Source organism: Pelodiscus sinensis, chromosome 9 (genome assembly GCF_049634645.1).
Source record: "Pelodiscus sinensis isolate JC-2024 chromosome 9, ASM4963464v1, whole genome shotgun sequence".
NCBI lineage: Eukaryota > Metazoa > Chordata > Testudines > Trionychidae > Pelodiscus > Pelodiscus sinensis.
Genome location: NC_134719.1, coordinates 65,139,071 through 65,259,950, shown reverse-complemented (window position 1 = coordinate 65,259,950; position 120,880 = coordinate 65,139,071). Strand labels below are relative to the sequence as shown.

The 120,880-nt window shown below is 59.1% G+C and overlaps 1 protein-coding gene across 1 annotated transcript; it reads right to left on the bottom strand.

Annotated features, from left to right (window-relative positions):
* Window positions 1-36,507: 36,507 nt before the first annotated feature.
* Window positions 36,508-87,209, bottom strand: TMEM121 (transmembrane protein 121). Its single transcript, XM_075937086.1, has 2 exons — window positions 87,024-87,209; window positions 36,508-38,914 (listed from the first exon to the last, which is right to left on the bottom strand). The coding sequence occupies exon 2, from the start codon at window positions 38,273-38,275 to the stop codon at window positions 37,337-37,339; it is 939 nt and encodes a 312-aa protein (XP_075793201.1). The 5' UTR covers window positions 38,276-38,914; window positions 87,024-87,209; the 3' UTR covers window positions 36,508-37,336.
* Between the last annotated feature and the right edge of the window lie 33,671 nt (window positions 87,210-120,880).

Genomic DNA, 120,880 nt, shown 5'->3' with positions numbered 1-120,880 from the left:
AGGGGCAGCCACCCCACCGCCAGGCCCCAACAGGAACGAAAGAAATGAATGGAGAACCCGCTGATGCCGAAACAATCCGCGTCTGCTTTGCACAGCGCGCATGGCTCTTCAGAGCCCTCTGCGGGCGCCCAGGCAGGCTCTGCCTCTGCTGTGTCGCTGCTAGCCAGCCCGCTCCCTGGCTACGCGCTCGGCTACGGCACCAGGACCAGACAGAACGAAACCGGCCACAGCAAGAGGCAGAAGCGGCTCTTTCCCGTGGCTACGTGCAGAGGACGGCTGGGGAATCGCACTGGCTCAGAGGAGCTGCAGCCTTGGCTAAAAGGAACCTGCATTCCATGTGCACATGCTCCGGGGCTGGGGGCAGGGCCCGCACCGCCCAGCCTCCCCATGCTCCGGGGCTGGGGGCAGGGCCCACACCACCCAGCCTCCCCATGCTCCGGGGCTGGGGGCAGGGCCCACACCGCCCAGCCTCCCCATGCTCCGGGGCTGGGGGCAGGGCCCACACCGCCCAGCCTCCCCATGCTCCGGGGCTGGGGGCAGGGCCCGCACCACCCAGCCTCCCCATGCTCCGGGGCTGGGGGCAGGGCCCGCACCGCCCAGCCTCCCCATGCTCCGGGGCTGGGGGGCAGGGCCCGCACCGCCCAGCCTCCCCATGCTCCGGGGCTGGGGGCAGGGCCCACACCGCCCAGCCTCCCCATGCTCCGGGGCTGGGGGCAGGGCCCGCACCGCCCAGCCTCCCCATGCTCCGGGGCTGGGGGCAGGGCCCGCACCGCCCAGCCTCCCCATGCTCCGGGGCTGGGGGCAGGGCCCACACCACCCAGCCTCCCCATGCTCCGGGGCTGGGGGCAGGGCCCGCACCACCCAGCCTCCCCATGCTCCGGGGCTGGGGGGCAGGGCCCGCACCGCCCAGCCTCCCCATGCTCCGGGGCTGGGGGGCAGGGCCCACACCGCCCAGCCTCCCCATGCTCCGGGGCTGGGGGGCAGGGCCCACACCGCCCAGCCTCCCCATGCTCCGGGGCTGGGGGCAGGGCCCACACCGCCCAGCCTCCCCATGCTCCGGGGCTGGGGGGCAGGGCCCGCACCACCCAGCCTCCCCATGCTCCGGGGCTGGGGGGCAGGGCCCGCACCGCCCAGCCTCCCCATGCTCCGGGGCTGGGGGGCAGGGCCCGCACCGCCCAGCCTCCCCATGCTCCGGGGCTGGGGGACAGGGCCCGCACCGCCCAGCCTCCCCATGCTCCGGGGCTGGGGGCAGGGCCCGCACCACCCAGCCTCCCCATGCTCCGGGGCTGGGGGGCAGGGCCCGCACCGCCCAGCCTCCCCATGCTCCGGGGCTGGGGGGCAGGGCCCGCACCGCCCAGCCTCCCCATGCTCCGGGGCTGGGGGCAGGGCCCGCACCGCCCAGCCTCCCCATGCTCCGGGGCTGGGGGCAGGGCCCACACCACCCAGCCTCCCCATGCTCCGGGGCTGGGGGCAGGGCCCGCACCGCCCAGCCTCCCCATGCTCCGGGGCTGGGGGCAGGGCCCACACCACCCAGCCTCCCCATGCTCCGGGGCTGGGGGCAGGGCCCGCACCGCCCAGCCTCCCCATGCTCCGGGGCTGGGGGCAGGGCCCGCACCGCCCAGCCTCCCCATGCTCCGGGGCTGGGGGCAGGGCCCGCACCACCCAGCCTCCCCATGCTCCGGGGCTGGGGGCATCCTCTGGTCCCCATAGTGAACCAGGCCACTGCCCTTAACTCTGACCCCTGGCGCCCTGCCTGGCTGTTTGGCCTCCCGTATTCACTCCGCTGTGGCTGATTTTGGCTTTGCAGGCCTAGCCCTCTTTCCTGGCACGCCTCTGCAAACTGCTTTTCAGGGGGATGTGTGTCGCTCCTTTCCCCTCTCTGTGTCCCACAGAGGACACAAGCAACTTTGCCCTTTCCCTTCGACAGCGCCTCCTTGCACGGCCCTTCTCCGGCATTGCACTTCTGCCAGGCAAGGGGGGTGACTCGAAGGGCAGGATATTGAGGTGTGTAGACATCTGGTCTCCTTGGACCTGGGCCCGACCACCCCCTTCAACGCAGGCTGCTGCCGAGCTCTGAGCCCAAGAGAACCCGCTGGCCGGGGACGAGCGACTCGCCATGGGAGGCTCCGCTCTGGCCCCAGTGGCACCAGCCTGTGGGCTATTTGCTGCCTCGCCAGCCAGCGGCCTTGGGGCTGAGTGGGCCGCGCTTTGTGCGCGAGATGAATTGCTTGGCAGTGGCAGCCGGTTCAGATGTCGCCGTCTCTCCCTGTGTGCCGGCGAGGGAAGGGGCTCTCCCTGCCTGAGTCCTGAGGCGGCATCGCTGACCTGTGCAAGCATGAAAAGTGCAGCTCCTGTTTCCAGATGGCAGCATGAGCAGCAACACATTAGTACGGGCCGTTCCTTCTCCGCCTCCATTACCATCCTCCTGCCTTGGCACAGCGACCTCACAGCTGCTTCACCCGCGCGGCCGAAATCCCCTTTCATTTGGCGTTGAGCAGAGAGGGGGGCCGGGGCTTTCACAAGCGCCTCTCCAGCTGTGGTGCTGAGCCGGTGTGCGTCTGGGGCTGGGATGGGGAACAGGCTGGGCCTGCGTGAACGTAGGGTGCTACGATCGCCACCACAGGCCTGCACAGGGCAGGAGCCGGGTCCTTAACCGCGGTGATTGATTTAAAGAAATCTTTAGAGCTCGGCTGGTTTCTGAGCCCTCTGGGTTCCCATTGTCCAGTGTGAACCGTTTTAGCGCTGTGGGCTGTGCGCGGTTGTGTGGCACCCCATGCACAACACACAAACAAGATGGCGTCCTCCCTGCAGGAACGGTGCATGCAAGGCCACCCTGTGGAGAGGCGCCCTTTTGTTTCTGTCCCCAGGACTGGCCACTGCGTGGGACTGGATTTAGGGTCATTAGCAGAGTGGAGTCGGAGCAGTTCCCCAGCGCTGTCGAGAGCCGCTCCCTCGGCCCTGTGCTGATTGCTGGAGTGTGGCTGCTCCGTGTAATTCATCTAATGAGCCCCGCGGATAAAATTAGAGTCCACTTATCCTTGGCCACCCCGTGTGGGCTGCAGGGGAGCTGAGCATGTTGCCTTGACAACCTGAGATGTGCTAACAGCTGCTTCCAGAGGCCGAGATGGTTTATTGCAGCTCCCAGAGCCGTTTGTCTGTGTCCAGCGAGAACGAACCCCCGGGCACTGGGACTGGCTGGCCCGGCAGCCTCCTCCACCCGGTACCCGTGAGAGCCTTCTTCACACACCCACGAAGCAGGAGCCTGATAGCCACAGCTTGCCCTGTGAAAGCCACCTCCGCCCACGGGGCTCTGCAAAGGCTGGGAGGGTTAGACAGCGAGGTGCCCAGGCGCGAAGGGGCTAGAGGCGGCTCACACCTCAGCCAAGTCTGCCTGCCGTGACCCCTGGGGCTGAGCGGAGAGTAAAACCTCGAAGCCCTTTGCCCCCACCCCATCCCTGCTCTGACCCTGTGTGCAAGCCCAGCTGGAAAGTGCAGTCAGGGCAGCAGCCGTCAATTCCTGTGGAGAAGCACCGTGACAGCCTTGCAGTGGGCACTAGCTCCCCCGCTGCTTCTGAAAATCCCCCCAGTGGCCCACTGGCATCGTTGGCACTTAAATATCTTTAAAATCACCCCTGGGTCACTTCTGAATATGGGCCGTAGGCTCCCAACTCCCTGCGGGGCCTTTGCCGTGTTACCCCTGGGAGGTCCATCTTACTGTCTCCGTTGGAAGGTGGACGAAGTCAAATGCGGTGAGGGTCATCCCACGCCTTTGGCACCTCTTCTTTCTGGTGCCTGCAGTGGCAGCTGCTGTGTCTCCAGGTCGGTGGGGCTCAAAATCAGGGGCCACATCTGAAAACATTGGCCTCAGGCCCCCGGCCAAGTCCACACGACGTGTCAGTGGCAGAGCTGGGACTGTGCTCAGGAATTCCTGCCTCGCAGCTCAGTGCCCCAGACATTGGCCCATGCACTCCGGCACTCCAGGCTGCTCCTGTCTGCTCCGTGCAGTCCAGCTTTTACGGGCCTCGGCCAGTTCTTCTAACTTACCTGCAAACTTGTAAAGGCTCCCACGTCAATTGACTTTTAATGGCTTTCCACGCAATGCAGAAAATTGGCCCATCTTCCTCCTAATACAAATCTATAACTATTAAAATGTGTGTGTTTGCTGCTCCTTAGCTCCGGGATGCCTTAGAAACTCCTTTTAGTCTTTCTAAGCCAACTCACCCGTCTCCGAATGATGGGAAGGAACATCCAGAAAACGGGAACTTCCTGATTTGGTTACATAAAAAGGCCAACCTGCAAACAATGTTCCTGGAAGGGGCCCAGGGAACTGCCCTTCTGATCCCCGCTGTGCCTGGGGGCGGGCAGTTGAATCAGGAGTGCTCTGCAGGTTGCTGAGTCTGCTCCTGAATAAACTGCCCAGGGTGGCACTTGGACCTGCACACTGAGAGACCGTGTTCCCTTGTATGGCACCTGTAGGGCAAACTAGGCAGGCATGCCTGGTGGGGTGCGGGCTGCCCCGCCGCTACCAGCTGTTCCTGGCAAGTAGTTTCTTAATATCACACAGCAGATTTATCAGTGGTAAGGCTGGCAAGCAAATAATGAATGAAAGGGAAGCAAAAGCCACGTAATCAACACTAGGGCTACGTCTACACTGGCCCTTTTCCAGAACAGTTTTCCGGAAAAAGGACTTTTGCCCGAACGGGAGCAGCATAGTATTTCCGGAAAAGTGGCTGATTTCTTACAGTAGATCGTCAGTGCTTTCCCGGAAATTCAAGCGGCCAGTGTAGACAGCTGGCAAGTTATTCCGAAAAAGCGGCTGATTTTCCGGAATAAGTGGCCAGTGTAGACACAGCCCACGTGGCAAAAATTTGGGATACTCTAAGGGTATGTCTACACAGCAAAGTTATTTTGAAAACTTTCATAGCGTCTACACAGCCATTCCGTTATTTTGAAATTAATTCAAAATAGCAGAGGGCTTATTTTGAAATTGGTAAACCTCATTCCACGAGGAATAGCGCCAATTTCAAAACTGCTATTTCGAAGTAAGCGCTGTGTAGACGCTTATTTCGAAATAGGGGACCTCCAGCCCTTCCCAAGGTGCCCTGCTGGCCGCCCAGGTCACAAGGTAACTTCTGACCTGATGCCCTGCCAGAACTGGTTCCAACCAGCCTTAAATGCAATTCAACGTGCACTCAGTGTGGACGCGCTATTTCTAAACAGCAAAAAGCTATTTTGAAATGCATTTTGTGTGTAGACGCGTTATTTCGAATTAACTGGTTTGAAATTAGATATTTTGAAATAATGCTGTAGTGTAGACATACCCTAATTCATTACCCACAAAAGGGTTTAGCTTGTGTCTTTGCTGTCAATTTGTTTCTCTTTACATGGTGCTATTTGCAGCTCTGTGCCTTGTTTGCAAACTTCTCACTCGTATTCTGCTCTTTACACCCCGCGTCCTCGTTTAAGAGACACGAGGCTATTAGCCATGTTGATAGCATCTCGCTCCTGATGTGCAATGCAAGAGGACGGTGGTGCCGTGTAGGAGCACACTCTGTTTTGTTTCCTATTTACACAACCTAGGCCTATCAGAGGAAGTATTTTTTCACACAATGCACAGTCAACCTGTGGAACTTGCAAGAGGATGTATTGAAGGCCAGGACTGTAACAAGGGTCCCAAAAAAGCTAGATAAATTGGTGGGGGCACTTCTGCTGCTCTGCTTCTCCAGACTCCAGGGCGAAAATGAAGCAAGGAAACCAGAATGTCGGCGTTCAGGAAATACATCCTCCTCCTGGGGGCTTTCACCACCCAGCACAAGGCACCGTCCTGGGAATAAAACGTCGTCCTCTTTCCTGTTCTTGTGGGGTCAGGAAAGGGCCTGCCCTTCCTGGGAAAACCAGTCTCCGTTCACCCTGGTTCTGCTCACTCCTGGGATTCACACTAGGAATGGTTCACTCCCCAGATCTGGTTCTGGGGGTCTGGAACGTCTATCACGCGACTGGTGAAATTCAGTGCAGGGGCCCACGTGTGCCTTGGCCTCTCATTTCACCCTAAGAACACCGGGCCAGGGCTGAGTTTCTCACTCTGTGGGCACATGACGTACACCTTGCCAAGGCCCGTCTACGGCCAGGGGGCTTCCGCGGCCAGGGGGATGCTCCAGGCCTGTGAGGGGCCTGCCGTGGTCGGGGAGGCTACTCCAGGCCTGCGGGGGGCCTGCCACGGTGGGGGGGCTGCTCCAGGCCTGCTAGGGGGTCTGCCATGGCCGGGGGGCTGCTCCAGAAGCCAGAGCAGCCTCTGTATGAGGCAGGCCCAGGTGCCCTACAGGCAGAGGCTGCTCTGGCCTGGGCTGTCTTCAGTGCACACGGAGACCAACTTACCGGCATCCCGTCTCCCATCGCCCTTGGCCTGTCTGAAGATGGTTTGCAGCCCAGCGAAAGAAGGGCACTTTACTACGGAACCCCCCTTCTGCCTACGGTGTGTGACTGGGGTTAAAGCTCAAGAGTTGTGGCTTGAATTCTCTGGCATCTCTCCATCCAGGCGGGCCTTCGAATCGGGGCTCTCTGTGACCCGGAATGGGACACATGGGATTTAGGGGAGAACTGGGCACGGTGCGAAGCTATGGCCAGGCACAGACGGGGCGAATGTCCCGGGACAAGCCATGTCCCCTCCGTGGGAATGTGAGCGTGACAGGGTGGGCCGGGCCTCATTTCCCGCCCGGGAACAGTTCTCTCGTCTGTGACGAGCAGGCCGGGCAGTGCAGATTAAGGCGGTGAGGGCTGTTTGCCAGAGACCCCGGAGCCAGCCCTGCCCTGTGCACAGGCACCTGGAGACCTGGTCTCTCTTCGGCCGCTAGCTCGATGCGCGTATGAACGTTCTCTGGAAGGGAAACGGCCACACAGGGCTCCTCGGGGGCAGGGAAGCGGTTTCTGGAGGAAGCCCCACTGCGGACTCTTTCTGCTGATTCTTGCGGGTGCATCAGTCGGGCTGCACGTGGCAGCCTATCGCCGAAACAGCCACCCCCAGCACAGGCTGACGGAGAAACCTCTCCCAGCTGAAAATCAATCCCCAGCCGGTGCTTGTGTGAGCCCGCCCGGCGATCCTGCGCAGCAGCTGCTGCCCCGGCACAGAGTCTGCAGGGGGGGTTAGCTCTGGCTGGCGGGAAAGGCTATTCCGGGCGCAGTGCGCACACAGCACTGAAAGCAATAACGCCCCAACCGTAATGTACGTGGCACTGTGACCCCGTGACCTCTCTGGTCGGGGGGCAAGCGATTCCAGGGCTCCCCTGAGTCTGGGAGCAACGGATTTGTTCCTCAGAGAATAGGACGTCCTGCCCCACGGTGGTCACCACAGTCCTCGCCAGGCGTGTGCGTGGGAGCGGCACGAGGAGCGATGGCGAGGTGCTAAGCCGGCGTGTCCGGGAGTCGAGGCGGGTCCCCAGGAGGCGACCCAGCTCTGCCAGGCCCAGGGAAGAGTTGGCTCTCTCTCTCTGGCTGCCCCCTCGTGCACAGTGTGATTGGAGCATTCACAAGGGGTTGTGTGAGGGAAGAGGCTGCTCTCAAGCACTAGGCCAGACTCCGGCACAGCGATGCCGGTTGATGCTTCCCACCAGCTCGTCCCACGCCTTGGCTGTCACAACCTGCTCCAGCACGGCCGTCACCCGGCCCAGGGGCACGTCGCGGCCCGGCGCTCCCTCAAGCACACTTTCCCTCCCTGCTGCGGGTGTGCCGGGTTCAAATGGCCCCTCCCAGCGGGGAGTTCCACCGGTCACTGCTGCTCCCGCTCACCCAGCATGGCCAGACCCTCCCACAGCTGGGAATGGGGCCGAGCCACCAAGGCTGGGATGTGCCAGTCATTGTGCTGCGAGTTTATTTGGCAGGTTGGCATGCTCCTTTTTCCAGTCCCTGGGGACGCCGCCCTGCCACGATCCGACCCACGAGACAGCAAGCACGCGAGCGCTTTGGCGAAGGGCTTGCTGCCTGTCCGATCAGTCCTCGCTGCAGCGGGCAGTATGTTTAACGTGTGCCTCTTACAAGAGATACGAACTAAGCGCGCCCTGGAGAGGGGAACTGATTCTGAAGGAATAGCCGCTAATATGACGGATGAGCACCAGGTGACAGATGATGGATTGGCCGGTTTGCCGGCTTTGGATGCCAGCAGAAAGACGGAGACATCTCAGCTTATTCTGTACTTGGTCACGTCTCATTGCTCAACGCTGCTCCCGCGCCTAAATCTGCCATGCAGGAGGGATGGATCTCGGTGGTCCTCAGCACAGACCAGCTCCGGGAAGGGGCCGGGTGTTTCCATGTCGCACCCCGGCTCTTGCCAAGTCTGGGAGCTATAGGACAGCCGGGGGCGGGGGGAGAGGGTGATATCTCCAAACAGGGGCGCTCGGCTTTTCCTCTGACTTTTGGGGGTGTGGAGATCCCTGGAGTAGATCCTTCCCGGGGGGAAATGCACCAACGAAGACCCTGCTGGGCCCCCTGCTTTGAGCAAAATTCATGGTCCCGAGCTTTGGCCAGTCAAGCGGGAAATCGCTCTCCAGCGACCAAAGTCCCACAACTTTGTGCCGTTTTTCGTTCTTCTGTCGGAGCGAGAGCCCCTGTTCTTCTCCCTTCTGGTCAGGACGCCCCTTTCTCATGCAGCCCACGGCTCCTGGTGCTAGCCCGGTGACCCGGAACTCAAGGTGACTGGAGCAGCTGCAGAAGCAGCCAAAGCTGGGACTGCTGCATTTGGAAAGGGAGAAATGGGGCCTACAGTACCCCCAGACCTGTGCAGTGGAGGGTGTGCTGGGGCCCACGCGGTGCCTGTCTCTCCCCCGCCGTCTGGCTGCAGGGAGGGATCAGCACTGCAGAAGCCACTGAAGCAGGGCGTCCGGGTTTCCGGGATGTCAGAGTTTTCTACAGTCTTGACGGGACATTTTCTGCCCTGTGCTGACTGGCTCTTTGCTCCCCCCCCCCCCCAATCGTCACAGCTGCCCCTCTTACCCTGTCTTACCTGTCCCCCTCCCCGTCAAGTCTGCCTGTCCTAGTCAGCGCGTCCCCGCCAGACTGAACGGCTCCGCTCTCCGCCCCGCAGACCTGGAACTCCCTGGACAGCTCCTGCCATTGTGCAGTTCACACCGCAGGGGCGCTTGGCCCCCACCCCAACCCGCATGTGTCTCCGTAGAGGGCCCAGGGCTGTGCACTGCTGTTTGTGCAGAGGCCTGTCTTACATGGCCCTTCGGCACACCCACAACAAGAGCATTCGCTGGCGTGCCACGTAGATACGGCTTCCTTTGCCTACTGCAGGGGTTCTTAACCCGCGAGGTGCGCCTCCCCAGAGGAGGTGTGCAGGGGATACAGGGGAGGTGTGAGGTGCCTCCCAGAAAATGTATCGCAATTGCCTTCTCACTGGATAAAATTCTAGGCTGCGTCTACACTGGCAAGATTTTGTGCAAAATCTTGCTGCCTGTCTACACTGGCCGCGAGTACTTGTGCAAGGACACTGATGTTCTACTGTATGAAATCAGGGCTTCTTGCGCAAATACTCTGACGCTCCCGCTCAGGGATAAGCCCTCTTGTGCAAGAGGCCAGTGTAGACAGGTAACGTTAATTTCTTGCGCAAGAAAGCCCAATGGCTAAAATGGCCACCAGAGCTTTCTTGCACAAGAGAGCGTCTGCACTGGCACGGATGCTTTTGCACAAAAGCAAATCTTTTGCTCAAAGGCACATGCCAGTATAGACGCTCTCTTGCGCAGATACTTTTAACGGAAAAACTTAACTGTTAAAATTATTTGTGCAAAATCATGCCAGTGTAGACGCAGCCCTAAAGTTTAGATTTCTTTATAAATATTATGAATTAAAATGATAAACATTAATTTCTTATTGACGTCTAGAGATCGGCACAGTACGATAGCAGTGCGAATCAATCCGGCCTGTGTGACGACGCACGGCAATAACAGTGCGTGAGCAGTGCTGACTTTCAGCTTCAAATATTACGTACATTTGTTAGGAAAAGGTTCAAAGTAAAAAGCTCATATTATTCATTTCGGAATCGTAACGGGGTTCACTCACCCCACAGCGGCACCAGCCGTCGGACTTGGGAATTAGCTCGGACGGCTGTGTCCAGCGTCCAGCGGGTTCGCCAGGTCCCAGGGTTCAGGCGGGCCTCGGGGTCCGAGCCGGGCCTTCAGCTCAGGCCGGTCCTCCGAATCGCCAGGCACCAGTAGAGCCTTGGGCTCCTCTGGGTCAGAGGTAGCCCTGCTGGCCGGCTTGGCCAGGCCTCGGCGGCCCAGGCAGGGAAGCCTTCGCTGGCCTGAGGGAAGGCGGCTGTGGGAGGCCCGGGCCAGGTCTCAGCCTCGTCAGCCAGGAGCTCTGGGCAGGCCTCTGTCTCCCTCAGAGGCTGGGCCCCAACTGAGCTCCCTGGCAGAGTTCTTATAGTCCTAGCCACGCCCCTTGGCTTCCTGTCAGGTGAGGGGGCGGGGCTAGGCTGTGCTCCCAGGGGGTGTGAACATGAAGTTCACTTTCAGGGGGAGGTGTGAAGGTAAAAAGGTTAAGAACCCCTGGCCAATGCAATTGCCAGTCCAGTCCTAGTCTCCACCCTGGAAAGCATTCAGGTACCTGGAGTATGAAAGATGCTGCACGAAACCCTCTTCCGCCCTTTCCCCTCCTGATTCTGAGACGGGCTGGGAGCACAGGCGTCATGGCGGCTGGCCAATAGCCTTTCTATAGTACACCCCTGGGGCTGGGCACACGAGGTGCGCTGCAGGCTGGGGTGTTTGCACAGCTGATACATGCTTGTGTGGGTGCACGAGGTGCGCTGCAGGCTGGGGTGTTTGCACAGCTGATACATGCTTGTGTGAGCGCACGAGGTGCATTGCAGGCTGGGGTGTTTGCACAGCTGATACATGCTTGTGTGAGCGCATGAAGTGCATTGCAGGCTGGGGTGTTTGCACAGCTGATACATGCTTGTGTGAGCACACGAAGTGCATTGCAGGCTGGGGTGTTTGCACAGCTGATACATGCTTGTGTGAGCGCACGAAGTGCATTGCAGGCTGGGGTGTTTGCACAGCTGATACATGCTTGTGTGAGCGCACGAGGTGCATTGCAGGCTGGGGTGTTTGCACAGCTGATACATGCTTGTGTGAGCGCACGAGGTGCATTGCAGGCTGGGGTGTTTGCACAGCTGATACATGCTTGTGTGAGCGCACGAGGTGCATTGCAGGCTGGGGTGGTTGCACAGCTGATACATGCTTGTGTGGGCGCACGAGGTGCATTGCAGGCTGGGGTGTTTGCACAGCTGATACATGCTTGTGTGAGCGCACGAGGTGCATTGCAGGCTGGGGTGTTTGCACAGCTGATACATGCTTGTGTGAGCACATGAAGTGCACTGCAGGCTGGGGTGTTTGCACAGCTGATACATGCTTGTGTGGGTGCACGAGGTGCATTGCAGGCTGGGGTGTTTGCACAGCTGATACATGCTTGTGTGGGTGCACGAGGTGCATTGCAGGCTGGGATGTTTGCACAGCTGATACATGCTTGTGTGGGTGCACGAGGTGCATTGCAGGCTGGGGTGTTTGCACAACTGATACATGCTTGTGTGGGTGCACGAGGTGCATTGCAGGCTGGGGTGTTTGCACAGCTGATACATGCTTGTGTGGGTGCACGAGGTGCATTGCAGGCTGGGGTGTTTGCACAGCTGATACATGCTTGTGTGGGTGCACGAGGTGCATTGCAGGCTGGGGTGTTTGCACAGCTGATACATGCTTGTGTGGGTGCACGAGGTGCATTGCAGGCTGGGGTGTTTGCACAGCTGATACATGCTTATTTTTCATTTTCCTCTCCCACCCCCCGCCTGTCTTTGGTAGTTTCCCACCAAGTGTAGGGTCTTTTGGTTTCTAGCGACTACCCAATTTCCGAGCGGCTCTAGCTGTGTACGGAACAGGCCCCTTGCGCACGGGTGGGCACCGCTAGTGGCTTTTATGAACAGAACTACTGAGTGAAACACGCCCCTCGCCCTGCGTTTCATTCCCAGGGGTCTCCGCTGCCCGGTGGGTGGCAGCTTGTCTCGATGGCGGTGAACGCCCCCCCATCCTGCCGGGATGGGCGTTCGGACACTGCGGCTGAGTCTGCTTGATCATCTCAGACCTCACGGCCCTGAGGACAAAGGCAAAGGCAATAGCCCTGGGGGTCAGGGCAGTGTGGCCTAGCAGCCAGAGTCACTTAGAACAGCCCTTCAGTATCTGGTGGCGTGGCCTAGCTAATATCCAAGGGGCTGCCAGCAGGGTGGGGGAGCTAGCAGCCAAGGTCGGGGGCCCAGGCCCACCCGATTCCCCCAGGCCCTGGCAGTTCTCAGTGAGGAATCCTACTGGAACATGCTGCGCTCATCTGGGTGGGAGACACCAAGTGGAAAAATGTGGAAACCCAACGTGGCCAGAACCCGTCAAGCGTCCCTGTGGGCTACGCTGCATGCTCCCCGCTCGCCGCTCCTGGCCTGCTAGGCCTTTAGTTCCCCGTTGCGTCTATCCCGTGGCTCCATCAAAAGACCCCCACAGGGGACCATGGCGGGGCTGCAGGAGAGGCCGTTTAGCTGCTCGTGCATTTGAACTTCTGCAGAGTTAATATTGACGAATGTTTAACATGGCTTGGAGCTGCCAGCGGAGGACTGACCCCGGAACAGAGGTTTTCCCTAGCACGCGCCACTCACTCCCTGCTCCACCAATATGCTCAGGCTGCCACGAGACCCCCACGGTTAATTCCCAGACAGTCGCCCGCCCACCCCACTCAGCTGCACAGCAGCACTCACGTGTGGGGCCGGGCAGCGTCACGCGTGGGGCCGAGCAGCGTCACGTGTGGGGCCGGGCAGCGTCACATGTGGGGCCGGGCAGCGCTCTCCGGGATCCGGGAGACAGGGGGATGCGTCTGCAGCCAACGGAGCTGAGCTCTGGCTTCTCCCTGTGCGCGAGGCTGCACTTCTTTCTCTCTGCTCGACATGTAAATATTGTATTATTCATGTCTTCTAATTGAGCCTCGCGTCAATCAAGTGGGTAATGAATTCACCCAGCTCCAGTAGGGGAAGGCGGCTCCCGCACGCCACCCGTCAGCCGCGCTCTGCTCCGCCAAGAACAGGAGTGAAGCCCTTTGAAGCACCCACAACGCTCTAGCTTTGCATATTCACCGCCCGGGCCCGGCTTCGTGCTCCTATCCAGGGCCAGGCGGGGCCGGAGCAAAGCTGCCCTTTCAGCGGCTCCCCCCATATAAAAGTGCCCCTCCCTCAGAGCCTCTGCAGTGCTCCCCTGGGCACCAGGTGCACGGTGACCGTGCTGTCCAAACCCGAAACGGGGACACACGGTATAAGGGCCTTACCATCAATCAAGTGTCAGCCACGCCCCTGACCTCCTTAGCCACGCCCCTGCCCCATAGGCCCCACCCCTGAGGTATTTCTGGGGTCAAGATGGACACATGACCAGAAGTAAAGGATGTCATGTGACCCTCTAAGAACGCCTCCCAGTGTCCTTTACCAATCGGGATGGGTTTGGGCCAAAGAGAACCATCCCATTGCTGCACAAGAGACCATTGGGGAGTGGGCAGCCCAGGGAGTGAGTGGGCTGGGGGTACGGGGTCTTGGCATGGTGGGAGTGAGCGGGCCGGGAGTGCAGGGTCTCTGCGTGGATGGAGGGGAGTGAGCGGGCCGGGGGTGTGGGGTCTCGGCAGGGTGGGAGTGAGCGGGCCGGGGGTGCAGGGTCTCTGCGTGGACGGAGGGGAGTGAGCGGGCCGGGGGTGCAGGGTCTCGGCAGGGTGGGAGTGAGCGGGCCGGGGGTGCAGGGTCTCTGCGTGGACGGAGGGGAGTGAGCGGGCCGGGGGTGCAGGGTCTTGGCGTGGGGGGTGGGCAGTGACTGGGCTGGAGGAGGAGGGTCTCGGCAGGGTGAGGAAGGGCTGGGGCTGGGGCGTGGGGTCTCGGTGTGGGTGGTAGGGGTCACTTACTTGCTTTCACACCACTTTCTGGCATGCAGGGCTTCCCGGTGTTCCCATTGGCCCAATTCCACGCACTGGCCTTTCCCTTCTGATGGCTGGGGGAACGGCTTTGCAGGGATACATGTCCTGGAGGCTCTCCCCTTGCTCCCATTGGCTAGACTCTTCCCTGAAAGCCAGATCTGGCGGGGAGCCTCGGGGCTTTCTCCCCCCCCCCAATATTATAATTTACAGGACATTTCAGTGCTTTGGGGGACAACGGGACAGAGTATGTAAAATCAGAACTGCCCCAGATAATCTGGGATGTAGAGTCGGCGTAACCACATGTATCATCACCACGGGGGAGGCACTGACCTGGGGCACACGGGCTGCTCCTGGCTCTGCTGTGAGACTCTGGGCAAGTCACTTCCCAACTCTGCCTGTTTCACATCCCCATCTATGTAGATCACAAGCTCTTCTGGCCGGGAGCCTGTTTCGCTCGGTGTCTGCTCAGGGCCTGGCCAGGGGCCTGTCTCGCTCGGTGTTGCTCATGGCCAGACCCAAGAGCCTGTCTCGCTCAGTGTCTGCTCAGGTCCTGGCCGGGAGCCTGTCTCACTTGGTGTCTGCTCAGGGCCTGACCCAAGAGCCTGTCTCACTCAGTGTCTGCTCAGGTCCTGGCCAGGGGCCTGTCTCACTCAATGTTGCTCAGGGCCTGGCCCAAGAGCCTGTCTCGCTCGGTGTTGCTCAGGGCCTGGCCGGGAGCCTGTCTCGCTCGGTGTTGCTCAGGGCCTGGCCCAAGAGCCTGTCTCGCTCGGTGTTGCTCAGGGCCTGACCCAAGAGCCTGTCTCGCTTGGTGTTGCTCAGGGCCTGACCCAAGAGCCTGTCTCGCTCGGTGTTGCTCAGGGCCTGGCCGGGAGCCTGTCTCGCTCGGTGTTGCTCAGGGCCTGACCCAAGAGCCTGTCTTGCTCGGTGTTGCTCAGGGCCTGACCCAAGAGCCTGTCTCGCTCGGTGTTGCTCAGGGCCTGACCCAAGAGCCTGTCTTGCTCGGTGTTGCTCAGGGCCTGACCCAAGAGCCTGTCTCGCTCGGTGTTGCTCAGGGCCTGACCCAAGAGCCTGTCTCGCTCGGTGTTGCTCAGGGCCTGGCCCAAGAGCCTGTCTCGCTCGGTGTTGCTCAGGGCCTGACCGGGAGCCTGTCTCGCTCGGTGTTGCTCAGGGCCTGACCCAAGAGCCTGTCTTGCTCGGTGTTGCTCAGGGCCTGGCCCAAGAGCCTGTCTCGCTCGGTGTTGCTCAGGGCCTGGCCCAAGAGCCTGTCTCGCTCGGTGTTGCTCAGGGCCTGACCCAAGAGCCTGTCTCGCTCGGTGTTGCTCAGGGCCTGACCCAAGAGCCTGTCTCGCTCGGTGTTGCTCAGGGCCTGACCCAAGAGCCTGTCTCGCTCGGTGTTGCTCAGGGCCTGGCCCAAGAGCCTGTCTCGCTCGGTGTTGCTCAGGGCCTGCCAGAAGGGGTCAGAACACACCACGAACACATCACCATGGTCTCACAGTCGTGCTACTGGACTAGTGAACGGGTGTGAAAGCCCAACAAGAGAGTTCTCGAAATTGTGACTCCTTGCTGTTGCTGGGATGCCCAGACCGGGGCTTGGCAGAACGTGTGGGCAGGGCGTTCAGACGGCCGGCAACGGGTGACTTGCCACTCACATCTTCCCAGCCTGTGGAGCAGATCGTCGGGAAGCCACGTTTCGGGTGGGAGCTGGGACGGCTGGGCCATAGCTGCCGGCTGGACGCCGGTCAGCAAGCTGTGGCGCAGAGCCCGGAGCCCAAGGTACAGCATACACCTGTGGGGACACGCTGGCCGGCCCTCCAGTTTGAGAACCCCGGCTCTGCTGACTGGCGGCCCACTAGCCCCGGGCTCACATCGCCATGGAGACAAACCCTGCACGTGCAGCTCAGGCTGCATTTTGCGACTTGGTCCGAGGCAGAGTTCCCGCGGGGGTGGGTGGGCGGGAGCGGAAGAGACCAATGATTGACAGGGCTTGATAGGAATGTGACGGGGCGGACAAAGCCAGTCTCCCTTTCAGCATCCTGGCCATCAGCAGGAGCAGAGGAGAGGTCCGCCAATCGAGGGCGGGCAGTCTTCACAACAGCCAATCAGGATACAGCAGGCTGCTATATAAGAAGCTGCTAGGACAGGCCTGTCAGTGCCTTCCTGGAGCTCAACCCAGGCAGACCTGTGGGCTGGCTGGGGAGCACCAGGACCTTGGACAGCTCCGAGTGGTGCCACTAAAGGCTAGCCAATGATAACGCTGCAGAGCCCCGGACAGGGGGAATTCAGCCGCAAGGCCCTAGAGAAGGGCTGGATGACACGGCGGCCTGGGGAAGTGGCCTGGGGTGTGACCACAATTATGGACTTTGAAACTTGGCAGGTAACTGCTACGTACAGGGTCCCTGGGCCGGGACCCAGAGGAGCGGGTGGGCCTGGGTCCCCGCAATCCTCCTGCAAACCACGCCCGAGCAAGGGGGGTGCTAGAAGAAGAGGCCTGAACCCTGGCCACAGACTGGCCATTGACTCGCCCGCAGACAGGCGACTAAATATTGCGAGATCCCCTTCAGCCACCAAGGGGCGCTCGCACACAGGACCAGACCTGTTGCAAGGAAGCAGCAGCCAGAGCCAGAGCCAGGCCAGTGAGATTGCTCCTAGCTGCAGGGAATGGAGGGGATTTTCAGCCAGGGAGGAGGCCGCTCCTGTGGAGTTTGCCTGGCAGGCTGCCTCCCCCTTCATTGGCCCACTGCTGCTTTCATAAGCTCTTTGGTCATAAAGCTGGCCTTGTTATCCAGCTCATCAGCCAAGCAGTGCTCCGGGGCACGGCCGCCCTGCTCGCTGGACCTCCCTGAGCACCGCCTGACCATGGCCCTTGTCCCCAGCAGCATTCCCTCGCCAGCCTCCGTGCAGGCGGTTTGGGCGAGCCCCAGGGCATGATGCCATTTCCTATACAATCCTTCAGCCCCTCAATTCAAGGGCACCTCCCGTGTGCTTGGTTTAAGGGCATCCCACTTCCTTGCTTGGCCTAGGGGCTTAGATTATGTTAATCTGGGCCTGAGAATGTGATTAGTTCCAAGAGCTGATTCACAACATCTGCTCTGTGAACCAGAACTTCTTTAATATTTCATTTCATTTTGCTTTCGGGGTGAGACAGTTTATTGGCACAAACAAAGAGCAGGGACAGTCATTAGTGTGAGACTGAATATTCATGCCTCAGTAACTATGGTAACGCCATAGACCGCACCAGTTTTCTGGTAAAGCCAAGAATTTAGTTTGCATGAAAATGCAGGCAGAGGAGGGAGAGCGAGATCGCTGCATGACAAAGCAGCTGACTGTTGGCTGGGGCGAGGTGCATTTCAATAAAAGATGCTCCAGCAAAATGTGCAGTTGTGCGCGCAAGGCAGGCGTTGCTTTTCACTTCCATTTCAGGGCAACTTGCTGCCCCATTTCAAACACGATGGGCAAAGCCGCCATCTCTTGATGTCTGGGCTCTGCCAGCTGGACGTGTGCCAAAGTGAGGGAACTGCCCCAGGACCTGGATTCTCCATGTGCCTCATAGCAGGGGACCCGCTCCCCGGCCATTGCATCCCAGGGGAGGAGACGTGACGCCATGCTGCACGGACCCCTGGCGATGCGCTGCAGTCCCCAGCAAGGCCGGCTGCATGAGAAGGCTTCTTTTGCCTTCTCCGAGATGGGCCACGGTGCCATTTCTGAGCATGTTAACTAGGCCTGGTTTATTCCTTGGGCCCTGGCTGGTGGGCTGTGCTTCAAACCACACCCAGGGATATCTCAGCTTTCAAGTTCATAGAATCATGGGACTGGCAGGGACCTCGAGAGTCATCGCGTCCAGCCCCCTGCCCTCGCGGTGAGACCCAGCACTGTCTAGACCACCCCGACACGTGTCTGTGTAACCCGCTCTTCAATATCTCCAGAGATGGGGACTCCACCTCCCAGGCTATTTATCCCAGTGCTTCACCACCCTGACAGGCAGCAAGTGTCTCCTACTGTCCAACCGAAACCTGCCTCACTTCGTAATACCCTCTGCTCGGAACAAGAACCCTCTGGGCTGCATGTGAGTCCTTTGTCCAGTCTGGGGTCTGAAGAGACCAGGAACAGCCAAGCCGTAGGGCGAAGCTTCTGCTGGCTGAGTTCTTGCCTAGCTGAAGGGGTTCTGTTAGCGTAGCCCCTCCTCCGAGAGTTCCTGGGAAACAGGCCTGGCCTGCCCCCTCCTGGCCCAACTCCCGGCAGTGCTGGGTCTGGGGATGCGCCTGGCCTGGTGTCACAGTCGCCCAGCAGCTCATGGATGGCAGCTTTGGAGCCCCCGTTCCCTGCCTGCGCTCCTCTGCCAGCTTTGCACCGCCCGTCCCCCGTGCCCAAGCCCTCCCGCCCTCGCAGTCTCCTTGCAGGCCATTTTAATGATCCTGGCTTGGGGGTGCAGTGCTGAAGCTGGATGACCCTGCTGTGAACGATACCGGGCGCCGGTAATGCAGCCTCAGGGTCAGATGAACGAACCTTGTACTGCTGCCTAGGAACAGCCGCTCTGTCGAGGTGACGGTTCAGCTCACACACAATGGCTTGCATTGTTGAGGGGCGGGGCAGGCCGGCTGTGGCACACTGCAAGCCCAGGCTGGGGGGGTTGTACAGTGAGCAAACAACTGACATCTCCGGCTGTAACTCCACGGATGAATTCTGGGGAGGTTCTTAAACAGGAGCGAGCGCGGCTCAAGTCACCGTACGCACGGACTGGAATTAGAACCCTGGCTGGCCGGGCAGGGGCGGATCCGAGGGGCTATTAAATGGAAACGCACCTGAATGCAACACAAAGGTTATGACCGAGCGCGAGAAATGTCAGCATACGCAAAAGGGCCGTTTCTGGTCAGACCCTTCCCTTATCAAACAGCTGCACGCTGCTGCTCTCTCTCCAGGTCACAGTGCAGGCTTTGCACACAAGGCCGGTGTGCGCGCCTAGGGCCCTCCTCGTGCATCCCCACACTTTGTGTCTCCCGCAGCGCTCGGAAGATGCCTCCACAGCTGTGTGCAAACTTGGGGTGTCTCCCCTGCAGCTTGTAGTGACACGGCCATGGCACTATCACTTGGCTGGTGTAACTACCGTTTGTGAGCGTGTTTGCAGACAGAATCCGTCCATGGCCTATGAGCAGGGTTCGTGCTGCCACAGGAGAGGGACAAGGAGCCATTTACACGGCCACTTGCTGCAGCAAAACTTTTGTCTTTTGGGGGGGGGTAAAGTGCCTGTGAACAACAAACGTTTCGGCCTTCGTTGGCAGTGTAGACAAAGCCTCAGGCTCAGGCCTGCCTCCCCTGCCAGCTGCGCCTCCGTGCCAACCCAGGGCTGCTCGTGTGCCTGTGGCAGGCTGAAAGCCCGTTGGCGATGTCTGTCCAGTCCTGAGCCATTGGTGCCGTCGGCGCTACGGCTTGCGGTGCTCCTCGCAGTGCGGTGCAGACAGAGCCGAGCCACCCCAGCCCGGCGAGGGGCAGCCAAACCGCTACCCGGCCAGGACGTGCTGAGCACCGGGCACCAGGGCTGCTTTGTGTCCCTGCGCTGCGACTCCGCCTTGGCAAAGAGGGGGACTGTGGGCGGGGCTGATTGCTTGCGGGTGGCAGCGGTGCTGGGCTGGGGGGGCTGATTGCTTGCGGGTGGCAGCGGTGCTGGGCTGGGGGGGGGCTGATTGCTTGCGGGTGGCAGCGGTGCTGGGCTGGGGGGGGCTGATTGCTTGCGGGTGGCAGCGGTGCTGGGCTGGGGGGGCTGATTGCTTGCGGGTGGCAGCAGTGCTGGGCTGGGGGGGGCTGATTGCTTGCGGGTGGCAGCGGTGCTGGGCTGGGGGGGGGCTGATTGCTTGCGGGTGGCAGCGGTGCTGGGCTGGGGGGGGGCTGATTGCTTGCGGGTGGCAGCAGTGCTGGGCTGGGGGGGGGCTGATTGCTTGCGGGTGGCAGCGGTGCTGGGCTGGGGGGGGGGGCTGATTGCTTGCGGGTGGCAGCAGTGCTGGGCTGGGGGGGGGCTGATTGCTTGCGGGTGGCAGCAGTGCTGGGCTGGGGGGGGGCTGATTGCTTGCGGGTGGCAGCAGTGCTGGGCTGGGGGGGGGCTGATTGCTTGCGGGTGGCAGCGGTGCTGGGCTGGGGGGGGCTGATTGCTTGCGGGTGGCAGCGGTGCTGGGCTGGGGGGGGCTGATTGCTTGCGGGTGGCAGTGGTGCTGGGCTGGGGGGGGCTGATTGCTTGCGGGTGGCAGCAGTGCTGGGCTGGGGGGGGGCTGATTGCTTGCGGGTGGCAGCAGTGCTGGGCTGGGGGGGGCTGATTGCTTGCGGGTGGCAGCGGTGCTGGGCTGGGGGGGGCTGATTGCTTGCAGGTGGCAGTGGTGCTGGGCTGGGGGGGGCTGATTGCTTGCAGGTGGCAGTGGTGCTGGGCTGGGGGGGGCTGATTGCTTGCGGGTGGCAGCGGTGCTGGGCTGGGGGGGGGCTGATTGCTTGCAGGTGGCAGTGGTGCTGGGCTGGGGGGGGCTGATTGCTTGCGGGTGGCAGCGGTGCTGGGCTGGGGGGGGGGCTGATTGCTTGCGGGTGGCAGCGGTGCTGGGCTGGGGGGGGCTGATTGCTTGCGGGTGGCAGCGGTGCTGGGCTGGGGGGGGGCTGATTGCTTGCGGGTGGCAGCGGTGCTGGGCTGGGGGGGGGGGGCTGATTGCTTGCGGGTGGCAGCGGTGCTGGGCTGGGGGGGGGGGGCTGATTGCTTGCGGGTGGCAGCGGTGCTGGGCTGGGGGGGGGGGGGCTGATTGCTTGCGGGTGGCAGCGGTGCTGGGCTGGGGGGGGCTGATTGCTTGCGGGTGGCAGCGGTGCTGGGCTGGGGGGGCTGATTGCTTGCGGGTGGCAGCAGTGCTGGGCTGGGGGGGGGGCTGATTGCTTGCGGGTGGCAGCGGTGCTGGGCTGGGGGGGGGCTGATTGCTTGCGGGTGGCAGCGGTGCTGGGCTGGGGGGGGCTGATTGCTTGCGGGTGGCAGCGGTGCTGGGCTGGGGGGGGGGGCTGATTGCTTGCGGGTGGCAGCGGTGCTGGGCTGGGGGGGGGCTGATTGCTTGCGGGTGGCAGCAGTGCTGGGCTGGGGGGGGGCTGATTGCTTGCGGGTGGCAGCGGTGCTGGGCTGGGGGGGGCTGATTGCTTGCGGGTGGCAGCGGTGCTGGGCTGGGGGGGGCTGATTGCTTGCGGGTGGCAGCAGTGCTGGGCTGGGGGGGGGCTGATTGCTTGCGGGTGGCAGCGGTGCTGGGCTGGGGGGGCTGATTGCTTGCGGGTGGCAGTGGTGCTGGGCTGGGGGGGGCTGATTGCTTGCGGGTGGCAGCAGTGCTGGGCTGGGGGGGGGCTGATTGCTTGCGGGTGGCAGCGGTGCTGGGCTGGGGGGGGGCTGATTGCTTGCGGGTGGCAGCAGTGCTGGGCTGGGGGGGGGGCTGATTGCTTGCGGGTGGCAGCGGTGCTGGGCTGGGGGGGGCTGATTGCTTGCGGGTGGCAGTGGTGCTGGGCTGGGGGGGGCTGATTGCTTGCGGGTGGCAGCGGTGCTGGGCTGGGGGGGGGCTGATTGCTTGCGGGTGGCAGCAGTGCTGGGCTGGGGGGGGCTGATTGCTTGCGGGTGGCAGCGGTGCTGGGCTGGGGGGGGCTGATTGCTTGCAGGTGGCAGTGGTGCTGGGCTGGGGGGGGCTGATTGCTTGCGGGTGGCAGCGGTGCTGGGCTGGGGGGGGGCTGATTGCTTGCGGGTGGCAGCGGTGCTGGGCTGGGGGGGGCTGATTGCTTGCAGGTGGCAGTGGTGCTGGGCTGGGGGGGCTGATTGCTTGCGGGTGGCAGCAGTGCTGGGCTGGGGGGGGCTGATTGCTTGCAGGTGGCAGTGGTGCTGGGCTGGGGGGGGCTGATTGCTTGCGGGTGGCAGCGGTGCTGGGCTGGGGGGGGGGCTGATTGCTTGCGGGTGGCAGCGGTGCTGGGCTGGGGGGGCTGATTGCTTGCGGGTGGCAGCGGTGCTGGGCTGGGGGGGGGCTGATTGCTTGCGGGTGGCAGCGGTGCTGGGCTGGGGGGGGGGGGCTGATTGCTTGCGGGTGGCAGCGGTGCTGGGCTGGGGGGGGGGGGCTGATTGCTTGCGGGTGGCAGCGGTGCTGGGCTGGGGGGGGGGGCTGATTGCTTGCGGGTGGCAGCGGTGCTGGGCTGGGGGGGGCTGATTGCTTGCGGGTGGCAGCGGTGCTGGGCTGGGGGGGGCTGATTGCTTGCGGGTGGCAGCAGTGCTGGGCTGGGGGGGGGCTGATTGCTTGCGGGTGGCAGCGGTGCTGGGCTGGGGGGGGGCTGATTGCTTGCGGGTGGCAGCGGTGCTGGGCTGGGGGGGGGGCTGATTGCTTGCGGGTGGCAGCGGTGCTGGGCTGGGGGGGGGGGCTGATTGCTTGCGGGTGGCAGCGGTGCTGGGCTGGGGGGGGGGCTGATTGCTTGCGGGTGGCAGCGGTGCTGGGCTGGGGGGGGGGCTGATTGCTTGCGGGTGGCAGCGGTGCTGGGCTGGGGGGGGCTGATTGCTTGCGGGTGGCAGCGGTGCTGGGCTGGGGGGGCTGATTGCTTGCGGGTGGCAGCAGTGCTGGGCTGGGGGGGGGGCTGATTGCTTGCGGGTGGCAGCGGTGCTGGGTTGCGGGTGGCAGCGGTGCTGGGCTGGGGGGGGCTGATTGCTTGCGGGTGGCAGCGGTGCTGGGCTGGGGGGGGCTGATTGCTTGCGGGGTGGCAGCGGTGCTGGGCTGGGGGGGGCTGATTGCTTGCGGGTGGCAGCGGTGCTGGCTGGGGGGGGGGCTGATTGCTTGCGGGTGGCAGCGGTGCTGGGCTGGGGGGGGGGGCTGATTGCTTGCGGGTGGCAGCGGTGCTGGGCTGGGGGGGGGCTGATTGCTTGCGGGGTGGCAGCGGTGCTGGGCTGGGGGGGGGGGCTGATTGCTTGCGGGTGGCAGCGGTGCTGGGCTGGGGGGGGGCTGATTGCTTGCGGGTGGCAGCGGTGCTGGGCTGGGGGGGCTGATTGCTTGCGGGTGGCAGCGGTGCTGGGCTGGGGGGGGGCTGATTGCTTGCGGGTGGGCAGCGGTGCTGGGCTGGGGGGGGGGCTGATTGCTTGCGGGTGGCAGCGGTGCTGGGCTGGGGGGGGCTGATTGCTTGCGGGTGGCAGCGGTGCTGGGCTGGGGGGGGCTGATTGCTTGCGGGTGGCAGCAGTGCTGGGCTGGGGGGGGCTGATTGCTTGCGGGTGGCAGCGGTGCTGGGCTGGGGGGGGGGCTGATTGCTTGCGGGTGGCAGCGGGTGCTGGGCTGGGGGGGGGCTGATTGCTTGCGGGTGGCAGCAGTGCTGGGCTGGGGGGGGCTGATTGCTTGCGGGTGCAGTGCCGCATTGCGGGTGGCAGCAGTGCTGGGCTGGGGGGGGGCTGATTGCTTGCGGGTGCAGCGGTGCTGGGCTGGGGGGGGGGGCTGATTGCTTGCGGGTGGCAGCGGTGCTGGGCTGGGGGGGGCTGATTGCTTGCGGTGGCAGCAGTGCTGGGCTGGGGGGGGCTGATTGCTTGCGGGTGGCAGCAGTGCTGGGCTGGGGTGGGGGCTGATTGCTTGCGGGTGGCAGCGGTGCTGGGCTGGGGGGGGGGCTGATTGCTTGCGGGTGGCAGCGGTGCTGGGCTGGGGGGGGCTGATTGCTTGCGGGTGGCAGCAGTGCTGGGCTGGGGGGGGGCTGATTGCTTGCGGGTGCAGCGGTGCTGGGCTGGGGGGGGGGCTGATTGCTTGCGGGTGGCAGCGGTGCTGGGCTGGGGGGCTGTGCTTGCGGGTGGGCAGCGGTGCTGGGCTGGGGGGGCTGATTGCTTGCGGGTGGCAGCGGTGCTGGGCTGGGGGGGGCTGATTGCTTGCGGGTGGCAGCGGTGCTGGGCTGGGGGGGCTGATTGCTTGCGGGTGGCAGCAGTGCTGGGCTGGGGGGGCTGATTGCGGGTGGGCAGCGGTGCTGGGCTGGGGGGGGGCTGATTGCTTGCGGGTGGCAGCGGTGCTGGGCTGGGGGGGGCTGATTGCTTGCGGGTGGCAGCGGTGCTGGGCTGGGGGGGGCTGATTGCGGGTGGCAGCGGTGCCGGGTTGGGGGGGGCTGATTGCTTGCGGGTGGCAGCGGTGCCGGGCTGGGGGGGGCTGATTGCTTGCGGGTGGCAGCGGTGCCGGGCTGGGGGGGGCTGATTGCTTGCGGGTGGCAGCGGTGCTGGGGCTGGGGGGGGGCTGATTGCTTGCGGGTGGCAGCGGTGCTGGGCTGGGGGGGGCTGATTGCTTGCGGGTGGCAGCGGTGCTGGGCTGGGGGGGGGCTGATTGCTTGCGGGTGGCAGCCGGTGCTGGCTGGGGGGGGCTGATTGCTTGCGGGTGGCAGCGGTGCTGGGCTGGGGGGGGCTGATTGCTTGCGGGTGGCAGCGGTGCTGGGCTGGGGGGGGGGGCTGATTGCTTGCGGGTGGCAGCGGTGCTGGGCTGGGGGGGGGCTGATTGCTTGCGGGTGGCAGCAGTGCTGGGCTGGGGGGGCTGATTGCTTGCGGGTGGCAGCGGTGCTGGGCTGGGGGGGCTGATTGCTTGCGGGTGGCAGCAGTGCTGGGCTGGGGGGGGCTGATTGCTTGGCGGTGGCAGCGGTGCTGGGCTGGGGGGGGCTGATTGCGGGTGGCAGCGGTGCCGGGCTGGGGGGGGGCTGATTGCTTGCGGGTGGCAGCGGTGCTGGGCTGGGGGGGGGCTGATTGCTTGCGGGTGGCAGCGGTGCGGGCTGGGGGGGGCTGATTGCTTGCGGGTGGCAGCGGTGCCGGGCTGGGGGGGGGCTGATTGCTTGCGGGTGGCAGCGGTGCCGGGCTGGGGGGGGGCTGATTGCTTGCGGGTGGCAGCGGTGCTGGGCTGGGGGGGGCTGATTGCTTGCGGGTGGCAGCGGTGCTGGGCTGGGGGGGGCTGATTGCTTGCGGGTGGCAGCAGTGCTGGGCTGGGGGGGGCTGATTGCTTGCGGGTGGCAGCGGTGCTGGGCTGGGGGGGCTGATTGCTTGCGGGTGGCAGCGGTGCTGGGCTGGGGGGGGGCTGATTGCTTGCGGGTGGCAGCGGTGCTGGGCTGGGGGGGGGCTGATTGCTTGCGGGTGGCAGCGGTGCTGGGCTGGGGGGGGGGGCTGATTGCTTGCGGGTGGCAGCGGTGCTGGGCTGGGGGGGGCTGATTGCTTGCGGGTGGCAGCAGTGCTGGGCTGGGGGGGGGCTGATTGCTTGCGGGTGGCAGCGGTGCTGGGCTGGGGGGGGCTGATTGCTTGCGGGTGGCAGCAGTGCTGGGCTGGGGGGGGGCTGATTGCTTGCGGGTGGCAGCGGTGCTGGGCTGGGGGGGGCTGATTGCTTGCGGGTGGCAGCGGTGCTGGGCTGGGGGGGGGCTGATTGCTTGCGGGTGGCAGCGGTGCTGGGCTGGGGGGGGCTGATTGCTTGCGGGTGGCAGCGGTGCTGGGCTGGGGGGGGGCTGATTGCTTGCGGGTGGCAGCGGTGCTGGGCTGGGGGGGGCTGATTGCTTGCGGGTGGCAGCGGTGCTGGGCTGGGGGGGGGGGGCTGATTGCTTGCGGGTGGCAGCGGTGCTGGGCTGGGGGGGGCTGATTGCGGGTGGCAGCAGTGCTGGGCTGGGGGGGGGCTGATTGCTTGCGGGTGGCAGCAGTGCTGGGCTGGGGGGGGCTGATTGCTTGCGGGTGGCAGCGGTGCTGGGCTGGGGGGGGCTGATTGCCACGCGCTGTATACGGAGATGGCCTCACTCACCTGTCTCGCTGGCTCTGGAATGCGAACACGCCCCTTGGCCCCGCGGTCTACTGTTTTCAGGGGGCTCGTTGCCCCGCTGAGGGCGCACGGAGGAAATACCGTCCGGTTCGCATCTGCCACACGCAGGGATGCGCCGGGAGCAATTCACTTTGCAATCCCTTCTCCGGCGTTTGCATTGCCGGGTGCCGCTTTGAATTGTGCGCGCGTGCGTGTGCGCGCGCGTGTGTGTGCGTGCCTGTGTGTGTGCGCGCGTGTGTGTGCGCGTGCCTGTGTGCGTGCGTGCCTGTGTGTGTGTGTGCGCGCGCGCCAAGGCATTGGCTTGGCAGACCTGGCCACTAGCCGACTCTAGGCTCACGCTGCCAGGGATCCGAACCAGTCCCCCGGGTAGGAGTCTAGCCCTGCCGGGCTCCTGCAGCAGCTCCGGGTGGCGGGGACCCGGCCCGGGCGCAGCGTGCCAGGCTGGCTTCCCGACTTGGTGCGCGCTGCTCCCGTGTTCACGCTATTCAGAGGCGGCTTTGGGGAGCATTTAATCACTAGACCAGGCTGGGAAATGATTTTCCCCCAGGAAAGTTTTTCTACCTGATTCTTTTTTGTTTGTTTTTGTCAAAGGTTTTCGCTGACCTCCTCACTGAATCCCCTCCCCATTTCCTGGTGAAATGCCTCAGTTTCCCCCCAAATTGACACTGTCAGAAAGCCATTTTCTGTCAGGAAAGAAGATTTGGAGCAATAAATCTGGTGTTTTCTAGTCTGTGCTGTGTCCTCTAACTCACCTAGCGGGAGGAGGGGCTGGCTTGGAGTTCGGTGCCGCTCTGCCCCCGAGTTTGCAGGAAACACCCTGCTAAAGCCAGGAGGAGCCGGGGCACGCCCACCAATCCCCATTCAGACCCCATCTCCCACCCTCTCGTGCATGTGGCGCGACTCTGGTTGCGGTGAAGGGCCGAGATCAGCGTCACTGTGCGAGTGATGCTCACGGGCCTTTCGCCAGCGAGGCCGGGCACCGCAGGCGGGCACGTGTGGCGAAGAGCCCCTCTCCCCCGCCCTGGAGTGCGCCGCTGCTTTCAGAAGCATCTTGCTGTTGGCGAGAGCAGCTCTCCGCAGGCGCACGCCGCTACGCTCAGACCAATGGGGTAATTATACCCCCGGCTCACGCTGGCCTGGGAGCAGCTCGTGGCTGCCATGGGAACCGTGTGAGTCACATGGCAGCGCATAAAGCAGAGCGGGGGTGCGAGTACCCGGGTTTCCTAGGACTGCTGATCTGACCCTCTGGCTTCCCAGAGCTCTTGGGCCAGTCACTTGGCTGCCCGCGGCTCCAGTCCATGTGGAGAGACCACGGGGCTGCCCTGCAGGGTCAGCTCTCCTAGATTTACCAGCCAGAAGACACCGCTGTGGTCGGGCCGTCTCCATAGCACACACCACGGGCCATTGCCTGGCGAGCCCAGCATCACACCCATGATGTCGGGTTGGGCTAGAGCCTGCTGCGCCGACCGGCGTCCGGCGTCAGCTCCCCACCCTGGAGCGTGGTCTGGGTTTGTCTGCTGGGCTCTGCTCTCCGGCTCTGTGCTCAACGCACCTACTTACAGGCTGCGACCAACCCGCCTGGGGGTAGGCACAGACAGATTGAGTTTCATTGACCTCAGTGTAAGCCAGCTGGGAAGTGTGTGTATCTGGCCCTGCGGGCGCCTTGCTGGCGACCTGCAGTCTTACCACAGCCTGGCCTAGGCCAGAGCGGCACAAGTGAGTCCTCCCGGCCTGCCTGGAGGGAGCTGGCAGAAGCAGCCAGAGCCTACCAGTGCAGATAAAAGGATCTGGGCTGGGGGGAGGGGAGGGCAGCGGGGCGCTGGTCTGTCACAGCCTGGGACCAGAGCAGCAGGGCAGGAGAGGGGCCGTCTGGCTGTTCCCAGGTGCTCCAGAGAACCTAGCACACCGGGTGGCACTGTAAGGTGAGGGGAAGAGGAGTGGAGCCCTTCAGCCCTGCGAGGCAGGGGAAGTGGCTGCTGCCTAGGGAGGGTGAGCAGAGAGCAAGTGAGAAGAGTCACAGCAGGGATAACAGGCTCCTCTGTAAGACAAAGCCCCAAATATTGGGGCTGTCCTTATAAAACGGGGCCGTCTGGTCCCCTGTGCAGGGTCTAGTGGGCCCCGACGCACTGGGCAGGCCTGGGTTCCCCACCAGCCCTTGGCGAGAAGGGGGCAAGTGAAGGTTTTAGAGCCCAGAGACGGGACTGAAGGCCCCAGTGAGGACAGGCAGCGCGTCGCGCTCACATTCGCATCGACTGGCTGGCTGGCTGGAGGGCTGAGCCATTGAGGAGCTGCCTGGCGAGGGCGGCAGCCTGCAGGGGCACCAGGAGCTGGCGAAGTCACACGGCACCTCACCCGGCCCCTAGGGGGCACTCACGAGAGTTTTACTGCTCTGCGCTCCTCCCGCGCTGTCGCTGGTGGTACGGCCAGGGCGGGCCTGTGGAATGTGCAATAATAACGCAGAAACGCAACGCAAAGACTCTCCAGAAGAGATGAATAAGGGAGAGTCTTGCTCTATTTCCGGCGAATGCATCTAGCCCTAGATCACGGTGCAGCCGGGTGCGTACGTCCCAGCCTCCAGTGAGCAGAGCAGCCGTCACTACACCTCACTGTAAATCCAGCCTCTTCCTGCGCTATAAACTAGAGAGATTGGGCTGGAGTCTAATTTGTGCTACTGTTACAGAGCCAGCCACACGCATGATGTGGCCAGGCGCAGCTGAATTCATGGCCAGCTGGCGAGGGCTTACCGGCATGGTTCAATAATTGTCAGAAGCCTCTGCAGAAAGATCATTAGTAATCAGATAATCGGTTCAGTTAACACTCCGCGGTAGCTGGAGCCTATCAGATTAAACGGCCTAAGATTAATGGTTGATCTGATTATGGGCTGAAACCGTCAGCTGCAATGTGATGTTATTAAGGGCAACAGCCCCAATTCCCCATGAACCGTCTGATGGGGGAAGCCACAGCTGGCGTGCCGGGGGCCTTTTCTGAGCCGCGAGCTGGGGAAGAGATGCTACGGGCACACCTGGCCAGGGAGACGACTGTTACAGGCCATGTCCCCTCTAATCTTTTCCATTTGTGTGCAGAATAAATGTTGATGTGCACCGAGGCCTGTGTGAATGTGCACCACCAGGAGAAACGAAACCTAGTTGTGGGTGCCCAGCTGAGCAGCAGTGGCCTCTCTCCTGGGCGGCCACACAAGCACCCCACTTCCAGGGCCCGCTGGTTATAGGTCCCCAGCCACGAAGCCTGGGCCACAGAGAAGGCCGGCAATGCAACGACCATCACGTGGGAGCTGTGTTAACCTAGCACAAAGCACCGGCTCCCCTGGCCCAGCCCCCACCCCGCTGGGACACTCTGCCTAGTCTGTGCTCTGCATGGTGAGACAGTGAGGTCCTGTGGGGCGCCCCGCCCGGCCTTTTTGAGCAGTGTGGCCTGGTGCTGGGACACACGCGCGCAGCTCAGAGACTGGGGTCCTGCCCTGCCTTGGCTGCGCGAGGCGACGCGCGCAAGTAACGTCCCTCTCTGCCTCAGTTTCCCCATCGCTAAGCTAGCAGTGCTAACGACCACTTTTGGAAAGCACTTTGAGCCCAACTGAGGAAAAGTGCCGGATAAGCGCGCGCGAGTTATTGTTGTTGGCCATTTCATCACACCCACTGGCGGGAATTTACACCCTTAAGGAGCGATTCATAGCAGGCAGCAGGAAGCAGAGCGACCCAGACCCAGCTGGCTCCACGCCTTGAGCACCAGCCTCACTCACAACTCATGCGATGAATGAACACGGCTCCATTGGAGCACCGGCCAATCCACTCTCCGACCCTGTCTCGTTCACGGACCCGGGCTCATTCATTGGTTTGGCCTCTCTCTGACCCTGCCTCATTCGCCCCATTCACTGGCTTTGCCTCTCTGGGTGTGTCTAGACTGCAGGGTTTTTTCGAAAAAACTTCACCTGCATCCAGACTGCCTGGGCGCGCTCTTGCTCTTTGGAAAGCTCTGCTCGTCGTCTAGACGCTCTTTTTCGCAAGAGGCTTCCAGTCTAGACGCAGCCTCTCTGACCCTGCCTCAGGCACTGGCTTTGCCTCTCTCTCTTCCTCCTTCACTCTGCACCCAGAGGGCCACTGGTGCCCATGCAAAGCACCGCTCTGAGTCCTGAGCACTGTTTCTCCCCCCTGGCACCTTTGGCAAAGGGGTGGGTGGGATGGAAGTGGTGTCAGGCGCCCGTTTTCCCGGTGGGGTTTCTGTCCTTGTTCCAAAGGCTCCTCCCCACATGGGCCAGCTCATTTCCGAGGCAGCCGTAGCCCAGGCCTGCGACGTGGGGCCCTGCCCTTGTCTCACCAGGGCGGTGAGCTGACTTGTCCTGGGCTGAAAATGGAGCTCAGGACTCCTGGTGCCTTGTCAAGAAGGTGACAGCTGCAGCCTGCGAATGGAGCCACCTCCCTCTGCACGGGGGGGCCTTTCCCCTGAGCCGCTGCCAGCTCCTCCCGGAGCGCCCTTCTGACGCCCCGCCCGGCTCAGAGGTGAGCCAGACACCCTCCCTGGTAGGGTGGCTTAGCGGCCTTCCCCGGGGGTCTGCCTTGCGTGCCCGGCGCCAAGCGCCCTGCCTGTGGCCAGAGCCAGCCGAGTGGGGCATTCGGAGCGAGGCGGAAGGACGGCGAGAGGCGTGACCCCTGCCCTTTCTCGCGGGATGTGACAGATGAGCCGTTCCCGCGGTGGCAAGGAACCTCTAAAGGGCAAGCTGCACACTGCAGAGGAAACCGGTGAACAGCAGCAGGCCGAAGAGAAATGGTTACAAGCCCTGACCCTGCTCTGTGGCCTAGCAGGACCCAGAGGGCTCAGGTGTCCCCGAGCAAGCGAGCGCGAGGGCCATAGACCCCACATCCACCCAGGTTACCTGGGCTCAGCCGGCATCCCTTAAATATGAAACGCCTGCTCCGATAGCACAGCCAAATGGGACGTGGTCACTGCCCGGCCAGGCCTACCCTGGACTGGAAAGGGGAAGTGACGAAGTAAAGACCTGGTGGCTGGGACAGTCAGGCAAAGCACAAAGCCTGCAGAAGCGCCAGACGCAATGTGCTGGAATCCAGCTGTGTTCTGCAGCAGTGTGTGGGCCACGCTCCGTCCCAAAGGTGCGGTGCCTGGGTGGCTAAGGAGCAGGAGCTCGTCAGGCCTGGGGGTATCGTCCCGGGCTCCCACGGCGTAAGACCTCAGAAGCCCTGCGCGGACACGGGGCCGACCTGCAGAGCAGAGGCAGCCTAGGAGAGGGCAGGAAAGGGGCGGGCGGGAGAGCCCTCGGGCACTCAGAGGGCTCATGCACAGGGCTAGCTGGGGCGGGGCAGTGGGGCTGGCATATTGCAAACACCCCGCTGTAGTTAGGACTCTGACATTCGGGGCCCTCTCCCTTGGCTGCTTTCAGCGAGGTAGCCAGCCTCCTGGAATCACCCAACCTCATTCTGCAGCCCCGGTCCCTGGAGCTGGTCTCGCTGCTTTACGCATCCCTGCCTCGTTTGCTGTGGGATCAGCAACGCCACCGCCTGGGGGCCAGCATCACCCGGGGGCCAGGGAGGCGGAGCTGCTGTGCTCGAGCAGCCGGAGTGGCCAAGAGGACGCTGCGTTAGCGGGGTGCCCGCCGGATGCCGCACTCCGGCAATGCCGGGCCCTCGGGACACGTCCCTCCAGCAGGACTTGAGCTGGCCGAGCTGCTCACGGGCGCTTTCCTGGGGTAGGGGAGAGCAGGGGGGCGAGTGAGCGGCAGGAGCTGGGCTAACGTGCAGGGAGCAGAGCACGAGGGGCGCCGTACAGGGGCGAGAGGAGATTTTTCACAGCGGGCTGCAGGACGTGGTTGGGCAGTGCCCAGGCACGGGGGTGGTGCAGGGGTGGCCTAGAGCACCCTGGTGCAAGTGGCTGGGAGCGCTGACACTGTGAGCGGTTTATCCCCTCGGGTGCGATGCAGCTGGCAGGTACAGACAGGTCCTGCCTCGGTGCAGGCAGGGGCTCTTCCTGGCGCCCACACGTGGCTCCGGGCTGCTGGAGCGAAGGCTGCGGGGCGGCGGCCACACCCTGGCCGGCAGTGGTAATACCCCAGGTCTAGGATGCCCACTGTCAGCACCCCCGCTATCAACCTGCTGCAGCCCGTGTGGAGCGCAAAACGCTGAGCCTGCCCGGGCAGAGCGGCTGGAACGCGCAGCAGATGGCTCCGTGCCCTGGCCCCGTCAGAACACCGGTGTGCGAAATGCACCGTCAGCCACGGACGCGGCCGAGTGGGGGAGACGTGCAAAGGCTCCCGGCGTTCCAAGTTTGTGTGTGCCGCGGCTCTGAGATTCCTGCGTGCTGGGCGCCTCCTCGCACGGGATCAGGCCTCGGAGTTCACGGCCTGCCACGGTGTATTTGCACGCGCACTTACTGGCTGAAGGACCCACCCCTCTGCACACGGCTCCTGCGCTGGCAGAGGCGAGCCGACCGGGACACGCGCCGACTAGCAGTGCGGCGGGCGGGTCTCTGCTGGAACACTCCTTACCTGGGCGTGCTGGGGTGTCGCTTCCCAAAGATCAGCCCCAGCTTCTCCAGCGGCGCCGTCCCTGGAGAGGGGCTCTGGTCGGTGCCAGGCCGGTCAGACTGGACGGTCACGGTGCCCTGCGTTAGTCACGTCCTCACGCCCCGGTGTGCCCGCACGGCCCTTGGGGAGCAGGTTGAGAGAGACCTGGATGGCAGCCCAGGGCTACACACGCTGCCTCTGTGTTACCTGCTGGAGGACGCTTGGCCCCAGCTTACCAGTGGCTTGGGGGGTGTCCCAGCCTGCACAGCCGGGGGGATGATGGGCTACATTCCCCCTGCCCAGCCCCCAGCTGTTGGCCAGGAGCACAGGGCCGGGCGCAGCGTGGGGTGTCGCTCTGGGCTCCGGGGCAGCTGGTGGGAGCAGGAGGGTAGGAAAGGCCATGGGAGGGGGAGAGGGGTTAGCCCCCCCAATGCCGTGGGCAGGCCCTGCTCTGCAACCCACTTACACTGTCATTTCAGAGCGAGAAAGGGCCTACCCCCATGGGACCGTGGGCCAGTCACTTAGCCTCTCTGTGCCTCAGTTTCCCAGCCGGCCAGGTGGGATACCAGCTGCTCCCAGGGAGGCTGTGGTGAGCAGTACGCTGCTACGCACGAGCACTGGGCAGTGGGGACCGTCCATGTGGTCTGTCCCCCCGGCCCAGCAGAGGGACGGGGCTGGTCCTGAGTCACCGCGAGACACGGGTGCTGACTCGCCCGCCGTGCAGGAGCTGGGGCCTTCCCCCGAGACTGGTTTCCAGGGCGGGGGAGCAGGCCCCCGTGACCGGGGGTCCAGGCCTGAAGCAGCGAGGCGGTTGGGCAAGGCACGCCCGTCCCAGGATGGCGAGGGGGCGCCCTGACCCTGCAGCCAGCGCTCAGTGTGGGCCAGGCCTGGGGCCGGGCAGCTCCCCGTCCTGGGCTCGCTGCATCAGCGCTGCACGGCAAAACGAGCTGCACACATGGAGCCTGCGCCAGCACGTGGCTGCCGCGCCGAGGCTCCGTTCAGCTACGCCCGCCTGGGCCTGGGCCTGGCCCGTCTCGCTCCCTGCCTGGCGCCGCCCCGTGCCAGGCACCGGGAACACCCCGCGAGGGGGGCCAGGCTGTGTCGCTGAGGGCGCCTGGCCTGCACGCGGTAGGGCTGGCTGAGCCGAGGGCGAGAAGCAGGGACGAGTGGCCGGGGATGTGCCTGATGGCGTCTGGCAGGTGTCTGGCTGCACCTATGGGAGCAGCTCTGTGCCCCCCGGCCCAGGGGGCCCCCGGAACGTGGCGTGTGTCTGGCGCATCCCAGCCAGGCCCAGAGCTCGAGGGCAGGCGGGCGCCCGTTGAGCGAGGCGGGAAAAGCGTTATAAGAATGGGACACACATCAATTAGCCACCAACGGGGGCAGCGGGTTCTTAGCTACGTGGGCGCTGATTGCAGGGATGCTAATCATGCCGGGGGCTAATGGCATCAGGCGGGTCAGTGTGTCTTTGCAGAGCAAGGCAGCGAGTGAATTAATTGCCGCTAACCCTGCCTAGCGCCCGGCGCCCTCTGGGAAGGCGTGAGGCAGCCGTGGCCCACTGCGCTCTGGGCCGCTTCAAGGGCGCATGCTTTGCTTCCCTCCCTGCTTTGCATCTCGGAGGACGGGCCCCAGGAGGGAAGCGGCAGCCGCAGCTAACGCCCCTGGCCCTCGCTGCCTGTGGCTGTGCAGGGAGCTGTGTCCCGGGAGCCGCTTGGCAGGTAGAGCGCGTCCCCGCAAGGCCGAGCTGCTCGTGGGAGTGACCTAGATCCTGGCCTGGCGGGGCCCTCGGGACCACAGGCAGGTCGGCAGGCTCAGAACACGCCCCACAGCCAGCTGGAGCCTCCTGCGGGGGGACCTGCTTCCGGAGGCGTGCAGCTGACACCAGCCCACTGAGCTCCAGTTCTGTGGCCTGGCAGGGGCCTGGCGAGTCGTGCGAGACGATTGGCTGACTGCCCAGCGTGGGCAGGGGCGGCTGGGGCTGGAGCGTGGCCCGGGGGAGGGGCAGGGTGACTCTTTTCTTTGGCAAGCCCATTGGCAAGCCTTGGCCCGGGAAGGCTTGGGAGCTTGCCCACTGCTAAGCACAGGCCCCGTGCAGGGGGGCTCACAGGGCCAGGGCCCGGCCTCTCACGAGGGGCAGCTCAGACCCAGGCCAGACCCTGGTGACTGGGGCAAGTCCACCCCCCAGCGAACGCTCCCGCTCAGGGCTCTGTGTCGGGTGCCCCCGCGGGCTCGTGGCCTGAGCCAGGCCCGGCGCTCACCCTGCATCAGCTGGCCCAACTTCCACAGCCAGCGGTGCGAGTGTGGCCGTGGCTGGCTGCTGGGCGTCCCCAGGGCCCGAGCACAGCCAAGAGCCAGCCCTGCCTTCCCACAGGCCTGCCCGGCTCTGGCGCTCCACCCTGCTGCCCTCGGCCCCACGGCGAGTGGGAGGGGGTGGGGGAGCTGCCGCTGAGTGAGGGGGCTGCAGAGATTTCTGGGGGAAGCCTGGTGCCCCACTGGGGTCTCGGTCCCTTGGCAGGGGCTGGCAGGTCAGCACCAACTAGGAGGCAGGGAGCCTCAGGGCACCTGGCAAGCCGCTCTTCCCGCCTGGGGATTCCGGCTTCCGGGGGACAGCTGGGGTAGGGCCCTGACTGAGCACAGGGGGGAATCCCAGAGGATCAGCGCACCCAGGTTGGGGTGCAGCCGCCCAGGAGGACAGGGCGGAGGTTGGGGCGCAGCCCGGCGAGGAGGACAGGACACAGTTTGGGGCCATTTCCCAGGGGACAGGAGAGGGCAGAGGTCGGGGCACGGCCCAGGGGACAGGAGAGGGCAGAGGTCGGGGCGCGGCCCAGGGGGCAGGAGAGGGCAGAGGTCGGGGCGCAGCACTTAGGCTACATCTACACTGCAGGCTTCTTGTGCAAGAACTGGTTTGCACAAGAGTTCTCGTGCAAAAGGTCTTCCACAAGAGCGCGTCCACACTGCCATGTGTTTTGTGCAAGAGCGTCTAAGGCAGCGGGGACGCTCTCTTGCGCAAGATAGCTCTGACAGCCATTTTAGCCATAGGGGTTTCTTGCGCAAGAAATCCATGTTGCCTGTCTCCACTGCCCTCTTGTGCAAGAGGGATTACTCCTCGTGGGGAGAGGAAGAACTCTTCCGGAAGAAGCCGTTTTCCGACGCTAGACTGTAAATTTACTTGCACAAGCGCGTGTTGAGTGTAGACGCCCACCACGTTTTTGTGCAAGAAGCCTGCAGTGTAGACGTAGCCTCACAGCGCGTGGGGGCGGGCGCCGAGGACCCTCCTGCTCGCAGCGGGTTACGTAGCACCAGTGCCACTGGGGTCACTTGTTGCCTGATGGCCACTGGATTGTGGGCAGCCGAGCAGGGTGCCTAAATCTGCCCTGCTGTCTGGGGGCCCTGCCGGGGGGCGCTCCCACCAGCAGCTCCCGGGGTTTGCCGTGGGGCTTCGTGCTCTGCGGGGAGGGGAAGCCACTGGCAGGAGCATGCTGCTCTGTGGAGGCAGGGGCAGCAGGAGAACTAGAGCTAGGCAGAGACCAGACACCACCCGGCCTGCGGGATATTTGCTTCCATCTAGAACCCGGCTGTAAAGTTGAAATTTCCTCCGAATGGAGAAAAAGCCTCATCGCTGAAAGCCTGAGAAGAGCTTATTGGCCTGTTCCTGCCCCTGTGCGCCAATACCTGACACCCGCAGCTCAGACACTGTCCAGGTCAGACTGGAACAGGAGAACCAGACCTGGACACCCTGGGAAACGCAAGACGAAATCCAAACACGAGGCCCTTTTAGTTCCCCATCTTTTTGAAACGCGTCCATGGAAAACGGCCCCAACCCAACACGTGCCCACGACACATTCTGCAGCTGGCGAAACAGCATTTTCTCATGGAAAACTCTTCCCTCCACAAATCCCAGCCAGCTCCAGTGCAACGGGCGACCTGTGGCTCCTGCGCGGAGGCCGGAGCCGGCCCAGGAGAAGAGAGGCCAGCCCCGAGCTCGCCTCAGGCTGGAGCGCCCGGAGAAGATGCTGTGGACTTTGGCGAGCTGAGGGCGGGAGCTGCCGTAGGTTCAGGAGATCTCAGCGCGGTGCCACTAGCCTTCTCCGGGCCACCCAGCCGACACAAAACGGCTTTTATTGCTCTTGTTCAGCTGGCCCCAGCCACGCGTGGGGCGGTCGCCGGGCCCGAGGGGAGGGGAGCCGGCCACGGGGCTGCTTCCCCGCCCGCCCCGGCCACGTGGCGCAAGCAGCCCTTCGCTCCTGTTTATGGAAATACTTTATTTTAAAAATACAGGAGCTGTGGCAAGCAGCCCTCTCTACAAAGGCGTGGGCTGGAGCGTCGCCGGCTCTGGCAGCTGCTGCCGCGCTCACTGGCCCGGCGGGCTCTCTGGAGCAGCGGCCCTGCGCCGTCCCTGGCAGCCGGGCGTGTTCGGGCTGCCAGCGCGAGAGCCCCTTCTAGAACCAGAACGATTGTGCTGAGTCGCTCAAGTGAAGGAGACAAAGCCACCAGCCCTGGGGTAACACCAGGGTGGCGAGCACCGCTGCCCACGGCGTCCCTGCCCCCGACCCAGCCGCCGCAGCCCAGCAGAAGAGACCCCCCCACGTGGGGCTCGGGGGCTACTTGTGTCTCGCCCCTGCTGGGCCCAAGAGCAAAGGCAGGTTTCCGGTGGGGCCAGGCCGAGTCCCAGGCAGGCTCAGCCAGGGACAGTTATGAATAGGGAGGAGCAAACACGAGCGCTGGGAAGAAGACGACAAGTATAATCACGGGCTTCACTGGTGCACACGCCCCGCCCCCCCGCCCCCCCTTCCCATCCAAAGGATTCTGGTAACAATCTCTTCACGGGGCAGCTCCGCCGGGGAGGAGCAGGAGGGGAACCAGGGCCCAGCTGGTTCGTTTGGGTCCCTGGAGAACTCGGGCTATACCTGAGATGAAGAGGTCTCGGAGACGCTCCGGAGTGCTTTGTGCCTGGAGTGCGCTCCTTGCTGGGACCGGTCCGTCTCACTCGCCCCCCGCCACGGGAGAGCAGCTTCCCGCCTCCCTGCACCCCCAAGGTGGCGGCAGCCAGGGATGCTGTCTGGAGGGGCCGTCATGTGTCCAGGACGTCCCTGGTGGGCGACTGCTCGTGGGCCACGCCCTGCGTGCTGTGCAGAGTCTGGTTGTGGGGGACGGAGTTCTGCTGGAGCTCCAGGGCCATCGCGTGGGGGGGGAACTCCTTCACCTGCTTCTTGTACTCCAGGAAGGTGCAGGCCTTGGTGGCCATGGCGATAATGTTCTTGCCGATGAAGATGGTGGAGACCCTGCTGTCCTGGAACAAGACCATGTTAATGGCCCGGATGAAGATGGTGACCACGTTGATGGTGACCAGGCTCAGCACGGGGTAGAGCATCATTTTCTGCGGGGCAATGTGCTCCCCTTGCATGCTGATCTCGCTCAGCGAGACGCAAGGCAGGATCAAGAGCAGGATGTAGCAGTAGAAGAACATGAGCCCTTCCGCCCAGATGGGCAGCCCAGTCTTGTGCGGCTCCCACAGGTTGGCCTGGATGTCTAAGATATCCAGCAGGTCCAGGGCCACCCAGAAGAGACGCCCCCGCAGATCCTCCTTCTTCCGGAAGGTCCGGATGTACTCCATGCTGTCCAAGGCCACCAGCACCAGGTAGAGCCCGGGCACGCAGATGGACAGGAGCAAGGTCAAGGCCTTCCTGGCCACCGTCTCCAGATTCCTCTTGTCCGCCTTGTAGTTCTGGAATATGAAATACAGCTTAATCTCCAGCACGAAGATGTAGAGGAACCACAGGATCATGGCGTAGCCCCGCTTGGCCGTCCTCACCTCCGCCCCCACCCACACCGCCACGTAGCGCAGCACGATGAGGAAGCAGATGTCTCCCACCAGGACGATGATGCAGACGCCGATCTTCCGGGGCCCTTGGTTCTGCTCCACCAGGTAGGCATCCATGAAGGCCATGCTGGTCATGATGACGATGGTGGTCAGACACACGTGGCGCTTGTCAGGCGGCGGCAGCACCATGGTGAGGTGAGCTGCCCTCCCGCTCGCCTCCTCGTGTCACCTCACGCGCAGGCCTGCGTCAGGGCAGGGGGACCACGGGCGGGGGGCAGAGGCTCATCAGCTGTAAGCAAAGCACCACGGGGACCAGGAACAAGCCCCGCCATGAAAATCCCCCCAAAAGGCAAAGACAACCCCAGCGCTCCAGGGCCTCCCGTCGGGGTGTCTCAGCAGAGAAATGCTCCAGGGATTCCACGTCGCCCTTCCGAGGTTCCACTCCAGTAGCTCTGCTCCTTAGGCAGCAAAGCTGGTCCCCCCGAGAGATCCTTCCGGACATCCCCTAGCGCCTCGCAGCCCCTGCCTCGGGCCAGTCAGAGGGGAGGCAGCGCCCCCGCATGGCGCGCGGCAGCAATTCAGCGTCTAAGGCGCTTCCTGGCTCCGCCCCGGGCCCGTGGAGATCAGATCAGCACGGCCAGGCCAGGGGGGGGCGGGAGAAAGGCAGAGCGGCTCCGGAAATGGGGAATGGCCCAAGGGCCAGGGCATGGGGGGATCCCACGACTGCAGCTGCAGCAGGAATCTCTGGTATTATCCACGACGAACCTTCCTCGCTCTTCCCGGCGCTGGGTACTGAGCCGTGGCCTCCGGCCTGCTGCTCACTGCGACCTGGAAGAGACCAAGGGGAACGCCGGTTAGGGCTTGCTGGCCACAGAGAGCAGGGTGCAAAGACACACTGGGGGGCCTGGGTAGGCTGTGGGCTGGACGCCTTCCCTGTGACGGAGCCTCCCGCCCACTCAGGCAGGTTAAACCCACGTGCACCAGCGCTACCGGCGTGTGGGGAGCCACGTGCCCCTCCTGCCTTCAGTCCCACTTACGTAAGGCTCCACGTGAGGGGCCTGGCCGTGCGTCTGCGGGTGCAGGGTGCGTAGGGAACATGCAGCCCCGTGCCCCCCTTGGCGGAGGCTCTGTGCGCGTGGGCGCTCAGGCGCAGTACCAGGTCTGGACCACTAGGAGGCGCTGGTGTGCCTCAGCCCACCTGTGGACCAAGGCCGTGGGGCCAGCCAGCGGCGCAGTCAGGCAGGGCCGCGGGGGCTACCGGACAGGACCTGCCGCGTGCGTGGGGCCAGCAGAGCCGCAGACGGGTCAAGCTGCCGTGGTGGGGGCTGGGTCCAGTGGGGGGCCCGTAACACACACTCCTCACTGGGCTCCCCGTGGCCCTGGGCAAACGCAGCCCAACCCCACCTGCAACTCTCACGTCGTTCTTGTGCCCAAGGCTTCACACTGGCTGTTCCCACGCGGCCCAGCCCCCTGGACGGCCACCAGGCCCACAGCCGCCTGGCTCTGGGTAGAGTCCAGCTAGGACGCTGCGCTCCGGGACCCGCTCCTGGACTCACGTCCTTCCTTGGGACGTGGGCACTGCTGCCTTGACCAGGGTCAGAGACCTCCCACCGCCCCCAGCCACTCACACATGGCCCACCGCGGCACTCCAGCCTCCCAGTTCTACCGCTGCAGGGACTCAGCCCCTCGGCCCGGCAAAGGAAGGGAAAACTCCTGGACTTACAGCAGAAGAACATCAGAGCAGCCAGCCTGGCTCAGACCAAGACCCACCCAGCCCAGTGTCCTGTCTGCCCCCAGCGTCCCACCCACCCTGCACTGCAGCACTGCCCCCAGCGTCCCGCCCACCCTGCACTGCAGCACTGCCCACCCAGTGCCCCTACACTGCAGCACTGCCCCCAGCGTCCCGCCCACTCTGCACTGCAGCACTGCCCACCCAGTGCCCCTACACTGCAGCACTGCCCCCAGCGTCCCGCCCACTCTGCACTGCAGCACTGCCCACCCAGTGCCCCTACACTGCAGCACTGCCCCCAGCGTCCCGCCCACCCTGCACTGCAGCACTGCCCACCCAGTGCCCCTACACTGCAGCACTCCCCCCAGCGTCCCGCCCACTCTGCACTGCAGCACTGCCCACCCAGTGCCCCTACACTGCAGCACTGCCCCCAGCGTTCCACCCACCCTGCACTGCAGCACTGCCCACCCAGTGCCCCTACACTGCAGCACTGCCCCCAGCATCCCGCCCACTCTGCACTGCAGCACTGCCCACCCAGTGCCCCTACACTGCAGCACTGCCCCCAGCATCCCGCCCACTCTGCACTGCAGCACTGCCCACCCAGTGCCCCTACACTGCAGCACTGCCCCCAGCATCCCGCCCACTCTGCACTGCAGCACTGCCCACCCAGTGCCCCTACACTGCAGCACTGCCCCCAGCGTCCCGCCCACTCTGCACTGCAGCACTGCCCACCCAGTGCCCCTACACTGCAGCACTGCCCCCAGCGTCCCGCCCACCCTGCACTGCAGCACTGCCCACCCAGTGCCCCTACACTGCAGCACTGCCCCCAGCATCCCACCCACCCTGCACTGCAGCACTGCCCCCAGCATCCCACCTATCCTGCACAGCACCAAACATTTAAATCTTGCAGTGAGTTGCATTTGCCATCACATAACGGTTGTTGTACAAAATGACCGATCAGCAGAGAGACCAAGGGGAGACAGGAACACCTGGCCCCAGCCACCCAGCTGACCGAGTCCCAATTAGGCGGTGGGGAGGTCCCACTGCCAGCAGCCTTTCACGGCTTGTCCGAAACTGGAGCCCAGGCGCAGGAGCAGCAGCGCTCGGGGCTCCCTGGGGTGATTGGTAGAAGTTTGCAGGCGCTGTTCAGAATGACTCCCGGGCACGTGCGCCGCCTGCATCAGCACAAGCCCCTGGCCTGCGCCGTGCTGCCTTCAGCCCCATGATTATTCTCTCCTAGGGTTCAGATAAAGCACATCAGCGTCGCTGGAACTGCTCTTTAGATGCCCGCCGGGGGATGTGCAGCCGGGGATGGCTCAGCCCAGCTCCACCGGGGCTCTCATCCTTAGCTCACTCCAGCATCACCCCGGATGCATGTCCCCTGCCCCATCCGATTTGACCGGGGCTCTCGGGAGGAAATGCTGGTTTCCGCCTGAGCATTTCTGCTTTCAAAGGACCCAGGTTAGCTGGGAAGCGGTGGGTGCCCCGGGGGAACTCACTGCCCCCGTCTGTTTAGAAGCAATTCTGCCTGTACATTTCTGGCTTGCAGCTCCCTACCGCTGGACTTTAAGGCCACCAGGGACTGTCACGAGCCCAGCCCCTCCCCACTGCCTAGCACCTCCGGCCGAGTTGCTGGCGACCTCGCACCGACGCCCACAGTCCACCATTCGCTCTAGCTCACGCCAGTCAGTGACGCGGGCCCCACACTGCACAGGAAGGAGAATCCCCCGGGCTCTGCCGCTCTGCCCTGGGGGGGGTCAGTGAGGGCGCCCCACCAGCCAGCCCCTGGAGAGAATGCTCTGTCGTCACTCAGAGCCCCCCCCGGAGATACACGCTAAGGGCAGCTGTGGACTAAGATGCCACTGGGGGCTACGCGGGGCCAGTCCCGTCTGGGTGTGCGAGGCCCCTCCCCGGGCGCACGCCGTGCAAACGCCCCTCTGGTGCGCAGCGATGGGCGTGTGGCGTTACCACATGGGGCCAGTCCCTTCAGGGTGTGCGAGGCCCCTCCCCAGGTGCACACCGTGCAAACACCCCTCTGGTGAGCAGCGATGGGCGTGTGGCACTGCTACGCGGGGCCAGTCCCGTCTGGGTGTGCGAGGCTCCTCCCTGGGCGCACGCCGTGCAAACGCCCCTCTGGTGTGCAGCGATGGGCGTGTGGCACTGCTACGCGGGGCCAGTCCCGTCTGGGTGTGCGAGGCCCCTCCCTGGGCGCACGCCGTGCAAACGCCCCTCTGGTGTGCAGCGATGGGCGTGTGGCACTGCTACGCGGGGCCAGTCCCGTCTGGGTGTGCGAGGCCCCTCCCTGGGCGCACGCCGTGCAAACGCCCCTCTGGTGTGCAGCGATGGGCGTGTGGCGTTACCACGCGGGCCCAGTCCCGTCAGGGTGGGCGGGCCCCTCCCCTGTGGGTGAGAAGGTGCGAATACCAAAAGGGGGGAATCCTTCTGCACGGGGCCAGCCCCCCGGGGTCTAGTCAGGCCCAGTCGGAAGGCGCCAGGTTTGCACCTGAATCCCAGCTCGGCGGTTTCACGCTCCGGAGTGTCCAGGGGGCTGACGGGCTCCCCCGGGTTGGCAGCGTCCCGCTCTCGATGCCTGACCTGTGTCCATTGATCCCTGGCTCAGACGCTGTCCGGCGGCCGCTGGAGCTGCTGGCGAGTTTCCATGCAGCGCGGCACGAGGATCGAAGTGCAAGAGGGACCCTGCGCCTGCCCCAGCCTGACTCCCACCGAGTCCTGACTGGAGTCTGGGCCCTGCCCTTCCCCTGGCTGGCCCAGGGCTGGACACGTGTCTCCTGCCTCTCCCAGGCCAGGGCTGCCAGGGAGCAGGGAAGCACAGGAGTTGGAGACACTGCGTGAAGCAGAGCCACAGCAGAGCTGACTTCAAAAGGGAGGCTCATTAGTGCAAGCAGATGGCTCCTGAACTCAGCTCTACCTGGCAAATTAGAGTCAATTATTTCAGTGATTTCAATTCTGCTATTAAAAGCGAGAGCAGCAGAACCACACAGAGCATCTGTCTCCCAGCCCGTCGGGATGCTTAAAGAGTCACTTTCCCATTCATTGGCTTGATTTATTCCGGCGTCACTGGATGTGCGTCTGAAGCGCCCCTTCACCGAGTCGTTCAGCAGCGAAGCCAATGGATTCTCACAGCCCCCCACAAGCCTCTCCACATGGCGCGCCTGCTGCACCCGCGCTCCCAGCAGCCCTTCCGCGCGTGGGCAGGAGGCGGCCGGGTGTCAGGGCACCATCAAACACCCCTGGGACAGGCAGGGGCCGCTGGTCCCGCTGCGAGGCCGTATTTCACCAGGGGCTGTCCAGCAACTGCCGCCCTGCTCCGTTCCTCCTAGCAAGACAGTGCCACATTCACACCAGCACCCTCCCTCCCCCGGCCTCTGCGGCTTCCCTGGTTCTCCGGGACTTTTCATGCGGATTTGCAGCATCTAGGGCCAGGAGGGACCGCGGAGGGGATCTAGCCTCACCCCTGCCAAGACGCTGGCTTTGTTCTGTGGCAAAGGCTCATCCTTAGCTCACTCCAGCATCACCCCAGATGCATGTCCCCTGCCCCATCCGATTTGACTGGGCCCAGGCCAAAACCAGAGACATGAATGGACGTGGAGTGCAAAGCCTTTGGGAAAGTGCAATGTGCTTTCCAAATTCCAAAGCCGAGGATCTCTGCCTTCTTGGCAAGGGCGCCATTTATGGGGAGCGGCGGGGGGGGGGTCAGTAGCTCTCCACAGGTTTGAGCCCCTGGATTTCATGCCTGAGGCCTGCTGGAAGCACATGCCCTGGCCCCAGAGGTAGCTCTTACCTGCAACGCTTTACCGCCGGCGCAGGGAGCTTGTATCAGCAGAGGGAGGCAGGGGATTAAGACAACCACAAGCTTGTCGCTCCAGTAACTGCGGGATCGTTGGATCATCACGAAAGCGCTGCTGGAGACAAGACACTAGGGAAGAAGGACTCGGGGAGCTGCGCTAATCTGGATCTGCAAAACCGCCCTGGTTTTACCCGCCGAAGCTGATGCCCTAGCAAATCTGTCAGGCTGAGGTGCCGCAGGATGCCTCGTTTCGCCGTAAGAAAGAGCAGGAATTAGGAATGGGGGGCTGCAGGGCTGGGTCACCACAGACCCACCGTGGGGGTAGCTCCGGGGCCCAGCATGAGCCAGGCCTGGGCAGACCCGGCTCGCACTGGCTCCTGGACTGCTGTGGCTTTGCCCTCCCCCGCCAGCACACTGCGGAGATGGTGCTGTGGGGAGCCGGCTTTTAAGCAGGCTCCCCCCAGCACCAGCTCCTGCTTCCCCCACCTGGTACAGAGGCAGCAAGGGGGCGGGAAGCAAGTAGTCACTCGACTACCCAATGACCCTAGGCTTATCGGGTAGTCAACTGCTCGACCAGTCGCTTACACCCCTAACCAAGACCTCCCCCACTGCAACGTGAGCCCACTGCTCCTCGTTCTGCATCCGTCCCTACTGAGACCAGCCTCGGGGCGTTGCAGGCGGCTCTCAATCCCCCCTCGCTCCTCTCTCCTGCAGACTAAACGAGCCCTGTTCCCTCAGCCCCTCCTCGTAGGTCATGTGCCCCATATCACTGGCTGCCCTCCGCTGGACCCTCTCCAGTGCGTCCCCACCTTTCTGAAGCGGGGCCTGTATTTTCCCACCTGTGCATGGGGATACAGGCACTTGGCTCCCTGGCCGGCGTGCAGCGACGGGAATCCCCAGCTACGGGGCAGAGCTGGGAGCAGGATTTCCACGTGTTTCCACGCCAGTCGGGACCGAACGGTGAGTTACCAGCCTCTGCCGCAGGCCGGAGAAAGTGTCGGTCAGGAAACGTTTCTGACTGCACCCGCCTGAGTCGCCACTGACCCCCGCCCCCCCACATCCCAAGGGACCCACTGGGTCTGGCCTGTCGGCTCCCTCCCCTGGGATAAGCCTTTTACTTGGGGCCTGCTGAGATGCCCTCCCAGGCTGGCATTAGGCCGAGCGGGCGCAGCGCCCCATGGGAATTCCAGGCGGCACACGGCCCGTCTCTGCTGCGGGGTGCGCCATGGTGGCTCAGCGGGGGACTGGTGGAAATCGCAGACCAGCCCAAGTGACGGGCCCTGTGCACACACCGAAAGAGAGACGCACATTACAGCAGCGGCCCGGCCGCGGGGCTGCTCCTCCGGCGCTGAACGATGTGAACCAGCTCTGCCATGCAGACTCTCTGCGTTGCACGTCACATCCTGCCTTCCCCACTGCCGGCCCTAAGTGCGAATGGCGCCCCGGGCTTTGCACAGAGACCGTGCAGCCTGCCAGGGGACAGCCTTCCTCACAACCCAGCCGACTGCATTTCCAGAGCAACCTGTTCATGATAAGCCAGGCTCCTCTCCGCGGAGCTCAGTGCTGAACAGGGCGTGTAACTGCTTAGACTTCCTGGGACCGATGGAATAATTTGCATCCCTCATCGCCGTCCTCCCCAGAATGGAAAGCCATAAATCCTGCCCTCCCAACGCTACACAATCGCTCCCTTCCCCTCACCTATTCTGGGCGCCGGCATTAGCCACCGGCTTTCACACCAGTCGTGAGAAATGCCACACGCCACCACAGCTGCTAAATTACATGGTCAGAGTGAATGTGAAATTGTCTCCGCCTCCCAGTGCTCCTGCACTGGGGCTGCCTGTGCAGCCCAGCTGTATCATTTCCGCACCAAGGCGATCACACAGGGAGTCCTCCCTGAACCCCCGGCACGCGCTGGAGCTAACGGGGCTCACCCACCACCTGGGCACCCCGCAGCTTTGGCCAGGGGCATTGGCTCACACCCGGCAGACTGGGCCACCCCTACTGCTGCCTGCAATAGCTGTGGGCACCTCGGCAGGCTCCCAGCCAGGGACGTACCAAGGCGAACTCTGCTTGCTGCCTAGTGGCTGGGCATGTAGCAGCCAGGGGGTGCCTGCCCGCAGGGGGCAGCTCGGAAAAGCATGCACCACCGGGCTCTGAGCGCCAAATACTGCTGCTCCCACTTCTGCTAATGCCGAGCTGTCCACGTACTAGCGAGCTCCTGGGAACGTGACCAGGAATTGACGGGTGCCTGGGGTGGCACATCCCCATTAAATGGTTTGTTGCCACTTGCATGGCTCTCGCAGGCTCTGCTACGGGGCCTGGTGAGGGGTTTCGTCTGCAGAGAGGAGGCCCGGGGACTCCGCTGCCTTTATTTGCATTCCCAGCTGAGGCAGCGTCCTGGGCAGAGCAGCACTTGCAGTGAGCAGACCCTTGCGGGGAGGAAGTTTCGGGGAACCGTGGCTGCTGCACCGCAGGGGCTGGGCTGCAGGTACCACAGAAAGCAGGCAGAGCCAGCCAGCTGTCCAAATGCAAAGAGAAGCTATTGCCAGCATCTCTCTGGGGGCTGCTCCATTGTTTGAGGGGCGCTGGCTGCTACACATTGGCCCAGGGGGCAGTAAACCTTCCCTCGACATATCCCCCCCCAGCCAAGGAAAGAAAGGTCGTCCCAGGGCACCAAGGAGTCATTTCTCTGCCCCTGTCTTCTGGCCTCTCTCCCCAGCACCTAATAAATCTGAATCCTGCCTGGCTGGCTGGCGGCTCATTCAATCCCGGCTTCCTGGCCGCAGCGTTCCTGCCTCACTCCCAGGTCCAACCCGCTACAGCCCTGGCACATGGGCCAAGGCAACGGGCTGCTGCGTGCTGCTCCAGGAACACGAGTCCTTGGGGTTGGAACTTGCTCTCCTGATCGCTTGTAGGTTCCTCCGCGGTTAGGTCTAACTGAACTAGTGGGAGCTTTCGGCTCCAGGGTCACAAACAGCTGCTGCCTCTAGCCATCCGCCTGGACAGCAAAGCTGCAAGTCATGTGGAGACGAGTATCGCACGCCACAGGGTGCCTGAGCACTTAGCAGTCTTCAATGTGTGCACAACCTCAGCCCCGTCCCCTGCAGGGCAGGGTAGGACTTGTCCATGGTGCTGATGGGAAGCAGAGGTCCAGAGAGACTTAAAAACCTCAGCGGGGAGCCGTGTTAGCCTGTAACTTTAGAAATGAGGAGTCCTGTAGAGACTAATCTCACTCTATAGAGTCATGAGCTTTCGAGGGCAAAACCCATTTCCTCAGATACGCTGGAGTGGAAATAACAGAAACCGAGATCAATATATCGGCCGAAGAAGTACCTGTCAATTGTAGGGCCTGTGTTAATGAGGCTAATTAAGTGGGCTGGCTGTGCCCCATTCAAGCTCTTGATGTGGAAATGCAGATGTTAATGGCAGGAGAAATTGGATTTGTAACGCGCCAACCAGTTAATGGCTTTGTCCAAACCTAGAGTAACGGTGTCAAATTTGTAGATGAATTCTCGTTCTGCAGCCTCTCTCTCTAACTGGCTAGTGAAATTCCTTTGTAGCAGACCAGCTCCTTTAACATCCATGGCTGAGTGCCCAGGCAGGTCAAACTGCTCTCCTGCAGGTGTGTGTGTGACACCACTTCTGACGTCTGACTCGTGTCCATTTGTCCTTTGGCACAGAGCCGGCCCGGGATGGCCAGTGCACGTGGCAGAGGGGCCCTGCTGGCACAGATCACACTGGTGGGTGTGCCCCTGATGTTGTGGCTGACGTGGCTCAGTCCCGTGATGGTGACACTTGGTTAAGGGAGCTTCTCCAGGTCACAGTGGAAGTTTGCGAGCAGGGAACTGAACCCGAGTCTCCTAAGTCCGAGTACCATGAGCACGATCCCACTCTAGCATGAGCTGGCAGTGCCACAGCCGCCATGCCCCTGCCAAGGGCGACTGGGGAAATGGCCTTGTACCATTCGTAGCTGCAGTGCGCTTTGGCTCCCCTGCAGTTAGGTGCATGTTTGCTAAGGCTGGTAACAAAGGCCATTTGTTTTCCCCAGGAAATTGTTTAGATCCTGTGATCATCCCTGAGCCCCGACAGCGTTCCCCAACAGAGAGATCCGACTGAAAACAGAACATTTTCACGCACCAGCAGAATTTTGAAAGGTTTAAAAATGGTTCGGTGACAAAGCACCTGTCAGCTCTGGTGCCGTTCTTCTCTGCTTGATCCGTCCAGCTCCTGTATGGGGCACCAGTCACCACGCTGGCGCGGCGACCCGGGGCCAAAGGGGGCTGGCTCTGGAGTGAATTCGGCCTCGTCAACGCACCATTGGATTCAGCTGCCGGGGAAGCGGCGGACTCTCCACCCCTTGAAACCTTCCATTGCAGACTGGCTGCCTTGCTGGGACGTGTCAGTCCAACACAGGCTGCTGGGGCCAGTACAGGGTAACTGGCTGACGTTCTCCTGCCTGCGAGGCGCAGGAGCTCTGCCTAACGGCCTCACCCTCTAGGGCACTACGAACGCAGGTTGGCACCGGTGGCAGGACAGAACCTGCGTGTTGTGGCTCTCTCCAGACCTCGCAGGGCCTGGGAGCAGACACGGTGCTTCCCAGAGACCGGCCCGCTTGCAGACTCCTGGCAGTGCCAGTGAAGGGACCAGGTGCCTGTCGTGAAGCGCTTGCCCTCTCCACGGAGAGACTCACGCACTCCGACCTGGTTCAGGTGCCCAGGCAGTGTACGGCTGAGCCGCTGCAGAAAGGGTCTGGCGCCCTGGAAGGAAACAGGTGCGAAGGGAAATGGGCCTGGCCTAACATGAACCCTGCCTGTGTCTTCTCCCAGGCCACTGGACAGGGCAGAGGGGAGACCTCCCTCCATCTGGCTCGTACGACTGACGTGCCGGTCCAGGGCTCGGTCCAACCAGCCAAGCAGCAGGGCTCCTGGTGCAAGTCACCCTGGAGCAGCTGGAGCACAGAGTTCTCCTTGTGCAACACCAGAGAGCCGCCCAGTGCCCTCGGCCCGGAGGCTGCGGTGCCACATGCAAATTAGCTCATTGCCAGGGAGATGAAATATTTATGGCTGCGTCCCCTGCCCCCATTCCCAGCCGGCTGCCGGCCGCGGCGCAGTTACATGGACGTTTAAAGGCAGCTTTGCATTCGCTCCAAGACAAAAGGCTTATTTCTCCGTCGCATGTTGCTAGTTAGACTCCCCCAGCTCCTCTCCACCTGCATCAGCCTCCTCTGCAGTGTGCTTCTTCTCCTCCCATAGCGATCTTCGTTAGGCTGAGAAAATGGGCCGTTCAGAGCCGTTTCTTTCCTCCCCCGTGACGGGCAACGGGAGGCAGGCTGCCATTAGCATTCCCAGCCTGGCTCTCCACCTCCAGAGCAGCCTTCTCGGCATTTGAGTGTCTTCCCGGAGGTAGGCAGGAGGGGAGGGAGGAGGCAGACGCAGAACTTTGCCGATTCCCAGAGAGACTCTCTGTCTGCAGGGAGAGACCCCTGCGTGCAAGATCCAGCCGCTCCTGAAGTGACACTCGCCAGGAGATAAGGAAGAGCCGAGCCGGTGGCAGAGTCACCAGCAAACTGAGAGAAGAGCCCTGGCCCAGTTCAACTGACCTCAGAGGACTTACGCCAGCTCAGAGTCGGGCCCCAGGCTATGAAGTAGGACTGAGCCTGTGGGCGGGGAGCCAGCTGGCTGACTGGAAGAGAGGCCGGGTGCGGGGAGCAGTCTCCTGCGCGACGGCGTTCAGAGCAGGGCGAGTCAAATCCATTTCCCTGCTTGGACTTGGCAGGACACAAGTTGCCATTCCCAGGCAGAAAGCCGGCAAACCCAGCCGGCAAACCCAGCCTGCGAAGAGCAACTGCCGAGCTGGCACCCCCCGCCCTCCCTTCACACTCCAATCCTGCCTCTCCTGGGCCCAGCCCTGCACCTTCCATCAACCCCCCCCACACTCCGATCCTGCCTCTCCTGGGCCCAGCCCTGCACCTTCCATCAACCCCCCCCACACTCCAATCCTGCCTCTCCTGGGCCCAGCCCTGCACCTTCCATCAACCCCCCCCACACTCCGATCCTGCCTCTCTGGGCCCAGCCCTGCCCCTTCCATCAGCCCCCCCCCATGTTCCCCTCCTGCCTCTCATGGGCCCAGTGTCTTAAGCGAATGGACTTCTGTCCCCAGAGCGCTGGCATTCACCCAGGGAGCCGAAGCAGCAGGCTGCGATGCAGGCGACCAATCATGCGGTGCAACAAGCAGATGGGGAGCCCAGGCAGTGCCGTGTTCGTACACGACCTGCCTTACGCTGGCTCCCAAGGGCTGCTCCTCGCCCAGCTGCACGTGCACAGTGGATTCAGCAACGCCCATCCTGCCCGTGGCAAAGGGGCTCGGTCCTTCAGCCCGCACAGAATGGAGAGTGACTCACACCGCCCGCCCTGCGTCAGCCCTGCCTCGTCAGGTCACAGCCCCCTGCTCCGCCTTGCTACCCGCTGTCTCTCTGCGACGGCAGCGGAGGCGGCTACCCGCTGTCTCTCTCTGGAGGCGGCGGAGGCAGCGGCGGCTACCCGCTGTCTCTCTCTGGCGGCGGCGGAGGCAGTGGCGGCTACCCGCTGTCTCTCTCTGGCGGCGGCGGAGGCAGTGGCGGCTACCCGCTGTCTCTCTCTGGCGGCAGCGGCGGCTACCCGCTGTCTCTCTCTGGAGGCGGCGGAGGCGGCTACCCGCTGTCTCTCTCTGGCGGCGGCGGCGGCTACCCGCTGTCTCTCTCTGGCGGCGGCGGCGGCTACCCGCTGTCTCTCTCTGGCGGCGGCGGCGGCTACCCGCTGTCTCTCTCTGGCGGCGGCGGCGGCGGCGGCGACTACCCGCACCTCATTTTTGCAGATACGGATGCAGATGTAGGTCCGGATACCAATTTGTGTCCAGGCAGGGCTCTACAGAAGTGACTCCTGAGACTTCACTCCCTAACCATCAAAGCCAGTGAGAGAAAGTTGGTGCGTGATGCTGATCTGTCTGTCCCCTCCTGCCACTGGGCTGCCAGACACAGTCCTAGGGCGTTTCCAAGCCTGGAAGAACTGGGGTGTTTGAGGAGAGTCCTGGTGGGAGACCAATGTAAGAGTTGGTGGGACTGGATTAGCACCCAACCAGGGCCCACCTGCATGGAGAAAGGACAGGTCCAGGGTCGCAGGACAGCATGGCTTCTCCTTTTGCATAAGCGCACTCTGCTATGACCATGTCGCCATGAGCCATGGGACAGCCCTCGGACAGTCGCCTGGCCAGGGCCAGGGCCCAGCCCCAAGGAGCGTGGCCAGATCTAGGGAAGTGACTATTTATTCAGCACTGGTGAGACGAGACCACATCTGTATCACTGTGTCCAGTTCTGGGCCCCCCACTGCGGAAAGGATGGGGACACATTGGAGAGCGCCCAGGAAGGGCAATGAAAATGATGAGGGGGCTGGAGCACATGACCTATGAGGAGAGGCTGAGGGAGTTGGGTTTGTTTAGTCTGCAGAAGCGAAGAGCGAGGGGGGATTTGAGAGCAGCCTGCAACTTCCTGAAGGGAGGTTCCAAAGAGGCTGGAGAGTGGTTGGGGGCAGATGGCAGAACAAGGAGCAATGGGCTCAAGTTGCCGTGGGGGAGGTCCAGGTTGGAGATTAGGGAAAACTGTTTCCCTAGGCAGGCGGGGAAGCCCTGGGATGGGTTACCTAGGGAGGGGGTGGAATCTACATCCCTAGGGGTGTTTAAGTCCCGGCTGGACAGAGCCATGGCTGATGACTGAGTCGGGGCTGGTCCTGCCTTGGGCAGGGGGCTGGACTCGGTGCCTCCTGAGGTCTCTGCCAACCTGATGATTCGATGACTTGATGAAACACCTTCTACACAGTTCCGGCTGGGTAAGCCCTTTCATATCCCATCTTAGGGTTCCACACGGGGCCCATCACACAGGAGTTTCTGATTAACACTTATGAGCATTCGGCTCTCCTAACAGGCTGTAAATACACACTCCTGAGTGCATGGTCAAATCCAACACGGCTTCCCCTGCAAGCTGCCTTCCGCTATTTAACATTTTTGCATGGCGCATACTGTCACACGATCTTGGTAGTTAATTAGTATGTAACTAGGCAGCTAACAGCTGTCATGTAAATCTCACAGAATTCATGCCTTGCAGCCAGATGAGTTGTCAGAAGGAATAAAGTGCGTACTCGCCTCTCCAGAAGGAGACGTCCGTGCACTTCAGAGATGACGAAGGCATCAGAGTCACAGCACATGGGAGCAAAATCCCCTTGAGACACGGAGCAGGCAGCAGCCGTTGACATGTTCCCCAAGCTGCCCTTTGGCCTCTGCTCCGCCTTGCCGGAACTGTCCCACGCCCCCTTCCGTCCTTAGCCTTCGTGCTGAGGCTGCCAGGAAGAGACCAGTTTGGTTCCTCTGGGGTGCGGATGCCTGCATCGAAACCCGCCACTTGCCAAGAGTGACCGTGACACCGACAGACCCCGGCCATCAGCGGGGGATCGAACCTGGGGCCGCTGGAATTCAATGCAAGAGCCTGTCTGGCCTGAGCGAAAAGCCAGCTGGCTCCCAGCTAAGGCTGCAGCGCGGGCTCGTTCTGCTTTGCCGCTCTAACCGTGGAGCATGGCGTTGGCTGTTTCTGTCCGCATTCCAGCTCCCTTTCCCCTTGGTCCAATCCCCCAGGAAAGGGCCGCAGGCGCCTGTGAGTGGGTAGGACTGTCTGCTACGGGGGGCCAGGCAGAGTTTCATTCTCCCCCAAGCAGAATTACAAGTACGACAGCGGGCGGTGCCTGAAAGGTTCGCTTTGGCAGTTCTCCAGACGAGACCCCGAGATATGCTCCATCTGGCTCCATCAACACCAGGCAGCATGGTCCCCTCTCAAGTCAGACTTGCACCAGTTTCACTTTAAATTGGTTTACACCAATTGAGTTAAACCACTGCAGACTGTATTGTGAACAATCGTACTTTGATTTCCAGGAATGTAGCTGAAACCAGCGACTCCTTACCTAATTAACGTCAGTCAGAACAGGCCAACTTTAAAACAAATTAGTAGTGGCTACCCCGAGGATAGCAGCAGACTTACCTACAGCACACCTTTATTTAAACAGCTAATACAGGCAAGGCCTGAGGAGCATGACGGAGGGGAGAAGCGCTCCTCTCCCGCGGCTCCTCCTGCAGTGAAAAGCTCACGTGTTGCCAGACAGTCTCCTAGAACACAAGGAAACCCTCTTCTGCACTGGGGAGGCCAATGGAGATGCAAATCTTTTACACCCACAGAGAATTTGGTCCCACGTGAGGGGTCGTGCCTAAGAAAACAACAGAGCTAAGGAAGAGCAGGTACTAGAGCCTGTGAGGACACGCAGATGGTGTAAATGCCACGTTTTCTCTGGCTGACAGACCTGGCCTGTTGGCTCCCTTCATGTCCCAGGGCACTAGGCAGCACGGAACAGCACGGGGCGAGCCAGACGGTGAGTTACGAAATGAGAGCAGGAGCTCAAATACTACGACAGGCATAGTCTCTCCTAGCGACGCCTAGGGGATTTATGTGCTTCCGTTTGATGAGAGTTACCGGTGATCACAGAGCTCCTTACTGTCCGATTATATAGATCCCTGGGGGCAAAAGTTAGCCCGTAACTTCCAGGAGTCAATGGGGGAGGAATCTCTCTCTCTCTCTCGCCACGCTTGAGTATGATTGTTGCTCCAGGGGCTAGTCTCTGGCCAGAAGCGAAAGCATTCACATTGTGGGCTCTGTTCACCCATCAACGGCGTCAGGCAAGAAGTGAACCTCAGTGACCTACCGTGCTCCTGCTAATGAGCTCTCAGACATGCACGAGCAGATTTCCTGGCGCAGAGCCACACCACAGAACAGGATCTGAAGCTTTTTACTAGCATCCTGGCACCCCTTCTACATGATCACCCTCAGCACCATTCTGTCCCTGCCCTAGATGGATGCTATTTCTCGGGGTATTTTATGGGATGCCATATTTTCTGAAAAATAGGGAAGATTTTTGGATTCTAAGTTGAGCTGTTCTCTGCCTAGTTCATAATTCACTTCCATTATTTACCTTTTCTCAAGTGACCTTGTTGGACCAGTAGAAAGCAGATACGTAATCCTCATTTGCAAAAGATACAAACACATAAAATGCAAGAACCCTAATTCATTTTGGCTTCCAATTAAATCAACTCTGGGGACCAAAGTCATGGGAACCTTCACTACTAAACCCACACGATAGCAACTTACATGGAACTCAGAGAAAGGAGGAGCAGAGGGTTGCAGGAGGGGAGAGTCGGAGGAAGCAACAGAAAGTTACTCTGTGTGCACCTGGCCGGAATACTAGCTGCAGCTCTGGCATCCCGGTAGAATTCTTTTTAAAAAGAGCCAGATTAATTTCCCAAGCCTGGAGACCTCTCATGTTAATACCCGTGTGGCACATGAAACATTGCCCAGGGCTGTTAAATGCCTCCAGCGAGGGACCACTATTTCTGCTGGGTGAATACTGCACAGTAACAGACCACACTATGGGAAAGTTTTGATCTCAGTAAATCTCTCTTTCCCATCAGTCCTCATGAAACCACCATGAATTACCAGGACCTCCATGATAAGGCTCTTGGACATGTTTCCAGTTCCACGCAGCCGGCCAGGTAGACACGCAACTCTGCAGCGTTAAATGCAAGGGTGAGATGATGGCGAGGGGAGGAGGGATTTAGGAACTAGGGAAACTTTTGGGAAAGGCGAAACGTATCCAGGAAGGACGAGCTCCACCCACAGTAAAACAGAATCCTTCCGCTAGCGTGTAAATCAAAAAGGCTGCAGAAGAGTTTTTAACCTAAGGGGAAAGCTGACAGGTGCAGAAGAGTGAAGGTGCAGTCATCCCCGGGGGAGGGCTATTAAAGGGGAAGCTCTATCTCCTAGGAAACAGAAGAAGATAGAACTTGATAAGGGACAGGTAGGAACTGAAGAGAAAGAGTCACACAAAACAAAACGTAGTCCCAATCAGTTACACCCCCAGGAAGATAGAAAACGGAATATAGGCAAGTTCTGCAGGTGCTCGTAGACAAATGTCAGAAGTTTAAATACTAAGGTGGGTGAACCTGAGTGCCCGGTATTAGATCCAGACAGTGATATAATAGACCTCACAGAAACTTGGTGGATAATCAATAGGATGCATTAATACCAGACTATAAAATATATCAGAGTAGGTGGCATTCGCTGGGGAGTGGCAGGGAAAGAAAGCAGAAAGTCAAACTCAGTAAAAATCTTAAGTCAATCAAATTACAGGCAGTCCCCGGGTTACGTACAAGATAGGGACTGTAGGTTTGTTCTTAAGTTGAATCTGTATGTAAGTCGGAACTGGCGTCCAGATTCAGCCGCTGCTGAAACTGACCGCCAGTTCTGACTTACATACAGAATCAACTTAAGAACCCCAGGCGTCCCCAAGTCAGCTGCTGCTGAAACTGATCAGCAGCTGATTCCAGGAAGCCCGGGGCAGAGCAACTCTGCCTGGGGCTTCCTGTAGTCAGCGCTGGTCAGTTTCAGCAACGGCTGACTTGGGGACGTCTGGGGCAGAGCAGCTGGGGTGCTGCTGGGTTGCTCCAGTAGCGCGGCTCCTCGGCGCTACTGGACCAACCCAGCAGCACCCCAGCTGCTCTGCCCCAGGAGTCCTGATTCAGCCGCTGCTGAAACTGACCAGCAGCGGCTGAATCAGGACGCCTGGGGCAGAGCAGTTGGGGTGCTGCCGGGTTGGTCCAGTAGTGCCCAGAGCGGCGCTGTGGGACCAACCGGCAGCGCCCCAGCTGCTCTGCCCCAGGGTCCACAACAAAAGCCTGGTCTGCTGGGGGGGGCACACTAGCTGCGCCCCCCCCCAGCAGACCAGGGACACAGGGAGCAAAGCGGCAGTGGGGGGGGTGCCTCGCCTCTGAGGCTTTGCTCTGGCGCCGGACCGCTTTGCTCCCGGTGCCCCTGGTTTGCTGGAGACGGTCCCCAGCAGACCAGGGGCAATGGGAGCAGCTTTTCTCGCCCCGGAGCTCGAGGTGGCTGACCGCTGCCTGTGAGCTCCGGGGCGAGAAAGCCCTGTTCGTAAGTGCGGATCCGACATAAGTCGGATCCACGTAAGTCGGGGACTGCCTGTATACCACAGAATCTCCGTGGGTAGACATTCCATGCTTGACTAATAAGAGTGGAGAAGTAGGAATATGCTACTGACGACCTGGCCAGAAGGGTGACTGTGAAGTGCTCAGGGAGATTAGAGATAACAGAAAACCCCAAATAATGGGGGATTCTGGCTATTCCCATACTAACTGAGCATACCTCACCTCAGGACAAGATGCAGAAATCTAGAAAACATTTTCTTTCCCCATTTTAGCTCAGATCCTACCTCATTTTCACTGGCATTCACTATACTGGACGTCTGATTGTTACTAACCTTTTTGATGAAAACAAAACATAGCACTTCCATTTCCACATTTTCTGTTCTTCTCTTCCTCCCTCACTGAGTAGTGGGCCTACATTGCCCTTGGTCTTGCCCTTGCTTGTAATGTAGTTGTAGAATGTTTTCTTGTTATCCTTTATGGCGTTAGCTAACTTTCTCTCATTGCATCCCTACAGCTGTGTCATTTGACCTATTTTCCATTTTTAAATTCAGTTAAAGAGCAATAAGTCACCAGGACCAGATGGTGTCCACCCAAGAGTTCTGAAGGAACTCATGTCTAGCACTACAGAACTACTAACTCTGGTATGTACCAGCTTCAGCACCGGATGACTGGAAGGTGGCCGGTCAGCCCAACGTCACTACCTAGCACAGTGGCTGAAGCTACAGTAACAAACAGAATTAGCAAGCATACAGAAGAACACAGTCTGTTGGGGAAGTGCCAACCTGGCTTTTGTAAAGGGCAGTCATGCCCCACCAATCTACCCGAGTTCTCTGAGGGAGCTGCAGCATACTCCGGAGGGAAGACAGAGACACCCAATGAGGGCTAGGCATACAAAATGGAATCTGGGGCATTTCTTGGGCATCAGAAAATGCAGGGAGATTCCCCTCATCCCCTCTGGCTCGCCGACCCGTATTAGAGCCCCACTTGCATTAGTTAAATGGTGCTGAGGGAGTCACTGAACCCACGGACGCTGGTGATCTACTGGAGCCCGCGTACATCGACTTTCAGAAAGTCTCTGACAAGGTCCCTAGCCAAAGGCTCCTAGACAGAGTAGGCAGGCATGGGATAAGGGAGAAGGTCTTCTCATAGATCGGTAACTTGCTAAAATACAGGAGACAAAGGATAGGAGTAAATGGGCAGCTTTCACGGTGGAGAGAGAGAAATAGCAGATCCCCAAGGATCTGTACTCAGACCAGCTCAACACATTCAGAAATGATCTGGGAGAAGGGGGGGTCAGTAGCGAGATGGCAAACTTTACAGATGATACAAAATTAATAGTTAGGTCCAAAACAAACAGCTCCGAGTTACAAAGAGATCTCACAAAACTGGGTGGCTGTTTTAATGACTCGTTAATCAATAGTTACAAAATCCAACAGGTCAGCAGATTTCTTATAACCAGGTGCAGCAATTTCTACTGATGTTCTCATAACTGGCTAAGACAAACTGCTCAATTCTGGAACAGGCTTATTACATCTATTCATCATTTGTTACCACTTTACAGACTATTTCTACACACGCCCTTACTTTAGACTGTGAGCACTAACTCAAGGATTGCATTCATGGAAAAAGCTAACAGAAATGAAATCTCATCCTAGTCTCTGATAGAGACTGGTTTAAACTCCAAAACAGGAGGTTCAATATCCCTCCCAAAAAATTGTTGTCATTTATTACAATAATTCTGAATACACTTAGCCATCTAAAGATCCCATGTTGAATTTTGCTAAGCTCTTGGCCTCAACATCATGTGGCAATGAGTTCTACAGTCTACTCAGGATTGCATGAAAATAGCATTTCCTGTATTCTCTTTGAATTTCCTACCTTTTGGTTTCATTGATGTCCCCTTGTTCTTGTGTTATGAGCAAGGGAGAACAGATGTTACTGTTCTTTCCTGTATACGACAGAACTAGATTGACTGCACAGGAGAATGAGAGGTAGAAGATTGAAGAAGAATGCTATTTAGTTGAAATAAAATGTGTTCCATAATTCTTAGCAACCTAGGTGCAAACAACCTCTCAGAACCATCAGAGGTAACACAGTTTGGCCTCTTCAGCAAGGATGCTTTATTTTCATTACATGCTGAGGATTTGGGGATGATAAAAGTAATTAAGTGTGGAAAATGTAATGATCCATTTGACATCGAGAGTGAAAAAGATGAAAAAATTCCCCATAAAAACATCACGCTCCCACAGAATTGGTGTTAAATGCCTTCAAAGTCTAAGGCAGAGAGATCTGCTTACAGCCGTGACGTTCCGAAGGCACTCAGCTACCGTATTCCCAGAACTCACCGGCAGTGCAAGGGCAATTACATGGAAATTTTGACTTTTTAAATTCAAGACAAAAGACGAGAGAATTCAGATAAAACCCACTCCCAGATTCACACCAGCATTTACATGCAGGGGAAGATTTTCATGAAGATCAAGTTTAATTTACAGTGCAATTTGCTCATTGAATTAAAATTAGAACTAGACCCATCCTGCATTTTGGGGCTGGCATTTTCTCCCTCATTTGGGCACCTGTGCATGGTACTAAAAGGTCATCTCTGATCCTGTCCCTGTACAGTCCTGGGATACCCTCAGGGAATCAAGCCGAGTCGCTCGCAGACTGTCTAGGAGACAGTCCCTGCTGTGCCCATTCCCCTTCCCACAGCCTCCCTTGAAGCAGGAAGGACCTGGAGAGCGCCTGGCACGTCGCTGGCCCTACTGGAAACAACTCCCCCTAACAAAGAGAACGGCTGAGCCAACGCCACGAGAGCAGCGGGATGAGTAGCTTTCCCTTGGATGTTACTCCACAGCTGAGAGCCAACTGGTCCAGTGATGACAAAAGCAGCCAGAGAAATCCAGACGAGAAATCAGGTGAAAATGTCAGAGGTGCGAGGGCCTTGGTGGATTCTGTGTGTTCTGAAGGCCGTACATTAAGAGCGGGCGTCTCTTGGTACAAGACCTGCCCTACCTCAGCCAGAAGTTATGGGCTCAGTACGGGAATCTCTGGGTGAAATTCTATGGCCTGTGTCTTGCAGGAGGCCAATCCTGGTTACCAACACCCTTGTCTGTTGCCTTTGACTTCAGTGGAGACAGGATTTCACCCTATGAATCACTGAGCCAGAGTTGTACTGCGAGCGTAAGCATGCATGACATCAGTCTGCAGGAAGTGTATCTGAACTGGTTCAAGCCAGTTCAAAGCGATCGATTTAGTTGCCGACCCATCAACATCTGAACCGGAACCGAACCAACATTTATAAGGATTCAGCTCCCTGCATTTGACTAGTAATGACGTGATTCATTAAGAGCCCGATCCAAAGTCCATTAGAATCCATGAGTCACTCCACTGAGGTCAGTGGACTCTGGATCAGACCCCAAACCCATTTGCAGATTGATTATATATTGGACACAGCTGTGTCCAATATTTAAACCAAGTGCAGGGAGCATCTCTCTTCAGTTCCTAGGAAACAATTCTCTCCAACACTGTTATTTAGCACAGCAGAGATGCCAAGGTCAGTCCCTTGTTATTTACACACACATAGCACCTGGGTTCCTCTAATCACACGCAGGACCCCGCTGGGCCAGATGCTGTATTTTCACCAACCACAAAGAGAGTCCCAGCTCCATGGAATTTTCAGCTACGTTCCCCTCCCTCCCGCCTTGCAGAGAGCTCTGCCAGAGGGCTGTCACACCTGGGGCAGAAAAGGATTTGAAGAAGAAAATAAGGTACAAGGTGCATTCTGCCGGAAAGGAGAACGAGTCTGCTCCCTGCACCGCAGGCTTTGATCGCTTGCTCGTGGTTTAGAGTACAAGAGTGTTTCAGTGGATCAAGATGTCAGATCTGTACAGCTGCCAAGAAACACCATTTTCTTTTAAGAAGCTGAGAGCAGCAGGTCATTTAATCTCCTGTAACAGCCTTGCTCTTGTAGCAAACATATGTGATCACAACTCCCCAGTATGGCTCCTCCTTTCCCCTTTTCACTGAGAGGAATTTTCAGCTCCCGTCGGTCCTGGCTGTCACTTTCATTTCAGTACAATGCATCTGTCAAGGCTGCTCCCAATGCTGGCACTTCAAGGGCAGAATGTGTGGGCCCACAAGAGACTTCAAAATACCTGCCAGTAAAGGCTTCTGCTGAAAAACTCCCCGAGGTCACAGATGCCCTGGCCTGGGGTGAGACGCTGCCACCACCCACATGTAAAACCCCTTTGAGAGCCCAGGATGACGCACTTCGGAATTTCTTTTTGTGGGATGCCTCCATGCCCTTTAACTCTCCCTCGAGAGAGCTTGAAAAAAACCAACATTAACCTGTAATTCTCTTAACAGCTGACCTTTCAGTCTCAGGCACATGCACACAGAACCTCCTGCTTTCTAGAACACAGGAATCAGATCAGTCTTGAAAAGGTGAGGTTATTAACAAAACACAAAGATATATCTGGTAAAGAATACTTGCTTGCCAGGTGTTACAGAGCAACTGAAAAAAAGCAGATTAAAACCACAGAGATTTGTTTCTCTGGGATTCAGTTGAAAAGTTACAGTGTTTGGGGGTTACATGGGCTCAACACAGTGGAGTTCAACAAACCCCAAATAAAGAAAATAACCTGGCTATGTCTATCTAAACATTCCCTGTTCTACTTACATCTCTGTTGTTCCAAGGTTTAGTCTTTCCCCTGGCTTGGGCCCCCTTGGAAATTTCATAGCCTGTTCCTGGCTTAACTCATCTCTCCCAGCTCATGCTCTGCTCACACACGACTGCAGAATGAGGGTCCTGCTTCAATTCAAATCTCACACTCTCTTTTCATTGGCTCTCCTGGCTCCCTGCCAACACTTCCTGGAGACTCTCTAGGATCCACTGGCTATGGAGTTAACCTTTACAGGCAATTTAGTTAAGTGAATGGCTGGGATATCCAGAAAAGAGTGGCACCCCTCCCATTTATCACACCATCCTTTCCCTAATTTGTTTGCAGTAGTGGTGTAGCTGTGTGGGCTCTGGATATCAGACAGACAAGGTGGGTTCCTTTTATTGGACCAAATTCTGGCGAAAGAGACAAGCTCTTGAGCCACAAAGAGCTCTTTCTCAGGTCTGGAAATGTCCTCAGAAGTTGTACACACATACAAAGTGGAATGGACTATTTAGTATAAGTAGATCACCTTGAATAGTCTCTTACAACACATGTCGAGTGCCTCATTAATACCTCTGGAATAAAAACACAAAACAAAACAAAAAACCCCAAAAGGTGAAGGGGCACTAATGGGTTATAGATTGTTGTAATAATCCATATCTCCAGTGTCTTTATTAAAACGATGATTTTTTGTGTCTAGCAAAGTTACGTATTTAAGTTCCCAGGCTCAGCTTTTGAAGGAGTTATGGCTTTCCTTTGAGGTTGAGGACTGAGAGATCAGGTATGGAGTGGTTGTTTTGTAAAAAATATTTGCCTGTGGGTGGCACAGTGTTCTTGTCTTTTGTAAGTTTTTCTGGGAGTTCATTCGAAAGTGAGGTGATTGTCCATTTGCATTCACACAGTTACTGAAGCAGTCGGCACACTGGCTGAGGAACACAACAGACTATAAAAGAGAAGTCGGACCCACGCATCTTGAAAAAGAGCACTGTGGGAGGTATTGATCCATGTGGCACTGGAGATAAGTCTGCAGGCTCTTCATCTGTTGCTACGGCAGGGTCTCTTGCTGTTAGGGGCTGGTGGGTCCTGGTCCGTGGGGAGCTTGCTTCTGGTGAGATTGGCAAGGATGGGGTTTGTCATCTGAAGAGCAGAAGAGGAGGGCCAGGAAGGATTTATTTCTGGACCTGCTCTCCATCATACAATCTGTTGCACCCTCTATAAGAAGGAATATGAAGTACCTTTTCCAGACCAAAGAGCTCCACGTAGCTTGTCTCTTTCACCAACAGAAGTTGGACCAATAAAAGATATCACCTCACCCACCTGGTCTCTCTTCTTCCTGCGTGAGGGTACCCCATAAGACTGGCCCCTTCACAGCCTTTTTCTTTTTCCTTCCTCCCCAGTGATATAGACACACGGTCAGTAGGTTCTAGACTCAGCCGTTCTCTACGGATTAACGCCTGCTGGAAACAAGTCTTCAGAAGCTCTTTTAAACCATTTTGGCTACTCACTTCATATCTGGCCACTTTGGAGACTGGAAAAGAATTTAAGTGCGAACAGCATTCTAGGTTGTCTTCCCATCCGGAGATATGCAGGACTGTATCCAGCAGCTACTACTGATCCACAACTCGGAAAAGCACAGAACGGATCTTCCCACCGCAGGATTGTCTTGGCTCTCCCAGCCTTTCCATTCATGTGCGGGTAACGCGGGCTAAAGAGTTCCATCTAATTTTTTATGTGCATGTGCAGAATGAATTTTGCTATGTGCACCAACATGGAGGTGACGTGTGGTGGGGATGAGGTCAGGGGCTCTGAGTCTGGAAGGGGACTGAGGCAGGTATGGGGTAGAGCTGAGGGCTCTGGCTGGGGGCGATGTTTCTATTGGTGGTGCACATCTGCACATGGCTCAATGCACATAATGTTTGTTACTGTATTATGTGGACTGGTCAAGAATTGGAATCTGAAAATAATTTGTTGTAAACTGGACCCCACCCCTCCAAAATCTAAGATTCCTCAGTGTTTATAGCTTGGAAATTATTCACTTTCTCCAAGGAAAGAAAACACCATGAGGACTTACATGTGAGTGGGTTTTGTGCATCCCCCTGCCTCCCTTTTCACTAACAAAAAAAGAGAGAAATGAGAGGGAATGTAAGAGAGGAGGGGATGAAAAATGGAGAGAAATAAAAGAAAAACAACCTCCCCCCAAGCTTCCCCCTGTGACGGGGCGGTGGCGCCCTGCACTCCCGCCAGCACAGTGCTGGCATTATGGGGACAGCCGCAGCTGCAGGAGAGGCGGCGGAGAGGCAGCGCCGGTTCGGGGCCGACGCCGGGGAATGACATCACCCACCAACACGGTGGCAGCAGAATGGCTGTTCTGCTGGAACCCTGCCGACGGAAGACGCCAGGGAGTTTAAAAGAGGTAAGGCAGCAAGACGGAGGGAGGAGGCTGAGCTCCGTCCCAGGAGTAAGGCGAAGGTGTGGTGGAGCAAGGAAGGGACGGAAACAGAGAGGACAGAGGTACAGTGATTGGAGGAGGCGGGTAGGAAGTGGCCCAGGGCAGGGTCGTGGAGCTCGTGGGCTGGCGTGTTTAGGGGCGACTCCCCCGTCAGCCAGGTAGGGGAAATTTTATCCCTGCCTTAGGCTGGGACCCGGGAGTGAGGGAGGGCCTGGGTCCCCCTACCCTGCCACCCTTGGCTAATCCTTCCCTGGCGGTGTCCGACATAAACCAGAGCCGCGACCCATACGACGCGGGCTCCGAACAGTACTTCTATAACTAGGACAAAGTTAAGGGGACCATTGGCAGGCCCATTCGGACTGGGGACGGGCATCGACTTATTCAGGTGGAGGGTATATTGGGCTCACCAGAGGGTAAAAGGGCAATAAATCTGGTGAAACGCAAATCCTGAGAGTTTGTTGTGTAACACCCCCCCCCCCCACCGGAGAATGGAAAGTTTTCTGTTAAATAGTCAAAATAGTTTTGCTTTCAAATCCTGGCGAATCAACATTCTGCAGTTCTTCCTGGCAGGTAAGCGTTTGCCTAAGAGCCACAAGTGCACTGGGGAAGCTGCGAGTAAAATGCTCCAGCATCGCCCTGCAAACAAGCTGCCTTCTCCTCAGTCTACTCATTCCCAGAGACCAGAAGCTCCAAGTCTGGCAAGCAGTCCCAGACCTGAGTCTTGTCTGCATGGCCATACATTTCTTCTTTTGCCATCTTGAGGCTGCTGCCAAGAGCTGTAACGCTCACTTACAGAGATCACGGGATTTATTGGGACCTTCAGAGAGCAACTCCAGGTGGGACTAAAACTTCCTACCAAGCCCCGCCCACTGATCTAGACAACGTGCTATCAAAACCCGGCGAGACACAGAGACGCAGCACCACCTCCTGCTAGGTGCAAGATGTCCATTTAGCAAACAGCTCCAAGTATTCTGAGGTAGCTTCAACTTTTGGCATGAGATGAGCCTATTTACAACCTTACCACTGAAATGCACATGTGCAGATGCTTCACAGGTGTTTTCACGACTCTCACTGGTGCGAGGACACCAGGTTGCTGCACGGTGAACTCACAGTATCACACTTGCCAGCAACCATCTCTCTCGATACCCAAACCCAAAGATTCGGTGGCATGTGCAAAATAAATGCAGAGCATGAAGATTTATTGCTCGCTCAGGGATGGCTGTGCATGAATGAGCCCAGCAGAGGCAAATTCAATCAAGAGCCTGGGCTGTGAGTAGAGTAGGATCCAGTGGGATACTGCTCTTGATTAGCACGGAGCCCGCTGACCCTTGGCTGACCCCAGCCGTGCTTTTCTCGTCAGATGGTCCCGTCTGCCAGCAGCACGGACCGGGACGAGCAGCACGCAGCGCTGATGACACGGGGTAATGGAAAAGAGCATTCCCGGATGGAAAACCAACCGCCGGACGTCGTACCGTTCCCAAGAACGTTAGCGCGCACCAGCACCGGGTAACGGGCAACACAGTAGCTCACTTCAGGAACCAGACCCCACGGGCCATGCAGAGCAGCCCTTCGATGCGAGTAGTCAGTGCCCTCCACATGCATCTCTCCCCCCAGTGGGAGAGTGGCCTTTACCTGCCGCACCTGCTGCTACCCCCCGCCTGGCTTTTGTCCCCCGACTCTAATTAGCGGCCTCAAGCCTAAAGCTGCCCGTCTTTGCAGCTTTATTAGCAGATTGGGCCCAGCTGGCCTAATTCAGCTCTTGCAGGGCTAACGTGGGAAGCGCACTTCATCACACCGCCTGGGGAAACGTGGTCTGCTGTACAAACGATTCCGACTTCCCCCCGTATACTCTTCAACTGGAAACAACTAGCCACTGGGGAAAGCCCCCTAGTCGGTGGCACGTGGCTGGGTGACTGCCCTCAGCCCTGTCTCTTCTGGGGGTGTGGAGCTTTGTCTCCTCCTCGCCCCTTTCAAAACAAGCAGGGCTGTTTTGTCAGTTTGGGGTTAAACTGTAAAAATCAGAATCCTCCTCTTGTCACAGGCCGTGTTCTAGTTACGCCCACCTGCCTGCCAGTTCATTTCTACCGTCAGTCTCTAAACCAGCAGACACTAACTAACCCTTAAATACCAGCCTTACAGACAACTCCCCTCCAGCGAGCACTAGGCTGTGGGAAGGGCGGAATCCTGTCCCGCGAGACATTTCAAACCAGGCCCAACAGTCAGAAAGATGCAGTAAGCAGCACTGGTGCATCAAATCAGGGACAGACTCGGATGCTGTGACCGTCCTGGGCATCAAAATTAGGTTTCATGTCAAGCCACCACTTATTTTCTCCTGGCTTTTGCTGGAACAGACTCGCGTGGCTGCCCCCTCTGAAACCTGCCATTTATTTTCTGTAGCCCAGCTGAGTGGAAGCAAGCTTACCTGCCGCACATTGAGCACGGTAGGATTTGACTGGCTAAGCGTGAGGCATCCGCGCATGGTCGCCATTCAGAACATGCACACGGAATCGTGACTTGGCTGGCAAACGGACTCCTGCCTTGCAATCTTTCCTCCATGTCAGAAAGCGACAGGAGCACTGGCGTCTTGCAGCAAGAGAGTCCGTTTATTTTCCCTAAGAGGAATCTGTGAGCGGGGCCTTGCCAGGGCGAAGAGAAAACAACACAACCAGGGCGGGGGGAACACTCCCAAGCGTCTCGAGAAGAAAACCTCCTCCCTTTGCTCGTCTCCCAGCCGTGACTGGGACAGCAAACCCCAGTGAAACGACTGTCCTGAGCCAAAGGACAATGTGCATCTTGGGCTTCCCTCAGAGAAAGTTTCCTTGTTTTAACCAAGCACGTTTGGTGAGTGCACGTCACCGTCAGCCAGCAACGGTCCACTGGAGAGTCCCAGCGACTTCGCTTCTCTCCAGAAACGAGAGCCAACAGAAAGGTGATTTTAATACAAGTGCTGCTCTCCCAGCGCACTACACAGGCCTCCCTTCCTGCCCGGCTCAGGTTGCTTCCCGCCCCGTCCGCTCTGCGCGTCCCCATTTCCCTTCCATTGGCGGGACGGCTCTCTCCCACCTGCAGTCACTCTCCTCTCAGATTTCATGCTCCTGGCGTCAGCTGCTCCCCTCTGTTCTCCAGGATAAAGGGGCAGGATCGTGGCAGGCTCACACCAACATCGGGAGCGTCCTGCTCTAGCCAGCTTAGCCGGGACCGACCCAGGAGAGCGAAACGCATGAATCCCAGCTGCCCGAGCCAGAGCACGGGGCGCGCTAGGTGTGGGGGTGCACACACTGACACTCACTTGTGTACAGCAGAGCCATCGACTTCAACCCACGCCCTCCCTGGAGCCAGCACTCACAGTCGGGGTGCACAACCAGACAGAGCCACAGAACCCTAGAACTGGACGGGGCCTCAAGAGGCCATTGAGTCTCGTCGCCACCCTCACAGCAGGACCCAGCACCGTCTAGAGTGCAGCTGTGATGTCCTTCCCCTTGCACTGTAGTTATATGGTGACTCTGACATGTGGCGGCCGGAGCAGATAACCGAGGCTGGGAACGCTAGGCTGGAATCGAGAGGGATGCGCTCAGCTGAGGCGGAGGCTCATCGGAAGAGAAGCTGCTGTTAGAATTCCCAGCATGGGAGATTCTGACCCACTCAGCATCCCTGAGATGGGCCGATTCTGCCATCCAGCTTTTCACGGCTGTCTGGCTACACTTCTCCAAGAGTGTTCATCCCACGGCCCCCTCTGCCCCTGCACGGGAACACCCGGACTGGTCCATATTGTTGGGTCTCCTGGGGAAATCCCAGCTCAGAAAGCCTTGCACGCAGGTCTGCCATGAGAACACGATGCCACACGAGCATTCACTGATGGGCCTGGGGGAATGATCCTGGAGGGAGGAAAGGTCTCCATTTGAAACGTGTTCAGTAGACTCACTGCCTATTGCATGCATCATAGCACTAGCTACGCACCCTACAGAGCTCGGCAGAGGATTTCTCTGTGCTCCTGGAAGGGTGCTGAATTGCTCTGCTAAAGCCCCAGGGGAGGTTTTCAATCCCTGTTTATTTCAGACAGGTTTTATTTTTTAACTCAGACGTGGCGTTTCTTCACAGCTCCCACTGGCAGCCTTTGTGTCTACTACGGAGAAACCCACCACACCGATGTGAGAAATTAAACAAATACAGGCAGTCCCCGACTTACGCGGACCCGACTTACATCGGATCCGCACTTACGAACGGGGCTTTTCTCGCCCTGGAGCTCACGGGCGGCGGAACTGCCCAGAGTGCAGCGGTCCCGCCATCGCGTCCTCCGGGGCGAGAAAAGCTGCTCCGGGTCTCCCTGGTGTGCTGGGGGGGACTCCCCAGCACAGCAGGGAGACCCGAGCAAAGCCACATAGGCGGGGGACCCCGCTGCCCGTGCGGCTTTGCTCCTTTGCCCCAGAGCAAAGCCACACAGGCGGCGGGGTCCCCCGCCTCTGCGGCTTTGCTCCTGTCTCCCTGCTGTGCTCCCGCTGCCTCTGCGGCTTTGCTCTGGGTCTCCCATGTCTGCTGGGGGTGAGGGGGCGCAGCTAGTGTGCCCCCCCCCCCAGCAGACCAGGCTTTTGTTGTGGACGCCTGGGGTAGAGCAGCCTGGGTGCTGCCGGGTTGGTCCTGGGAGGACCTACCCGGCAGCGCCCCAGCTGTTCTGTCCCAGGCTCCAGATTCAGCCGCTGTTGAAACTGATCAGGCTGATTCCAGGAAGCTGGGGGCAGAGCAACTCTGCCTCGGGCTTCCTGTAGTCAGCCCCTGGTCAGTTTCAGCAGCAGCGGCTGAATCTGGAGCCAGTTCCGAGTTACGTACAAATTCAACTTAAGAACAAACCTATAGTCCCTATCTTGTACGTAACCCGGGGACTGCCTGTATGCTACATGCCGGCCCCCCATGGGCCCCTCTCTTCTTGATTTACTTATACACTCCATTTTTTACAGACTAGCCCAATTAAGCATGGCATCTGGCTGACAATGAATTGCCCAGTGATGGGTTGCAGAGAAATGACATATGCAAGACAGCATAAAAGAGAAGGCCGGAAGCAGCTTCCAGATGGAATTTGGTGTTTGTGTTTGCTCTTCTAAAGATCACGTCTGCCACATCTTGTCCTTGTCATCTTGAGAGTCCCAGCCAAATGGGGCCATGTGGTTTGGGTTAAAAGTCAGGAATCCCAGACATCCCCCATGAACCATCAAAAGCAGGCGGCACCAGCTGTGTCTGGATAGGCATGGAGGGCCATAATTACGGTGGGCTGGCAGGAAGAACACAGATCCACAGTCACAACGCTACACCCCAATGGATGCACGGGGGTTGTTTTTCTACAGCAGTCTTGAGTGGCAGTGGAGAACAACCCTTCCCCCCGTGCACCTATGCAGGGCTACATTGCTCGAGCTGTGTGTAGGAGGGCCTCAGAGTGGGGTCTGGCACCCAGGGGAACATCTACAATCCACTAGGACACCCAGGGAAACGCCACACAGGCAACATGCAAACGGACAGCAAAGCATCCTGGTAAGGGTTGCCGGGGGGAGGGGGAGATTTCAAAGGAAACATTTAACGTCCCTCACTGTGGAAATCCATTAAGGACTCTGCTGCACTGCGTACCAGGGAACCCAGAACTCCTACGACGGCAGTCACTCGCTTGCAGACGTTCTGGGGACAGGGATTCTGTGTCATGTGGCCAGAGAAACCCAACGTGTTACGCAAGCTTCAAACACGGAATCCCTGGTGGGAGACTGCCGCCGGCTCAGGAATTCCACGGCACGCAAAGGGGGATTTCACCTGACAGGCCCCTGCTTCTACTAGGCCATTAGGAAGTAGCCTCCACCTCAGGCAATGCGAACTCAAGCCAGCTGCAGCCAAGTAGCCCTGGCTTTCAGAGACCAGCCCGCTGCTGCAGGCGGCCAAGCATGTTCTTGGCGTGTCACGGTGCTTTAGGTTGCTCTGCCCACAGGGAACCTTCCCAACTTGCATCAGCAATCAGTGGCCCACATTCATCACTGGTGCAGATGGGTCTCCTCACCTCAGAAAAGATATTTTGGCCTTGGAAAGGGTTCAGAAAAGGGCAACTAAAATGATTAGGGGTTTGGAACGGGTCCCATATGAGGAGAGGTTAAAGCGACTGGGACTTTTCAGTTTAGAAAAGAGGAGACTGAGGGGGGATACGATAGAGGTCTATAAAATCATGAGTGGTGTGGAGAGGGCGGATAAAGAAAAGTTATTTATTAGTTCCCTAAATAGAAGAACTAGAGGACACCAAATGAAATTAATGGGTAGCAGGTTTAGAACTAATAAAAGAAAGTTCTTCTTCACACAGCGTGTAGTTAACCTGTGGAACTCCTTGCCAGAGGAGGCTGTGAAGGCTAGGACTAAAACAGAGTTTAAAGAGAAGCTAGATAATTTCCTGGAGGTTAGGTCCATAAAAGACTATTAGCCAGGGGATAGAAGTGGTGTCACTGTCCTCTGCTCATCAGAGGCTGGAGAGGGATGGCAGGAGACAAATCGCTTGATCATTGTCTTCGGTCCACCCTCTCTGGGGCACCTGGTGCTGGCCACTGTTGGCAGACAGGCTACTAGGCTAGATGGACCTTTGGTCTGACCCAGTGCGGCCACTCTTATGTGCAACTGCACTGACTTCAGTGGAGTTCCACCAGGTATGAATTGGGCCCATTTGCCTTCATTCCACCCAGCAAAAGTTGTTGCCAGCTTCCCTTGTGTCTAATCCCCGCCCAGCGCCCCTTCCTGCATGTTAAATGGCATTGACTCCTCACTGGCACTGGCAGCCCCGTACTCCAGCTGCGGGCCATCACCCGGGTATTATTGCTTTGGAAGGATATTGCTTTGGTAGCCTGACGACGACACAGTGTTACACGAACGACTGTATGTTCTGAGCTCAATACACAGATGCCCAGTGGGTGCAAACTGTCAGCACTCCACTGACTTCAATAAACCTACCCACTTAGGTGTCTATACTGTGTTCCAAGAGACTCTCCGCTTCTGGCAGATTTACCTTCAATGGTGCGTCTACCATAATTAGAGTCTTACCCAGCACAGTTCTTTGGTTAAACTAGGGCAAGGTGAAAAATTTCCAGTGAATCACAGAATCACGGAGCTGGAAGGGACCTCAAGAGTCATTGAGTCCAGTCCCCAACCCCCATGGCAGGACCAAGCACCGCCCAGACCATCCCTGACAGGTGTCTGTCCAAGCTGCTCTTCAATATCTCCAGTGATGGAGATTCCACAAACAGTTTTCTGCTAGGAAATGCTGGTCCTAGGAAATAATTCTACGGGAACATGTCTCTCTCGTCTCAGTTGTTGACAAAAGGTATCAAAGTGCTTCTTTGCAGTGAGATTGAAGAATTTAATTTTGAATGTTACAACTGTACGGTTGAATGTACACGTTGAATGATCAAATTCAAAACGAAGGGCTTTCTCTTTGCTGAAACAAGACGTATCAATAATGTCCTTTCAATAATTCCAAAATAAAATCCTTCAGCATTTTCATTTCACAGAACACTGACTTCTTGTTATCATTTCCAAATGCCAGACTTTCCCTCAGAATTAAAGTTCTGCATTTTGACCATTTCCAAGATGAATCTGGTACCTCTGACATCTCAACAGGCATGTTTATATTGCGGGGAGCTGATTCAGTTAGAGGTTTTTAAAACTGATTTGCAATGATTTGTGGTCAGTATCACATGCTATTTACCAGAAACAGCCCAGCGAATCCTACACACAAGCCTGAGAAAACCTCCTCTGTCGAGCTGGGTATAGCTGTAGAGTTCCAGTTACTGCTCGTGAAGCAACAGCAGCTAGGGCGCAATCCCATAGATTAAAGTGGACGCCAACCTGCTGCTGACAGCCGTGGTCAGTAGGGCTGCTTTGCTTTAATCCAACACCAGGTAAGAGCTTTCCCTAACAGCTCCTGTCAGAACCCTAACACGGCAGTCAAGGGCTGCTCACACTTGAGGCTGGGAGTGGCAGATGCGTTTGTAGTCTGGTTCTAGGCCAGGGTCAATACCGAGCATCAGCCTGAGACAGGGTCCGGTCAAACCCAGGAGCAAAGAGCAGTCCTGGCAGCAACAGAGCTCCTACATGGCTACCTGGATCCTTCCCAGAATGCCCCTGGGGTTTATACAGGCTGGGAAGCCAATCAGGAACCTTGAAACTGCTGCCTATTGGACCCCTTGAGGCGGGCCTTCCCATGGTCTGTGGCCAATCAGAGGGGGAGGGGGCCTTTTGGCCTGGGCCTCACGTTTAGACACGTGTCGATGGAAAGCTAGACCTCCCCTCACTAACTAGCGCAGCTGTGCAGAAAAAGGCGAGAAAAGCATTCGTTACACGTGTGACGGCGGATTGGGGGTCCCTCGTCTCCTGCACCCCAAGATGGCACAAACAGACTGCACCAGCCGGTGGAATAGAGGAAGTTTATTGCCTCTCCAGGATACAGCACAGCACAGATGGAATCTGGTCACAGAGCTGGGCTAGGATGCCTCAGGCCCCCTTGAGATGGGGGAGACCGGGCCTCTAAACTCCAGCCCCTTTCCCTAGGCTGTCTCCTCCATGCTCCCAGCCAGCAACTCAACTCACTCTCCTCCAGCCCTGCCCCCCAGCCAGGGCAGCCTCCACCTTCCTTTGTTCCTCTCCATGGGGGGTGTCTGGTTCAACCGGTTTGGCATCACCTTTGCATAGTGAGGTTTTCCCTGCTGGGTCTTGCTCCAGACAGCAGGGGTCACCCCAGCCCAGCAAGTACCCCCACTACGTCACAACACGCAAAAAGGGTCACATGATTTCTCCCTGTTTTCATGTGGCGGCGTGTTTTATTTGTATGGTGGCTGGGGCCTCCTGGGTCTCTGAGAGGGCCTGGTGCCAGGTTCTAGGGCCGGGGCCTCGCCCTACGATTGTGACTCTGGTCCGGTACCCGTTTTGCACTGTTCTGTAGTAACTCTCCTCAGAACAGCCAGACGGGGTCAGACCAAAGGTTCATCTCGCCCGGTCTGTCTGCCAATGCCAGTGGCCCAGAGGGAGTGAACCGAACAGGGAATCGTCCCGTGAGCCCTCCCCGTCCCCCACTCCCAGCCTCTGGAAACACACGGCTACGCTGGAGTGCTACTGTAGCTGCACGGCCCTCGCGTCCTGCACAGACAAGGTCGATGCAGCTATATCCTTCATCAGACCAGCGTCTGTGCGTGAGAGAGAAAAGCTCACGCGCCACAGAGCTCTTCTTGTGGACAGTTGTTGCAGCAGACTGGAATAATTCCTGTCCGCTGCTGTGACTCCTATTTACGTCCTGACATTTCCATCACAACCATTCTCCCTCAACACGGTCCCCGACGTGTACACGTACTATTGCTATCTGGGATTTCTCTTTATTCCATTTGAATCCCTCTCCCCAGAAATTTTCTCTCAATCTCTTGCACTGCATATTTGCAGTTTCATTGGGATCCCATCTCTGGGAGAAAACCCACGAGAGCAGGTTGAAAAGTGAAATATTGTTTTCCTGAGAAATGTCATAGCTGCTTCCATTTTGCAGGCTCCAAAGTGGGCCATTTTCCAATTAATTTTTCATATCTTTTCTCTTTCATTGGCTTGTTATTTAATGAACCCCAAGATCATTACGTGGTGTTTGAAGTGCTGAATGAGAAGGAAACTGCTGTCATTTTGAAGTTAACTCCTGTGTTTGCAACGGAGAGCAGACACAAAGGGGGGCACCAGAAAATCTAGGGCAGCACCAGGGACAGAGGCTTTTGCATGTATTTAGTGAGCATAATAGTAGCTTGTCTAGCCTAAGAAAGGTTGGGGAAAAAGCCAAAAATGGATGTGTTGCAACCTCCATCCAGTCTGCAATTGTCAGGCAATACTGCAGAGAACTGGAAAAAATTCAGACAGAGATGTAAATTGCATTTAGCAGTAATAGTGGCAGAAGAGACAAATGTTAAAGTAGAATCATCAATCTTTTTCAGGTGGTGGGTGAAGGAACATTGGATATTTATAACAACTTTGAGCCTGAAGAAAGTGAAAGCATGAAGTTAAATATAATATTGACTAAATTTGAGGAACGTTGCATACCAAAAAGGAATGACACTTTTGAGAGGCATGATGGGTTTTTTTATTAAACTGGACGCAGGAGCTCAGGTTAATAATCTGTCTGGTCAAGATTATGAGAGACTGAAAATAAAGTCTGGGACCAACAAACATAAGAATAACTGGAACAAAAATACCAGTGAAGGCGATTGCCAGCATCAACCGTGAAAACGCCATATACAGGTTCCCTTGCATTGTCCTGCCAAAGGAGGTGACACCTACTTTAGGTCTGGCTGCATGCAAGAAACTCCATCTGGTAAAATGGGTTCTCTCACTATACCCTGACGACACAACATTCTTCCAGGAGTATCATGACCAGCTGGGTTACTTACAGGGTGAACACACCATCCGGATTAACAAGCAAATCCCTCTAACGACCCCCCCCCCCATGCCATGATAAACTCCAGCTGAGCCTGCGACAATGAGAGCAATGCAAGTAAATTAAATAACTGAGGGGCTCACAGAATGGGTGACGTCTCTCGTCACTGTGGAGAAAAGTAACGGCCATCTGTGCAGATGCTTAAATCCCAGAGATCTCAACAAGGCCATAAAACCAGAACAATTCAAACTACCCACTAAAAGACCACAACTCAGTTTGCAAATGCTCAATATTTCAGTAAATTGGACGCATCCTTAGGTTTTGACAGCTAAAATTAACTTAAGAAAACTCAATGTTATGTACATTTAATACCCCATTGGGGAGATGGAGAGTCTTACGCTGCTCTTCGGCGTAGCTTCCGCACTGGAAGTATGCACAAACCATATGGCCCATTAATGGTGTTAACGCCTCAATGGAGGACGTCATTCTCGGGGGTTAAGTGACAGAGGAGCACGACTGTCGGCTTCTGGAAGGCTTGGATCCAGTGAGAGCTGAAAACCTCAAATGTGTTCTAGGGGGTCACAGAACTGACGTTTGTTGAGGCTGCTGTTTGCAATGAGGGTGTAAAACCTGGGAATAGGAAGATTTCAGCCATTAAATGATGCCATGTCCTTGGAGATGGATAGCCACTGGGTCCTGGGAATGATTCATTCTCCTGGGAAAAGTCCTACCTAATCCACCTACCGAAGTGGCGAATAAAACGGAATGACAGTGAGGCCCAGCACAGGAGGCGGCCTGGGACGGTTTGACATAACGGATACAGGGACCAGTGTCGATGTTCTATGCAGCAGGGAAAGGTAATAACATTTCAGCAGCTGCATCGCAGTCTGGGTGCGGTAGTGATTTCACAGCAGCTTGAGGGTTGTTGGCAACCACTGGCACATGCACTGAAAGCCCTGACTGAGGCAGAAGCAAACACGCACAGACCGAGAAGGAGAGTTTAGGAACATTGTTTGCCTGCGAGAGATTCGATCAGTAGATTTATGCACAGATAGCGAAAGTGCGAATGGACCACAAGCCAAAATCCCGCCAACAAGCCCTACTGCCAAATCTTTCTGCATATCTACTCCAGTGCACCGTCACCGCACCCAACCACCCGTTAGGGGCTCGTCCACCTGCACATCCGCTACAGTGATCTATGCCATCAAGTGCCAGCAATGCCCCTCTGCCATGGGCACTGGCCAGAGCGGACAGACTCGGAGCCAAAGGATAAATGGATGCAGGTCAGACATCAAGACGGGAAACATTCAAAACCAGGAGAGCACTTCAGTCTCCCTGGACTCTCTGTAGCAGACTTGAAAATGGCCATTCTTGGGTAAAATAACCTCAAAACCAGCCTGCAGCGCCAAACGGCCGAGCTGGGAATCCAACGCAAACCTGACGCCCTCCGACTGGGTCTGAATAGCCGCCAGGAACGGCTGGCTCCATGCACAAGTCATTTCCCCCTGGTGGTATTCGCACCTTGGCGTGTGCCCCGCCCGCCCTGTCTGGATCGGCCCCGCTAGCACTGGTCCTCCGCACAGTAACGTCACACGCCCGTCCCTGCGTGTGCGCGGAGCGTGGCCACACTGACGTTTGCACTTGGTGCACCTGACGAAGCGGGCTCCAGCCCACGAGAGGTGTTAGACTTTACAGCAGAGGTGGCCAAGCTAACCCTGGGAAGGAGCCAGAATCGACCAATGCCCATTGCCCAAGAGCAACAGTTCTACATCCCCAGCCCTGCTCATCTCCCCATGACCCCTCTCAGCACAGCCTGCCCACAGGCAGCCCCACCAGTCAGTGCCGCCTCCTCCGTTCCCTCCCGCCCACGGGGATCAGCTCTCTCCGTGGGACACACTGGAGGGGGAAGCATGGGTGTGAAAGGCTCAGTGGCAGGCTCCTAGGGGGAAAGGGCCTAAGGCAGAGCTGGGGGTTGAACAAGGAGCACCCTCTGGCCCAGGGGATAATTGGCACCTGTAGCTCCAGGCCTGGATTTGGTACCTGTGCAAGGAGCCGCATCTAACTTCTGAAGAGCCGCACGTGGCTCTGGAGCCACAGGTTGGCCACCCCTGTTTTACAGTGTCGTAGGACGCCCGGTTGTTTTTGCTAAAACAGACTAGCAGGGCTGCCCCTCACACTTGTCAGACTGTGGATTGGAAGAATGAGGATAAGCTGCCACCGTATGATTTGGCTGTAACCTCCACACTTGGTAAATTCGTGCTCAGCGCAGGTGCCCTTTCCAGGGCAGCAGCTCCCACCAAACCAGAGAAGAGGGCGGGAACAGAGATGTGCGCCTACGCCTACGCAGATTTGATTGGAAAGCCAATTCCCACAGCTAACGGGAAACTGACACAAATAAGAGATGAAACGGAGAAAGACGAATCGTTGGGAACCCTCGAAGAAGGGATCATTAAAGGGTGGCCGGAAGAAATAACCAGCTACTTTCCAAGCGTAACAGACTATTGGAATTGCAGGCATGAGCCGACGGTGATAGATGGGAGTGATTTTCAAGAGTGTGAAGGCTCCTAGTCCAATGACTGCAGCAAGTCCAGCAGGGTCAGTTAGGGATTGAGTCGTGCAAATGATGCGCACGAGAGGTTCTGTATTGGCCACACATCAATCACACATGGGTACGGTGGTAGCCACTGCTTTTCGTGCCTGAGATACAAGCCATGCCAACAGCAGAGCCGCTGAGCCCTGGCCCAGTTCTACAAAGGCCTTTTGAGAAGGTCAGCATGGACAGATGTACCTGGCAATCGGAGGGTTAGTTAAAAGTCCCAGTTACTATTCTCTGTAGCCAGAAACACGCATACTGCCCAGAACTCAGCCAGCCAGTGATGGCCAGCAGGGAGGGAATCCACTCCAGACACAGAATTCCAGATGAAGTCGTTAGTGCTAACGGGCTGCACTTTGCCAGAGATTGGGATTTGCATCACAAACCACTAACCCCAAGTTAGGCCCATCAGATGGACTTTAGAAAGGCCTGCTTGGAGAGCAGAGACCTACGACAAAGCCATCTGAGCTGTGTACAGCTGGATGGGTTTGCTGAAGCACGCCCCTGAAGAATGGTGAGGTGAGGCCCGGGGCACACAGGGTACGTGCCACTGCCCCCCATTCCTGCAAGTGCAGAGCTGCCCAGCTGACAGAGGCTGTGTCTGGCCTCCACGGACTCTGCAGCTGAATCAGAAAAAGAATTAGGTGAGCTGGGGGAGGACAGGTCCATCGACGGCTACTAGCCAAGATGCCCAGGGATGTAGCCCCCTGCTCAGAGCCACCCTGCACCTCAATGGCAGACCCTGGGAGGGGAAGACAGGGATGAATCTTTTCAAAATTGCCCTGCTCCATTCCGAAGCTTTGGTAAAGGCCACTGGGGGCGACTGGATACTGAGCAGGATGGACCGTTGTCTGACCCAGTAAGGCAGCTCTTAAGTTAAATCACAGATTTAGAGCGTTTTCACAAGCACAAAAGTGACTTCGGAGCCTACGTTCCATTTCCAAAAGGGGCTCAGGCACTAAGGGCTTATGTACATGGGAGAAGTTACTCGGGTATAAGGCAGAGTGTGATTTTACAGCACCGCAGGTGGGTACCTCTCTGTGCAGATGCTCCAATTCGGGCAGAAAAGCCCTTTTCATAGAACCACAGAGCTGGAAGAGACCTCAGAAGGTCATCAAGTCCAGCCCCTGTATGGTTTTGCATAGGTCGCTTCCACAGCCATTGAAGCTAAACTGTGAAAAAGCTGCTCTGAGTCTGGCGTCGGAGTGTCCACATGGGGGAGATACGCTGGTATAAACAACAGTGGTTTGAACATATCGATAGAGATGATTTAATGGGACTTAATTGCTACGCACTGTAAAGAATCCTAGGTGTCAGCCTGAATACCGAAATACCTTTACAAATCTGGCCCTTCGGCCATTTCGAAGATGTACCCATAGGCATACAGAAGGCTACATCTCAACGAATGACAATAAGCCAGGCTCCTAAGTCACTTAGGCAATTTGAAAATTTGGGTCAAAGTTACTACACATGGCACATTTATTTCCTTAAATATAGTGCAAGGGAAACATGCTACGTTAGGCTAACAAAGGACTTTGCTGTATTTGCTTAGCTATTATTCTATGTTCAAATTTCAAAATAAATCCACTTCAGTGATAGTTACTGACCTTTCATATTTGCGTTCACCAGATGTGTAAGCACCTGGCTTGTGTGGCAGAAATGTTGCTAAAACTGAATTTTATTACAGCATGTCCAATGACTGATCATTTCAAACATGTGATCGTGGGCATTCCACCAGGAAATCGAATGCCACAAGTCTTGCTCAGCCTGTCAGAGAACACACATGTGCCAAGTGACACAAGTCAAATTTGCTTGAAGTTTAGCTTGGAAATGCCAGGTACAGGGCTTTACATGAACAGTTCCTGCACAATGCAAGGGCCAGAATAAAGTCACATACAAGCTGATGAATAATGTTATCAGAACAAATGCTGAGGAAAGCGGCTACATCTGAGTATGGCCAGGCCGGCTCGCTCTTATCCGAACACTGCCACCCAGAGCTGAAATGGCGAGTCCCAGTATCCACAGAACCAATGAACTTGCCACACCAGCGAGCTGGACTCTGCTCTGATCTCCTCTGGTGCCAGACACCGGGAATTAAAGGAGACACAATTATCTGATGAAAGCTGACACGCAAATGTGGAATGTTTGAGAACTCAACTGGGATTTGAACCAATACACACACTCGTGCAAAACAAGAATGAAAAGCCTAGAGCCACGAGCCAGCTGGCCGCTTCTGCACTGCATCCCAAACGGCGGAGCGGTAGAGCCGTTATTGCCTCACATTTAAGGCAAAGGGTAGCTAGCGGCCGAGGCCTGTCTCCAGCGCCTGAGAGTGGGAGCGCCTGCGCCCAAACCCGCCCAGGGCACTCACCGCGCTGGTGCAGGCGTCTGCCGGGGCGGGGTGCTCTCGAGCGCCCTCCTTTGAAGGAGGAATTAACTCCTCTCCAGCATCTCTGGCCGGGGTGGGCAAACGGCAGCCACAAGCCACATCCCGCCCACTGGCCCTTCTAATCTGACCTCAACCTTCCACCCGAGAGCGGGGTCGGGACCTCGCCTGCTCCAGCCGGGGCTTGCCCTGCCCGTCTCCACGCATGCAGCGGCTCTGCGCGGCTCCCGGGAACAGGGGCAGCCAGGCTGTCCCTCCCCCCCAGCACCGGCTCTGCCACTCTCATTGGTTGGGAACTGCAGCCAATGGGAGCTGTGGCCCTACGGATGGGGCAGTGTGCAGAGACGCCTGCCCTGCCTCCATCTGAGAGCCGGAGTGGGGTCAGGTCACTGATTCCAGAAGCTGCATCGGTAAGCCCCACCCGGATCCTGCACCCCTGAACTCCCCCAGCCAGCCCTGATCCCCTCCAGGACCCCAACTCCCATTCCAGAGTCTGCACCCCCAGCTGGAGCCTCATCCCCCAGCGCTCCAACCCCCTGCCCAAACCCTAATCTTCCTCCTGCCCCGAGACCCCTCTGTCCTGCCTGGAGCCCACTCCAGCACCCCAAACCCTTCACCCCCAGCCTGACTTCAGAGCCTGCTCCTCCAGCCAAAGCCCTCACCCCTAAGTTCCCCAATCCCCTGCCCCAGCTGAGAACCCCCTCCTGCCCTCTGAACCCTTTGATCCCAGCCCAGAGCACCCTCCTGAACCCTCGTTTCTGGCTCAGCCGCCGAGCCCGCACCCCCAGATGGAGCCCTCACCCCCTCCTGCAACCCAACCCCCAATGTTGTGAGTACTCGTGGCCCTCCACACCGCGATGTGGCGCTCCGGCCACCCCGAGCTGCAGCAGTGGAACGCCCTCGGCCCCTCGCTCAGCCGGGACGGTGTAACCACTCTCGTGGACGCCTGTCTGGGTGTCCCTCACTCAGATCACTCCCTGCACAGCGACTGATCAGGCAGGCGGGAGTGTGACCGATTTCCTTAAGTGCTGCACGGCTATCTGAAAACGGAAATCCCTGTGCTCGGATTCGCGCCTGTGCTCCTCCTTCCTTGGTCTGCTACCCAGCAAGACGTGGCCTCCATTTCTCACGCTCTGCAGCGGAAACCCCCAGGCCGGCCGCTGGGCAGGTCACTGTCATGGCCGGGGAGAGGGGTAAGAATCACAAGGCTGCACAACAGGGCTCCCTGCAAGCTGGGCGTGTGTGCGGCCTGCTCCAGAGAGATTCCAGGGCTGCCCGGCAGGGCGCCCGCAATAGGCTTTGTCTCTACGGGTGGTGCACATTCACTCATGCCTTGGTGCACACAAAATGTATTCCACACACGGACGGAAAAAAATTAGAGGGGACATTGCTGCCCAGCGCTGCCTAGATAACAACCAGCTCCCTGCCCAAAGCATCTTCTGTGCTGGGGATCAAGCTGGGGAGCGGGAGGAGTGAGGGGCCGATCCGCTCTGCACGTGCATGGTTGAACAGACACGCTTTGCTGTCCCCCAGCCACGGGAGGCGGCCACACTGCTGGGCAAGCCCAGGGACACGGCACGGCTCTTGGGCCACACAGCCGGGTTCCGCCTGCCCTCGTGGGGTGGGGGGGGAGTAGCCAGAACTGCCCTCCCGGGAGCTACCGAGCTTCAGCCCCTGCATTCCCGGAAGGACACAGGCTGCTCCATCCACAGCACCTACCCCGGGGCACATGGCACCTTGAGGCACAGGCCGGGCCACGGCTTTGCCCCCATGCTCCAGCCAACTGCGGGGAGGGATAAGGGGCCCCTCAGAGAGGGTGCTAGCAGCATGCACTCGGCTTCAGCCACAGCCAGCTCCCTGAGGGGCGTCCGCTGATCCCTGCACTCGGCCCAGCGCGGCGCCGCAGCAGGCGTGGGGGACTCCGCGGCCGGAGCAGGGCGCAGGAGCAGCACCCGGCCAGCCACACAGCAGCGGCCAGTGCCGAGCCCAGGTTTCTAGGCTGCCCCCAGAGGCGCACGTGGTGCCCGGCCAAAGCCACGAGGCAGGGCCCACGGGGATAACAACGGGCGAGTAGGTGGCCCCACAAACCCACCTCTCAGGCCGAGCAGTCGGCCTGCCAGAATTACCAAACTGTCCTGCGGAGTGTGACCAGGCCTGGCCCACCCCCGGGCCCCCAGGAACGCTCGGCCTACAGGGCGGAGCGACCTCCCCGCGGACACTGCCGGGTCGGGCGACAGGGCGGAGCGACCTCCCTGCGGACACTCCCGGGTCGGGCGACAGGGCGGAGCGACCTCCCCGCGGACACTGCCGGGTCGGGCGACAGGGCGGAGCGACCTCCCCGCGGACACTCCCGGGTCGGGCAACAGGGCGGAGCGACCTCCCCGCGGACACTGCCGGGTCGGCCGACAGGGCGGAGCGACCTCCCCGCGGACACTGCCGGGTCGGCCGACAGGGCGGAGCGACCTCCCTGCGGACACTCCCGGGTCGGGCGACAGGGCGGAGCGACCTCCCCGCGGACACTCCCGGGTCGGGCGACAGGGCGGAGCGACCTCCCCGCGGACACTCCCGGGTCGGCCGACAGGGCGGAGCGACCTCCCCGCGGACACTGCCGGGTCGGGCGACAGGGCGGAGCGACCTCCCCGCGGACACTCCCGGGTCGGGCGACAGGGCGGAGCGACCTCCCCGCGGACACTGCCGCGTCGGGCGACAGGGCGGAGCGACCTCCCCGCGGACACTCCCGGGTCGGGCGACAGGGCGGAGCGACCTCCCCGCGGACACTGCCGCGTCGGGCGACAGGGCGGAGCGACCTCCCCGCGGACACTGCCGGGTCGGGCGACAGGGCGGAGCGACCTCCCCGCGGACACTCCCGGGTCGGGCGACAGGGCGGAGCGACCTCCCCGCGGACACTCCCGGGTCGGGCGACAGGGCGGAGCGACCTCCCTGCGGACACTCCCGGGTCGGACGACAGGGCGGAGCGACCTCCCCGCGGACACTCCCGGGTCGGGCGACAGGGCGGAGCGACCTCCCCGCGGACACTCCCGGGTCGGCCGACAGGGCGGAGCGACCTCCCCGCGGACACTGCCGGGTCGGGCGACAGGGCGGAGCGACCTCCCCGCGGACACTCCCGGGTCGGGCAACAGGGCGGAGCGACCTCCCCGCGGACACTGCCGGGTCGGCCGACAGGGCGGAGCGACCTCCCCGCGGACACTGCCGGGTCGGCCGACAGGGCGGAGCGACCTCCCCGCGGACACTCCCGGGTCGGGCGACAGGGCGGAGCGACCTCCCCGCGGACACTCCCGGGTCGGGCGACAGGGCGGAGCGACCTCCCCGCGGACACTCCCGGGTCGGCCGACAGGGCGGAGCGACCTCCCCGCGGACACTGCCGGGTCGGGCGACAGGGCGGAGCGACCTCCCCGCGGACACTCCCGGGTCGGGCGACAGGGCGGAGCGACCTCCCCGCGGACACTGCCGCGTCGGGCGACAGGGCGGAGCGACCTCCCCGCGGACACTCCCGGGTCGGGCGACAGGGCGGAGCGACCTCCCCGCGGACACTGCCGCGTCGGGCGACAGGGCGGAGCGACCTCCCCGCGGACACTGCCGGGTCGGGCGACAGGGCGGAGCGACCTCCCCGCGGACACTCCCGGGTCGGGCGACAGGGCGGAGCGACCTCCCCGCGGACACTCCCGGGTCGGGCGACAGGGCGGAGCGACCTCCCCGCGGACACTCCCGGGTCGGACGACAGGGCGGAGCGACCTCCCCGCGGACACTCCCGGGTCGGGCGACAGGGCGGAGCGACCTCCCCGCGGACACTCCCGGGTCGGCCGACAGGGCGGAGCGACCTCCCCGCGGACACTCCCGGGTCGGACGACAGGGCGGAGCGACCTCCCCGCGGACACTCCCGGGTCGGGCGACAGGGCGGAGCGACCTCCCCGCGGACACTCCCGGGTCGGGCGACAGGGCGGAGCGACCTCCCCGCGGACACTTCCGGGTCGGGCGACAGGGCGGAGCGACCTCCCCGCGGACACTCCCGGGTCGGGCGACAGGGCGGAGCGACCTCCCCGCGGACACTCCCGGGTCGGGCGACAGGGCGGAGCGACCTCCCCGCGGACACTCCCGGGTCAGCCAACAGGGCGGAGCGACCTCCCCGCGGACACTCCTGGGTCGGGCGACAGGGCGGAGTGACCTCCCCGCGGACACTCCCGGGTCGGGCGACAGGGCGGAGCGGCTCCCCACAGACACTCCCCTCCCACCTACAAAGGCCTTGCCTCTGACTGCGTCCAGGTTTAACAGCTTCCTTTCCCATTCCTCCCCAAAGCCTCAGGGATCTCCGACTTGGCACCCTGCCACGAAACGGCTGCGGGGGGCGGAAGCCTGAGAACTCTTGCTTTGCAGCAGGGCCAGGAAGGAGGAGAAAACTGGCTTCTTGGGAGACACAAATATCTTGGCTAATTAGACTGGATGGCAGGGAAAAAGAGAAGGGACAGATAAACCCAACTAGACTCATCTCAGCTTCATAAATCTGAACACTTTTCCTCCTCGGCTCTGGGTTGTTTCCTGCCACTGGGAACCACTCACAGCAGCTTTGCTCCATGGAGATTAAATTGCCAAAAGTGCCTCCTAGGGCCTCGGGAGAGATCCATATTTCCTGTCCCCCCGGCGAACGATCAAAGCCATGGCGGGCAATCGGGAAGGCACAGCAAGGAAGCACACGAGGCTTCACTTCCGCTGGACTTCGCCAGGCCAGTGTGCCCAGAACAATGCCAGCAGCCCTCAGCCCTGGCGCCAGCGAAGCCGAGAGATCGAGAGCCTGGCGTGGGATCTCCTGAGCTGTGTGGTGCCAGAAATGGCTCGTCCAAGCCCCTGGAAAGGAGCAGGAAAGCAGAGACTGATCCAGCCTGCAGAAGTGCTGAGAGCTGCCCCTATAAACACACGCACATGGGATGCTGTACAGGGTGCTGCTTGGTGCAGAGCTCAGGCGAGAGAGATCAAGGCAGCACGGGAAGGGGGAGCTCTAGGAAGCCCAGGGAGATGACCTAGAGCACTGGGGTTACATGCATCAGCCTCTTTTTCTGCTGGGATTTGGGTTCAAAACCCGGTTCCCTTCCCCGCGGCGCTGGGATTGCATCGCACACCGCGGGGTTTGCTGGGCTGCCTCCCAGCCAGCAGGAGCTGCACCGAGGGAGCCGACTGGAGTGGCACTGGCGGGACCCTGTCGCGCAGGCCAGAGGCAATGGCCGAGACCCGCAGGGTCCCATTGCCCCCCCGTTCACACACTTCAGGGCTTCATCAGCCCTGGGAATGGAGCCAGCAATCCCCGACTGCTCCCCACCTGCACCATTCTCATGCAGATCAGAGCTGAGAAAGCAGCTTCCTCCGGGAGGTGGAGCAGGACTGTGCCTGGGGCCTCGGCCCAGCCTGTGCAGGAAGGATTTCCCCACTCCGCTTGGGCGGCCTCCCCGCGGGGTGCAGACGGTTCCCTGGTGGCAGCCCCACGCGTCCTGCTCGAGGGGATCCCAGCTTCTCTCCCTGGTCCATCTCATCCCCCACGTCAGCCACGGACACCCAGAGCCAGGGGACTCTGGAGCCTGCTCTAGAGCCTCAGGGGAGTCCCCTGGTGCCTCGAGCCGCCGGCCTGCGGAGACGGAGAAGGGAGCCCGGTGCTCGGGAGCAGCCTGCAGGCCGTGATTACAGCGCGGCGCTGCTCCCACATAAATAGCACAGCGGCAGCCCGCAGGAATACTAACGCGGCTGCACTGCACAGCCTGGCCGATGGGTGGGGCGCGGGGCCAGGAGAGCAGGAAGAGAACACACGACCCCGCTGACGCCTGGGGCATCCCCAACGGGGCCAAGAAGCCCACTTCACGTTCAGTTCCACCTAGCTCAATCGCGGGGGCCTGGCTGGCGTCAGTGTTTGCGCTCCCCAGGTTTCCCCTGCCCCAGAGGCTCAGGTGGGGGGGCCGTGCCCTGCGAGTTTCTCGGGGTACTTCCATTCTCCCTCCTGCGGCTCTGGCGCCCGGGGGCAGGGCCTCGCCAGGCTGTGCCAGCCACGCGGCCAGCAGGCGCCGTGGGCAGAGCTGCGTGAGAGCCGTCGTCACATCATAGAAGGGGAAAGTGGATGGACCCTCAGACCCCACGCGCCTGCCGCCTCTGGTGGGAGGGCAGAGGAGACCCCTCTAGAGATGGACAGAAGAGTGCACGGGGCCCAACCCCTCCTCCACCTTCTGCTGTGGGAAGAGCCTGGCCTGTTGCTTGACCCCGTCTCTGTGAGGCAAGATGGGCCCCACGGGACCTGCGTTCATTCCCAGGCCACAGGGCACCCCTGCGATTGCCCAGGCCTCCGGCAGGATGCAAGCCAGAGACCTGCCCTGCACCAATGCGCAACGGCAGTGGCGGGTTCTGGAATCCCCGGGCGAATGGAGCAGGCCTGGAGACACAAGCATCTGGACATTGCAGGCTGCTCCTGAGCGGAGTCCCAGGTTCTGCGCGTCCCTGTGCATGTGGCTGCACCATCCCCTCCAGCTCCCAATGCTCCCTCGAACGTCTGTCACTTATGTGCAGAATAAGTTTTGTTCTACGTACCCAGGCATGGGCAGATGTGCACCAGCAATAGAAACCCAGGCTGTCGGCTGTGGGCGCTCTGCTAACCAGCTGGGCGGCACTGGAAGCTCTCCTGGGCGGCCGCCCAAGCGCGCCGCTCACAGAGAACACAGATCAGAACCCCTTCCGGGTCTGGGAAAGGCTGCACTTGGAGCCAGAGACAAATGCTGCTGGCTGGGCTGATCTTTCTCCCGAGCCCCGAGAGAAATCCTGAATCCACGTGGCCTTCAGCCAGCTTCCCCACTCAATCCGAGTCAGGACAGGGGGCTGTGGGAGCAGAGAGCAAGCGGGAATGTCACTGTGCTCCGGAAAGGCAAAGCCCCCGCCCCGTCCCCGGCGGTTACACGTGGCCCCTGCTCTCGCAGCACCAAATACACGGAATGTTCTTTGGGCCCCGCTGCGCTAATCACCTAACCAGCGGGGAGCCTCACACTGACTTGGGCCCAAGCGTTCGTGGGCAGAACCCCACCTGGTCAGAGGCAGCCCGACCCCTGCAACCAGGGGCGGAAATTCTGCCCTTGTTAGTCAGTATCTGCAAGGCAGGAACCCCCGCGCCCGGATCTCTCTGGCCCAGGTGCGGTACAAACACGCGTCGCCCTGCCCCGTCTCCGCGGGACACCCGCGGCCTTCGGCCCCGTCTCCGCGGGACACCCGCGGCCTTCGGCCCCGTCTCCGCGGGACACCCGCGGCCTTCGGCCCCGTCTCCGCGGGACACCCGCGGCCTTCGGCCCCGTCTCCGCGGGACACCCGCGGCCTTCGGCCCCGTCTCCGCGGGACACCCGCGGCCTTCGGCCCCGTCTCCGCGGGACACCCGCGGCCTTCGGCCCCGTCTCCGCGGGACACCTGCTGCCTTTGGCCCTGGCGTGGCTTTGGGAACGGCCCCTCTGCGCGCGGGACGGGGGAGGATGTCTAATGGGTGATTAAGCAAGTGGGTTTAATGTGGCCCCTGTGGTGACACCCTCCTAACCCTGAGAGTATGGGCAGGGCCTCCCTCCTCCCCTATGGCCGAGCAGCTGTATAGAAAACCAATGGCCCCTTGTCTGCACCACACCACCAAGGGCCATGCTGCCAGGACAAAGGCCACCGGGCAATGTTGGCTCCCCACAGCTGGCAGCAGCAGGGCGCATGGCCCGTGGCTAACCCGGCCCGGAGAACTGCCCCTCAGCGGGGTCGCCCTGCCCACACCTGTCTGGGAAAGCGAGGACCTGGCTCCAGGAAGCCTGGCTGAAACCCTGAGTCAATACATGGAGGAGAACCCTCCAAGCCGGCCGACCACAGGAGGGTCCCAGGAACAGCTGAGCCAAGCAGCCATTCCTGAGCGGCCTGGAGCGCTGCAGAGACAGCTCACTGCACAATTCTGATTAACGAGCTGCCAGAAATATCTCAGCCAGGTCTGTGCAAGGGAACCGTGCCCAGCCAGTGCCGGGCAGAGCAGCTGCGAGCCTCTGCCTGCTGCCAGCAGCCAGGCACTCAGCTTTGAGAGCTGCCTTCCCATCTGCACCCCCCCACGCAGCTCCCCACGCCCCCGTGCTGAGCGCCAGCTGGGCCTGCAGGAGCCTGTTGCGTGGGAGGCTGGTCCGAGGGCTCCCCGGCAGCCGACAGAAGGGGCAGCGTTTTGCCTTGATTCCGCCCCTGCCTGGGCGCTCTAGCCATCTGCCCCTCCCGGACAGGGGCCGTTACCTGGGGCTTGCCTCCGGGGGAAAGGGAGCAAGCGAGCGGACCCCGCCTCTCCCCCGGCCAGCACACAAGCCTTGGGGAGCAGGCTCCTGCGGAGAGCCCGGAGTTCTGCCCTCTGAGGGCTCAGGCGGGACTCCAGCGCCTCTCGCAGGGAGGCCGCCGGCTGCAGCAAGTTGCTGGGGAGGCGGAGAGCGGTCCGGGGCCACCGGCTTGCACTGGCCGCGGGAGCCGGAGCTCGGCACTGGCCGTGCTCGGTGCCCGGTGCCGGGGCCTGGCGCCGCCTCGCCTGTGCCCGGGGGAGGAGGCTGAAGCCGGCCCGGGCTCCGGCTCTCCCCGAGCCGAGGGGCTGACGCGGACCCGCACACGCAGGGAAAGCCCGGCTGCCCCGAGCCGCCGCGCACACGGTGGGGGACCCCCCCTTCCCGGCGCTCGCTGCCCCCCGCCCCCGGCCCGGCTCGGCAGCGGCGCCCCAGCCTGCGCCGGAGGAGCCCGGCTCGGCAGCGGCGCCCCAGCCTGCGCCGGAGGAGCCCGGCTCTGCCCCGCGCCAGCCCCGCGTCTCCTACCTGGCGGGGCCGAGCCGCCCCGGGCGCTGCGCCTCGCTCCCGGCAGCCCCGCGCTGGCGCCTCCCGGGCCGGAGCCGAGCGGCTCCCCAGGCGCTGCCCGCGCCCCGCTCGCTCGCTCCGATTGGCCGCAGCGCGGGGCCGGCATCGCCGCGTCCCGCAGCCTGGGCAGGGCGCACGCGGAGCGCGGAGCCGCCGCTGCCGGGGCGGGGGCGCACGGGGGGGGGCGCTGCCGCTCGCACAGGGCGGGGGAAGGGGGCGCACGGGGGGGGCGCTGCCGCTCGCACAGGGCGGGGGAAGGGGGCGCCCCCCCGTTTCATTCCTCGCCTCCCGCCCCGCCGGTGCCCCCGCAGAACGGGGGGGGGGGGGTCACGCGCACTTGGGGCGGGGGCGCGGGGTCCGGAGCTGCGGCCGCTGCCAGGCGTGGGGCGGGCAGGGCTGGCCCCGAGCCACGTGCCCGTGGGGGGGGGGTGAAGTGGGAAGAAGGCCCCTGCCCCCAGCGGGCCGCTTGGCCTTGCGGTGAGCCGCGCCCTAGGCCAGAGCCGGGTACCCCTGGCCCGGGGGTGGGGCTCCCTCCAGACACTGCCTTGCTCGAGGGGATGCGCGCACAGGGAAGCGGGCGAGCGCGGGGAGCTGCCGGTGGAGGGAGGGGGGAGCTTGTGCCCCTGTGGAAAAGTCGAAGCGCCCTGCAGCCAGGGGAATGGTTCACTGGCGCCAGCGGCTGGGAACAGGCTCCCGACTAGACCCGTCAACATCCCACGGCACCTCCCCCCCCCCGGAGCCAGTCTGATGCCCTGGGACTGCTCCCTGGTGGGGAGAACCTGCCAGGCAGGGGCACTCGGGGTCCCCGGGGAACAGCGCAGGGGACACCGCTGCTCCCAGGCCTGGCCTAGCACTGCTGGGGTGGCAGCAGAGAACTGGCAGGCTCGGTTCCCGCCCCAGGCCCTGTGAGTGGGAGGGGGGCAGTTCCTACGCTTCCCCCCAGCAGCTCCTTTGGGGACCACGCGGCTGCTGCTGGCGCTGAGTCCCTCGTGGTTCCTTGCCCAGGGCGGCGAGGGGGCCCACGGTCCAGGAAGATGCTCTGGGCCACCCTTGCTTTAGACAGAGAGCTTTTGTTGCCTTTTCTGCAGAGGGAATCAAGGGAGCTCAGTGTTCCTGGAGGCCCCGGCATCCAGCCGAGCAGGAGGGGGGCAGGCAAGGCATCCCCTGGCACAGGAAACAGCCTCTCTCGGCCCACTCCCCTCGCTCCCGTGTCGCTGGATCCTCGGCTAGCAGCTGGTACCCTGGGCCTGCTGGATGGTCCGAACTGGTCACCTCTCTCCTACGGCTCCTGCTAACCCACAGCCCCATTCAGAGGCCCATGCTACTGCCATGCAGGGGGGCTGGCGTCAAACCCCTGTGCAGGGGGAGTGCCCCCTTCCTGCCCTCTGGGGTGCACAGCGCCCCGTCCCGGTTCGCCCACGTAACAGCCCCAGCAGGCAGTGGCATTGGGCAGGGGGTCGGCGGGGGGATGACATGGTCACTATGTGGGTCTGTCTCGCATCCAGGGGCTTTTCCACGTTACACTTCGAGTTTTCTCCCGCACCCCCGGCCGGATTGACTCGTACGCTGTGACGAGGGACGTTAAATCTCAGTTAATTGAATAGCGATTAACCTCACGAATTGTCGGTTACCCCACTGTTCTGTAGTCCCGGGGGGGGAGCCGGCAGCCAGTGCGCTCTGGCCCCCCTCCCGAGGAGCCCCTGCCACACTGCGCTGCCGCTGTATCCGAGGCAGCAGTGCAGGGGGCCAGGCGGGAGCTGGGCCGTGAGGGCAGCCAGTCTAAAACCCAGGAAAGACGTTTCGGCAGTTGTACCCTGGGGGAAATGCCCTCGCACGTCGTTACAGGCAGCAGCGCAAGTGCTCCAAGCCGGGAGGCCTGAAAGCATGGTTTGAGCTTGGCTCTGGGAGCTCATCGATCCAACCCCCTGCTTGAAGCAGGACCAGCCCTGAGCCATCCCAGCCTGCACTTGGCGCCCCCGGGGGACCCATTCCAGTGCTTCCCACCCTCCCTAATCTCCAAGGGTCTGTCTACACTAGCCCCTAGTTCGAACTAGGGTGGTAATGTAGGCAACCGGAGTTGCAAATGAAGCCCAGGATTTGAATTTCCCGGGCTTCATTTGCATAAAGCCGGGCGCCGCCATTTTTAAATGTCCACTAGTGCGGACTCCGTGCCACGCAGCTACATGCGGCACGGACTAGGTAGTTCAGACTAGGAAGCCTATTCCGAACTACCGTTACTCCTTATTTCACGAGGAGTAACGGTAGTTCGGAATAGGAAGCCTAGTCCGAACTACCTAGTTCGTGCCGCGTGTAGCCGTGCAGCATGGAGTCCGCACTAGCGGACATTTAAAAATGGCAGCGCCCGGCTTTATGCAAATGAAGCCTGGGAAATTCAAATCCCGGGCTTCATTTGCAACTCCGGTTGCCTACATTAACCACCCTAGTTCGAACTAGGGTGGTAGTGTAGACATACCCTAAGCTAGGCCTCCCCACTGCAAGGGGACACCACAGCGCCTCACCACTGCTTAGCTCTTCCTCTGCTGTCAGGGCAAAGCTGGATGTGCTAAATCCTAGGAAACACGTCCAGCGTCGTCACAGCCTGAAACGTGCCCAGTGCTGCACCGTCCAAAGCGCTCCCCTGCCCGCACAGGCACGCCACAGCGCAAGGCAGGGGACGCCAGCGGCAGCACGCACGCTGTCCACAGCCCGCGAGCAGCTCAGCTCTGCACTCTGCACGTCAGTGTCGCCCGCCCTGGCCCACCCTTCCCTCGCCCAGCGGCTCCCTAACTCTGTGGTGCACATGGCTCGACGCAGACCATTCCGCGGACCTCGCCCCTACTTACATAATGGCACCCGAGCCGTTTGCTAGCGCTGCAGCTGGGCAGAGCACTTTAATTCACCCAGTGCGAACGGAAACGTTCATTTCAACCGTTAGCCAGATTAAGCGCTTTAACTTTCTCATGTTAGTTTATCAAACTTCCTATTAAAGTAAAATATTAATTCATGCCCAATGCAAAAGGTTTCCATGTTTTCTTTGTGGCAGGGGCGAGAACCTTTTTTGGGTTGGGGGGCTGCTGACCACAGAAGAATCAGTTGGGGACCATACAAGTGAGAAGCAAAAAAATCTTTCCACCCCCTCCCCCACCCCTCACTGATGTGGCCCCGAATTGAGGGTGCCTCACTCGCCTGGCACTCCGGCCCCACCACAGGGGTGGGGATAGGGAGGACTGAGGTTCAGAGCTTTCCACAGGCCAGATTTACTCTTCTGGGGTTCCAGGGCTTGTGGATTTTGTGGATGCCCTAGGCTCTGGGGTGGTGACAAAAAGGAGGGGTTCAGTGCGTGGGACGAGGCTGCCAGCGAGTGGACAGAGGATTTGGGCAGGAGGTGGGGTGCAGGAGCAGGCTGGGGGTAGGGTGTCTGGCCAGGGGGGAGGGTGCAGAAGTGAGTGGGGGTATCCCAGTGCAAGATAGAGTGAGTTTTGCCTTTCTCTGTTCGGGCACGTCTACCCAGGAGGGCAAAAGCTGAATTAAGACATGTCCTCTGCCTTCGCCTGCCCTCACTCCTCGTGCCATGGGGGTTACCGGAGTCGGACGAAGAGGTCCTCCAGCTCGACGTTATTTGGAAGTAATGGCTTGCAGTGTAGACGCGCGTTTCGTTATTCCGAAGCAACGCGGCTGTGTCGACGCAGCCTGGGGAGCAGCCTGTTCTCTCTCTGGCTGTGGGGTTATCGCTCAGAACGAGCTGCAGCCTTTCAGCCAGCGCGTGTGCATGCAGGCTCGCTGCGCGCTGCTGTGAGCGGGGCAGGTGTAGCCGTGGGTCTCCCAGGGGGAGTCACACTGTCTCTGGGCAGGGGCTCTCTGCCATTTAGCTGGGGCCCAGATTTATGAGGCTGGACGTTTTTAGTGTCACAAAGTGGGGTTGGTGGCTCCTTTGAAAGGGGGAGAGAAGGTGAATTTGCTGAAGTGCTCGCCGGAGTTCCAAACGCTCGTTTGTTCTCACTCTCGTGCCGCTGGCTCCGGCTCCAAGGAGCACAGCACATCGGGAGACATGCTGGCCACTGGCCAAGCAGCCGCCGTGAGGAGAAGAATTATCCTCTGACCAGCTCAGCGAAGGAAAGAGGCTCCGAAGTGAGTCATCCACAGCCAGCGGCCATCACAGGCTTCCTGGGATGTGTCCTGTGGGCAAAGGGGCTGGGGATTGGACCCCCAAGCTGGGCATGTGGTGGGGCTGATGGGAATGGACCAGCTGACCTGAATGGCCACTTCCCCGTTTCTGCTATTCCCTGTGGCCCTGAGCTCTGCAAGATGAAGAAACGTGCTGTGGCCAGGCTCCGCCCCTTGGCAGGCACACGGAGCATTGCACGTGCTGCCCCATTGATCCGCCGCGGTGACACGAGGCTGACCTGGGCGCTGGCCAATTCTCTGGCTCGGCACGGGACAGGTCCCCAGGGTGCTGGAGAGAGGTTCCACCTGCAGTGGAGACAAGGCCTAAGGCAGCGCTCGCGTCCCTTTCCCTTTCAGACTAGACGTGTGAAAGGCCCAGAGTGGATTTACACCAGGAACTGCAGGCTCAGCTGTTCGGCACCGAATCTGTGCTAGGAGATCCCAGTCCTGCTTAGCTTTCCACAAACCCAGGCACTGTGTGACACCACTCAACCCCCTATTACAGACAGGGAAAACAAATCCACAGTGCTCCTGCTGGGGGCAGAGAGACAAAAGAGAGTCCCAAAATAACTGAGCGTAGGCAGGGGAAACACACACTCGGCAATTAGCAGTGTCAGGAAACAAAACCGCACTGTGCACAGCATCCTTTGGGTGCCCGGAGAGGGCACGGCAAACACACCAGGCAGGCTGCAAAGCCAAGAGAAAGGAAATTCACCCCGTGCAGGGCATCTGCACCACTTACATCCCAATTAATCTCACATCACGGGGCACCAAGGGGATGTCAATTACGCCGAATCATTGGCTGGCCCGCTTTGATAGAGCTGGGCGGTGCTACTTTGAATTCATCTGGATAACCGCCCTCTGCCTATCTCACAGCGTAGCACACAGCCACTGGGCTATTTCCCTTCCCTCGCCGCTGGAACAGGTTGGATAATAGCCACAAATAATCCATTTGTTATTTTCCCCTATCAGTCCGTGAAAAACTATCAGAGAATCCGTTTTTAGCCACACCTCTCAAATATAAATCTGCTGCTCTTCCGCACCAGTTCGCACAGCTTGTTCGGCAAAATCATTATTTGACTATCCCTAATTACAGCAGCTTTTAGTTTTGCCAACTGTCTCCAGTATTACCCACCACCAAAGCGCAGAGCTTTGTCCATTTGAAGGCCGGAGAGGACCACTGTGATGATCTCCTCTGGCCGGCCTAGCACAGGCCAGGGAACTCCACTCTGAGATCCAGGCCGGGAATGGGATGAGGTCGCGCCTGTGGGACGGGGCACTATCTGGTCAGTAAGTTCAATTAATCCCAGCGCACCAGGATAGTGAGGGGGGCCCAGAGATTCAGGCACGAATCCGAGATTTGGGTTTCAGTCTCTACTCCATCACAGGCAGCATGAGGCCTTGGGCTCGGTCCCCACTCCACCGCACCAGTCCTGGTCTAGAACAGTCACCGTCACACAAATAATAACAATTAATAAAGCAAAGCTCACCACCGTTGCCCGGGCGTGCTCAGATCCTGTGGGTTGTGCAGCTGGTGGAAGACGGGCACACCCATCCTGAGGAATCGGATGCAATGGTTTGCTTTGCTTTGCATTTTTTCTTGACTTCTTTTTACCTTAAAACAAGCTTCCCCTTGGCAAAAGGAGGAAGATGCCACAGAAGTCAGTGAACGTATTTCCTCCGTCTCACCTCAGCCAAGGGGGAAAGGACACATTTAGTTTCCAAAGCTTTCAAACTATTTTTGCCCCAAAAGAAAAACAATGGCGAAGAAAGGGGGATGGTTTTGCCAAATGCTTTGATTGGTTCAACTCACCAATTGTTTTAGTTCAGCGTATCCACCAGTACCCCTTTCCCCGCCCCCAGGGAGTGCGAGAACCCCTCGCTCCCTTGGCAAGGAGCCGAAAGCCCTGCCCACTGTGGGAAAGTGGAGATGGGAGGCAGAGGCTGGGAGCCAGAAGGACTCTCATGCAGACTGTAGAAGGGAAAGTCGCTACCAAGAATCCCCCTTTCTATTAGTTTTGCTGATGAGGCGCTAATGGCTGAGGGAGTTAATGAAATTGACAATCACTGGAAACGGACAGTAAAAGACTCATTATGCTAAAAATGGAGAGGAATGAGAATGAACAGAAGCAATAAAGTGCCCAGTGAAGTGTGTGGAGCTGCAGGGGATACTCTGGGGGCTTCCTTCCTCTCCCTTGGCAGATGGCACCGGCAATAGGAGGAACAGCAGGAGATTGGCTGCTATCTTGCCACTTGGTTTCCCAAGATATTGGCCACCGAGGGCTTTGGCTCTGAGGGTTCTGGAGTAAAAAAGCAGTATGTGCTCAGTACCCGTTAGCTGCCCACCAACCAGCTGTTTGGTGGCAGGAGGGGACAGAGCAGGGGTAGGAGATATGGAAGGATGGTGGGGCCTCCAGCTGACCTGTTGCTTCTCGCCTTCAAAGCAGCCTGCACAGCACGTGCCACAGATAAGCTGGGGAGCTGAAATCCAGAGACACTAAACCCTGTGACCTGAACAGAGACATGGGGTTTCTGGCTTATACAACACCCAGCCTCTCCACTACGCGGGGCCTTGGTGGTTCTCAGTCGGGGGTATCCAGCCGGCTACCAGGGGCTGCATAAGCCAGCTAGATGTTTGCCCAGTTTTACAGCCCTAGTGACATCAGCTCAAACGGGAGTTTTATACAGACGCTGAGTGTCCACACAGCTCTATATACTACACGCTGAAATGTCCGGACAATATTTCTCTGTCAGTTGATTTATTTCATCATTACACGGTAGCAGGAGTCAGTCAGCAATCTGTCAGTGCCAATGCGTGGTGACACGCCTGTACTGTTACGTCTGACTTTGTAAGCAAGTGGTTTTGAAGTGAGGTGAAACTCGGGGGCGCTCCAGACAAACCAGACTCCTGAAAGGGGGACAGTCGACTGGAAAGGCTGAGAGCCAGGGCCCTAGACTACACACCCTTCATGCAAATCAATCTGTTCCGCCTTGCATGCGGGTGTGACACCCCAGTGCCTTCCCCCGCCCGAGGAAGAGCCCTGACGTGCTCCGAAGCGCCTCTCTCACCACCAGAACCTGGTCCAATAAAAGCCACTATCTCCCCCAGCCCTCTCCCGATTTGCTCTCAGCCAATCGGTTCCCTTTGGGCTGTTTGCAGAGGACACGGTGTGAAGCTGCCGATGCAGGTCATCAGGGGGCGGGCGGGTGTAAATCGACTGGAGGCAGGGGAGCGACTCTGATTTGTACCAGCGGAGGGGTTGCCTTTTCTATGCGCTGTTCTTTCTCAAAACAAATCCCAAAGCGCAGGCAGGTCAGAGCGCCACAGGGAAAGGGTTTGCCCGTGAGGATGCAAAGTACAATAGCTAATTGTCTGTAAAACGCAAAAGAGCTTTTTCACCCCAATAACACAATTCTTGCGGGTCAAAAAGCCAGATCTTGTTACAAAACATGGAAATGAAAGTTCTTCATTTTGGTAAAGATTGTCAGGATTTAGTAGACATGTGTTTAAATGGAAACGCCAGCTTCAGGCCTGTGAGACAACTCAGGCTTTTGGACTGAGCACCGTCTAGCAAAGTCCCCAGGAGGGTGACCAAGTGGCTGATTTTTGAGCAACCCCCTGGTCGAAAGGGACCCTCCCAGCCAGGTGAAAATGAGCCCGTGAGTGGGGGGGGGGATGGAGTGAGCATGCTGGAGCCTCAGAACAGGGGCGGGGTGGTTTGGTTGGGACTGGCCAGAAAACTGGCAGCCTTAGTCCCCAGTGCCCATCACATGGTCACCAAGAGACCCAGCAACAGACTGTGCAGCGATGTTCATTCTAACCAATGAAATCAGTGAGCCACGTCGGGGGAAGTAATATCTGTTATTGGACCAACCTCTGCTGGCGGAGGGGCAAGCTCTCCATCTACACAGGACTCTGCAGCTATTACCTCACCGGCCTTGCCTCGCTCATATCCTGGCACCGACAGCCACTCCCCAAGCAACGAAGTTAGTGTCAGCCAGTTCAGCTAGGAGGTAACTAACCATCGCCCCGGAGAAAGAACAGCCAGGCCAAAGCCATATTCACCCTAAAACACAGCTGGAGGGAAGGGTGTGAAAACGCTGGTTTCTGATTGGCCAACTCTCAGAGCTCTCTCAATTGCTCAGCCAATCAGAATGCTTTGATCGCACAGTGGCATAGCGGGGGGCTGTCTGCTCTGTCATCCGGGGTCCCCCTGCACCGTGAGGTGCGATTCCCATGGACTCACCCACGTGATGTAGCGTCGGTACCTTGCTGGTCGCTGTGCGTGGGCTGTGGGTGACCCGCACTGGCCTCCGCCTGTGAGCACGGCCCAGCAGGGGGCTGCCTAGGTCAGGTAGACAAAGACCCAACCGGTCAGACGGGCTGAGGGCAGCGAGGGACCTAGGGGAGTGAGTGTTGGGGGAAGGGGCAGTGGCTGGTTGGGAAACATGAAGGGAACAGCCTGCGCTGAGGGGCTGGGGGTGATGGACCCCTAGCCCAAGGGTCTTAGGCCTCCTGGCCCAGACTCCTGTAGCAATATCACATCTGTGCTGTGCTGTATCCTGGAGAGGCAATAGCCCCTCTATTCAGACGGTTCACGTTTCGTTTTCATGTCTTGTGATGACAGCTCACAGCCGCCTGACGGGGCCGTAGCCCCAGCTGTGCAAACTGGCGCAGCTCACGTGAAGCCACAGGGCCGAATCCTGCACGCTGCAAATCAGCCAAGCTCAGCGGAGGTCGGCAGCAACGTGCCACCTGCCAGCAGGCGAGGGTCTGTCTGTGAAACCCAGCACCTCTCTCCTGAAAAGGGAGCCCCCCCAAAGCAAACACGCCGTTGTCTGTCTGTGATGCTCACTGCTCAGAGGGGCTCCGTGGATGAGCGACCCCCAGTGGCTGTGTGTGGCGGGGGTAACGGAGCGCCCGGCTATCTGCTCTGATCACGCCCTGCACTACACTGGCCTGTGTCCTTGCACAGACACGAGCTGCCATCACACACGCGATCACAGTGGGGAGCGTCGATGCTCTTGGCGCGGAGCCGGCTTAGTGTCCTCGCCGAGCCCATGAAAGCCAGGAACAAATCCCCACCCTGACGTCATTGGCCGCTGGCTGCTGGTGGGAGGCCCAAAGGTGCCTCTTTTAATTACAAACTTCATTAACTTTGCAGCCTCTTTCCCCGGTTTGCCTGCTGAGCAGCAAGGCACTCCCCTCCTGCACCGCGGCATCGGGGCGTCACGCAGAGCGGGATGGCGCCGTAGGGCCACCAAGACACAAGCCAGCATAATTCAGCTCTGCCGACTCCGCGCACCGGCGCTGCCGCACCGGCTGAGCCGCCCCCCAAGCCAGGCCCTTCTCAGGGAACGAGCCACCCACGCAAACAGTCCTGCTTGCGCCCCGGGGCGTCTCCTCCACATCGGCAAGCCCTTGGGGAGGGCTACCTGAGGGGGCGCTCGGACACAGCCGTTCGGCTGCTTTCGGACCCGTGCAAGCCCTCGCTGCTTCAGCGACTGCAGCGGTGCCATGGCCCAAAACAGCCAGGCAGGCTGCTGTGTCGTAGACACCCCCCCGCCGGGCCGTGCACACTGCAGCGCGGGCCTCTCCATCTCCCAAAACAGCCAGGCAGGCTGCTGTGTCGTAGACAGCCCCCCGCCAGGCCGTGCACACTCCAGCGCGGGCCTCTCCATCTCCCAAAACAGCCAGGCAGGCTGCTGTGTCATAGACACCCCCCGCCGGGCCGTGCACACTGCAACCCGGGCCTCTCCAACTCCCAAAACAGCCAGGCAGGCTGCTGTGTCGTAGACACCCCCCCGCCGGGCCGTGCACACTGCAGCGCGGGCCTCTCCATCTCCCAAAACAGCCAGGCAGGCTGCTGTGTCGTAGACACCCCCCCGCCGGGCCGTGCACACTCCAGTGCGGGCCTCTCCAACTCCCAAAACAGCCAGGCAGGCTGCTGTGTCGTAGACACCCCCCCGGCGGGCCGTGCACACTGCAGTGCGGGCCTCTCCAACTCCCAAAACAGCCAGGCAGGCTGCTGTGTCGTAGACAGCCCCCCGCCGGGCCGTGCACACTGCAGTGCGGGCCTCTCCAACTCCCAAAACAGCCAGGCAGGCTGCTGTGTCGTAGACAGCCCCCCGGCGGGCCGTGCACACTGCAGTGCGGGCCTCTCCAACTCCCAAAACAGCCAGGCAGGCTGCTGGGTCGTAGACACCCCCCGCCGGGCCGTGCACACTCCAGCGCGGGCCTCTCCAACTCCCAAAACAGCCAGGCAGGCTGCTGTGTCGTAGACACCCCCCCGCCGGGCCGTGCACACTCCAGTGCGGGCCTCTCCAACTCTCAAAGCAGCCCGGGCCCAGAGGGTGCAAAGCTGATCCCCCACCTACAGGCCGTGAATGCTGGGCTTCCCCTCCTGGAGGTGCAGGCTGGACAGCACCTCGGGTACGTCTGCCCCTCGGGAGCAGGCTGTGCCCTGCATGAGCCCTCTGCACCGCTCCAGGTGAAAAGCCAGGCGGACACTCGGGCGGGCCGATGGCGCCTCTGGACAGCTGGTGTCCCAGGCTGCGGCAGGCAGCGTTAGGTTTGGGTCTCCACACGGATCCGATTACGAAGTGAGCGGCTGGCAGCACACGCCGGCCAGCCGGCAGATGTATTTAATGACTGTCAGACACAGCAGCGCCCCGTAATGAAAAGCAACGGAGCTTCGCCAGGGAAGGGCAAGGGGAAAGACGTCACGGTTTCTTGTGTGGCCGGAGCTTTGGCAGCGTGAGTGGGGATGCGCCCAGTTACGCTGGTGAGAAGCCGGCTCCGTGTCCGGGGAGGGAGAAGGTTTGATTTGACTTTTGGCTCCGCCTGAGACTACGCGAGATTGTCTCCGATGGGTCCTTCTCCCTCCCTTGATGCTCTTTCACCTGGGGGAGCAGCTTCCCTGAGACACTGTCCTATCCCGCTTGGGACCCCCACGCACAGGCAGTCTGATTATGAGGCCCTGTTGCCATGGCAACCTTCCCGCTGCCATTTTGGATCTGCTGCCTGGGACGGATGACGCCTTCGCCAGCTGGACAGAGCCGGAGCAAGTCTGTTCTGAGACGGGCGCCGTTCAGCAGCGGACCACGGGCCGGGAGCTTCGTGCAGCCAGGGTGTTACAGAAGCGTAGCAGAGCCCTGCTCCGACACTCCTGCACGTGAGACGGCTCCTAGCTCAGCGAGCTCACCAGAGCTGCACCCAAACCACCCGGCAGGGACGGCGGAGACATGCAGCAGGCCTGTGCTCCATCTCTGAGACATTTAAACGGCAGGACCTCGGAGCGAGAGTGAACGTTAATCTAGTTTACGTGCTGCTGAGGGAGACACCTGCACGCCAACGGGCCTCAAAGAAAGTCAGTTTTCTTTTGGGCAGGGCTGATTTTCAAGGACTTTCTGCACAGGAACAGGAGGGCGTTCCAGAAAAAAGTCAGAGGTGGGCAAGGAGCATGTTTTATTGTCATAGCTCTTGCAGCGGCAGGCACTTCAGGAACGCAGACAGCCAGAGGTGGACAGCGGGGAACTGGCTGGCAATTAGGCCGAGGGCGGCTGGAGAGCGCAGAAATCATTTGTAAAACTACTGAACGTTGTCCAGGGGCGCTGGGAGACAAACGGTTCACCCCTGAACTCTGGAGGCTCTGGAGGCTGGGAAGCAATCTCTGATTAGCTACAGCTGTCAAGTGGGCTCCTCAGTCAGAGCACCGGGGTGAACGGGATCCGCCAGTCTTGCTCTTACACGGCACGTTATCCCGTCTGGCTCGCCCGGCGCCCCCGCCTCAGAACCCTGGGGGTCACCAGACAGAAATGAAGCTGCCGCTCACTCTCCTAAATCATCGGCTCTCATGCTATCCGTTGCACAATGGAAACAGCTGCCAAGCTGCCCCACGACATTGCACGGCAGGAGTGCACGGCCTTCCGAAATGGTGCAAGCCACCATCGACTGTCCCCGTGATTCTGAGTAGGGCCCAGTGTCTGGTGAGTGCTTGGCCTTTTCAAGACTAACCAGTCGTGCCCGGGCCTTTGCGTGCTACCGCGCCATCGACAGGCAGCAGAGTAAGTGCAGGGCAAACCAGCAAGCGGGTATTTGCAGCCGAACCCAGCAGCTGCTCCCAAGAGCCTCTTCGGGGGCTTCCTTGGCCCGGGCGGCTTATTGGAGGGGCGACCGATGCGTGTTCGCCCCAGGCTGCTGCTGCCGGTCTCATCGCTGCCCACGGCGTGGGTAATGCGTCACGCCTGCCCGTGATGGAAGGAAAGAGACGTCAGCCAGCCGCCGCGAGGCTGCAGCCCGAGATCAGCCTGGGCGGCGTGGGATCTGCAAGGGGCTACGTGGCTTTGGGCGTGGCCACGAGGAGGACAATGAGAATATCTGTGGGGAGCTGGGGAGCAGCCCCTGTGCCGCGTTTGTAGGAGCTCCCCTCCCCGCCATGGTTTGCAACCAGCCTCGACTCCCAGCAGGGAGACTGCCCGGGGCCCTTCCTTTGTCCCATGGAATCTGGCCTGACTTGTGGCAGGACGCGCACTCCTCATGGGACCCTTCCCTTCCTCGGGGGCATGCAGCAGCCGGTCAAGATCAAAACTAAACCTGGCGCAGCCAGCTCACCATGGAGGCCTGGGGGCTGCTGACCAGCTGTAGTGGGGGAGAGGCAGACTAGGCTCTCCCCAGCCAGACCTGCACATACCCCCTTTGGCCCTATGGTGCTCCCCATGGGTCAGTATCAGCAGCAAGCTCCTTTCCTCTATAGCACCCCCATGTGCAGCCCCACATGGTGTACGTGTGTAGAGACGTGTGACTGACTTGGTTTGACTGTTTTCTTTGTGGGGAGGAAGGGAGGCCTCACATATTACAAGCAAAAGAGAATGGTAAGGGTGCCAAGTGAAGTGTTCCAAAGTTTGGAAACCTCCAGGGCACACGATGGGCCTGGCTGCCGGCGGGTACCCACGCAGAGTGTGGAGACAGGCCCTGCTGGACTGGTCCACTCAGCCCCCGCCTACCGCTGTGCCCAGCGAGCTCGGGACCCGTGCCCAGGGTGGCCACCCAAGAAGCCAATGTCCCTGGGCTTTGCCATTGTGATGCAACTGTCTAGGCATCACTGGAATCAGTGCTCCTGGGAGAGGCGCGGGGGGGGGAGGGGGGCAGCTACCCCAGCCCGCTCTCACCACAGCAGCTGGGGGCCAGGTGGGAAGTGCCTCTTCGTGCCGCTGCAGCTCCAGTGGGCATGGCCGGGGGAGGGGCACGTCCCCTAGCTGGGGCAGGTCCAGGTTCATCTGCCCCTGCGCTCCCCAGCCAGAGTGAGGGATGCAGCAAACTGGGCACTTTCCCCTGGCTCCCTGACAACAGGGAACAGCCGGTAACGTTCCCTGTACAAGCTGGGGCGGGGGGCTTCAAGCCCCCCACCTTCCCGAATGGGCACCAGAGGGATGGGAAGCTTGGGGCTAGGTCCCAGCCAGCCCCTTTCTCCTGCCTGGTGAGTCTGCCTCTTTCCCGTCTGGTTTTAGGAGAAGCCATCCCACTCCAGGCTCATCCCATTTTCCCGGCACAACCCAGCCCTGCCCTGGCTTTACGTTCTGATCAGAGGAAGCTGCCGGCCGACCTGGTGGCCCCGGCTCCGACTGGTTCGGAGGAGTTCTTGGACAGAGACAGGCAGATTTTCTCAGCTATACAGTCGTAAGAAAGCCAAGCAAAGCTAACTCCGGGGTGGGCCCAACGAGACAAAGGTGGATTTTCCACACACGCAGGTTCCCACTTTGTGATCTGAGATGAGTCCAGCGAACGCTGTCCATGGTTCCAGCTTTTTATGAGCTCTGCTCCACAAACAGGCACCAGCAGCACGCCCTGGCCCAGTGCATCACCAGCTGGAAGCAAATTACACGCTTGAAGTTCTCACTCCCCACCAAGCTGTAATTAAGAGTCTTTTGAGAGGCAAGAAATTCTCTTTAGAAAATGTTGACGCCCCAGAACTTTCCAGACAGCCAAAAATTAACATCCTCCCAGAGTTCTACAGTACGAAAATAAATCAGTAAATATTGCGCTATTGAGATCTTCTGCTGTTCTCCAGGGCGATGCAAGGTCGTTTCCATCTGGATTCAGAGGAGTCCGTCCAAATGTGGGACAACGCCGTGTCAGACCACGAGGACTCTGCACGGTACATGCAATGCGGAGTAAAGCGCTCGAAAGGAACGTGGCCACGTCGGCTGCACACGCCGCGCATTGCTTGTCTTTTGATTGACTAAACCGACACACGCAACGCTCCTGGGTTCCACAACACCAGCCGGCCCGTGGTACGTTTGCCAGGGACGTGTAACCACGCCAAAAGGCAGATGAGCGGCTTTTAAAGTCTACGTGAGGAAGAACGCCAGCCCATCAGCCTTGTGTGTGCCCCTGGGGTTGTGCCATTCTGCTGCTTTCCCTGGCTCAAGGCAGCACGACTCATTCAGGCCCCCCGGGAGTGCGCAGACTCTCTGAGGAAAGAAAAGGGTGAAGTCCCCTCAGAGAGGCCATACGGTATTTTCTTGGGGTATTTTTGGGGAAAATCCACGGGATTCCTTTGCAACTGGAAATGCATCCCACTTCCTCTCACGGACAGGCTGCTTACCTGTGACGTACGAGTTGCAGCTGACATGCAAAGGACTGGAGCGAGAGTCGACACTCAGCAAAAGGCAGTTCTGTGCATCTCCACGTGAGTCTCGCGTCCGAACTTCCACGCAGCCGTGTCCAGCAGGGTGTCCGCGGGACCCCAAGGAGCAGGCGCACTTTTTGCCAACTTTGAAGCAAAACCGTTGTCTGTACATTTCAGTGTGTAGCATACAGAGCAACACAGACACGTCGTTGTCTGCATGCAACTGCCCTTCTCACTGCCTGGACGGACCTGGCTCCGGCACTAGGAAGGCAGGATAAGGGACATCCTCAAGGTAGGGTGGGTTCTGCTGTGACTTAGGGCAACCGCCTGGGGAGTGCAGGGTGGTGTGTTCGAATCCTGGGCCACCCCACCCTCTGCCAGCCCCCGTGCTTCGGGTGTAGCCAACTGTAAAAGCAGGCACAGATCTAGATGAGTGGCTGAATCCCTGCAAGATGCCTGTGTCCCCTCCGCAGTGCCCGTTCCCGCTGGAGAGCCAGGGGACTATGCCGGGGCTGTCCAAGTGCAGGTCGTGCCCCGGTTGTGGGTCATGCAATGGAAAGCCCTGGCTCACCGTCCCACCCTGCTCAGCACGAGGGGCCCTGACAGCTCTGGTCAGCACCGCCAACGGGGCCATCCAAAGCCACAGGGGTGGCGCTGCCCTGCTAATTCTGGCTAGCTCCTCCCTGCTCTGACACCGCGCTGCACCACATGCAGCCAGCAGCGGTCCAGCTCCTAGGCGGGGGTGCCGGTAAGCGCCTCTCCCTAGAGCCGGATTGCCGCGCCTGGGGCACAGCGCAGTGCGAGGTGCCAGGCCAGGCAGGGAGGCTGCCCTAGCTGGCGAGCCCTCAGTCCGTGCCCCCTGGGTTTGGAGAGAGGGGCCAGCTGACCCCGGCTGGTAAAGCAATGGAGTCTTGGGTGAGGAGGGTCCATGCGAGGGCAAAGTGTGAGCACTGGTGGGAGCATGGGGTAGCCACAAATAAAAGCACATCGCGCCACAGAACGCCACGTCGAAATGCGGCCAGGAAGTCAGAAACGTTCTTAGGTTAATCCCCACCCCCAGCACTTCCTGGGGGCACAATCCAGGGGCTGGGCTGAACATGTCACCTTATGCGCCACATTTTAAAGTTGCAAAAACTTTACAGACAGCGACTGGTCCTGCAGCACCGTTGCGACTGACGAGACGCCGATGGCGGCGCGAGCTTTCGTGGGCACAGCCCACTCCTTCGGATTTTAAAGCTGGAAGCGCAGATTCATCCACGGATACGTCAGTAAAAGTGCCCTGCGGATTGAGTGCTTAGTTATTGCGAGTCACTTGCAAATTGATGGAGCATGGGGGCATTCCTCTTTGCCTGTGTGCCGTCGAAACACCCCCATTGGCGATCGGTGCTCCTGAGCTAGGAAGTGCTCTTGGCAATCCCTCCTTTGAGCAAAAGCCTCCTTGTCACTCACTAAGTGGAGCGATGTTGGTTTACACCGGGGAGGGCGGCCCCACAACAGCCATGCACGCAGATCGGGAAGCTGGGTTCACCCATTAGTTATTTTCCATCAAAAGACGTCGTTGTGTTGGGTGGCAGAGAAACAGCCTGAGAACCCCTGGCCTGGATGGCCCGTCCCTAGCTCACAGTCCCGTCCAGCGCCACCCTGCTGTGACTCTAGCGCCAAGTGCGAAATAAGGCGCTTCACAAACATATCCCTGGCAATCAAATATTGTTTGATGACAACAAATGTGTATGCTGCAACCCTTTAATCCTTTCAAAACCTTCACTTTGTATTGCCTGACTTTGATATGGTTTAGTTCACTGAGCAACATAGCTAGCTTTACAGGAGGCTTTTGTGTGTGTAAACAGCACAAGCAGCTGCATAGAAGCACACGTTTATGTCACATTCAGATGCAAAGTTCTAGTTCTCTGTGCCATGCGAAACCACTTGGATGTGCTGTCCTGGGTTGCAGTGAATACACCTTTGAAATGCTGTCACACCTAGGTGGGAGTTCTCATTTCAAAATGTCCCCCCTGCGTGTGTAATCACTGACATGAATGCGGCTACCGCGTTGTTTATTTCAAAGTGTGACGCTCCAGATACAACCACATTTGCGCACACATCTGGAATGGCACCCTTTGATGCGTTGTTAAAAAGGTAGTAGAAAAACTACTCCTGCCTTAGTGCCGTCCACATTCTCATACATTTGTCATTTGTAAATAGTATTTCTTGCCCTCGATCAAGAGGTTTTGTTGTCCAGCACGGGATAAATCGACAGAGTATATCTACGATATACAGAGAAAAAGTTCAGAAAAGGGCAACAAAAATGATTAGGGGTTTGGAACGGCTGCCACGTGAACAGAGATTAATAAGACTGGGACTCCATCTCAGAAGAGAAGTGACTAAAGGGGGATATGACAGAGGTCTATAACATCATGACTGGTACGGAGAAAGTAAACAAGGAAAATGATTTACTTGTTCCCATAACACAAAATCTAGGGGTCACCAAATGAAATTAATAGGTAGCAGGTTTAACACAAACAAAATGAAGCATTTCCTCATACAATGCACATTCAATCTGTGGAACTCCTTGCCAGAGGATGCTGTGAAGGCCAGGACTTTACTAGGGTTCAATAAAGAGCTAGATAAATTCACAGAGGACAGGTCCATCAATGGCTGTAGCCAGGACAGGCAGGGATGGTGTCCCTGGCCTCTGTGTGTCAGAAGCGGAGAGTTGGTGACAGGGGAGGGCTCACGTGATGATTCGCTGTTCCGTTCACTCTCTCTGGGGCACCTGGCACTGGCCGCTGTCGGCCGACAGGACTCTGGGCTGGATGGACCTTTGGTCTGACCCGGTGTGGCCGTTCTTATGAGTTTGAGTAACTCAGCCACCAGAACGGTTTCAGAAACGTGTCATAATGAGCTTTTGGTTTCAGTCGCGGCAAAAGGAACTGATGGAAGGTCTGAGAATAGAGCTGACGACAGCTGACTATTTGCAAACCAAAGGACAACTCAAAATAAAAAGGTGGGTTCTGGGGGAGGAGGCGGGATGAGTCTGAGCCGTGGAATGGAAGAGCCCTTCCAGTCACAGCTGGCCTATCAGTGGCCCTGAACTCAGTTCCTAAATCACTGCAGCTAACAGTCATCTGGCGTGAGATTTACAGGCGTGCCTAGGTGACTTAGGAGCCCGAGGAACCCTTTCAGACATGAGCTAGGTGCTTCTGCACTTAGGTTCCATCGACTTTACAAGGAATGCTGGCTTGGAAGTGCCTAAATCACTTTGAACACAGGACCCGGGAGCTTTTGCAAATGTTACCCCTGGTTATTGGCTTATTAGCAGGTCGCAGCAAGAACTGGCGCGGATCGCAGGGGGTCTACAAAGAGCCTGTCGGACGGCTGCAGGCCCTGAGGTGGCATTTCAAACCTACCGCCTTGGTAACCTAAACAGCAGCTGCAGCTCTGGCAAAGCTCTGAAAGGCCGGTCCCTCGGCTCTGCTGGCCGACAGCTGGTGGTGTCTGCAGAGAGTGGGCGTGTGTCTGTGGCAGCAGCACGGTCCCCGAGCCGTGGCCGCGGCGAGCGAATGGAGCGCAGCTGGGAGCCGCCGCGAGTGAGCTGATTGCGTGTGGCGTATCCGGGCCAAGGACATCCCCAGCCGCACGGCAGCGCCCATCTCGGGGCCTAGTTGTGTAACAAGCCACGGTGTGTGCGCGAGGGGCCAGCCACGACCCAGTGGCACCCTGGTCACGTCCCAGGACGCCCGGTGCTGCTGCCGGCCCAGGGGTGCTGTGACAGCGGATGGAAGAGGTGGGGCTCCGTCACCGTAGTGACGGGGCGGAGGAGACTCCCATTTGCTGGCATCGTCTCCACTCTCCGCCGCCAGGCCTGGGAGCTGCCCGGCAGGAGGGGGTTTTGGCGAGTGGACAGGCGCACACACCGCCCCTCAGCCCTACTGTCAGCTGCCTTCCCCTGCGTCCCGGCTCCCTTTCCACGGCCAGGAGCTCAGGTAAGGAAAGTTCCCTCCACATTTTCCCATCCATGTGAAGAATACATTTTGTTCTACGCACTGCATGGCATGCGGATGTGCACCACCACCAGAGACACCCGCTGTGGGCATTGTGCTACTCAGCTGGACGGCACCGGACTCTCTCCTGGGTGCCTGCCCAAGTGCTCAGCCTACAGGGAACCCTGGTCACGACAGCTCACTCCCTGCTGTCTCTGTCAGGGCTTGCGACATGCCTGCCTCGCCGCGTCCCTGTTGCCCCGGCCCCAGCCTAGCAGCAGACTGGAAGACCCCCACACTGACTGCCAGCTGCTGGGCCAGCCCCAGGCTTCTTCTCAGAACTGCTCAAGAGACAAAGCAATCCGCCCAGCCAGATGGACTGTCTAGCACCGAAGCAATAGTCTGGAGAGGAGGTGCCCTGCGGCATGTGCCCGCCGGGAGCTGAGCCCCGCAGCCCCGCGTTCCAGCTGGATCTTTGGTACTCGACTGCGTGAGCTACAAACCCCGAGCCCCACAGTCCGCCTGCCCCCCAGCCTGGCCGGCTGTGTCCGTGCCTCTGTGCTGCCCTGCCTCTACGGTCAAAGCAGCCGGCTCCGCGCCTCCGCAGTCCGGCCCCGGCCAGACCGTGCCTGGAAGGGGGCAGGAAGGGGGCCGTGTCGCATGGGGCACTCGTGTGGGCACACCCAGCGAGTCCCAGGGCTGCCTGCGAGCAAGCACGGTGCAAATGCTCCAGGCTGCCGGGTGCTGTTGCCGTGCAGGGTCCGTGCTATCGCTCAGCTGTCTGCGCAGACGCAGCAGGACGGCCACCCCCACGCAGGGACCTCCCAGCACAGTGGCAGCCAGGCCCCCCGAGCCGGCACAAAGGCAACGCCAGTTGGGCAGGAACCCGGAGCTGGCCCAGCATCCCCAGCCAGCCCTGCTCTTTGATTCTGGACAGGACTCGGCCCCCACCAATTGGCTCGCTCTCTCCCTCGCACCCCTGTGTCAACTAGGGATGTGACAGTGGAGTCCATCAACCGATTAACCAATAAGCAAAGGCTTACCGGCTGATGCTAGACGACACGCGTGCCCCCACCCCTTGCCAGTACCGAACAGGCTGGCCAGCCGCCCGGCTCAGCCCCGGCTTGCACTGGCTCCTGGACTATCCCTGCTGTGGCTCTGCATTGCAAGTGTATTGGGAGCCAGGAGGGGAGGCAGCCCGGCTCAATCCCGGCTTGTGCTGGGTCCTGGAGCTCAGACCCCCCCGGACAGGGGCTGCCCAGGGACTAGAGACTAGTCGACTAGCCAATAAGACTTCATGCGGTTAATCGACTGTTCGACTGACCGATATTTCAGCCAGGCTGATGTGGCTGCTTGTCTCCGGGGGCTGTCCAGGAGCTGTGCCGGGGCCCCCCCCAAGGGGAAGTGGCAGAACTCAGAGACATTTCCCCGGTGGCTCCAGTGCTGCCAAGAGCGGAGCCTCAGGTTCTCCGGCCAGGAATCCGCCACCATCCCGCACGCGGAGTCAGCTGGAGGCTGAATGCGAGGGCGCCTTCTGGGAAAGGCTCTGCCCGGATCCCCAGCTGACTCCCTGGTGCCCGGTGGGGGAGCGGGGGTGAGGTGCAACTCGCATAAAGTCGGAAACTTTCTCTCTGGCCGCCCTGAATCGGCACCAGAGCCCCTGGGCCGTCACGGCCCTCAGTGGGGCCCTGCTTTCGCCATCGCCCCGTCCATGCGCTTGGACCCTGCCCTCTGCCACAGGCAGGGCTGGCTCTGCCCAGCAGCTTCCTGCTCTGCTCCCAGAGCTCAGCCCCGTCCCTCCCATGCTCCTCCCACTCAGGCTGCCCTGGGGACACTCTGCTGCAAAGGGCTGGGCCATTTGCCCTGGGCATTGCTGATTAACTTGTCAAGCTCCTTCTGGCAATCCACTGCCCCAGCCGGACCAGACATGGACTCTCCTGCTCAGCGGCACCAGAGCCACACGGGGACGGCTGCCTCCCTGCAGGGGCCAGGCGTCTCCCTGCAGGCAGCCCAGAGCTCACTGGCCTCTTTTGCTGCAGAATCACCTTGAGACGCTCACGTCTGATTTGCTCTCCACTGCCGGCTCTCCAACGTGATCACACGTCTCCTCGCAGGCGAGTTATTTCCCTGGGCCACCTGGGCCTGGCTGATTGGGCCCGACCTCTTCGGTCTCCCGAGACCCTTGTCCCACCCCGGCGTGCCCCGGCCGGGCAGTGCGGACCGACTGGCTGTGCACGAGGCAACAGGAGCTTCCAGGGACGTCCCCGTCACCGCGCGCTAGATGTGGGTTAACTGAGCACATGCTCGGAGATGAAGCTTGAAGGAAGAGCTGAGCATCTAACACACAATACATCTAATTAATGTGAACACGGGCTAATTAGATTTGAATCTGTTCCCGATATTGCCATGTGATTGAAACGGCCGGCTGATGGGAGTAATTAAAGAAGTTAAATCAGGCTGGATTCACAAATTACCCAGCTCCAATGATTCCTTTTAGCCTCTCGTCTCTCCATAAATGTATTTGGTTTCTTGGAGAGACGCCCCCGCCGTGGCCTGTGTGTTGATCCCTCCAGAAGCCAGTGGATTCGTATTCCTGGGGCCGCTGCGTCGCGCAGGAGAACACAAGTGCAGGTCTGTGCAGACGGCGCCTGTAGCGAGGAGCCGGTCCTTCCGAAGGGAAGAGCAACGTGCTGCCACTTGAAACCACATGCCAAATGGAGGGAAGCAGCAGGATCTGGCCAGTCCGCAAGGCCACTTGGGGCCCAAACGGCCCATTCATTTCCAGGCGCCCCACAGAACATGACCCAGACAAAGCAGGAAGTGACCGAGTCTAGCTTGAGCCCTTAGCTTTGGCCCCTTGTGCAAATCCATTACAATACGGCAGCAGCATCACCCCCGGCCCAGAGCTATGATCAGCACTTTGCATCGGGGGCTTCCAGGGCACCTGGGGGGCAGTCAACACAAGGCCTCTTTCTGCCCCCCACCTTGGGGCAGCCAGGCTTGTGTCATGGGCACCACTGGAGCACGGTGAGCCCAGCTCTGCCCCTCCCCCAGGCCTCTCCAGTAGCCTTCCTTCTGAGGCCCCAGCTCCTCTGAGCTCCAGAGCGCCGCGCCCCACACGTGCGGTGTCTGAGCGCGACTTCCATCCGGGCCGCAGCCCCTGCAGCTGATCCGCTGGAGGGAGGAGTCCGGCCACCGCGGGCTCTCCGGGCGTGAAGGGTTTGTGGGTCCCCCACTGGGTCTCTGGGTCACAGAACGTGTCCCACACGTTGGCCCAGGGGCATGGCACAGCCCCAGCCACCCTGTGCCCAGCTGTGGAGTGAGGCGCAGCCTGTGGGCTCCCCAGCACGGGCCCTAGCTTTCCTCAGTGCACGTGGCAAGGGTGCTACGCCCGGCGCCAAGCTGTGTCCGCAGGTGACCCCTTCTCAGGTGCGGGCTCAGCCGCACGGCACCAGGCGGTGGGAATGGGCGCAGGGTGAGAGAACAGCAGGCCTGGCCGCGGTCATGCCGCAGGAGGCCACAAGCAGAGCAGGCCTGGGTGCAGCGCTCCAGTAAACAGCAGGGGGAGCGGGCAAGGGCCAGTGAGGAGAAGGGACAGAGCCACTTGCTAATGGCCCCAGGGGCCACCCCGTGAGGGCTGCAGACACCAATAAGGAGAGGGGTGGGGTCTGACGGGCCGGGGCTGTGGGGGGACAGGCCCCACTGCGGTCGGCTGTCTTAGGTGGAAAGTCCCTTCCCCGGCCGCTGTGTGTTAATATGGTCGCGGAGGAGTAGCACAGTGTCCATCGTGCCAGGCCCTGCGTGCACACGCAGGTAGCCCAGTCCCCGCCCTGTGTGGTTTCGTCCCCCAGCCCGTCTCAGGAGCCCTGCCACGTGCTTTAGGAGAGATTCTCGGTGTCCTAGGTGGAGAAAATCACTTTTCATTTCAATTAGCTATTTACAAAGAGGAGGAAATGAACGGAGAAGTTGGGAATAAAGGAGTGGTGAGGCTGAAATGAAAGCTTGCCTGGGTATCTCAGATACGCAGGGACTCGCACCCAGCCACGGCAACGGGCTGCACTTAATTAAAATTATCATCATGCAGAAACACCTAATTAAATTCAGGCACCTGTAGCCAGACAACTGCAGTACTCTCCATTAGATACAGTAGCAGAGAGATTTCCCGCTGAACTCAGCGTCTCTCTGCTGGCACCGCCTCAGATCTGCTGCCGATTAATGTGCCCTTCTGCACACCAAGCACGTTTGCTGTGAGAGCGAAGCTTTTGTGCCGTGGGAGATGGGGTCACCACTTCCCTAACTGGCAGGGCGGCCAGCCTGGGTTCCCCGTAGGACTGTCGGAAAGCGTGTCCCCTCGAGTCAAGATTATGTAAAACACATTTCCTTTCTATTCCCCCCGACATAATCCATGCTTTTATATTTTAAACTGCAAGCTAATCACAACGCATTGGCCAGTCAATTCCAGAACGCCCGGCGCACTGCTGCCAGCAGCTATTGGCCTGCAAACCGAGGACAGGCTCAGAGGTACCCGCCCACCCTGGGAGAGAACGAGTTTGCTCTACGACCCAGATGACAAGGGGCTCATGCACTAAGCTCTAAGGGTCCCAAGTTCAATTCCCCCTGCTGGCATTACAAGTGCCTGGGACAGAAATATTTGATCATGGCCTCGTCAAGCTAGCAAGCAAAGATATAACAACAATTAAACAGCTGGAAGTTGAAGCTAGCCAAATTCAGGGACTCAACAGAAAGTGCATGTTTAACAGTGAGAGTCATTAACCCGGGGAACAACTTACCAACTCCAGCGGGGCAATTGCTACGTCAGGATTGGACAAAACCGATCTGCAATGATTTGGGGGAAGTTTCTCTGGAGGTCAGACAACATGACCACGATGGTTCCTTGGGGCCGTGGAATCTACAGCCACCTAAGCAATGCCATCAGAGAGCAAGTGTATCTCTAGAGAAGGGGTTGCCGCCAACACAGGGAGCTAGGGAAATGGCTAAAACAAACGGAACCCCCCTGTCAAAAACTGGCCCAACGCATTTCAAACAGCTAATGAATCTCAGGTACTCGGAGTTTGCTAAACCCACCACGTAACTAACTGGAAATGTTATTTGCTGAGCACAACCCGAAATACTTTCACTTGTCGCCTGAAGACGTTTTCCAACCTTCCCTCCCTTTATCCTGCCCCCATCACGTGTTCTAGGTACACAAGGGCTTGCAAAGGGTGACGTTAGGCAGCCTTTGTTCCTAGAGACAGCTGAGACAGAATTTCGGTGTGTGCACGATACCTCCACGCCGTCACGAACTGGCGTGCGAGCCGCTGGCTACAGCTCAAGGTGTCACGTGCCTGATACTGCTGGGAGCAAATGGAAAGTCTATGTGGCAGCCAAGGGCTGCTGGCTCAGGAGCGAGTCAGGCAGTGCCCTCGCTATCCAGACTGGCCTGTGGGGAGCTGTTAATTAAGGAAAGTGCTGCCTAGCAGGAGCTGCAAGACACGCGCAAGGGACGTGCCAGTGCGGAGCTCCCCAGCAGGGATGGCGCAGCGCCAGGGCGGGCCGGGCTGCACTGCAGGATTCACGTCGCTCGTCCAGCAAGGGAGCACGAGCCAGCGCTGTGAAAACGGGCCGGCGTGGGTGGAAGAAAGTGGAGAGGCCCTTAAAAGGCAGCAGTTCTTCCCAGCCTCTCTCGCTTCGTGCCACACACGTGTTAAGAGCGGCTCCCCCCCCAACTGGAGCTGATGGGTGGCGTGCAACACGTGTGGCTTTGGAAGTGCGTCGGCAGCACACCCAGTGCAGCCAATCCCCACGCAGCACTCCCTGCTCCACCAGTCCCCATGTGCCCATCTCCCGCTCCGGCCCCGCACAGCTGAGCGTGAAACGGAGACTGGCAAACCTGGTCAGTCCCAGCACGGCTTCTGTCCACGGGGACGCCCAGCAGGCGGGCTCTGCAGGGTCTGAGGAAGCTTTGCCATCGAACCCTCATGCGCACCCCGGATCCCATCCCTCTGCCCGCATGTAACTCTTGTACCTTCAGCCACAGAGCTCCTCGCCCTCCATGTAAGTTTCACAACGAACCCCTTCATAGTTCACATGCAAATCACAGGACATCAGAGCCCTCGAGTCCGGCTCCCTGCCCGAAGCAGGACCAGCCCCGCCAGGGAAACCTCTAGGGATGGCGATTCCACCAGTGAGCTGGAATGATCAATTGGTGGGACAGGCCCAGTGTACCCTGAGCACATGGACGGGGAAAGAGGGTGGAGACAGTAACGGGAGGAAACGTTCCAGTGGGAAACATTCTTGCTTTTGTTTTGCCACTTCCCGGGTTCCGGGAGCTTTGCTGTGTTGAACCTTTATTTCACTCAGGCTCCTGCAGAAGAGTCTGGAAGCTGCACCACCACTGGGCAATGCCTGGGTACAAACAAGGGGGTTACAAGAACCGCATGCACTGACCGCTCAGCTCCGCATAACACCAGGGGGCTGCCGTGTCTGTCTGCAGCCTCCATGCAGAGTGACCAGATAGCACATCGGGCCTTCTCTCTACAGGCTACTGCACACGGACGACCACTGACCCTCTTTCCCCTTCGCCAGGGGCCTCTGACAAACCTCACTCGGTGCCCAGGCACCTGCTCAGCCCAGGGTCCTTGAATTCACTCGTCAGCAGCCTGGCCACAGAGTCTGTCAGAAACTCAACCCAAGAGTCCCAACAAGACCCAATCCAAAGTTTTCCATGAGTTCCAAGTGTGGGACCGGCGCCCACGGTGCTGCTGCCCAAAGGGGCTGCCAAGGGCTCTTGGGAAATCCAGGGTTCCGGAACCGATGGAGGCTGCTCTTACACTGCCCACTTCCGACTGTGTGTGGCTGACGGTGAAGGGAATGAGGCAGCACGGCCATGCCAATCCCAGGACGGGGGGACTCCGCGAGGATGGAGAAGGTTTGTGGACACAGCACAAGTCCCTGATTAGAAAGGCATAGAATCATAGAACCACAGAGCTGGAAGAGACCTCAGAAAGTCATCAAGTCCAGCCCCCTGCCCTAGGCAGGACCAATCCCAACTAAATCAACCCGGCCAGGGCTTTGTCGAGCCGAGACTTAAACACCTCTAGGGATGGAGACTCCACTACTTCCCCAGGTAACCCATTCCAGTGCTTCACCACCCTCCTAGTGAAATAGTTTTTCCTAATATCCCACCTGGACCTCTCCCACCACAACTTGAGACCGTTGCTCCTTGTTCTGCCATCCATCACTACTGTGAACAGCCTCTCCTCATCCTCTTTGGAACCTCCTTCAGGAAGTTGAAGGCTGCTATCAAATCCCCCCTCACCCTTTGCTTCTGCAGACTAAACAGACCCGACTCCCTCAGCCTCTCCTCATAAGTCATATGCTCCAGCCCCCTAATCATTTTGGTTGCCCTCCTCTGGACCCTCTCCAATGTGTCCACATCCTTTCTGTAGTGGGGGGCCCAGAATTGGACACAATACTCCAGATGTGGCCTCACCAGAGCCGAATAAAGGGGAATAATGACATCTCTGGATCTGCTGGCAATGCTCCTCCTAATGCAACCTAATATGCCATTAGCCTTCTTGGCGACAAGAGCACACTGTTGACTCATATCCAGCTTCTCAGCCACTGTATCTGTGTCTGTACTGCCAAGAGAGAAGAGAAATGTAGGAACCACGACAGAACTGCAGAATCTACACGAGCAACTGCTTAAGAAATTCACACGAATGGATTCACGACCCTGCGCGGAACGTTCATGCACATCACGTCTCTCCTGCCCTAGAATGAAACAGGCACGTCTGCGGGGAATGAGCCAGGGCTCAGCAACACACCCAGGTTTTCAGGCGGCTGCATTTTCTTTCCGGAAAGCAGCTGCCAACATTTTGAACACTCCCCAAGGAAGAGTTGTGTCTGCAGCCACATCCGACTCAGATGTTCCTCTGGCTGACTCTGGCTGTTCAGCATAGCTGCTCCCTGGTATAACATTACTGACTGTTGCAACAAGCCAATGTTGGAACTGGTGGGTCACCAATTTTTGCCTTTTTTTGTGAGCCACGATCACCCACTGACCTTACAATTGGTCAATGTGGCAGCACAAAAACATCCAGGGGAGGGGGACTCTTGTATTGTACTGATGATTTCCAACCTATAGACATAGCGCTGGCTTTCATAATGCCATGCCTGGCCAGAGATTTCTGCAGGTGTTTGGTTCCTCGTGGCAGAGCCGCGTTTCCATATACTAGCAAGGAGAATGATGGCTTCTTGCTGTGATGAGCCCCCCTCATCTGTCATGCACTGCTGGAAAGTGAGAACAGCCCCGCCAGCCCCGCTGTTTGCGGCTGGGTGATATAGTGCCCGGGTAATACGTCTCACACCATTTTCCTTCCAGAGCCACTGAAACACTTCCGTACTGAACTGCAGGCCACTGCCACTCACAGTTTGCTCTGGCAGTCCAGTCCTTGCAAAACAATTCATCGTGGGTCTCTTGTTGGGACATGCGTAGTCAGGGCTTCTGGCCCTTGGGAACAGATATCTGCCCCTCCTGGACCCATCACTCCCAAACAGCCCTTCCGAACCAGACAAGCCAGGGAGCCGTGGCCATCCTGAGAGGCAAACTGGCACTGGATTAGGAGCCTCTTTCACTTGTTGGCATTCGGAACCCTCCATAGCAAGTTGCCGTCTTGGCTGGTCAATGCCTGGCCACCGTATAAAACTCCCGGCAAGAGCCTTCACTTGTACTTCCCCGGTGACATACAGGAGGCTCTTCGGAGACTCTTGTGCAGTTTATTGTGTGTAACAGCACGAATTCCCTACAGGACACACCCTCTCTGCTTGGTAAGCTCACCTCTGCACGGCCAGAAAGGTTCCAGCTTAGGGCGCTCAGTGTATTTCCAGCCCTTCAGAGGGGCTTTGTGCACCCGGGCTAGCGTGGGATCCCTCGTGGCTTCTTGCCCAATCCAATTCCAAGTCACCGGGGCGCACACAGTCTGAAAGAAGCCGATTCTGTCTGTATTAGAGGCTGTCCTTCAATGAGCACGGGCAGGCGGACGGGCTCTTCTGCACCTGCGTGCACTGTTGTTCTTTGGAATTCGATGCCGCAGATGTAAGCAGCTCAGAAGAGAGCCCAGTGTGGCACGTGGGCTGCCGTTGTCACGGAAACTCCCTTCCCGGGATGAAGGACTGTTCCGCAGGGCTGGTGGTGTGTGACAAGGGCGAATTTTCTCCCAGGCTGATTGCTTCCCACCACAGACCAGACTTACAGCCCCTCGTCTAGCTGGGCACAGTTAGGTTCTGCCACGGAGAGATCTGGAGCAACTGCTGCGGGTCTGTGCCGCTGTCTGGCTCTGTGTGGCAACCCGGCCCCAATTCCACGTGAGGAAGCATCACGTGCTAACTTCATAGGCCAGCAAGGGTCAAACTGCGTCAATTCGTGGCCTGATCTGACCAATGGTTTTACTTCCGAGAACGCTGTCGTGGCCATGTTTGCCCAGCCAGCGGTGAGCAGCTTGGCAGACCAATGGAGTTGCTGGGTTTGGTACCAACCAGCTATAGTAATTGATAATTCCTATGGGCAGCAGGTGATATAGGCAAGGGAAGGCCTTGCCTTCGTAAGTCTGCCTACACTGCCCTGCCACCTGGGAGGGCTGGGCCAGCAGCAGGACAGCCTCAGCCCTCCAGGTGGCCAGGAAGGATCGGGCTTGAGGGCTCTGGTTGGGTGGGAGAGGCTGTTGAAGGGGCGTGGCCTCAGTGGAAGGGGCGGGGCTTCGGGCAGAAGGGCTGGGCCTTGGGCTTGCTTTCCCCAGCTGGGCCTTCATCCACTGCTTACGGTAACTCCTCGCAGTGATCTAAGCTTGACATGTCCTTTGGTACTGGTGCTTCCAAGATTCCTTCTACCTTTTCCTGAGGGCTGTGTCTAGACTGCATCCCATTTCCGTAAAAGGGATGCAAATTAGACACATCGCGATTGCAAATGAAGGGGGGATTTAAATCCCCCCTGCTTCATTTGCATAAACATGGCTGCCGCTTTTTTCTGGCTCGGAGCTTTGCCGGAAAAAAGCGCCAGTCTAGACGGGGATCTTTCGGAAAATAAAGCCTTTTCCGAAAGATCCCTTATTCCTTTTTTTAAAGACGTCTTCTTCCCAGACGTCCCAGCGCCGCACCCCCTCTGGGCAGACGTGGCAAGGCACGGCCAAGCTTTGTGAAGCGCGGGCTGCAGCGTCTCCTCCCGGATTGTTTCGTCCTTCGTGTGTTCCTCTGTCCTCCCCGAGGTCTCCTGACGCCCCACTCTGGGTCCTTCTCCTGGGGCTGCTGAGAGCGACTGTACAGTGGAATCCAACCGAGAGGACTCTCGGGCACCCATTCGCGACCCTGGAGGGCTGGTCCCCATTTCTCTATGACACAGAAGTCCACTAAACCCTGCTACTGAGACACCTCACGGGCACCTGCATTTCTCCAGCTGCCACTATTTTCTCTCTTGAGGTTTGCAGCAAGGCCGGTACCTTCCTCGGTTTGGTCATTTTAAAAGTTCCCGTATTCTGAAGGCGAGGTAACAGCGGGGAGCCTGTGTCCATTTCCACTCGGAGCATTCCCCCGTGGCCTGGGGATCCTACTGTTCATACTGTATACGCCCAGACCGGCTATTCCATGCTCACAGTCTGTCACGACTGACTCTGTCTGGAGTGTACACCGAGGTTCTTTTCCTCCTATGCCCTAATTTCATCTCTTTCTTGTTTCTTAGTGTGACAAGTGGCTTGGCTAGACCTTTTCTATTACCATTTCTGCAAGACACATCTCTAAGTCAGCGCTCTGAAGGAGCATAGGACGCTTTTCCACACCTATAGCACGCAACTGTCTACTGAGCAGACCGGCTCTGGCCTTGGCTACAGCCTGCTGATGCATTTCTATTTCTGTTTGAGGGCCACTATGCACTTCGACTGCATCGCTAGCTGCACTTTCCAGCGCGACTCCAATTTCCACTGCATGTTAAAGGTTAGAATTCCTCGATTCAGAGGCTCTTCTGCAGACGTTCATTAAGCAAGCCACACTCAGATCTGTCTCTCGGGCCTCGTTAAGCTTAGCCTGACAAGCACGAGTTCTGATCATCCTTTGTCACTCTGTCGCACAGGAGGAAACAGATTCCCCACCAAGCTGATTCCTCTTAGCAAGTCTGAGCATTTCTGCTACAACCGGGGCTCTGGGGACACGTGGTTCTGAACCATTTGCAGGCTCAGTACAGATTTTGCTGGCTAGCGTGAGGTGATCAGCACGTGTACTAAACTGTGGGCTTTCGCTCAATACTGCTTCATGGGGGCGGGGGGAGGGGCTCACTGATTGCAAAATGCTGCTCCAGCCTCTTCACCATCTCACCTGTCAAGAGGCAAAAGCACTAAGCCAAGTTTATTGTCAGCAAAACAGTTCTAGCAGCACATAGGGCCTACAGGCCCACTAGCACAGCTCCCGCGACAATGTGCCAGGTAGTCGGTGCCTCAGGTTCCTGTCCCCGGCCTGGAACACTCCTCTGACTTCTCCTTTCACACACTGATCTCACCAGTTTCGTATCTCACGCTGGAGGTCGCTGGTTGTTGTCCTTCTCCTTGTACCTGCTATTGCAAACAAAACCTCCTTATCCGTTCTCCCGTCATCCCCTCCTGATCTCATCTGAGGTGGGAAGCGTCTAAGGTGCACTCAAAAGGTCTGGGCCCGTATAATTGGCTAGGGCTTGGTATTGCTCCCGCTGTCGGGACGGATCAGACTTTGCAAGGCATCCGGAGAGCACCACCTCCCCAGACTGGACTCCACAGTTCATTGGGAACGCGGGGGGTTCTCGCACTATCCCCTGCAGCCAGGAATGGCCGTGCTTGGCTAGCCAATACAGCAGGCACCCGTTTGTCAAGGCCAGGCCTGCCCAAGGTCAGAGCCTTTGGTTCCCTCATTAGTTGGCCCAGGACTCCAGCAAGGCCTACGCCTCGTTACTACCAGGTCCCGCGGGATGGATGTTTCTGCTATTTGTTTTTAAAATGCCTCATCCAGTCTAGAGCAGACCCCTTGTGACGGATCCCCAGGGTGCAGCCTGGGGCTGTGGGACCCCTGGGCCCCACTACCTTTCTCTAGCCTGGGATGTCTCTCTCACTGCCTTGCTAGTGCCCAGCGGGAACCCTCCAGGGTCACCCCAAGCCCGGCCACACTGCACGAATGCTCCGCTGCCCACTCATGAATCACCCAGCGAAAGGCACCAGAGCCAAGTCCCCCCAGCTCCCAGTGCTGTACCTCAGGAACAGACCACGTACCGTTCACCAATGGAAAGGGCACGTCCACCAGCCTGTGGAGAACCCCTGAGCAAATTTACTCAACACCTCAGGCAAAAAAGTCAGAAGCAATTACTGAAATAAACAGACGCTCTCAAGCCTAGAGCAAGCCTCTTGGCTCACCCCACTGGATACTGCAGTCCACAGTACACAGACTTTACCCTGGATATCTGGGCTGGTCCCCTTAATTAGAGCCTTCAGGCTTCTCAGTGGCTGGTGCTTGCAGCGTAGGTGGGTGAAGGAGAAAGGCCAAGCATGGGCCCCTGTGTTCGGTTTTTACACCCTTAGTCCATGTGCTTGGAGAATACAAGTCCAGGCACATTAGGGGGCCTCGCTGAGTCCCTAAGCAAAGCTGAGCAATTCCCGGGTGGTGTCACGCAGGCGAGTCACTGCATTGTAGCTCCCGGGGGTGATGTCTGTCCAACAGCTCCCACCTGGGTGTTGGTTACCTTCTTTGACAGCGTCTCTGCAGAGCTAGTCCCAGGGCGCCTCCCAAACCCACAGTACATGTTGGTGAAAACCTTACAGCACCAGTTTCCTGAGCCTTGGCGACATACAGATGCATATAGGGATGGAGCATGGCTTTCGGCAGATCACACTATTCCCCTGCGGTCTCACATGGCGTGCTTTATACACACGGTCACAATTATGTACAGCTCAGGAATATGTGGTTAAATAGAGCCCCTCCAAGGCATAGAGTGCCAGCCCCCACCAGGATATCACCTCTATCTCAGTCCTTTCATCCTTTAATCAGACTCTCAACTGGTCTGTCTCCACCTCCTTCTGAACCTCAGCACAAGTATACATGTTTCTGTAGAATGCAATCCGTCCTCCTTTTCCCCGCCTGTCCTTTCTGAACAAACTTCCCTCCTCTACATCAATATTCCCATCATTAGACTTTAACCGCGATGCCAATTAAATCCTAATTTACCTTATGCATTAACACTTTCAGATCTTTCTGCGTGTTCTTCATACTCCCAACATTAGGTACAGACGTCTCAAATGTTGATCAGATGCTCACACTAATTTCCTCCCTGTTGCTTGTATTGTTTAAAACACTGAAAAATTCCTACCTGGAGCTTTAGCAAAGCAAACCGGAGACTACTTAAGCGTAAGTGTGCTGAATAGCTAAGTACCAATTGTATAGCTTAGAACCTACAGGAATTGCACAAGAATATAGTAAAGGGAGTTGTAGCAGCAGCCAGCCCAGCTATATGTGAGACATCAAATTGCCACAAATTCAGAAACCAATTCTCTGGTGAAATGAAGATTGTAAAAGAGCAATTAAAGAATGAACAAAGGCATTCAAAGCACATTGAATGACAAGGACTTAATGAACTATGGAAGATGTAAGGCACTGGCCCAAAATATTAAAAAGGCAAAAAGAGCTGGATAAAGTATTGTGGGGAAATGGACAAAGATTCCAAGTTTTCAGCCATACAGGTTAAAAAGATGAATGGGATATGGAGGAAAAACAAATGTATGCTTGGTAGTATAGCAGTCATAGTCAATGTCTACACTGCAGCCATTATAGTTAATGAGGCAGTTGAAAGTTCTAACTTAGTAAGAGCAGATATTTTAGCACAAGTGTTCCAAAAATCAAACTGAAGAGTCTTGTGAACCAAAAAAGAGTCGTTGCTGAAGAACACTGTGAGCTCTTACCCCATGGATAGACTCTAAAGATGGTGTACTCCACACAAACACTAGACAAAAGTAAAAAGATAGGCCCCAGGTAAAGAGCATATGTAATGTAATGCTTAAGCACTTACTGGAGGGGAATCAAAAAATGTGGTGGTAATGCTATAAAATGCGGAGAAAGGGAATGCTACCAGCAGAATGGAAGTGGTTGTTGGTTATACTGATAGGAAAACATGACAAATTAATCAGAAGATCTGATGCATACAGACCTATTGCCTTCACATAATGTATGGTGAAAACCATGGAAAGTGTGATAAGTGAGAGATCAGCAGCATACCCGGGGAAATGAAATTACCTGCCTAGAAAGTGATTTCAGGAAAGGACAATATATAATTGATCATATTGTAAGAGGAGAAACACACAGAAAAATCATGAGGAACAGTGTTTGATAGCGGCCTTGTTAGACACTGGAAAAGCGTGTTGTCACTGTAGATTTGGCAATGCTGACCCCATGTGCCGTGTACAATATCTTGATATTATCTACAGGATCATTTGCTGCTGGACAGCTGCTGCTTCTCCTGCTGAGGCAGATGAGCAGGCAAAACCGAGGCCATGAGGGTAAAAGCCAAGGCACTCTTGGGCCGAATACCCATGACTTGCACAAAAGGAAAGGGCTGACCCAGCTCAAGGCAGACAGCCTCCCACTGCCCCAGGGACAGCTACGCAGCCAATCCGTACTCTTAGAGCTTTCCAGCAGCTCTTCCATCCCAAAGCATCGTTGGCTCAGGCGCAGGGAGCTCGCAGCAATCCAACCCTCCAAGCCAAATTCGAATGCGGTCTCAGCAGCACCGGGCTGGTCCTCGAAGGACTGGGGGTAAATAACGTGGAGGTCTTTTCCCAGCATTGCCGGCGACTGGCCATAGGCCTTAGGTCAGTTTGCTCGTGGACGGGGGAGCGTGTGTTTGAGGACAATGAAAACGTGGCAATGCAGCCGGCGTGCCCGATCTTCAGTCCACACGACCCTCTTTTCACACGGGTGGGCGGCGCCCAGGAGGCTTGGGCCCTACAGAACGGCAGCGTGCCTGTGCCGGGCGTCATCCTGAGCC

What these genes read in the sequence shown, in the direction of transcription:
- TMEM121 (XM_075937086.1), bottom strand. Translation starts at nt 38,275, where the DNA reads ATGGTGCTGCCGCCGCCTGACAAGCGCCACGTGTGTCTGACCACCATC.